At 35.8% G+C, this 121788-nt stretch overlaps 1 protein-coding gene and 1 long non-coding RNA gene across 2 annotated transcripts; both read left to right on the forward strand.

Annotated features, from left to right (window-relative positions):
* Window positions 1-18995: 18995 nt before the first annotated feature.
* Window positions 18996-30358, forward strand: LOC144366587 (uncharacterized). The gene is made up of 4 exons (XR_013425654.1): window positions 18996-19089; window positions 23330-23409; window positions 28293-28383; window positions 30270-30358. It is a non-coding gene; the product is annotated as an uncharacterized LOC144366587 (long non-coding RNA).
* A 1975-nt stretch (window positions 30359-32333) lies between these two features.
* LOC120885689 (uncharacterized) lies at window positions 32334-80068 on the forward strand. The gene is made up of 18 exons (XM_078022664.1): window positions 32334-32403; window positions 36977-37070; window positions 39865-39893; window positions 39993-40056; window positions 42493-42572; window positions 53354-53444; window positions 53668-53724; window positions 56982-57010; window positions 57099-57174; window positions 59504-59574; window positions 63899-63992; window positions 65838-65917; window positions 70261-70351; window positions 73936-73964; window positions 74051-74132; window positions 76338-76518; window positions 77365-77479; window positions 79652-80068. The coding sequence occupies exons 2-18, from the start codon at window positions 37001-37003 to the stop codon at window positions 80066-80068; spliced, it is 1656 nt and encodes a 551-aa protein (XP_077878790.1). The 5' UTR covers window positions 32334-32403; window positions 36977-37000.
* The last annotated feature ends 41720 nt before the right edge of the window (window positions 80069-121788 follow it).

The following is a 121788-nucleotide window of genomic DNA, read 5'->3' on the forward strand; positions in this document are numbered from 1 at the left end:
AAGCGCCAGGATAAATATTGCTATACTTCTGAGCATAATTCTTAGGTAGTGGGGATAACTAAAAGACCAAAATTTAGAAATCATTTTCTCAGATAAATTTTCTACATTGGTATAGATAGGAAGGAGTTGGAATGACCCATGCAAACAATGCATAGTGGAAAGAATCAAGTCTCCCACACCAGAAGTTTGTGTTTGTCTGTTTGTTTTTTTGTTTGTTGTTTTGCTTGAATCAGCTAGAAGGAAGGGGAAATGTGGGAGAAAATAAAGAAGTTAGCAAGGGTATTTTGGAGGGGAAAATGAGAGAAGGCAATTCAGCATTTTTCAGTGTGCCTGCCTTCAAACCAAAAGTGAGATGATACCTGGTCCACAGATGATTGAAACAAGTAGGGACTGGAAAAATGAGGGCAACCCTCCTGCACACCTACCAGGCACCACCATGTGTGTGACATCCATAAGAGTGATTTAGATCAGTGACCTAGTGTTTCTGAAGCTGTTTTTTTTTTAAAGATAGTTACTTATTATTAATATGGTTATAGTGTTATATGATGATGATGATGATGACACGGATTATGATTTTAATTTTTATATGATATTGGTGCTTTGGAATGAAACCATGTCCCTGGTGCTGCAAGAATAAACTCCATTCCTGTGCTTAATTCTGATCTCTAGATGCCTCATTTTCTGCTCTTCAGAACTTTCAGAAAATATGTGATCTCATGTCTGGGTGTTTTATGTCACACTCATGTTTTTCAACAGAATTCTTTAAGAAATTTATTCCACCTATACTAAGACATTTTCTAACATGTTCATATAAAAGACTTTGAAACACAATACTTCAGTCCTATCGGTCAATTCTGCTTCCTTTCAGATCCCAGTTTTCTGTGGATGCTATATCTAAATTCTTTATGGTTTCTCACATTTTTTTCAGATGCAGGACATGTATCTTTGGTTAAGGGTGAAAAAGTCAACATTCTATTGCCCCAAACAAAGAAAGCAGGATTAGAAGATGTGCCAGGGTCCCAGACGGGTATGTAAAACACACACATATATGTATTACCTGTTATTCTAAATGCATATATCTAGTCAAATTAATTCAGAAAAAGAAAAAAACAGTTTGAGGAGAAATAAAGTGTACATTTCCGCAGATCTTGGATGAAAACTTTTTAATAATAAGACAAATGAGGTACAGGATACTCAGTTATTATAAAATGGATTAAAGAATTCATAGGTCACTTGACATGTGTACTGCCATCTGACTACTTCAGTTTTGACATTGAAGTTCTCAGGTTTCTCTTTTGCTTCTCTAAATACAGATGACTGTGGTCCCAGATTGTGCATCTTCACATTTGTATACGTAATTTGCCTAGATATTTATGATGATGCCAAAGGTGTTCTTATTATTTGAAACTTAACTACAAGTTTTAATTACTAAAGATATTTTCTCCATGTTGATTTGCTACATTTCAGTCTTGTCATTGTACTCAACAAAATCCACAAACACAAAACCCCCAAGCGAATGTAGCCTGTATCAATGCAAACAAAAATTATTATCACTCAGACTGAGCTCTCTACTTATTTCAAAGAGTCATGAATGTGTTTTTCTTAATATTCAGGTTTTATGGATTATATATTTCACTTGCTTTTCAGGCTCTGAGGATATACATGCTTCCTACAAGGTAATTCATCTTCTATGTTTATGTGATATTATTAAAGAGTATGCTGAATGTACTGTAAAATACTTACATAATATCTTCTCTGCATGCACATCAAGCCGACCACCAAAAGCAAAGATACAGCTCCCCAAAAACCGAAAAGGAAGAATAGAGCAAAAACTCTGGAATCCGGTAACTGTTTCAGTACAGCTTCTATAAACCCGCCTATGTTTAAACCTTGGAAATGATAGCAATCTTCTCACTCCTGATATATCCATTTTCTGCCATGTGTTGGGAGGATTTGCCCCATGGGGTCTGTGTTGCTGCTGCATCCACATTTCAAAATATTTCTGTAAATGTCTGAGGAAATGATGTTTTAAAATAACCTCTATCATAGGCGTCTACAATTAAACTTCATGACACCTGTTAGTTGGGTTGTGGGCCTCATTTTTCTTCCCACCCAAATTTTAAAAATAGGTCTGGGGAGAAGGATTGAAGTGCAGAATCCTGATATCCTGAGGAATTCTAGTTTTTTGGAAGCCGAGATATCAAGGCCAGTCTGTGAAATACAGGAAAATCTCATTTATAAGGCAATGTGCACACTACTGTGACATCTAGTGTATCAACCAAATGCATCAAACTTGAGTGATGTTTTATAGACAACATCATTTCATGACTTTGACTTTGACAACTCTTGTGGGAAGTTTGAGGCAAGAAATAATAAGATGTATGATCATATGTACTTTAGTTCATCCCTTGTTTCTAAAGTGAACATTTGCTGGTGAACACTCTTTCCTGAAATTTTATCTCAGAGTAGTCAATCCATAAATCCTTCCACATCCCAATGGAGTGTTTGCTCATTATTCTTTGTCTTTGACTTGTTGTTTGTTTGTTACCTGTGTATGCTAAAAACAGAACCCAGATCCTTTTGGAGACAAGCCTTCCATTCAGGCCTGCATCAACCTCATAGTGCAATTTGCATTCTCATTATTCATCTCCAGTCATGAACATGCCCCTCAAGTTCACATGCCCACAGAATTGAGATGGTTCCAGAAATATATGTGCCCATGACATAGATGACATTCTTTGGTATATGTATGTCCAAGCACCTTAATATTTCCAGGCATCTTTCACAATGCAAGTCTTCCTCAATCTATCTTTAGCCCGTTTTTTAGTGACATGAACTTCTGGCAGTTTTCACCAATCTCTGTATTATCAGACACATGGCATCCCCCTTAACCCTTGTCTCTATGTCATGCTATATAGCCTTCCACTTTTACACCATTCTCTGCCTCTGGCCGATGGCCTCACTCCTCAAGTCTCCATTCATCCCTACCTCTAGAAAAGACACCATCCACGCCATGTGTTATTGCCTCAGACACTTACCTGACACTTTATTATGGGTGTTCAAACCAATTTGTTGTAAAAGTAGTCCCTGAAGTCCAGGACCTTGAGAATTAGACAGAGAAGGAATAATTTACAGGTCAAGTGGTTGTTACCCAGTACAATAAGGGTCATGTTTTGAGGTAGCTAACACCAGAGAAGCAAAACCAGTTGATTTCAGGCACCAAGACCCGAATCTTTTCAAAAACAGAGGACCCTAACAGAAGAAATGAAGGCAAAGGGAATGAAAGGAATATGTGGTTTACTGTCAAAGATATCACAGTGATCATATACACACATATATTTTTGTTGACACCAATGTTACACGCAGTGGTTCATTAAAAATTATTATTAGGAAAAAACATAGGAGACAGTGTGAAGTTTTCTTTTTTCCATTGTAATCTCAACATTGTTTTTCTACAAAATATCATTTTTCCTCGAATGGTTGAATCTTTGAGATATGCATTGAACAAAGTGACCTCCATTGTCTCTGAAGTATTGGATTAGTAAAACTACTCCCCAAATCACTCAATATGCCCTGGGGGAAGAAGGACTCCTCTGTAATAAAAAGCTTAGTGGGAGGCTGAGACAGGCTGATGTCAGGTTTCCAGTGAGCCAGGGAATATTCAGTCACTCTGTCTCCAAAAAAATTGAAGGCCTCGGATTTGAAGATCGGGCTACAGTTCTTGCCAGGATACACTTGGCTCTGGGTACAACCACCAAGTTCACACAACAATCAAAAAAATTCAAGCAACATGAACATTCACGTAAAATTAAGCTTCACTTGAAAATAAAATTTTAGGATTCTTACAGTTATGTTTTTGTTGGCTAGAAATTCACTCAGTCTAACTCTTTTAAGTAATTTAAGTACATCTGTGCATTCATCCCCAGAGTCACCTGAGAATATGTCAGCATCACCAGAGAAGGAAACGACTGATAGCATGGAAAAGAGCAATCTGCAGGTCTGTAAATGTGTCAATATTAATTCACGTTTTATTTTTCTTTTTTTCTTATGAAGGGAAATTATGCCAAACAAAATGACCTCACACAAGACTTACGTGGAAATCAAACATCATAATTTAATATTTAAGTCTAAAGAATGTAATAGGACATGAAAATAGCTTTAGAAATCAAGGAAGCAGAATCTTAAAAGTAACCTTCATTTCATATCAATAGAGAAAATTTTTTGAATATTGTTTCAGTTTTCTTCTTGGTGACGTCCTCATATCATAAGGAAAAAATTTAATACTCTGAAAGATCAATCAAATTCTGAAAATACTTAACCTGTAATGGCCAGTGAAGACATTTCTGTTAAATGATCATCATTCCCAAAGGCTCAAAATTTTACTTTCCCATTTCCACTAATCCATGCCGGTCTTAAAGATTCCATTCTCCCTTGACTCCACTATGTAAGTTGAGGCAGGAAACGGGCTTAAATGAGAAATCAAAGGGCCTGTTGAAGGAGTCACATCCTTTCAGGATGTATCCATTCTGTTAGCATGCAAACAAAACTTTCTAGTTCATTGACCTTTTAATGCAAGAAATCAACAAAATCACTAAATACGTTCATCCTACCTCTGAAGTGAACATTAGTAAAAAGATCTTGGATGCAGTTATGGGGGACTCACAATATTTGGTGGTATCTTAATTCCCCCACCCCCTTTCTTTTCCCTGTTGTGTTCATTCCTAGGAGGAGATTTTGCAAGCATTTTAGTTCTAAATTTATGCGTGTGTCCTTTCAGTGTGCAAGTTTTTCTTTAGGATGTGTTCGGGTCAGGCCATCAGTCTCAGCGTCAAGTTCCCAAATGAGCATGTTTAATATATTTAGTCACCAGCGTCCCATCAAGGGGAAAGATGAATCTCTGAGAACAATCATAGCTTAAAGCAAAGCATGCAAATCATACAAATAAAATGTATATTTCACATGATTTCCTATAATACTTAGTAATTAATCGAACTTCATAGGAAATAGCAATGGGCACCTTGATTAAAAAAAAAAAAAGACCTCAGTGACAATAAAATCATCATAACAAAATTTAAAAAGAAAAGACAATGAGATTGGTTATAATAACTAGAGACTGAAGAGGAGATGAGGATGAAATTCCATATAAAAGAGAATAGGAAAGAATTTAAAATAAGAATGAAAAGGAATCAGAGAACTAAAACAAAAATGAGTGAAAATATCTTAGAAAATTAACTGTATTACAAAATACATATAAACCGGCAAACCCCTAGAAATATCAGGCCAAACAAATGTAAGGGTCCGGCGGAGCTTCGGAGAAAGAGACCACACAAGAGACTGGCTCCATGCAATTGGCAAAAGGGGATTTATTAATTCAGCATGCTGAGGTTCCAGGCTCACTCAGGAAGATAGAGCAGCCCAGAGCCCAGAGCAGAGGTCAAGCCGAGCTTAAGTACACTTTTTGGAGAGGGCGGGGGGCTTTGCATACATCAGAACAAATCATCATGAGGCAGGGGAAAACTGAACAACAACTCTGAGACAGGATTAGTACATTCATTGGCGGGAACAGTCTGGGCAGGGGTGATTGGTCACTCCTAAGCGGGGTACACATTTAAACTGATTGGTTTTGGGACCTGGATGCTTACGTGCCGAGCTACTTGGAGCCCTTAGCTATTAAACAACCAGGGAACCAGGAGAAATATTTACTGGGCAGTTCAGGTATTGTCCTAACAGCTACAGGGATTACAGGTTCCAGGGGTAGCATTGGAATTTTAACAATACCTGGTCTTTTACTCTTTAGCCCAGGCCTTGCAATTTAGAGACTTTACAGTGCCCAGTCTTTTACACTTTAGCTCAGGCTTTTGCAGCTTAGAATCAGCTTAGAAATTTTACCTTTACACAAAAGGCATAAACAAAACCAAGGAAATCTTCACAAAAACCTGAAAGTAATATAACTGAAATGGAGAAATATCTGTCCGGGATTTCTAATTTTTCAAAAGCTAAGGCTTTGTGTGGTTTGGGGGATGCAAATATTGTGGAAATACATTCTCAGTACTGGATTCTTTACTCAGAGACATGGGTCTATCCAATGTAGAAATTGCCTAATAAACCCTGTGGGCATGGAGGCTGGAGACTAATCTGTAGTGCAGACTCCAATTATGGAATTCTGTACTCAGTGGTCTTGTAGTGCGCATGATTCCAAGTCACTGAGGCTTTTCCTACAACCTCTTGGAGCATGAGAGACATGGCCTGGTTTCAGAATCTGTGGCTTCTTCTGAGAACTCAGTGAAAATACCATTCTCCCTGATCCTGTCCCAGCACTTCTGGAATCTTCTGTCCCTTGAATTCTCAACTAGCAGTTCTTTCTCACTATCATTATTCCCAAAGCACCAGTTTGAAAGAGGCCGTGCCTCTGTGATCCTCTACTCTACAGAACGTCCACAGCAGCAACATACCTCTTCCTGATGAGAGCCTTCAGCACATGCCTGTCACTCACTATCCTGAGCCCATATGAGGAGTAACCCTGTAAAATTCTGGGAGGATACCTGGCTACTGCATCATGGAGGTGTAAGGGATGCAGTGGTTCCTGATGAGACACCACTGAGAGTCCATGTCTTCAGGGCAATATTGTAATTCTTAAGAGGGTGGCTTTAACTTCCTGTGTGATGTTAATGGGGGTAAGTGTTCTAAATTATTCTCAGCAGGGTGGGTTGCCCATGCCTAGTATTCATTTCATGTTTATGGTACTGCAGGCTGCCCTTTGTCTACCAGAGTTACCCTTGGCCCTTGCTGTCAGACTATGATGCCATGACAGTGCCATAAACTACTATTCTTAACATAGACTACAGGGCCATGTTCTAAGTGCCCAGCTCTCTCAGCAACTCTGTGTCTGCTTTATCTCCTACTCTCACCTGATTGTGGTTATGGGTACCTCCAAACCACTGTTTTATGGCAAGTTCAGCCTTTGAATAGCTAAAAAGAAACTGGGTGGTGTTTTTCCTATATCCCAGGAAGAAAGCCTAGGTAAACTAACATGAGTGAAGAGGCTCCTAAACACACGCTCAGATTCTGCCTGGAAGGTTTGGATTTCATCAAATATTCTTTGACATTGCGGGGGAAAAAGAAGTCTCACCTTTGCTGAAATGATTGTATTTGGCCTTAGAATAGTCTACATAAGTTTCCTACATTTTTGCTTTAAAATGTCGTCCTTGTATAATCTTAGGGATTTGGGTGTTACAAGTTTTATATTTTAGAATTTCTTAGGACAGTGTTTTTATATGCTATATGAGGACTCATTTTGACATGATGGTGTATCATGAAAAAATAGTTTGCTCAAATTTATTGTCGTGTTTCTAGGTGTTTTTTATCCATGTTTGTGTTGAGGTGCATCTGGGCTCATTCATATCTTTCTAATGGTGATAGAAACCACTGTAAATATTGGAGTTCCAGTGTCTCATGTGTATACAGAATCATTGCAAATTGGGAATAAGAAGGCGGCTTGGGAATCCTGGGCACATGGTGTTCATGTTCCTAGTCTTCTGCTGACTCTCCATACTACTTTTCAGATGGGAAGTCCTGATTTTCGGCCTCACAGTGTATGGTTGTACATTTTTACCCACATCCTCTCCAGCACTTATTATTTGAAATCTTGATGAATGCCTAACTGGCTGGCATGAGCTGAAATATCAATGGAGTTTTGGATGGTATTTCCCTGAATGCTAGATATATTTTTCATGGATTTATAGTGAACTTGTATTTGTTGTTTTGAGAACTGTCTATCTCTTGCTTTTCTCCATTTCCTAATTGGATGGGTGAGATTCTCCTCAGATCACCAGTCAGAATATTTCTCTCTCATAGCCAGCTAGTTTTCCCTACCCTGGCTTTATCCTATTTCCTCCATGAATGCATTTCCTCTTTGAGTATCTTAACATTTCTTGGTTTCATCTGGTCACAGGCTCTCCATTGTGTCACTCCTGTGTTTTCCCACGGCTTCTCTTTTTTAGCAAGCAGCTATGCACCAGTTCAAATGACTCCCACCTCTGCAAATAGTCAGCTTTTAAGACATGGGAGTCACCTTTATCTTTTGAAATACCTCTGAACTTTCTTCTTCAATGGAAGTGTTGCACATTCTACCCAAGTTGTGTGTGGAACTGTTATGTTCATGTTAAACACAGACATTTTCCTCACTATATTTTACTCTTTTTAAAGTAATAAGTTTTGACTTGGTAAATATTTTGCTGAAATACATTAAATTTTGGAAGTCTCTGGTTAATCAAATGAAGCAAGAACAACAGTTTCCCATTCCTACACAAGGTGACAGAATTGAAACTCTCATCTTACCAAGTATCGTACTTTCGGAATAAAATATTGACCATTCAGGGTATAAAATTTGAATGCTCTAGAACATCAAGGGCCATTCTCAAAAGGCTTTCAAAGAAGAATTCTACAGCATTCTTAGAAATGCTGGAAGTGCAAAGTTGACTGATTAAATGCTGATGCTAGTTTTGGGGGTATATGAATGTCAGTGTGTATATTCTGAGGGAACAGGGTTCCTATGTCCCTCATCCTGGTTTTATCCAATCAGTAGCCAGAATGATATAAGAGCTCACTTAATCTGAGGTGCCTCAGGCAGTGAAACTAATGCATACATTCTTGCTTAAAATGCACTCATCTAATTTTCAATTGGGATGATTTCAAAAATAGACATATATATGGTGATGAGATAAAGGTACTGATGAAATCTTTGTGCGACTCATTATTGGCATTATTTTCTCCAGAGCGTCTGTGAGAAACCTCCAGAGGTTTCTGCTTCTAGTGTATCTGGTGAGTCCGAATCAGGAGCCAAGAACAGAATAAATGGACACAGAGAAGGTAAGAGTCATGAATAATGCAAAATACATTGCGGAGCCTATTGCCTTAATCCATGAGCACTAGTATATTATAATTGTTCAAGGAGAGTATGTATTACCTGATAAGGACGAAGAAATATAATGAGTCATATGGTATTAGGTTTCTGTCACAGGCTACACTGGGGATATTGCTAAAGGATCTGAATTAGGAATTGCATTTTGAGACATGCTTCCATCAAAGTACAGTAGAAATCAGAGAGAAGAAGAGGATATGAACACTGAGACAGGCATTAATTAATTACAGGGTATCAATGAAGAAAGAGGCAACAGCTGTAGTCAGTGGAGTCAAGGACACTCAGGTACATATGAGCAGGGAAAAGAGCAGCTTTTTGATAATCTGGGGAGCATATTTGAGTTGCCAGGTCCAAAACTGAATGAAGTGTAGAGTGAAAATTTTCCAACCTTCTTAACTTAGTCACAGTTGGAATCGAATTGAGCAGTGAAGAAGGAATCCCATATTGCTAGGTTTGTTTATCCATGTATACAATATAATGACACATAAAATCTTGCTAGTCTGTACAAAGAATTTATGGAGCAGAAACACCAATTAGGAGAGTGGAAAGAAATAGGAATGATTACGGATTGGTCGCCAAATTCCCAGATAGCTAAAATTAAATTTGGAAAGATTAGACCTTCTTCGAAACTTCCATTTGAGTGGATCATCTTAGGGAGAATCCCAGGGCTATGTTCAAGTTAAGGTAGAGGTATTGGATGCCAACAGCATTTACACTGGAGCTCTCAAACTGTAGTGTAGTGTATGGTCAGTTGGGGCCAGGAGGTTCTCCCTGTGACTCAGAAGTTCTTTCCTTCTACATTTGCTTTATGTTCTTAGGTGACTCCAGTGATCCTAGTTTGCCAACAGCATTTTTGTAGCCAAGAAAATAATGTTCCTGTGGGACATCAAAGAGCATTCTAGTAGATCCTACACACCAGAATAGAAGATGATCAAGCGCCAGGATAAATATTGCTATACTTCTGAGCATAATTCTTAGGTAGTGGGGATAACTAAAAGACCAAAATTTAGAAATCATTTTCTCAGATAAATTTTCTACATTGGTATAGATAGGAAGGAGTTGGAATGACCCATGCAAACAATGCATAGTGGAAAGAATCAAGTCTCCCACACCAGAAGTTTGTGTTTGTCTGTTTGTTTTTTTGTTTGTTGTTTTGCTTGAATCAGCTAGAAGGAAGGGGAAATGTGGGAGAAAATAAAGAAGTTAGCAAGGGTATTTTGGAGGGGAAAATGAGAGAAGGCAATTCAGCATTTTTCAGTGTGCCTGCCTTCAAACCAAAAGTGAGATGATACCTGGTCCACAGATGATTGAAACAAGTAGGGACTGGAAAAATGAGGGCAACCCTCCTGCACACCTACCAGGCACCACCATGTGTGTGACATCCATAAGAGTGATTTAGATCAGTGACCTAGTGTTTCTGAAGCTGTTTTTTTTTTAAAGATAGTTACTTATTATTAATATGGTTATAGTGTTATATGATGATGATGATGATGACACGGATTATGATTTTAATTTTTATATGATATTGGTGCTTTGGAATGAAACCATGTCCCTGGTGCTGCAAGAATAAACTCCATTCCTGTGCTTAATTCTGATCTCTAGATGCCTCATTTTCTGCTCTTCAGAACTTTCAGAAAATATGTGATCTCATGTCTGGGTGTTTTATGTCACACTCATGTTTTTCAACAGAATTCTTTAAGAAATTTATTCCACCTATACTAAGACATTTTCTAACATGTTCATATAAAAGACTTTGAAACACAATACTTCAGTCCTATCGGTCAATTCTGCTTCCTTTCAGATCCCAGTTTTCTGTGGATGCTATATCTAAATTCTTTATGGTTTCTCACATTTTTTTCAGATGCAGGACATGTATCTTTGGTTAAGGGTGAAAAAGTCAACATTCTATTGCCCCAAACAAAGAAAGCAGGATTAGAAGATGTGCCAGGGTCCCAGACGGGTATGTAAAACACACACATATATGTATTACCTGTTATTCTAAATGCATATATCTAGTCAAATTAATTCAGAAAAAGAAAAAAACAGTTTGAGGAGAAATAAAGTGTACATTTCCGCAGATCTTGGATGAAAACTTTTTAATAATAAGACAAATGAGGTACAGGATACTCAGTTATTATAAAATGGATTAAAGAATTCATAGGTCACTTGACATGTGTACTGCCATCTGACTACTTCAGTTTTGACATTGAAGTTCTCAGGTTTCTCTTTTGCTTCTCTAAATACAGATGACTGTGGTCCCAGATTGTGCATCTTCACATTTGTATACGTAATTTGCCTAGATATTTATGATGATGCCAAAGGTGTTCTTATTATTTGAAACTTAACTACAAGTTTTAATTACTAAAGATATTTTCTCCATGTTGATTTGCTACATTTCAGTCTTGTCATTGTACTCAACAAAATCCACAAACACAAAACCCCCAAGCGAATGTAGCCTGTATCAATGCAAACAAAAATTATTATCACTCAGACTGAGCTCTCTACTTATTTCAAAGAGTCATGAATGTGTTTTTCTTAATATTCAGGTTTTATGGATTATATATTTCACTTGCTTTTCAGGCTCTGAGGATATACATGCTTCCTACAAGGTAATTCATCTTCTATGTTTATGTGATATTATTAAAGAGTATGCTGAATGTACTGTAAAATACTTACATAATATCTTCTCTGCATGCACATCAAGCCGACCACCAAAAGCAAAGATACAGCTCCCCAAAAACCGAAAAGGAAGAATAGAGCAAAAACTCTGGAATCCGGTAACTGTTTCAGTACAGCTTCTATAAACCCGCCTATGTTTAAACCTTGGAAATGATAGCAATCTTCTCACTCCTGATATATCCATTTTCTGCCATGTGTTGGGAGGATTTGCCCCATGGGGTCTGTGTTGCTGCTGCATCCACATTTCAAAATATTTCTGTAAATGTCTGAGGAAATGATGTTTTAAAATAACCTCTATCATAGGCGTCTACAATTAAACTTCATGACACCTGTTAGTTGGGTTGTGGGCCTCATTTTTCTTCCCACCCAAATTTTAAAAATAGGTCTGGGGAGAAGGATTGAAGTGCAGAATCCTGATATCCTGAGGAATTCTAGTTTTTTGGAAGCCGAGATATCAAGGCCAGTCTGTGAAATACAGGAAAATCTCATTTATAAGGCAATGTGCACACTACTGTGACATCTAGTGTATCAACCAAATGCATCAAACTTGAGTGATGTTTTATAGACAACATCATTTCATGACTTTGACTTTGACAACTCTTGTGGGAAGTTTGAGGCAAGAAATAATAAGATGTATGATCATATGTACTTTAGTTCATCCCTTGTTTCTAAAGTGAACATTTGCTGGTGAACACTCTTTCCTGAAATTTTATCTCAGAGTAGTCAATCCATAAATCCTTCCACATCCCAATGGAGTGTTTGCTCATTATTCTTTGTCTTTGACTTGTTGTTTGTTTGTTACCTGTGTATGCTAAAAACAGAACCCAGATCCTTTTGGAGACAAGCCTTCCATTCAGGCCTGCATCAACCTCATAGTGCAATTTGCATTCTCATTATTCATCTCCAGTCATGAACATGCCCCTCAAGTTCACATGCCCACAGAATTGAGATGGTTCCAGAAATATATGTGCCCATGACATAGATGACATTCTTTGGTATATGTATGTCCAAGCACCTTAATATTTCCAGGCATCTTTCACAATGCAAGTCTTCCTCAATCTATCTTTAGCCCGTTTTTTAGTGACATGAACTTCTGGCAGTTTTCACCAATCTCTGTATTATCAGACACATGGCATCCCCCTTAACCCTTGTCTCTATGTCATGCTATATAGCCTTCCACTTTTACACCATTCTCTGCCTCTGGCCGATGGCCTCACTCCTCAAGTCTCCATTCATCCCTACCTCTAGAAAAGACACCATCCACGCCATGTGTTATTGCCTCAGACACTTACCTGACACTTTATTATGGGTGTTCAAACCAATTTGTTGTAAAAGTAGTCCCTGAAGTCCAGGACCTTGAGAATTAGACAGAGAAGGAATAATTTACAGGTCAAGTGGTTGTTACCCAGTACAATAAGGGTCATGTTTTGAGGTAGCTAACACCAGAGAAGCAAAACCAGTTGATTTCAGGCACCAAGACCCGAATCTTTTCAAAAACAGAGGACCCTAACAGAAGAAATGAAGGCAAAGGGAATGAAAGGAATATGTGGTTTACTGTCAAAGATATCACAGTGATCATATACACACATATATTTTTGTTGACACCAATGTTACACGCAGTGGTTCATTAAAAATTATTATTAGGAAAAAACATAGGAGACAGTGTGAAGTTTTCTTTTTTCCATTGTAATCTCAACATTGTTTTTCTACAAAATATCATTTTTCCTCGAATGGTTGAATCTTTGAGATATGCATTGAACAAAGTGACCTCCATTGTCTCTGAAGTATTGGATTAGTAAAACTACTCCCCAAATCACTCAATATGCCCTGGGGGAAGAAGGACTCCTCTGTAATAAAAAGCTTAGTGGGAGGCTGAGACAGGCTGATGTCAGGTTTCCAGTGAGCCAGGGAATATTCAGTCACTCTGTCTCCAAAAAAATTGAAGGCCTCGGATTTGAAGATCGGGCTACAGTTCTTGCCAGGATACACTTGGCTCTGGGTACAACCACCAAGTTCACACAACAATCAAAAAAATTCAAGCAACATGAACATTCACGTAAAATTAAGCTTCACTTGAAAATAAAATTTTAGGATTCTTACAGTTATGTTTTTGTTGGCTAGAAATTCACTCAGTCTAACTCTTTTAAGTAATTTAAGTACATCTGTGCATTCATCCCCAGAGTCACCTGAGAATATGTCAGCATCACCAGAGAAGGAAACGACTGATAGCATGGAAAAGAGCAATCTGCAGGTCTGTAAATGTGTCAATATTAATTCACGTTTTATTTTTCTTTTTTTCTTATGAAGGGAAATTATGCCAAACAAAATGACCTCACACAAGACTTACGTGGAAATCAAACATCATAATTTAATATTTAAGTCTAAAGAATGTAATAGGACATGAAAATAGCTTTAGAAATCAAGGAAGCAGAATCTTAAAAGTAACCTTCATTTCATATCAATAGAGAAAATTTTTTGAATATTGTTTCAGTTTTCTTCTTGGTGACGTCCTCATATCATAAGGAAAAAATTTAATACTCTGAAAGATCAATCAAATTCTGAAAATACCTAACCTGTAATGGCCAGTGAAGACATTTCTGTTAAATGATCATCATTCCCAAAGGCTCAAAATTTTACTTTCCCATTTCCACTAATCCATGCCGGTCTTAAAGATTCCATTCTCCCTTGACTCCACTATGTAAGTTGAGGCAGGAAACGGGCTTAAATGAGAAATCAAAGGGCCTGTTGAAGGAGTCACATCCTTTCAGGATGTATCCATTCTGTTAGCATGCAAACAAAACTTTCTAGTTCATTGACCTTTTAATGCAAGAAATCAACAAAATCACTAAATACGTTCATCCTACCTCTGAAGTGAACATTAGTAAAAAGATCTTGGATGCAGTTATGGGGGACTCACAATATTTGGTGGTATCTTAATTCCCCCACCCCCTTTCTTTTCCCTGTTGTGTTCATTCCTAGGAGGAGATTTTGCAAGCATTTTAGTTCTAAATTTATGCGTGTGTCCTTTCAGTGTGCAAGTTTTTCTTTAGGATGTGTTCGGGTCAGGCCATCAGTCTCAGCGTCAAGTTCCCAAATGAGCATGTTTAATATATTTAGTCACCAGCGTCCCATCAAGGGGAAAGATGAATCTCTGAGAACAATCATAGCTTAAAGCAAAGCATGCAAATCATACAAATAAAATGTATATTTCACATGATTTCCTATAATACTTAGTAATTAATCGAACTTCATAGGAAATAGCAATGGGCACCTTGATTAAAAAAAAAAAAAAGACCTCAGTGACAATAAAATCATCATAACAAAATTTAAAAAGAAAAGACAATGAGATTGGTTATAATAACTAGAGACTGAAGAGGAGATGAGGATGAAATTCCATATAAAAGAGAATAGGAAAGAATTTAAAATAAGAATGAAAAGGAATCAGAGAACTAAAACAAAAATGAGTGAAAATATCTTAGAAAATTAACTGTATTACAAAATACATATAAACCGGCAAACCCCTAGAAATATCAGGCCAAACAAATGTAAGGGTCCGGCGGAGCTTCGGAGAAAGAGACCACACAAGAGACTGGCTCCATGCAATTGGCAAAAGGGGATTTATTAATTCAGCATGCTGAGGTTCCAGGCTCACTCAGGAAGATAGAGCAGCCCAGAGCCCAGAGCAGAGGTCAAGCCGAGCTTAAGTACACTTTTTGGAGAGGGCGGGGGGCTTTGCATACATCAGAACAAATCATCATGAGGCAGGGGAAAACTGAACAACAACTCTGAGACAGGATTAGTACATTCATTGGCGAGAACACTATTGTATTTGTAGTGTGCAGTTTTTTTTATAATGTGTCCTGAGCACAATTTATATCTGAGTACCATGTGTGAAAATTATCATGTTATTCATGCAATTTTCATTCTCTAGAATTTCTGTTAGAGGAGATAATAAACTCCAACAATGATCAGAGCTTAAAGCAAAACTTTTATCAACTGTATATAAAATAGGTATTTCAAATGATCTCTTTTATAGCACAAAATTAATAAAAGGGTAAGGACATAACAATATTTGTCTGGCCACAAAAGATGACTTGTTGATAATACAATTATTAGGACACATTTAAAAAAAAAGAAGAGTGAAAGTGGTGGGACTAAAGATAGGCAGAAGAAGAGATAAAGAGAAAATGCAATAAAATGTTAAAAGAAAGGATTTTAAATGAGAGTAAAAAAGATCTCTCAAATGTGACCAGGGAGGGGGTGAGGGTGGCAGGGTCAGGAAGAGAGAATGGAGTAAAACTGTCATAAAAAAATTATATAGAATGTGAAAAAATTATGGGAAATCTATACAAATAATGGACAAAAATATATCAAGAACAACAATAGCGAAAGCTTAAGACTTCCTAATGTCAAGATAGTAGAAAGAAGATATTTCTGTTTAGGATTTCTAATTTTAGACACACACACATAACTTTGGGAGGTTACTGGGAAACAAATATTATCCAGCTATTTCTTTATTTTGTCTATAGCCCCTAAAGGCCTAACCTGTTATTTTGCATGAATAAGCAGAGGTCCTCCGCTCCTTTGTCCCCACCACACACAGAGAATGCTGAGGGAACTTTGCAATTTGAAGAAAACCCTCACCCTCAGTAGGAGTTCATGTATTCAGACATATGGGTCTATCTAATGTGGGAACTTCCTGACACATACTCTGTTTCATGGAGCCTGAGGACTAGTATGTAATGCAGACCACCTGACGGATTCCTGCAGTCTGTGGTCTAAAGGTGGGCAAGATTCCCTGTCTCTGAGGGGTTTCCTGGCAACCTATTGGAGCATGGCAGTCATGGCATCCTTACAGAACCTGTGATTTCTTTTGGGAACTGAAGGAAAATACCATTGCATCTGACAATGCCCAACACTCCTTGAATATTTTGTCACTTGAATTCTCAAAAAAGCACTTTACCCTCACTAATATTTTTTCTAAACTACCATTTAAAGAGATAGTGCTCTTTAGGCCTCCACACTGCTGCTAATTGTCCAACAGGCATAACACATGAATTCCTGATGAGAGTTTTCAGCACATTTCTATTACTATCCTGAGATCATATGATCAGGGATAACCTTCACCATTTTGTGAAGATAGTTGACTATGCAACTGAGAAGTTTAGACATGCAGTGGTTTAGATCTCTCCCACAGATATACATTGTAGGAACCTTTCTCAATGGTGTTTGATCTCAGGATTTTATTCAATCCCCAGGAAAGTTCTAAAGCTCCAGTGTGGTGGAAATGTGGATAAGGACTCTCAACTGAGTGTCTTAACCTTACCTGGCATGTCTGCTCAAGTTTGTTGTTCTGCAGGAGAGCATTTTTCTGCCAGACATAACTTTGGCACATGATGTCACACAACTTCAAACAATATGTTTCAATGAAAGTGTCATGATCTTTTATTCTTTAGGCAGACCAGAGGAACAAGTTCTAGCTGCCCAAAGCTCTCAGCATATCTATATCTCAGTTTCTCTTTTACATGACCCTAATTCTTGTTATGGGTGCCTCCATAACCACTGTTTTTGCCAGAAGTCCATCCCATAAAATTTAAAATATGAATGTAAATTTTTCGGGTATTCCAAGAAGAAAATATATATATAATGTAGTCAGCAAAAAGAGAATCATATTTTCGTACTCTAACTCTGCCAGGGAGATTTGGCAGTAATTCAAATACAGCTTTATATCTATGCAAAAGTCCAATCTCTCCTTTGCTGAAAAAGTTATATTTGAATTGAGAGGAATCTACATTAGTTTCCTAATTTTGCTCTAAAATATTTTCCTTTATATAATTAAGGAGATTTTTCTGTTACAACTTTATATTTTATATTCTAAAATTTCATATACTATAAAATCACTACACACAGTGATTTCATATACCTTTGGGTATTCATTTTGACATAATGTTGTGTCATGAAGAACTAATTTGCTCAAACTCAGGGCAAGTATCTCCACATGTTTTGTTTCCCATTCTTCTACTGATGGGTATCAGAGTTAGTCCTATAACTTTATAATTTTGACTTGTAGTGCTAAAACATCAAAGTTCATATGTAACATGTGCATACTGATTTCCATACATTGGGATTCAGATCAAGGAGTGAGAAATCTGGGTCATGTGGCAGTCATATTCCTAGTATCCAAAGGAATCTCCAAATGATTTCCAGCATGGAAGTCTTAATTTTAAGTCTGATAGTGTAAGATTGTAGTTTCCTGCCACATCCTGCACTGCACTTATTATTTAACTACTTGATAAATGTCATTCTGACTGGGGAAATCTGAAATGTTAATGCAATTTTGAATGGTATTTCCTTGAGTGCTAGATGTTGACCAAATGTGGTATGTCTGTGGACAATTTGTAGTTCCTGATTTGAGAACTATCTCTTGCTTTTTGTCATTTCCTAATTGGGTGGGTGAGATTCTCTGCTGCTCACCAGAGGTGAGATTCCTCTCTTCTACCCAGTTAGTTTTCCCTGGCACAGCTGCAGCCTATTCCTTCTACAAATAAATTTCATTTTTTAAGAGCCATGATTCTGTGTTTTATCTGTTGACTGGCTCTGGGTCATGGCATTCCAGTGTTTCCCCCACAGACTGTCTTTTTTATTATGCAGCCCTATAACCATTTTCCTGGATCCAATCTTTGAAAATATTCAGAAAGTAAACACAGCATGATACTTTGCTAGTGTCTTAATTTCTCAAATTCCTTTTAGTTATTCTTCAATGAAAAGTGTTGCATACTCTAACCAAATTGAGTGTGCCCATTTGTCTACATAAAGTATAGACACATTTTCATTCTGAATTTCTCTCTTTTTAAAATAAATTTTTGACTATATATATTTTTCTAAATGAGATTCATGTTTTTCAAGCTCTGTGACTCAAACAAGTCCAAGTGTGTTTTATTTCTACACAAAGTAACAGATTTGAAAATCTCTTAACACATCAATTTTAACACTAAAAAATTGCCCTTTATTGTTTTAAATATTGAACCTGTATAATATCAAGTCCATTTCTCAAGAGAGTTTTAAATAAATTTTCTGTTGTGTTTATAGTATTGCTGAGTATGTTTGCTAGTTAAGCACTGATTTAAATTGTTTTAGATATATGCATATCAGTGTTTGTTATCAGGGAACACAGTCTCTCTTAATTCTTCCTGGTTTTACCCCAGCAGAAGCCAGATGAAGAAAGCATCTCAGTTTCATTTGGAATGCATAAGATAGTGTCTCATTTGGAAAGTACTGTTGCACAAAATGTAATGGTCTTATCTCCAATTGCAATGACTTCATATCTATGAACATGGTGGTGTCTAAAGAGTGATGATGAAATCTATATGTAACTCATTATTGCCATTATTTTTAACAGAGTGATTCTGAGCAAGATAATGAGTGTACTTCTTGTCTATTTGGTGCATTCCATTTAACCAGAAAAAAAAGAATAAAAGGATATGTAAAAGGTAAGATACACATAGGATACAAAATATAATAGAGAGACTATTGCCAAAAATATGAGCACTAGCATCAAGTAATTGTTCAAAGAATATGTCTATTAAATAGCTAGCAAGGAAAAAGGAAGATAAAAAGTGGCATCTTATTAGGTCTCATTCACAGGTTAAATTGGGAGTATTCCTAAATGAATACAATTGTGAGTTGCATTTAAGACATGCTTCTATCACAGGTAAATCTAAAATAAGAAAAAAGCAAGAAGAAGATGTAATGAAGACCGAGAAAGACAGTGAGTACATGGAGTCAAAAAGAAAATGAGGAATAAGTTTTACCAAGGAGAGGGCAGGAAATTCAAGCCACATATGAGAAGGGTAAAGAGCAGGGTTTTTAAAATGTGGGAAGAATTTGTGAGTTTCAAATTCCAAAGATGAATGAAGGGGATAGTACATCTTTCTGAACCTTTATTACTTATTCACACTTGGAAATGAATTGAGGAGTAAACACTTGATGCCACAAAGCTAAGTTTATTTACCATAAATGATTAGGCATGTACAAAATTTAGTGACAACATTTTGCTATACCCTAGGACAAAAACACAGGTAAGAAACAGCATATAAAAAAGGTGAAAGAAGTACAAATAGTTGTGGAGCATTCCCGAAACCCACAGGTATCTAAAATTAATGTTGGAAAAAGATTACAGATTCTTCTAAACTTGACTTTGAAGGGATATCCTAAGGTAAAATCCAGAGCTATATTCAAATTAACTTAGAGTAATTGGAAGCTGACATATTTCACACTGGAACTCTGAAAACGTAAGAAATCATCTCTTGGGTATCATGTCCAAAATCTCATTCTGACTGAGCAAGTCTTTCCTTCTCTATGTCCATTACATTCTATAGTGATTCCAAAGATCCTGGTCTCAGGCAGGGAATGCATGTCCTTTTGAGAAATATGCAAGAACAGCTAAGGGTTCCTATAGTTTAGGACACAACCAGATCAATTGCAAGGATAAATATTGAGTTCATTCTATACGTGTCTCTTGAGAATTGAGAGGGACTCAAAAGTCTAAGATGAAGAAATTATATTTCTATGATAAATTTGTTACATTGCCAGGAAAGAAAGTGGCAAAAATCCATTCAAAGAATTTAAAATGGAAAGAAACAAGCCTCCACTCTAGGGTTCTTTTTGAAAAGCTAAAGGGAAGGGATAATGAAGGAGGAATCATGAAATTTAGCTAGGAAATATGAGTAAATGGAGAGAATACTCTTAAGGTCTTTAAAGTTTGTCTCATTTAATATCAATATTTGATGGAGAGATGATTAGAACTAGTGGGGCCTGGAAGAATAAGGGCAACCTAAAGCTGCCAATTTCTCTCCTCCATATGTAGCAGGCCCCACAACATGTGAGGCATCCATATATGTCATTCAGAAGAGCAACATTGAATTTTTGAAGAATTAATTGTTTTAAAGAAAGCTAATATTTTCATTCATACTATTCTTATCATTAATATATTTTGTTTAAGCCATTATTTTATTGGTGCTTTGTTGGGAAACCATGTTGCTTACATGCCAAGAATCCACAGTACTGCTGAGATACCTTCTGAACTCTAGAGGACAAATGTTCTGAACTGGGACTTTTTTGAAAATACTTTAAAAGCCTTGTAGATATGCCACATCAGACTCAAACTGGAACCAGAAATCTTTATGCAGTTTACTCCTCAAAAACCAACATCATTACTTTTATTTACTAATTTCTTCAAAACATAATATTTTATTGATATCTGCAATTTCTGCAAGATTTCAGAACAATTTTTTGATGGACTAATCTGAATCCTTTGTGCTTTATCATATTTCTTTTTTTCATAAATGTTGGATCACTTTCTTCACACAACAGAGGAAAAATAAAATTGGTATTGGTAGAGTCACCTGATACAGAAAAGGAAGATATATCAGTTTCCCACATGGGTATGGATAAACACCCAGATGGTGTTAGCTGACTGTAAACACATACATCAGAAAACCCCCCATGATGAGCAAAAAATTATATCTTCCCCCAGATTTATATCACTACTTTAGACTTGTTAATTATAAGGCAAATAAGGGATGGGAAAAGTACTTATAATAAAATGGATGAATAGATTCTGATAAGATTCACTAAAGATGTGTACTGCCGCATTTTAAAAGCTTTGACATTGAATTTCTCAGGGGTCTTCTTTCCTCCTTTAAATACAGTTCATTCTGCATCTCGACATAATTGTATAATTGATCATTTCAAAAATGATCTTTCCTTTAGAAACTTAACTGCAAATATTACTGAACCTACATTCCTGGTTTTGTTTTAGTACTTTGAATCTTGTGACTTTACTCAATACACATGTAATTCATTTTACTGCTTTTATATAAAATGAATGTGTTATTTATTGGCAAACAGTTTTCCAGAAATTTTGACTGAGTGGTAAATCAAGAATATGCTTGCACATACCAATGAAGTGTTTGCTAATCATTCTATGACATATTTTATTTCTTTATTTTACTAAAAAAGGTCTTTTTGCATGCTAAGCATTTGCTGTCTCACTGAACCTCTCCCACAGACCTCTCTAATTCTCTAGTGGGTTTTCTAAATCCAGGTTTCAGAAAATTGTGCACCAAGCACCTAAATGAGTTTCTTCAACACAGGAAGATATTTTTACAGAAGAAACTACATGTTACATGAAAACAACATTCACAGTTCCTACATTTTATTACACATCTCATTTGAAACCTTGTGTTACAGTCAGGATCTCAAAGCACACTGAGCCACTTTCTTTCTTGTTCATTTAATTAAAATGAGTTCCATAAATCTCACTGAAAATTACATACCCTCTGTATTTTTGGAAAAATTCCATCAAATCAGGCCTGCATCAATTTTCTAGTGCACTGCTGCCTTCTTATTTTTCATCTCCATTCATGCACATGCCACTCATGGTCACATGCTTATCACATTGAGGTTGGTTTTACTATTTATGCATATAGTGCATATATGACATAACACCTCTCTAAAACATGGATTCCCAAGCATCTTAAATTTACTAAGAATCTTTCTTAATACAAATGTTTTCTCACTGTGTATTTTGATCCCTCTCTCTGCCTGTGATGTCCTCTGGCAGTTCTCCTTGCCAATCCCTATAGTCAGTCAGGCATGTTACATTTAAGCCCTGTGTGTATGTACAGTCTCACATACCCTCAGCATTTCCTCCCTCTGGCGGATAACCTCACTTTTTAAGTCTCCATTAACCTCTATCTCTAGAAAAGACATCATCCCTGACCCCTATTTTCTCCTCTAGTTCTTGCTACAAATTCAATTACAGGTGGAAATAAATAAAGATTTTGACAGTAAATGATATAAAAGCAGTCACCTCAAGTCCAGTAACTGATGAACTGGGTAGGAAAATGAATACTTTACAGCTCACATGTTTATTACTCAGTACAACAGTTGTAATCTGTCTGAGGTACTCCCAAGGAAAGAAAACCAGTTTGTCAGGAATAACAGGCATGAATGTTTTGCAAGACAGAGGCAATTTTGATTGAAAAATATATGAGAAGAAATGGAAGCTAAAAAGAAAAATAATATGGAATTCATTCTATTAAGGTGTAAATGCAATCATTTATTTGGAACACAATAAAGTACAATGGATTTTTAAAAGTTAATAATTGAGGAAGAGAGAGAGTAAACAGTGTGATGATTACAGTGTACATAGAAATTTAATATTTTACTGTGAAATTTTCATTCAACTTGAATGGAACAAGTTGTGAGTTATTATGGGCATCATACATGGTGAATACCTAGTGTCTCCCCACGTGGTTTTCTGAGGTATTGGAGCAGTAAAATTACTCTTCAATGATGTCAGTATGCATGGGGTTCAGAGACACACATCCATAATTGCAGGTACTTCAGGGGCTGAGGCAGCCTCTCAGGTTTCCAGCAAACCCAGTAATTGAAAAACACCCTGTCTCCCAGTATAAAGACTTGGGATCTGAAGTTTGCATTATAGTATTTTCCAAGAATACACATGTTTGAGTGTAAAATACATAGGCCCACACACAAACAGCAATAAAAATTTCAAACATGATGTATATTTTTCTAAAGTAAAACTTCAATAAAAATTTAACTGGACAAATAAAATTATATAATTATTAGTACTCTTCCTTTTTATTTGTATAATGTGTCTTTCACATGAATTTTTAAGTAGTTTATCTGTATATTTGTCAGCAGAGTCACATGTGGGCGGATCACCTGATACAGAACAGAAGAGGCTTTATGATATGGATAATACTGCACATCACCAGCAAAAGGTAGGCATATGTGTCAATTTAAATTCCTGGTCATTTCTTTTTCCTGCTTCCAGATGCCAATTGAAATGACCTACTACAATACTCTTTGAAAATCCAAACATAGTAATTAAATATTTAAGTACAGAGAAGTTAACTGGTCATCAATATCAAAATACCTTTAGCAATCAAGGTGGATGCCAGATAAACTTTATGCAAGCAATTGCACTAATATTTTCCAATAAAGTTTGCATTTCTATGTATGTGACAGCCTTAAATGGTGAATGATAAATTGGAGAATATCATACAAGTTGAAACTAGGATCATGCATACATACAATGACTGCTGAACATATTCATGTAAAAATAGCTTCATTCCCAAAGGCTCAGTGTTTAATTTCACATTAGCTGTCACCAATGACAAGGTTAAAGATTTTATTCTCCATGGATTCCTGTGTCTTTACTGAAGAAGATACCAGACTCAAATGAGACACAGAATTGCCTGTTAATGGAAAATGATTTAGGATGGGTACTTTTCTGTTAGTATACATGCAATTTCTATTGATTTTATGTCATTTCCCTTCAAGAAATCAATTCATTTATTTAACATATTTTTTCTTAGTATCTAGTTGTTGTTAGACCTAAGTCATTGGATGCAATTATTGAGAAATCATGAAATTTGAGAGGTGTATTTTTTCCTCTGTTCTCATGTTGTCTGTGTTAGTAGATGGTAGATTTCCATGCATTTGAATGGATTTCTGTTCCATAGTGTCTCCTGGGTACTTGTAGTGTGCAAGTTTCTCTTTGGGATGTTTCCTGGACACGGTTTATAGATGAGGATCACATCTGAAAAATGAGCATGTTTAACATGTTACTTTCACTCACAAGTATCTCTATAATGGGAGAGTATCACAGAGCCACCATCACCTTGCCAGGGTAGTTTCCTGCTCAGAAGGTGTAAGCCACCTGGGAAAAAAGAAAGTCTCAAATAATTAGTAAAGAAATAAGAGCCAGAGCCAGAAATTAAGTTTGAAAAGGAAAGCAGAGCTCCTGAAATGTTCCCCAATCCCAGTAGAAGCTGGAACTGAACAACTAGAAAAAGGATCAAGTTGTTTATTTAAGGGAGAGTAGATCAAAGGCAGAGATAAGTTTTTAGCAGGAGGAATATTGCCTTTTGGTGTGTTAGGGTTCTTGCAGCAATGAAGTTGATTGGCATCTTGACAGGCCACACCCAACTCTGAAAGGCTGTGTAGCTGTGTGGCTCCAGCTGGTCCACCCATCTCCAGTGCAGTGCTGAACCTAACACAGCTTTGTTTGTAAGAAGTCAGTGGCTTCTAAGTCAATTTTCTTCACACCAAGTTCATATTGGCTCCTGTCAGGAGAGAATAAACTCCAATAATGATCACAGCATAAACCAAAATATGTATCCACTGTACATAAAATATATGTTTTAAATGATCTCCAGAACAGCACAAAATGATGAGATGGAGTAGGAAATAACAAGGTTAACCTGCAAAAAAATTATGTCCTGCTTATAATATAATTATTGAAACATATTTCAAAAAAGTAAGTAGAGTGAAAGTGGTGAGAGTAAGCAGAGTCAGAATAGGAGAAGAGGAAAAAATGCAATAAAAATGAGAAATGAAAAGATTTAAAATGAGAATAAAAATTCTCTCTGGCTAACAAAAAAATGAATGAATGGAATAAATCTCTCAAATAAATAGAAAGAGAAAAATAAATAACATGGAAAACTCATAGAAATTATCAAACAAAAATATCAAAAATAATAATAGCAAAAGCTTTGAGACTCCCTAATAATAACACAGTAGAAAAGAAGATATTTCTTTCTGTCCAGGATTTCTAATTTTACTCACACATAACTTTGGGGGTTTCTGGGAAACAAATATTATTCAACACTTTATTTGTTCTAACTCCAAATGTCCTAACCTGTTATTTGCATGAATAAGCTGAGCTTCTCTGCTCCTTTGTCTCCTACCACATACAGAGAATGCTGAGGGAACTTAGCAATTTCAAGGAGAATCTCACCATCATTACTTGTTAATCTACTCAGAAATGTGGGGCTATCTAATGTGTAAACTTCCTGACACACACTCTGGTTCATGGAGCCTAGGAACCAGTATGTAATGCAGACCACCTGATGGATTCCTGTAGTCAATGGTCTAAAGGTGGGCAAGATTCCATGTCTCTGAGGGGTTTCCTGGCAACTTATTGGAACATGGGAGTCATAGCCTTCTTTTGGGAACTGAAGGAACATACCATTGCACCTGACAATTCCCCAGCACTGCTGGATTCTTGTGTCACTTGAATTCTCAAAAAGCAGTCTCCTTCACTATCAGTATTCTAAACCACCTATTTAAAGAGGCAGTGCTCTATGAAACACTATGCAGCTAACTGTCCCACAGACACAACACATGTATTCCTGATGAGAATTTTCAGCTCATTCCTATCACTATCCTGAGAACATATAAGAGGGTGAACCTCCACCATTCTGTGTGGAGAGTTGGCTATACATCTGGGAAGTTCAAACATGCAATGGTTTCAGATCTTGCCCACAGAGTTACTACAATGGAACACTTCTCAAAGATGTCTTCCCTCAGGATTTTATTGTAATTCCCTGGATGGTGTCTACAATATTAGTATGGTGATCATATGGACAAAAACTTGAAGTGCCTCTCAATTGAGTGGCTTGACTATACATGGTGTGTATGCACATGTATGTAGTTTTACAGGAGAGCAATTTTTACCAGGCATAACCTTGGAACTTGCTGTCACAGAAAATCAAACAACATGTTTCAGTGAAAGTTTCAGAAACTTTTAATCTTCAGGCGGACCACAGAACTAAAATGTAGCAGCCCAGAGCTATCAACAGATCTATGTCTCAGTTTCAGTTTATACCACTCTAATACTTGTTTGTTGTGAGTACCTCCATTAACTACTGTCTGTTTCAGAGGACCATCTTATTAAAAAATAGTGATGAAATTTTTTTCTGAAATCTAGGAAAAAAGTATGGATAATGTGCATTAGGTGATGAGGCTCTTGAATATTGCCTAGAATATTTAGCAGTATTTTGAATACTGGTTGATTCACCTTAAAAAATTCAACTCCCTACTTTGCTTAGAATGTTGTATTTGAACTGAGAGAAATCTACATTAGTTTCCTATTTGTACTAAACTATTTTTCTTTATATACTTAAGGAGATTTTGCTGTTGTGCCTTTTGTATATTAGAATATTTTAGGGCGCTGAATTCACATAAAGGATTGGGATTCATTTTGACATAGTAGGGTACCATGAATAAGTATATTACTACTTATTCATTGCTACTTATTCAGTGCTAAGTGTCTTTTTGGTTTTTTTTAATGCATTTTACTGTTGGGGGGTATCAGAGTTAGTTCCAGAACTTTACAATCTTGACTTGCAGTGCTAAAACAGCAACATTCATAAATCACATGTGCATGCTGGTTTTGGTACACTGGGGTTCTGATCGAGGAGTAGAAAAGTTGGGTCAAATGGCAGTCATATTCTTAGAATCCTGAGGAATCTCCAAAATGCTTTCTAGTGTAAATGTGATATATCTGTGAACAATTTGTAATTCATGATTTGAGAACTTCCTATTTTTTGCTTTTTGCCATTGCCTAATTGGGTTTGTGAGACTCCTCAATCCTCTAGAAGGGGAATTCATTGCTTGCACATCACTAGTTTTCCCTGGCACTGTTGCCATCTATTTCTTCTATGAATGCATGTCTTGTTTAAAAAGCCATGATTACTGTGTTGCCCACAGAGGTACTACAATGGAACACTTCTCAAAGGTGTTTGCCTTCAGGATTTTATTGTAATTTCTAGGATGGTGTCTACAATATCAGTGTAGTGATAATATGGACAAGAACTTGAAATGCCTGTCAGCTGAGTGACGTGACCCTACATGGTGTGTAGGCACATGTATGTTCATCTGGTCACTGATTCCTGTTGAGGGTCCCTAGCATTTCCACACAGGCTGTCCTATTCGTTATGCAAATTCATCAGTTTTTCTGATTCCAAACTTTGAAAGTAGTCAGTTAAGAAACTCAGTGTGATGCTGTTCTACTGCCTTACGATTTTGAAATTCCTATTAGTTTCTTTTTTGATGAAAAGTATTGCATACTCTAACCAAATTGAGTGTGCTTCTTTGTTCACATAAAATGTGCACTATACTTTATACACAACCAGAGATATGAAAAATTGTGTTCTTTATGTGTAATATGAATTGTAATCATTCTGTGATATGTAACAAAATAGAATACAAAATAGACACATTCTCTTATTGATGCTCTCTTCTTTTAAAATGAAATTTTGACTATCTAAACATTTTGCTTAATGAGGCAAATATTTGGAAGTCTCTGGAGACTCAACTGAAACAAGTCCAAGAGTATTTTCTTCCTACTGGAGGTGACCCATTGGAAGGGTCTTATCATAACAAATATCATATAAATGAATAAAACAATTGGCCCTTCATTGTTAGAAATAGTGAATCTGTTAAACATGAAATCTAATTCACAAAAGCATTTTAAATAAATTTTCTACTCTATTTTTAGATTTGAGTAAGAATGCAGAGCTTACTAATTAAGCACTGATGTTAGTTGTTTGGGATATATGCATATCAGTGAGTTTGTTGTAAGAGAACACATTTCCTCTTTCATTCTTCCTGATGTTCCCCATCAGTAGCCAGATGAAGAGAGGAGCTCAGCTTCATTAGGGAAGCATGTGAAAATGTGTCTCATATGGAAATATTGTTGCAGAAAATGTAATGGTGTAATCTGCAATTGCAATGTCTTCCTACTATAAATATAATGATGGTCAGAGAGGGATGCAGAAAGCTATATGAAACTTATTATTGTCATTATTTTCACCAGAGTGATTCTGAGAAACATCGAGAGGTGTGTGCTGCTTGTGTATCCAGTAAATTTGAACCAAGCACAAAGACAATAAATGGACATGGACAAGGTAAGAACCATATAGAATACAAAATACATTGGAAAGGGCATGGCCAAAAAATATGAGCACTGGCATACAGTACTTATTCAAGGAATATGTCTATTAAAATAAATAGTAGGGTTAAATAAACATAAGAAATGGTGTATTTCATTGCTTTTCAGCCACAGGTTGAATTGAATGTATTGCTAAAGGAATTGCATTGTGAGTTGCATTTGATACATGCTTCTCTCACAGGTAAATCTGAAATAAGGAAAACCACAGAAGAAGGGGGAGTGAAGACTGAGAAAGGCAGTAAGCACACATAGTAAAAACAATAGAAAGAATAAATGGTAGTCAGGAGAGGGTAGGAAATTTCAACAACACTTGAAAAGGGAAAAGAACAGGGTTTTCAAAATGTGGGAAGAATTTGTATGTTGCCATTCCCAAAGTTGAGTGAAGGGGAAAGTAAAACTTCCCCACCCTTTTTGACTTATTCACAGTTGGAAATAAATTGAGGAGTGAAGACCTGTTGCCACAAAGCTAAGTTCAGTTACCCCAAATGATTTAATGACATACAATATGTTAATACAGCCTTGGGCAAAATGATAGTGCAGAAACACCAAATGTAAAAGTAGAAAGAAGTATGAATGGTAAGTAAGCATGACCAAAATCCACAGATATCTAAAGTTAATCTAAAATTAGTAATGAAAAATGATCAATGAAGGTATTATACATCCTTATGAATTTTAACTTGTGGGGACATTTTAGGGAGGAATTCACAGATACATTGAAATTAACTTAGACAAATTTGAAGATGACAAATTTCACACTGGAACTCTGCAACTATGAGGAATCATCCTTTGGGCACCATCTTCAAACTCTTGCCTCTACTTGTCCATTAGAATCTAAGGTGATTCCAATGATTCTAGTGTATAGACAACATGATTTGCATCTGTGCATTGTGTCTCCTTTTGGGAAATATGCAAGAACTGCTATTGATTCCTACAGTTTGAGGACACAACCAGATCAAGTGCAATCATAAATCTTGCTTTCATTCTGAGCATGTCTCTTGAGATGTGCAAAGGACATAGGACTAATATGAAGAAATGATATTTCTAAGATAAATCTGTTACTTTGGCAGGCAACAAATAGTGGCAAAGATCCATATAAAGGGTGTAAAATGGAAAAAGAGAAGCTCCCACTTTATGGATATTTTTGGAAAAACTACAGGGAAGGGAAAGTGAGGGAGGAAATAGCATTTAGGTAGAAAATGCAAGTAAATGGAGACAATTCTAGTCAGATCCCTTCAGTTTGTCGGTTTTCAAGTCAGTATCTGGTTCTAAGATGATAAGAACCAGTAGCAGCTGGAAGAATCAGGGTAATGTACAGCTACCAATTTCTCCCCTTCTTATTTAGTAGGCACCACATTGTGTGAGGTATTCGTATGTGCCATTCAGATTAGCAACATTGCATTTTTGAAGGATTCATTACTTTAAAGAAGTCTAATATTTTCATTTATACATTTCTTATTAACAGCCTTAATATGTTGCTTTCATCATTCTTTTACTGATTTTTGTGAGAAACCATGTCACTGGACATGCCAGGAATTCACCATATTACTGAGATAAATTCTGAGCTCTAGAAAGCAGATAGATTTTGGGATGATCTGAGACTTGTGTGCAATTCCTTAAAAAGCTGTCTATATATGCCACACCAGACTCAAATTTTAACCAGAAACTTTTATTCAGTTTATTCCTCAAACACTAACACTATTACTCTTAGTGTATTTACCAATTTCTTTAAAACACAATGGTTCATTGGTATCTGATAACTCTTCAAGTTTTCAGAAAAATTTTTCTTTGGGATGGCCTTGTCTGAAACCTTTGTGCCTTATCATACATCTTTTTTTCCCATAGATGTCATATCACTTCCTTCATACAAGAGAGAAAATATAAAACTGATGGTGGTTAAACGAGTGGATAAAGGAAAAGGTGACACACCAATTTTCTACATGGGTATGAACAAACATTGAGATGGTGTTAGCTGATGCTCTCAGCACCTATATCTGAGCTAATTAGCTCAGAAAACTCTCCATGATGAGCAAACAATTATATTTTCCCTGGGAATTTCATAACAATTTTGGAATTATTAATTATAAGGCAAATAAAAATTAAGAAACGTAATAAAATGTATTAAATGATTCTGATAAGATTCACTAAAGATTTGTACTGCCACATTTTGACATTGAATTTCTCAGGCTTCTTCTTTCCTCCTCTGACTACAGTTCATTCTGCATCTTGACACTGGTATATATACCTATGTCTTTCTATAATTGGTCATTCCAAAAATGATTTTTCCTTTAGAAACTCAACTATGTAAATATTACTGAACCCATATTCCTGATTTTGTTCTAGTACTTTGAGTTTTGTGGCTTTACTCAACACACATATTTAATTCATTTTGCTGCTTTTATTGACCCTTCTTTGCACATAGATGTCCATTTGTTGGAGTACAGTTTTCCAGAAATTTTGACTGAGTTGTAAATCAAATATATACTTGCATATACCAAAGAAACATTTGCTCATATTGCTTTGACATAGTTTGTTTGTTCCTATTCTTCTCAATGCTGGGCACTGAACAGAATCCTTTTACATGCTAAGCAGTGATCTCCCACTGAACCTCTCCCACAGACCTCTCTCATTTTCTGGTGTGTTTCATATATCCAAGATTCAGAAAATTGCTCACCTTCTTCCTAAAGGAATTTCCTGAACATAGGAAGATATTACCATAAGAAAAACTACTTGGTAAAGAAAAGCAACATTCACATTAGCTGTAGTTTACTGCACTTCTTATTTCTTTACTGCACAGTCTCTATCTTGTTCCCTCTATCTGCCTCTACTGTCCTCTTGCTCTTCTCTCACCAATCCCTAAATCATCAAAAAATATGTTCCTATTTAAATCCTGTCTCTATGTACAGCCTTTCAGCTCTGAGTATTTCTAGCCTCTGGTGGGTAATCTCACTTCTGAAGTCTCCACTATCTCCATCTCTAAAATATAAATCATCACTAGCACCTGTTTTCTAAGGCTCTTATCACAAACTCAACTGTGGTGGAAATTAATACAAATGTTGACTGCAACATAATATAAAAGTAGTCCACTCAAGTCCAGGAATTGAGGAAGTAGACAGAAAAATGAATACTTTACATGTCACATGTTTATTACCCAGTTTGGAAGCTATAAAATGTCTGCTGTAGCCCCAGCAAAAGAAAAAAGACTTTACATTAGGAATAACATAGATGCTTCACAAGACAGACTGATTCCTAATAGTAAAAAAGAAAAGAAACAAAACAAATTTTTAAAAACTATGAAATTTGTTGATAAAGATGTAAGTGTGATCACTTTTGGAAGATATCACAAATGATGTACAATGGACATTTTTAAGTATAATATGTAAAATAAGAGATAGTAAAAATTCTGATGCCTCCTATTTCCATAGAAATATAAATTTTTCTCTGTGAAATTCACTTTCACCTAAAGTAGATCAAGCTGTGAGTTATTTTAGCATTGTACATAGTGACACAGGGTATCACCCCTAATTGATGTCAATATGTACTGGCTTCAGAGGGACATGTCCATAATTGCAGGTACTTAAAAGGCTGAGGACAGATCCCTGTCAGGTTTCAAGCCAACTTTGGTATTTACAGATGCCCTGTCTCCAAATATTAATCAGGGAATTTGGTATAAACACAATAGTTCTTGCCAAGGACATACATGTCCCTGGATAAAATACCTAGGCCTACATGCAAACAAAATAAAAATTTCAAACATGAGATATATTCACCTAAAATTAAGCTTGATTGAAATTATACTTGAGGAAAGTAAAATGATAGGATCATTACTACTGTTCCTTTTTACTTGGATTAATTGCCATTCACATTATTTTTAAAGTAGTTTAATACATTTGTGCATTTTTCAGCAGAGTCCCATTTGGGAAAGTCATCACACAGAGAGCAAAGGGGACTTAAATGTGCTGGGCACAGCAAAAAACAGGTATGTACATGTGTCAAATTCCAAATTACTTCTATTTTTCTCATTTTCAGTAGATCAATTAGGCCAAGTGAATTGAACTCATAGAACACTCTTTGGGGATCCAAACATCACAATTTAATATTTAAGTGTAAAGATGTTAACAGATCATTAATATAAAAATAGCTTTAGAAATCAAGGTGATTACAGGTAAGCTTTATGTTAGCATTGTTCCTATATTTTTGAAGAATGTTGGTGTTTGCCTCTGGGTGCCATCCATAAGTGGAGAGTGATAACTTGGAGACTTAGAAATAACCAGTTGAAACTAGAAACATGCTAAAGGCAATGACTCACTGAATCCATTCATGGAAAAAACAGCTTCATTCCCAAAGACTTAACATTTAATTTCACATTCCCTGTCATCTGGGCCAAGGTTTGCAAGTGTCTCCATTGAGGAAGGGAACAGGCTCCAATAAGAAACAAAACTCTCTCCTTATGGAATGAGAACACCTCAGGATGGGTATTTTTCTGCTAATGTACAAACAATACCTGTTTCCTATCCATTGTCTGCAAGAAATCAATAAAATTATGAAAATGTTTACTTTACCTCTTTATGTGAGGTTAGACCAAAGATTTTGGATGCTATTTTTGGGAAATTATGAAATTCTGAAGGGTTGTTTGCCTCCTGTTCTCATATGATCTGTGTTACTATGTAAAGGACTTACATGCATTTGCATGGGTTTTCATCCACTATTACACGTGGGTCCTTGTAGTGTTCAAGATTCTCTTTGGGATGTGTCCTGAGCAGGGCTTATATCTGAGTATCAGTTTCTAAAACCAGAATTTTCCACGTGCCAGTTTCACTCACAGGTATTTCTGTGAGAGTAGACAATAAACTCCCAACAATGATCACAGTTTATTGAAAAACACTTACACCTGTAAATAAAATGTATTTTTAAAATCATCTCTAGAAAACCACAAAAACAAGAGATAAAGCAGGAAATAACAATATTTGCCTGGCAAATAAAAAGAGGCCTTGGTTATAATTTTTAGGTCTTCTGTTAAAAATGAAGGAAAGTTAAAGAAGTGAGTATAACAGAGACCAAAGTCCTGGAGATGAGGGGGAAATGAACTAAAGTTGAAAAGAAAAATTTTAAATGAGAACTAAATTGGCCACTTCATAGTGAATGCACAGCCCCCTGAAACACACACACACACACACACACACACACACACACACACACACACACACAGACACACACACAGAGTAATGGAATGAAATTTTAAGAAAAAAAAAAGATTGAAGGTGAAAAACAAAATAATGCAAAAACTCTATACCAATAGCAGACAAAAACATATCAAGAACAACAACAGCAAAAGCTTCAGATTTCCCTTATACTAACATTATAGAAGATAGTTTGTCCAGGATTTCTAATTTTAGAAACCTATTTTAGGAGGTTTCTGGGAAACAAAAATAATCCAGCTCTTTATTTGCTCTAGCCCTAAAAGGCCTAACCTGCTATTGGCATGAATAAGCTGAGCTCATAGGCTCGTTGGTTCCCCCACCCCACCCAGAGAAATGAGGGAACTCTACAATTTGAAGAAAATCCTCACCCTTAGTACTTGTTCATATACACAGGGCTGTGGGCCCATCTAACATGGAAACTGACAAACACTCTGGCCCTTGAACCCTGGGAACTACTGAGTAATGCAGACTCCAAGAATTGGCTCCTATAGTTAGTGATGTAGAGGTGGGCAAGAGTCCATATCTCTAAGGGGTTTTCTTACAACCTATTGGAGCAGAGCAGGCATGATCTGCTTGCAGAATCTGTGATTTCTTCTGGGAACTGAAGGCAAACACTATTATACCTTATAATGCCCCAGCACTGCTAGATTCTTCTGTCACTTGAATTTTCAAAAAGCACTTCTCCTTCACTGTCATTATTCTAAACAACCATTTCAAGAGATAGTGTTCTGTGGACCTCTACTCAAAATAACTATCCAACAGGCACAACACATGTATTCCTGATGAGAGTTTCCATCCCATTCTAATTATCACTATCCTGACACCATTTGATCAGGGTAAACTTCCACCATTCTGTAAGGAGAGTTGATTCTGTGTTTTGAAGTTGCAAGACCTGCAGTGGTTTCTGATCCAGCACATAGAGTTACTACAATGGGACTCTTCTCCAAGGTGTGTGCCCTGAGGATTTTATTGTAATCCCCAGGAGACGTTCTATAAGCACCAGTGTGTTGGAAATATAAACAAATCTCCAAATGCCTCTCAGCTGAGATTGTTTACCATCCCTGGTATGGCTGCTGATTTGTGCTTTTAGAATGCAGCCTGCTTAGAGCTTCAAACAACACATTTCAATGAAAGTACCATGACTTTTTAATCTTTGTCAGACCATAGGTCCAAGCTGCAGCTACCCAGAGCTCTCAGCAGATCTGGTCTCAGATTATTTTTAAAACCCATATTAATTCTTCTTTTGGGTGCCTCCTAACTATTGTTTTGTGCCATGGTTTCATCTGATAGAAGTTGAAATAGGAACATATGTTTTTTCAGTTATCCCAGGAAAAAAGCCTCTGTGAGGTAATCAGAGTGAAAAAGATCCTGCACTTATAGTCTAATTCTGCCTAGGATTTTGGGCAGTATTTTTAACTTTGTTTGAAAACCATGCAAAAATCCAAGTCTCTCCTTTGCTGAAAATGTTGTATTTGAGTTGAAAGGAATCTATATTAGCTTCCTATTATCTCTCTAAAATAATTTTTATACAATTAAGAAGATCTTGGTGCTATAACTTTTACATGTTTGAAAGATTTAAGGCAGTATTTTAATACACAATATGAGGAATCATTTTGCCATAATGGTTTATCAAGAATAACCAAATTGCTAAAAATCAGTGCTGAAGAGGCTGGGGTTATGGCTCAGCGGTAGAGCACTCACCACACATGTGAAAGGCACTGGGTTCAATCCTCAGCACCACATAAAAATAAATAAAAGCTATTATGTACAACTACAAAAATAAATATTAAAACATCAGTGCTGAATATTCCATGTGTTTTCTTTAATTCATTCTTTGTTGGTGGTTATCAATTAGTTCTATAACTCTATAAATGTGACTTGCAGTGCTAAAATTCAAGTTCATATATCATGTGTGTATTCGATTCATACACTGGCATTAATTGGAAGGAGTTGGAAAGCTGGATCATATTCCTAGAATCTAAACGAATCTTCATAATGCTTTCCAGTGTAAAGGTCTTAATTTTCAGTCTGGCAGTCTAGGATTGGACTTTCCTGCCACATCCCAAACTGCACTTATTATTTGAATACTTGAAAAATGTAATTCTGACTGGGGGCATCTGAAATGCCAATGCAGTTTTGAATGGTATTTCCTTGAATTCTAGTGGGCATTTTGTAATTCCTGATTTAAGAACTGTGTATCTCTTGCTTTTTTTCCATTTTTTAATTGGGATAGTGACATACTCCTCTGCCTTCGAGAGGAGAGATTCACTACTTGTGCTCTGCTACTTTTTCCTGGAAATGCTGCAGTGTATTTCTTCAATGAATGCATTTCTTTTTTTAAAAGCCATGGATTCTGTATTTCATCTCATCACTGGTTCTCTGTCGTGGCTTTCCAGCATTTCCACAGAGCCTGACTTATTCATTATGCAGCCATGCACCAGTTTTTCTGGCTCCATCCACCAGTTCTTCTGGCTCAAATCTCTGAAAATACTCGGTCATTAAATAGTGCCTTCCTTCTATGGAATTCCAAGACTTTCTTCAATGAAGATGTTTGCATACTCTACCCAAATGCAGTGTTTTCCTTTGTCCACATTAATTGTAGACACATTTTTGTTCCAAATTTCTCTTCCTTGAAAATGAAATTTTCATGAAGTAAATACTTTACTGACACATATTAATTTTTGGAAGATTCTATGACTCAAATTAAACAATTCCAAGCATATTTTCTTCCTACTTGATGTGACACATTTGTAAGTTTCTTTCACATCAAATGTCATATTTTGACATTCAGTATTTAACCCTCCCAGGCTGCAGTTGTGGCTTAGTGATAAGAGTGTTTGCCTTGCATGTGTGAAACCCAGAATTTGATTAAGCATCACATAAAAATAAATCAATCAAATAAATGAATCATGTCCAACCACAAGAAAATTTTTTTAAAAAATTAAATTTAACCCTCCTATGTCTAAAATTTCAAATCTATATAACATCAAGTTCCAGCCTCAAAAGAGTTTTGATTATTTTCTACTGTGTTCTTAGTTTTGTTGGGGGAATGCACACATTGCTAGTTAAGCACTGATGTGAGATGCTTTGAATATATGTGTATCAGTGACTATTGTCAGAGAACACATTTCCTCTTTCATTTTTCCTGATTTTATCCCATGGGTAGCTAGATGGAGAGAAGAGCTCAGCTTCATTTGGGCTACATAAGATCATGACTCATAAGGAAATATAGTTTCACTAAATGTAATGGTCTAATCTCCAATTCAAAGACTGCACAATTGTAAATATGGGGATGTGCAAAGAGTGATGATAATATCTATATGTAACTCATTTTTTCATTATTGTTACCAGAATGATTCTGAGCAACATCAGGAGATGTGTGCTGCTTCTGAATCTGTTGAGATCTATGCAAGCACAAAAGAGAGAATAAGTAAACTTGGAAAAGGTAAGAACCACATAGAATACTAAATACATTGGAAAGAATATGTCCAAGAAATATGAGCACTGGTATATACTAATTATGCAAGACATGTGCATATTAAATAAGTAGTAAAGTTTAAGAAAAAATTGTAAGAAGTGGAGTCTCTCAGTAGGTTTCAGCCACAGGTTAAATTGGATGTATAGATAAAGGTACTGAACTGTGAGTTGCATTTGAGACATGCTTTTATCACAGGTAAATTTAAATAAGGAAAAGGCCTAAAAAAAGAGGGAATGAAGACTGATGAAGGTAGTGAGTACACATTGTCAAAAAGAATAAAAGTAAAAAAGAACCAGTGGTACTCAGGAGAGGGTAGGAAATCCCAACAATATGTGAGAAGAGAAAAGAATAGGGTTTTCAAAATATGGGAAGAATTTGGGTGTTTCCAGTTCCAAAGTTGAATGATGGAGAGGATTTAACTTTTCCACCCTTCCTGACTTACTCACAGTTGGGAATGAATTGAGCACTGAAGACCTGTTCCCACAGAGCTAAGTTCACTTTTCTTAAATGATTAGGCAGGTGTACAATTTAATGACATGCAACATGTTGCTACTCACTAGGGCAAAATTTTAGGGCAGAAACAGCAAATCATTTAGTTGAAAGGATTTGGAATTATTACTGGGCATTTTCCAAATCCACAGGTATCTAAAATTAACTTTGGAAAGCTTAAAGATTCTTCTAAACTTTATTTTGAGGGAAGAATCCACAGCTACATTCAAATTAACCTAGAGGAATTAAAAGCTGACAAATTTCACACGGACACTCTGCAACTTTTAGGAAACATCTCTTAGTGACCATGTTCAAAAACTTGTTCTGACTCAGTATGTTGTAGCTTCTATATGTTCATTATAGTCTAAGGTGATTCAAATGATCCTGATCTGTAGAAAAAATGATTTGGAACTGTGCATTGGATATCCTTTGGGGAACTATGCAAGAAACACTATCAGTTCTTACATTTAAAGACACAACCAGATCAAGTGCAAGCACAAATCTTGCTTTTCATTTGGAGCATGTATGTTGATATGTGGGAGGGACCCAAAGACTAAGGTGAAGAGAAGATATTTCTTAGATAAATCTGTCACATTGACAGGCTGCAAGGTGTGGCAAAGAGCCACACATAAAATGTAAAATGTAAGGAGACAAGCTCCCACTTCCGTGGGTTCCTTTGGGAAAGCTAAAGGGTTGGGAATGTGAGGAAGATAACATAGCATTTAGCAAGGAAATATGAGGAGCAGGAGAGAATTCTCGTCAGTTTGTCTGTTTCAACTCAAAATCCCAAGCAGTCATGATAGGAATCAGTTACAACTGGAAGAATCTGAGTAACCTGCAGCTACCCATTTCCCCCTCCATCTACATCCAGAGGCATCACAGTGTGTGAGGCATCCATATGTCTCATTCAGATGAGCTGTGTTGTATTTTTGAAGCATTCATTTCTTTAAAGAATGCTAATATTTCCATATTTACTATTCTCATTATCATCCTTAATATTGTTGATTTTATTATTTTATTGGTGCTTTGTGAGAAACCATGTCCCTGGACATTCCAGGAATGCACCATATGGCTGAGATAAATTCTGAACGCTAGAAAGCAAATGTTGTGATCATCTGGAACTTGCATGCAATTACTTAAAAAGCTGTCAAGATAAACCACATGAAACTCATTTTACAACCAGAAAACTTTTATGAAGTTTTCTCCTCCAACACCAATACAATACTCTTCTTGTATCAACAAATTTCTTTGAAACACACTAGTCTATTGATATCTGATAATTCTGAAAACTTTCAGAACACTTTCCTTTTTGGAAAAGTGACTAGTATTGCCTAGTCCAAACACTTTAGCTTTACTGCATATTTTTTTTTCAATGGATGAGGAATCACTGTCTTCCCAGGATAGGGCAAAAAGAAAGTAATTATTGATTAAACAAGGGATTCTGGGAAAAGAAGGTACACCAGTTTTTCACATAAGTGAGCAAGATGTGTATTACCTTTTATTCTAAACACACATATCTGGGCTAATTAGCTCAGAAAACTCACTCTGATGTGCACATAAGTATACCTTCTCCTGAAAACTCATTGAAACATTGGATTTGTTAATTATGAGGCAAATGAGGGACAGGAAGTATGCTTACAATAAAATGGATAAAATGATTCTGATAGGGTTCACTCAAGATATGTGCTGCCATATTTTAAACTCAGTTTCCTTATTACACTTCTCAGGGTCCTTTTTTCCTCTTCTGAAAACAGATTACTGTGCTCTTCAACATTCTGCATCTCTAGCATTCTATTAAAGACCATTGCAAAAGTGATTTTACCACTGGAAACTTAACTGCAAGTTTTCTGAAACCTATATTCCTGATTCTGATTTAGTACATTTGAGTCTTCTGTCATTGCTCAATATAAAGCCCCCAAATGAAAGAGGATTCCTAAAACTAAAGTAGTCTTCACCAATGCTAACTACCAGGACTAGGGTCCATATTCATTTAGTGTGTAATGAGGGTAGTTTTGTTATATTCAGATTTTTGGAAAGTAATTAATTTTAATTAGGTATATATATGACAGCAGAATGCATTTTGATGCATTCTACACAATTGCAGCACAACTTCACATTTCTATGGTTGTACATAGTGTAGTGTCATCATATATATACAGTACCTATGGTAATAATGTCCATCTATTCCACCATCTTTCCTGCCTCCACATACCCTCCCCCCTCCTCTTTGCACATTCAGATTTATTTGAGCATCATCTCAATCTCTTTTCAGTTTGTCGGGATTTATATGATTCCTGGAAGGTAAAATTCATCTTCTATGTTTATTTTACATTATTAAGTGCGTGCTGGATGGGATCAAATCTAAAATGTATATTATATCTTTTCTCCAAAAACATCAAGCCTATGAACAAAATCGAAGAAAAAAGGGTAAAATTGACGATGCAAACATGGAACTTCAATATAGGTAACTTTTGTGGTACAACTTTTCTAGAAAGCATATAATAAAACTTTTAAAAGGATAACAAACTATTCACACTATATATATACACTCCACAATGGTTGTGATTATTGCCACAACATGTGGATGTTGATGCTTGATCCATTTTTCAAAATATTTTTGTAAATTCATGAGGAAAATGTATTAAAAAGTGCTTATATCATACTTATCTCTAAAATTATATTTCCCAAACTGCAGTCATTACAGTGGTTAGTTGAAATATGAGGCTGATTTTCTTTCTTCCCTAAATTTAAAAGGAGATTAAAGGGGAAGAGCTAGAACTGAGATGCCTGAGAGAATGAAGATATGGCTTATGCTTGAATCTAGGAGGTCAGTTTCAGCCTGTGACATAGGAGAAACCCATTGAAAAGAGAATGTCAACTCTACTGTGACAACTTGTGTATGGACTAATTCCAAGACCTTTTACTTTGTTTCATGCTTTACTTTTGTTTGTGCCCTTCACCATTAATGTGATCAGTCTATAACAAGAAAGGATGCAATGTATAATCATATGTAACTTTACTCCTTTCCTATAAAATGAATCTATTATTACTGGAGAAACTTCTTTTCAGGAATTTGGACTAAATGATCTAAATCAAAAATAAACTTACACATAGCAATAAGAGATTTCTCATATTCCTATGACATGGTTTGTTTATGTTTTTCTCAATGCTTGGCATTGAAATGGATTATTTTGCATGCTGGGCAGTTGATCTCCCATTGATCCTCTCCCACAGACTTTTTTGATAGTCCTGTGGGTTTTGTAAATCCAATTTCAGAACATTTCACACCAAGCTTCTAAATGAGTTCTCTCAACAGAGGAAGATTTTGCTTCAGGAGAAACTACTTGCTAAATGAAAGCAACATTCACAGTTCCTGTACTGTATTAAGCATCTCATTTGTAAATGTGAATAACAGAATCTCAAATTACTCAGAACCACCTTCTGTCTTTGTTCATTTAGTTAAAATTGATTCTATACATCTCACTGAAATTTTTCTACTCTCTATATTTTGAGAAAAATGGCATCCAATCAGGATGCATCAATTTTCTAGTGCACTGTTGCCTTCTCATTATTCATCTCCATTTCATGCACATGCCACTCAAGGGCACCTGCATATTGCATTGAAGTTGGTTCTGCTATTTATGCATATACTGCATATATGACCGTCGGCCCACTTTAACACAAGGATGTCCAAGCATCTTAACTTCTCCAGGAATCTTTCATAATACAAATTTTGTCTCACTGTGTATTTGATCCCTCTCTCTGCCTGCAATATCCTCTGGCCATTCTCCTTGCCAATCCCTATATAGTCAGACAAGCATGTCCCATTTAAACCCTGTGTCTATGTATAGCCTTCCATTCTTTCAGCATTTCCTCTGTCTAGTGGATATCCTCACTTTGAAGTCTTCTTTCATCTTTATCTCTAGAAAAATCTTTACCCCTGGTCCCTAGTTTTACCTCTAGCTCTTATCACAAATTCAACTATAGGTAAAAATAAATAAACCTGTTGACAGTAACATGATATAAAAACAGTTCCCTCAAGTTCAGTAACTGATGAACTGGCTAGGAAACTGAATACTTTACAGCTCATGTGTTTATTACCCCATACCAAAGTTGTAATATGTCTAAAGTAGTCCCAAGGAAAAGCAAAAACAGTTTATGTCAGGAATAAGAGGTTATAATCATGGACGTTTTGCATGACAGAGGCAATTTTAATAGAAAAAATATGAAAAGAAAGGGAAATTAAAAAGAAAAACAATATGGAATTCATTTTATTAAGGTGTAAATGTGATCATTTATCTGGGACAAAATTAAGTACAAAGGATTTTTAAATTTCAATAATTGAGCAAAGAGTAAACAGTGTGATGATTTTGGTTTACATGGAAATTTAATTTTTTTTCTATAAAATTTTTATTCAAGTTGAATGGATCAAGTTGTGAGTTATTATAGGCATCATACATGGTGAACACCTAGTGTCTCCCCCAGTGGTTTTCTGAGGTATTGGACCAGTAAAATTACTCTTCAATGATGTCAGTATAAATGGGGTTCAGAGGCACACATCCATAATTGCAGGTATTTGAGAGGCTGAGGCAGGCCCCTGCAGGGTTTCCAGTAAACTTTGGACTTTACAGACACTCTGTCTCCCAATATAAAAACTTGGGATCTGAAGTCAGCATTATAGTATTTGCCAAGCTTACACATGTTTTGGGGTAAAATACACAGGCCCACACATCAGCAATAAAAATTTCACATACGAAATACATTCTCCTAAAGTAAAACTTCAATAAAAATATAACTGGGAAAATAAAATTATAAGATTATTCATACTCTTCCTTTTTATTTGGATAATTTGTCTTTCACATGAATTTTTTAAGAAGTTTATCTGTAAATTTGTCAACAGAGCCACATTTGGATAGATCATCCAAGGCACAACAGAAGAGTTTTCATGATATTGATGATACTGCACATCGCCAGCAAAAGGTAGGCACATGTGTCAATTTAAATTCCTGGTCATTTCTTTTCTTTCTTTTTTTTCTTTTTTTGCTTCCAGACATTAAACTAGGCCAATTGAGATAACCTACTACAATACTCTTTGGGAATCCAAACATAGTAATTAAATATTTAAGTACAGAGAAGTTAACTGGTCAGCTACAACTAAAAAAAAATTAAAGAAATCAATGCAACTATTAATTATATTTACTTTATCTATTTAGTTGTGGTTAGACCTAATACTTTGGATGCAACTTTAGGGAAATCATGAAATTTTGAAGGTCTTTTCCTCTGTTCTCCTGTTGTATGTGTTAGTAGGTGGTTCATTTCCATGTACTTGAAAGGATTTCTATTCCATAGACTCATGTGGGTACTTGTAGTGTGCAAGTTTCTCTTTGGGATGTTTCCTGGGCAGTATTTACATCTGAGTATCAGAGCTGAAAATGAGCATATTTTATAGGCTACTTTCACAAGTATCACTGTAAGGGGAGAGTATTATCATCCTACTCATAAGATGTAAGTCATCTGAGAAAAAGAAGGTCTGAAATAACTAGTAAAGAAATAAGAGCCAGAGCTAGAAATTAAGTTTGAAAGGTGAAGCAGAGCTCTTAAATGGATCCCCAATTTCAGTGGAACTGCAGCTGAGCAACTAGAATTCTTCATTTAAGGGAGATTTTATCAAAGGCAGGGATAAGTTTTCAGAAAGAGGAAAAGTGTGTGTGTGTGTGTGTGTGTGTGTGTGTGTGTGTGTGTGTGTGTACTAGGGATTGAACACTTAGGGCCACAAGACCACTAAGCCACATCCCCCCACCCTATTTTGTATTTGATTTAGAGACAGAGTCTGAGTTGCTTAGCACCTTACTCTTTGCTGAGACTGGCTTTGCATTCATAATCCTCCTGCTCAGCCTTCTGTGTCACTGGAATTACAGGCATACACCACCACACCTGGAAACAGGAGGAATGTTATTTTTTGGTGTGGTAGTTGTCTTGCAGCAAAGAGGTTGATTAGCATATTGGCCACACCCAACTCTGGCTGTGTGGCTGTGTAGCCTCACCTGGTCAACCCATCTCCAGTGCAGTGCTGAACCTGATGGAACTGTGTAAGAAGTCACAGGTTGGGGCCAGTCTCTCAAACCAGCAAGATTGCTGATGGAAATTCCAAGATACCAGACTTTTCCTACCCAATGGATTTTATGTCTATTTGATTCTCATAAAGTGCATGGCTGGTTCCTGTCAGGAGAGAGTAAACTCCAACAACCATTACAGCATAAAGAAAAATATGTATTCACTGTACATAAAATCCATGTTTTAAATTATCTCTAGAACAGCAATAAATGAAGAAATGGAGTAGGAAATAACAAGGTTGACCTCCAAAAACACCTGCCTTGGTTAAGATACAATTATTGGAATATATATTTAATAGGAAGTAGAGTGAAAGTGGTGGGACTAAAGAGAGACAGAATAGGAGAAGAGGAGAAAGGGCAATAAAAATTAGAAATGAAAGGATTTAAAGTGAGAATAAAATTTGTCTCTGGGTACCAACCCCCCCCAAATAGAATGAAACTCTCATTAAAAAAAAAGAGAGAAAAATGAAATAACATGGAAAACAAATACAAATAGCAGGCCAAAAAATAATGAACAATAACAGCAAGAGTTTGAGACTCCCTAATGTTAACACAGTAGAAAAAAAGATATTTCTTTCCAGGATTTCTAAATCTAGCCACACATAACTTTGGGGGTTTCTGGGAATCAAATATTATCCAACACTATCTTTATTTGCTCTAGCTGCAAAAGGCCTAACCTGATATTTGCATGAATAAGCTGAGTCCCTCTGCTTCTTTGTCTCCCACCACACTCAGAGAATACTGAGGAAATTTAGCAATTTCAAGAAAACCCTCATCCTCAGTACTTGTTTATGACTCAGACAAGTGGGTCTATCTAATTTGGGAACTTCCTGACAAACACTCTGGTTCATGGAGCCTAGGGACTAGTATGTAATGCAGACCACCTGATTGATTCCTGTAGCCAATGGTCTAGAGATGAGCAAGATTCCATGTCTCTGAGTAGTTTCCTGGCAACCTATTGAAGCATGGCAGTCATAGTCTGCTTGCAGAATCTTTTGGAAACTGAAGGAAAATATCATTGCACCTAACAATGACCCAGCACTGCTGGATTCTTCTGTCACTTAAATTCTCAAAACACACTCTCCTTCATTATCATTATTCTAAATACTTATTTAAAGATGCAGTGCTAGAGTGAGCCTGCATAAAGACTAGGGGGGAACTAGAGGCACCTGACCTGCAATCCCCCCTCCCCATCTGCAGCCAAAACGAAACCTGTCTAGCTAGCGCTGGGGGAGGGGCAAGCAGGAAAAATCAAAAGGACAGGGTGCCTGGGATCCCAATTGCCAACTGTGGGACCCCGGAGACCCAGGCCGACTGAATCGCGGGGCCTGCCCTGCGGCTACAGAAGGCGTGGGAGGGAGTATCAGAGTGAGCCTGCATAAAGGAAGGAAGAGGTACAGTTCTATCACCCACAACGGAAACAAAACAATAGAGTTCCAGGGTTCCCAATAGTCACCCTCCACACTCAACAAACGGCAGGCCCAGAGTACAGTTTGAACTGCTGAGAACCATCACTCAGGGGAAATCTGGTCCAGCAGGAGAAACCAAGACTAGCAGGAGAAACCAGGAGGCTAGAGGCAAGGCCCTCGAGACTGGGCAGCTGGAAACCGCAGGCCTGCCGGCGACAGTTCACCCACTGCCCGCATAGCTGGGCGGTAGGAGAATACCGGCCCGCAGGCGACCGATCACCCGACCAGCGGCCTGACCGCCTGCCTGCCGAGACTGGGAGCTGAAACCAAACAGAGACAGTCCAGTCACACCCCCTCATCAGAACACCCCGGCAAGGAACTGGGGCCGGTCATAGCAAAGTAGTGTCGTCACTGGAGCTCGGACGTCGGTTCTTTCTTCACAGCAAAATCCACGTTAGCAGGCATAGTTTAAAAACACAAAGGAGAGACATCAGAGAAATACGGAACCAAAACAAGTCTATAGAAGAGAGCAGAAACACGACAATCAAATATAGCTGGAAAGCAAAGGGGACAACATGAGAAAACAAGGGAAAAAAGGAGTATAAACAATGCAAGACAACTTAATTCTACAAGAGGACATAGAAACATCAGAAGCAGGGATAGGGAAAGAACTCAAGGCATACCTAACTCAAATGGAAAGGAATATTAGAGAAGACATGAGACAGCAAGTCCAAGCAATAAAAATATATTTTGAAAATGAATTAAACAAACAAATTCAAATGGCAAAGAACGAGCTCTACCAGGAGATAGAGATCTATAAAAAGAATCAAACAATAATCCTAGAATTGCAGGAAACTATAAACCAAATGAAAAACTCAAACGAGAATATTACAAATAGACTTGATCAAGTAGAAGTCAGAATATCAGATAATGAAGACAAGGTTTATCAACTTGAAAAGAGTATAGTCAACACAGAAAAGATGCTTAAATCCCATGAGCAATCTATTCAAGAGATATGGGATGTCATTAAAAAACCAAATTTGAGAGTCATCGGGATAGAAGAAGGCACAGAGATTCAAACAAAAGAAATGGACAGCATATTAAATGAAATAATTGTGGAAAACTTCCCAGAGATGAAAGATGGAATGGATTGCCAAATCCTGGAAGCCTACAGGACCCCAAACATTCAAAACTATAATAGACCAACTCCAAGACACATAATTATGAAGATAGCCAACATACAGGACAAGGAGAGAATATTAAAAGCTATGAGAGAAAAGAGGCAGATTACATTCAGGGGTAAACCAATTAGGTTAACAACTGATTTCTAGCACAGACTTTGAAAGCGAGAAGATCCTGGAACAATGTATTTCAAATGCTGAAAAATAATGGATTTCAACCAAGAATACTGTATCCAGCAAAATTGAGCTTCAGATTTGACAACGAAATTAAAATATTTCACGATAAACAAAAGCTAAAAGAATTTGCAGCAAAAAAAAAAAAAAAAACCAGCACTGCAAAGCATTCTGAGCAATATACTACAAGAAGAGGAATTGAAAAATAGTGCCCAAAACTAACAACAAGAGGTATCTCAGTAAAGGAGGAGGAAAATAACCAAAAAGTAAAACTAGCCAAACTAAAATAAATAAATAAAAAAGCATGACTGGAAGTACAAATCATATCTCAATTGTAACCTTAAATGTTAATGGCCTAAACTCACCAATCAAGAGACATAGGCTAGTAACCTGGATCAAAAAAACAAATCCAACAATATGCTGCCTTCAGGAGACTCATATGATAGGAAAATACATACACAGGCTGAAGGTAAAAGGTTGGGAAAAATCATACCACTCACATGGCCCTCGGAAGCAAGCAGGAGTGGCCATACTCATATCAAATAAAATCAACTTCAAACCTAAGTTAATTAAGAAGGATAAAAGAAGGACACTATATACTGTTAAAAGGGACCATCCACCAACAAGACATAACAATTATCAACTTGTATGCACCAAACAATGGAGCTGTAACTTACATAAAACAAATGCTCCTCAAGTTCAAAAGTCAAATAGACCATAACACAATGATTATGGGTGACTTCAACACACCGCTCTCGCCATTAGACAGATCCTCTAGACAAAAACTGAATAAAGAAACTATGGAACTCAACAGCACAATCAATAACCTAGACCTAACCGATATATATAGAATATACCAACCATCATCAAGTGGATACACGTTCTTCTCAGCAGCACATGGATCCTACTCAAAGATAGACCATATATTATGCCATAAGGCAACTCTTAGTAAATATAAAGGTGTGGAGATAATACCATGCACCATATCTGACCATAATGGAAGGAAATTGGAAATCAATGATAAAAAAAGGAAGGAAAAATCCTACACCACATGGAAAATGAACAATATGTTATTGAGTAATCAATGGGTTACAGAAGACATAAAGGAAGAGATAAAAAAATTCTTAGAGTCAAATGATAATACAGACACAACATATCAGAATCTATGGGACACAATGAAAGCAGTTTTAAGAGGGAAATTCATTTCCTGGAGTTCTTTCATCAAAAAAAGAAAAAACCAACAAATAAATGAACTCACACTACACCTCAAAAACCTAGAAAAGGAAGAACAAAACAACAGCAAATGTAGTAGAAGACAAGAAATAATTAAAATTAGAGCAGAAATAAACAAAATTGAAACAAAAAAAACCATTGAAAAATTGATAAAACTAAAAGTTGGTTCTTTGAAAAAATAAATAAGATAGACAAGCCCTTAGCTATGCTAACAAAAAGAAGAAGAGAGAGAACTCAAATTACTAATATACGGGATGAAAAAGGCAATATCACAATAGACACTACAGAAATACAGAAGATAATTAGAAAGTATTTTGAAACCCTATATTCTAATAAAATAGAAGATAGTGAAGATATTGATAAATTTCTTAAGGCATATGATTTACCCAGATTGAGACAGGAAGACACACACAATTTAAACAGACCAATAATAAAGGAAGAAATAGAAGAAGCCATCAAAAGACTACCAACCAAGAAAAGCCCTGGACCGGATGGGTATACAGCAGAGTTCTACAAAACCTTCAAAGAAGAATTAATACCAATACTTTTTAAGCTATTTCAAGAAATAGAAAAAGAAGGAGCTCTTCCAAATTCATTCTATGAGGCCAACATCACTCTGATCCCAAAACCAGACAAAGACACTTCAAAGAAAGAAAACTACAGACCAATATCTCTAATGAACTTGGATGCAAAAATTCTCAATAAAATTCTGGCGAATCGAATACAAAAACATATCAGAAAACTTGTGCACCATGATCAAGTAGGATTCATCCCTGGGATGCAAGGCTGGTTCAATATACAGAAATCAATAAATGCTATTCACCACATCAATAGGCTTAAAGACAAGAACCATATGATCATCTCTATAGATGCAGAAAAAGGATTTGACAAAATACAGCATCCCTTTATGTTCAAAACACTAGAAAAACTAGGGATAACAGGAACTTACCTCAACATTGTAAAAGCTATATATGCTAAACCTCAGGCTAGCATCATCATAAACGGAGAAAAACTGAAGGCATTTCCTCTAAAATCTGGAACAAGACAGGGATGTCCTCTATCACCACTTCTATTCAATTTAGTTCTCGAAGTACTAGCCAGAGCAATTAGACAGACAAAAGAAATTAAAGGCATAAAAATAGGAAAAGAAGAAATTAAATTATCGCTATTTGCGGATGACATGATAATATACTTAACAGACCCAAAAGGATCTACAAAGAAGCTGCTAGAGTTAATAAATGAATTCAGCAAAGTGGCAGGATATAAATTCAACACGCACAAATCAAAGGCATTCCTGTATATCAGCAACAAAACCTCTGAAATGGAAATAAGGAAAACCACTCCATTCACAATATCCTCAAAGAAAATAAGATACTTGGGAATCAACCTAACAAAAGAGGTGAAAGATTTATACAATGAAAACTACAAAACCCTAAAGAGAGAGATAGAAGAAGATCTCAGAAGATGGAAAAATGTACCCTGTTCATGGATAGGCAGAACTAACATCATCAAAATGGCGATATTACCCAAAGTTCTCTACAGGTTTAATGCGATGCCAATCAGAATCCCAAAGGCATTTCTTGTAGAAATAGATAAAGCAATCATGAAATTCATATGGAAAAACAAAAGACCCAGAATAGCAAAAGCAATTCTAAGCAGGAAGTGTGAATCTGGAGGTATAGCGATACCAGAGCTCAAACTGTACTACAAAGCAATAGTAACAAAAACAGCATGGTACTGGTACCAAAACAGGCAGGTGGACCAATGGTACAGAATAGAGGACACAGAGACTAATCCACAAAGTTACAACTATCTTATATTTGATAAAGGGGCTAAAAACATGCAATGGAGGAAGGATAGCATCTTCAACAAATGGTGCTGGGAAAATTGGAAATCCATATGCAACAAAATGAAATTGAATCCCTTTCTCTCGCCAGCCACAAAAGTTAACTCAAAATGGATCAAGGAGCTAGATATAAAAACAGAGACACTGCGTCTGATAGAAGGAAAAGTTGGCTACGATCTACATATTGTGGGGTCGGGCTCCGAATTCCTTAATAGAACGCCCGTAGCCCAAGAGTTAATAACAAGAATAAACAAATGGGACCTACTTAAACTAAAAAGTTTTTTCTCAGCAAGAGAAACAGTAAAAGAGGTATATAGAGAGCCTACATCCTGGGAACAAATTTTTACCCCTCACACCTCAGATAGAGCCCTAATATCCAGAATGTACAAAGAACTCAAAAAATCAAACAATAAGATAACAAATAATCCAATCAACAAATGGGCCAAGGACCTGAACAGACACTTATCAGAGGAGGACATACAATCAATCCACAAGCACATGAGAAAATGCTCACCATCTCTAGCAATCAGAGAAATGCAAATCAAAACCACCCTAAGATACCATTTCACTCCAGTAAGATTGGCAGCCATTATGAAGTCAAACAACAATAAATGTTGGTGAGGATGTGGGGAAAAGGGCACACTTGTACACTGCTGGTGGGACTGCAAAATGGTGAGGCCAATTTGGAAAGCAGTATGGAGATTCCTGGGAAAGCTAGGAATGGATCCACCATTTGACCCAGCTATTGCCCTTCTTGGACTATTCCCTGAGGACCTTAAAAGAGCGCACTATACGGATACCACCACATCAATGATTATAGCAGCACAATTCACAATAGCTAGACTGTGAAACCAACCTAGATGCCCTTCAATAGATGAGTGGATAAAAAAATTGTGGCAGCTATACACAATGGAGTATTATGCAGCACTAAGAAATGACAAAATCATAGAATTTGCAGGGAAATGGATGGCATTAGAGCAGATTATGCTAAGTGAAGCTAGCCAAGCCCTAAAAAACAAATGTCAAATGTCTTCTTTGATATAAAGAGAGCCACTAAGAATAGAACAGGAAGGAAGAGCATGAGGAAAAGACTAACAGTAAACTAAGATGAATGGGGGGAGAGAAAGGGAGAGAGAAGGGAAAACATATGGAAATGGTAGGAGACCTTCAGTGATACACAAAATTATAATAGGTTATGAGGGGCAAGGGGGAGGGGGAAAAAGGGGGAGAGAATTGAACAACAGCAGAGGAGGTAGAGAGGGAAGATGGGAGGGGAGGGGAGGGGGGATAGTAGGGGATAGGAAAGGTAGCAGAATACAACAGTCACTAATATGCCATTATGTAAAAATGTAAGTATGTAACAGAAGTGAGTCTGCATTATGTATTTGGGGAGTTCAAAACCCAATTGAGTCAAATGTATGAAAGATGATATATCATGAGCTCTGTTATGTTTTGAACAATCAATAAAAAAAATGGAAAAAAAAATAAAGATGCAGTGCTCTGTGGACTTCTACTCAAGTAACTGTCCAACAAGCATTACACGTGTATTGCTGATGAGAATTTTCAGCTCATTCCTGACTATCACTATCCTGAAAACATATGATGAGGGTGAACCTCCACCATTCTGGGTGGAGAGTTGGCTATGAATCTGGGAAGTTCAAGACAAGCAGTGGTTTCTGATCTCACCCACATAATTACTACAAAGGGACCCATGTCAAAGTTGTCTGCTCTCAGGATTTTATTGTAATACCCAGAAGGGTGTCTACAAGTATCAGCATGGTGATGACATAGACAAGAACTTGAAATGCCTCTCAAGCCATCTGAGTGGCTTGACCCTATCTGCTCATGTGTGTCTGCACATGTGTGTTGTTCTGTAGGAGGACAATTTTTCTACCAGAAATAACCTTGGCACTTGCTTTCACAAAGCTTCAAACAACATCGTTCAATGAAAGTGCCAAGAACTCTTCATCCTTAGGCAGACCACAGGACCAAAGTCTAGCTTCCCAGAGCCATCAGATCAGTCTCAGTTCTCTTTTACACCTACCTTAATACTTGTGTGGGTGCCTCAATAACCACAGTTTATGAAAGAGTTCCATCTTATAAAAGTTAAAATAAGAATGAAGGTTTTTTTCTGAAATCTTGCAGTGCCATTCTGCCTACGCAATTTGGCAGTATTTTGAATTCTGGTAGATATCTCTGAGAAAATTCAACTACCTTGTTTGCTGAAAATGTGGCATTTTAATTGAGAGGATTATACATTAGTTTCCTATTTTTCACTAAAGTATTTTCCTTTGTATAATTAAGGAGATTTGCTGTTGCAACTTTTATGTTAGAACATTTAGGGCACTGAATTCATATAAAATATTGGGATTTATAAATAACTAATCTGCTCAAAATCAGTGACAAGTATCTTTTTTATATACATTTTCCCCTTGATGGATATTAGAGTTAGTTCTGTAACTTTATAATTGTGATAACAGTGCTAAAACATTGACATTAAAAAGTTACATGTACATGCTGGTTTTGGTACATTGGCGTTCAAATCAAGGAGTGGAAAAACTGGGTCATATGACAATTATATTCCTAGAATCCGGAGGATTCTACATATTGCTTTTTAGTGTGGAAATCTTAATATTTTCTCCCACTCCCCACACTTCACTTATTATTTGAGAACTTGATAAATGTCATTCTGACTGGGGACATCTGAAATGTCAATGCTGTTTTTAATGTTATTTCCTTGGGTGCTAGTGATGATGACTAATGTTCATAAGGCTGTGGACAAGTTGTAGTTCCTGATTTGAAATATGTCTGTCTCTTGCTTTTTGCCATTTTTTAATTGGATTGGTGAGATTCTTTTCTGACCCCTTAGAGGGGAGATTTGTTGCTTGCCCTCTGCTAGTTTCACTGGCACAGCTGCAGTATTTCTTCTAGGAATGCATATTTTGTTTTAAAAGCCATGATTTCTGTGTTTCATGTGGTCACTAGTTCTCTGTTGTGGCTTTCCAGTTTTTCCACATAGCCTGACTTATGCATTATGCAGCCACACAACAGTTTCTCTGGGTCCAAACTCTGAAAGTAGTTAGTCAGAAAACACAGCATGATGCTGTGCTACTGTCTTACTTCCTTGAAATTCCTTTTAGCTCTTTTTGCAATAAAAAGTGTTCATTCTCTAAACAAATAGAGTGTGCTCATTGGTGTGCATAAAATACAGACACATCTTTGTACTGAATCACTGTTCTTTTAAAATGAAATTTTGACTATGTGAATATTTTGCTCAATGATATGCATATTTGTAAGGCTCTGGGGACTCAAATGAAACAAGTGTAAGAATATTTTCTTCCTATTAGAGATGACCCATTTGAAAGTCTCTTATCAAGTATCATATGTAAGCAAACAAAAAATTTGACCTTTCATTGTTCAAAATGTTGTATCTCTATAACATCAAATCTAATTTAAAAAAAACATTTTAAACAAGTTTTCTACTCTTTATTTTGTGGGAGAATGCTCAGTTTACTAATTAAGCACTGATGTTAGTTGTTTTGGATATATGCATATCAGTGAGTTTGTTGTAAGGGAACAAATTTCCTCTTTCTTTCTTCCTGATTTTCCCCATCAGTAGCCAGATAAAGAGCAGAGTCAGTTTCACCTGGACTGCATGTGAAATTGTGTCTCGTGGAAATATCATTGCAGAAAATGTAATGGTCTAATCTGCAATTGCAATGACTTCATAACTATAAATAGAATGATGTTCAATGAGAGGAGCAGAAATCTATATAAAACTTATTATTGTCATTATTTTTACCAGAGTGATTCTGAGCAAATTCGAGAGGAGTGTGCTGCTGGTATATCCAGTAAGTTCGATCCAAGCACAAAGACAATAAATGGACATGTCCAAGGTAAGAAACATAGGATACAAACTGTACTGGAAAGAGAATGGCCCAAAAATATGAGCACTGGTGTACAGTACTTGTTCAAGAAATGTGCCTATTAAATAACTAGTAGGGACAAACAAATGTAAGAACTGGTGTATCTCATTGGATTTCAGCCACAGGTTGAATTGAGTGTATTTGCTAAAGGAATTGTATTGTGAGTTGCATTTGACACATGCTTCTCTCACAGGTAAATTTGAAATAAGGAAAAAGACCGAAGAAGAGGGAATGAAGACTGACAAAGGCAGTGAGTACATACATTCAAAAACAAATAGAAAAGAATCAGTGGTGGTCAGGAGAGGGTGGGAAATTCCACCTTCAGATGAGAAGGGAACAGAAGAGGGTTTTCTAAAATAACCTAATCAATAAATGGGCCAAGGACCTAAACAGACACATCTCAGAAGAGGATATAAAATTAATCAACAAATATATCTCTAGCAATTAGAGAAATGCAAATCAAAACTACTCTTGAGATTTAATCTCACTCCTGTCAGAATGGCAGCTATTATAAAGACAAACAACAATAGTGTTGACAATGATGTTGGGGATAAAGGTACACTCATATATTACTGGTGGGACTGCAAATTGGTACAGCCAATATGGAAATCAGTATATAAAATCCATGGAAAATTGGGAATAGAACTACCATTTGACCTGCTATCCCTCTCCTTGGTCAATAGACGAACACTTAAAAACAGCATACTACTGGGATACAGCCACATCAATGTTTATAGCAGCACAATTCACAATAGCTTAACTGTAGAACCAACCTAGATGACCTTCAGTAGGTGATTGGAAAAAATGTGTCATAAATACACAATGGAATATTACTCAGCAATAAAAGAGAATAAAATCATGGCATTTGCAGTTAAATGGATGGTGTTGGAGAAAACAATGCTAAGTGAAGTTAGCCAATCCCAAATAAACAAATGCTGAATGTTTTCTCTAATGTAAGGAGGCTGATTCATACTGGGGTAGGGAGGGGTAGCCTGAGAGGAATAGAAGAACTACTGATAGGCAGAGGGGTGGGAGGAGAAGGGAAGGGGCAGGGTGTTAGAAATGATGGTGGAATGTGGTGAACATCATTATATCCAAAGTACATGTATTAAGACATGAATTGGTGTGAATATACTTTGTACACAAACATAGATATGAAAAATTGTGCTCTATATGTGTAATATGAATTGTGATGCATTCCACTGCCATTTAATAAAATCATTAAAAACAGAAAAAACAAAATTCCATGGAAATAAAAAAGAGGGAATATATTATATTAACTCATTAAACTATATTTCTGTTCAAAAAAAAGGAAAAGGATTTTCAAATATGGAAAACATTTGTGTGTTTCCAGTTTAAAAGTTGAATGAAAGAGAGAATAAAACTTTCCCACCCTTCCTCACTTATACACAATTAGGAATAAATTGAGGAATGAAGACCTGTTTCCACAGAGCTAAGTTCAGTTACCCTAAATGATTAGGCATGTATATAATTTAATGACTTGAAACTTGTTGCTATGCCCTAAGGAAAATTATAGGGCAGAAAAAGCAAATGTAAAAGTAGAAGGAAATATGAGTGGTAATTGAGCATTTCCCAAAATCACAGGTATCTGAAATTAACAGTGGAGAGATTACAGATCTTTCCAAACTTTACTTTGATGGAACATTTAGGGAGGAATCCAGAGCTACATTCAAATTGCCATAGAGGAATAGAAGCAGACAAATTTCACACTGGAACTGTGGAATTTTAAGGAATCATCCCTTGAAGATCATGTTCAAACTCTTGTTCTGATTCAGCAGGTCTTTGCCTCTACATGTCCATTGCATTCTAAGGTGACTCCATTGATCCTAGTCATAGACAACATGATTTGGAGCTGTGCATTGGATATCCTTTGAGGAAATATACAAGAACCACAGCTGGTTCCTATACTTCAAGACACAACCAGGTTAAGTGCAAGCATCAATCTCACTTTCATTCTGAACATGTCTCTTGAGATGTGGGAAGAACACAAAGGACTAAGATGAAGAAATGATATTTCTAAGATAACACAGTTATCTGTTGGCAGGCAACAAGAGTGGCAAAGATCCATATGAAAGATGGAAATGGAAAAAAAAAGACAAGCTCCCACTTTTATGAGTTTCTTTGGAAAAGTTGAAGGGAAGAGAAAGTGAGGGAGAAAACATGCAATTTAGAAGAAAAAATGAGTAAATAGAATTCTAGTCAGCTCTCTTAGCTTTCCTTTCTTCAAGTTGAAGTCTGGTGCAGAGATTATAAGAACCAGTGGCAACTGGCAAAATTAGGATACCCTACAGCCACCCATTTTCTGCCTCTATATCCAGGAGGCATCACAGTGCTTAAGGCATCCATTTGTGTCCTTCAGATGAGGATCGTTGCATTTTTGAAGCATTCATTGCTATAAAGAAGCTCATAATTCCAATCATACTATTCCTATTATCATCCTTAATGTATCTATTACATTATTTTATTTGAATTTTGTGAGAAACCAAGTTTCTGGACATTCCAGGAGTACATCATATTATTGAGATAAATTCTAAAGTCTAGAAAGCAAATGTTGTGATCATCTGGGACTTTTGTGCAATTACTTCAAAATCTGTCTATATAAGTCTCACCAGACTCATTTTTTTTAACCGGAAAACTTTATGAAGTTTGCTCCTCAAACACCAACATTGTTACTGTATTTACCAACTTTTTTGAAACATATTAGATTATTGGTATGTGATAATTCTGCAAGAATTCAGAACAATTTTCCTTTTGGATTGCCTTGACTGAACTCTTTATGCTCTACCATAGATTTATTGCATAGACATGAGACCACTATCTTTGCAAAAGAGTGCCAAAAGAAAGTTGGTATTGGTTAAACCAGAGTTTCTGGGAAAAGAATATAACACCAGTTTTTTACATGAATATGAGCAAAGACCCTTAACTGTGACTCTAAACACATGTGTCAGAGCTAACTGACTCAGAGAACACTCTATGATGAGCAAACAAGCGTACCCTCCCCTGAAATCTTATCACAACTTTGGGAATATTAATTATAAGGCAAATGAGGTACAGGAATCATACTTATAATAAAATGGGTTAAATAATTCTGATAGAATTCACTCAAGATATTTGCTGCCACATTTTTAATTCTGCTTCGATATTGAACTTCTCAGGGTTGATCTTTCCTCCTCTGAAAACATCACTGTGCTCTCCAGCATTCTGCATCTTGACATCAGTATATATGCCAATGTGTTTCTATTAATGGTCATTGCAATAATGACTTTACTGTTGGAAAACTCAACTGATAATTTTCCTAATCCTATATTCCTGATGCTGATTTCTCACTCAACATGAAGTCCCCAAATGAAAGGAGATACATAAAGCTAAAATAGTCTTCACCAATGCTAACTAGCAGAACTAGGGTCCCATATCATTCAGTAGAACCACGATTGTAATTTTGTCATATTCAGGTTTTGCTGAGCATACATCTCAATCTCTTTTCAGGACGTCAGGATTCATGTGCTTCCTTCAAGGTAATTCATCTTCTGTTTATTTTAAAGAATTAAGTGCATGCTAGATAGGATGAAATGTAAAATGTTTATATAATATCTTCTCTCCAAGAACATCAAGCCTTTGAAAAAGGATTCACTTCGTCAAAGACCAAAATTGAAGATAGTAACATGCAAAGTCAAAACAGGTAACTTTTGTGGTACAACCTCTCTGGAAAACATATATAGAAACTTTGAAATAATAGCGACTCTTCACACCTCATGTGTGTTATTTTCCCACAGTGTGTAGGAAGGATTTGCAACAATATGTGGATGTTGATGCTTACATCTGTTTTCAAAATATTTCTATAAAATCATGAGAAAATTATACTTAAAATACCTTATAATAGATGTCTCTAAAATTATGTTTCCCACATTAGATTCATTACAGAAGTTAGTTGGATTATGAGGCTGATTTTCTTTCACCCTAATTTTAAAAAGAGCTTATGTGGGTGCACTGCTACAGTTGAGAAACCTAGGAGAATGAGAATATTGTATGGGATTGAACCCAGGAGGGCAAGAACAGTTTGTGAAACAGAAAAAACTCATCTACAAATAATGTCAACTCTATTATGACTCCTTGTATATGATCTTATTCTATTGTACCTGTGATTTGTTTTATGGTTCTTTCCATACACCAATGATGTGGTCAGTCGGTAGCAAGAAATGATACAATGTATGACCATATGTAATTTATTTTACTCCTTTCTTGTAAAATGAATCCATTATTGGCTAGAGAGCATTATTTTCATCTCCCACTGAAGCTCTTCCACAGACAACTCTGATTCTCTGATGGGACGCATACTTATAATAAAATGGATAAAATAATTGCATTTTCAAAGTTCAGAGAATTACCCACCCTCTTCTTAAAGTAGTTTCCTCAACATAGGAAGATAGTGCCATGAAGAAACTACATGATAAAGAAAAGCAACATTCACAGTAGCTGCATTTACTACACATGTTATTTGAATCCTTGAGTTATAGTCAGGAGCAGAACCACACATTCCTATTGCCCAGCTTCTTTCTTTGTTCCTTGTAATTAGTTTTCATTCTACACAGTTCACTGAAATTGTTCTATCCTCTGCATTTCCAGAAACATTCCCTCCATTCGTGCTGGCATCAACTTCCTGGTGCACTGTGGCCTTCTCATTATGTATATCCATTCGTGCATGTTAACCTGCTATAGCACTGAGGGTGGTCCTGTTATTTATGCATATACTGCACATATGATTATCAGCCTTCTTTAGATCATGGATATCCAAGCACCTTAACTTTCCTAGAAATCTTTCATAATCCAAAATTTTCCTCACTGTGTATATTGATCCCTCTCTCTGCCTGCAATATCTCTGATTCCTCTTACCAATCATTTTATCTCCATAAATCATGTTCCCTTTAAAGCCCTGTTTCTCAATGTACAGCCTTTCATGCTTGAAATTTCCACCCTCTGGCACATAACCTCACTTTTTAAGTCTCCGCTCATCTCCATCTCTAGAAAAAAAAATCATCCTCTATACTTGTTTTCTCCTCAAGATCTTACCACAAACACAGTTGTGGGTGGAATAAACAAAAAAAAACTGTTAACTACAACTTGATGTAAAAGTAGTCCCCTCAAGTCCAAAAACTGATAGACTAGACAGGAAAAACAAGACTCTACAGGTCATATGTTTATTACACATTTCAGAAATAAAGTAGCCCCATTGGGGGGGGGACAGTTTATGTCATGAACAACAGGCATAATCATGGATATTTCTCAAGTCAGAGTGATTCCTAATGGAAAGAATGAACAGTAGCAACAACAACAACAAAATAGAAAGTAAATTTAAAAACAACATGGAATTTGTTGATCAATGTGTAAATGTAATCAGTTTGGGGGGACATGACAAATGATGAACAATGAATTTTTTTCTATGATATATGAAAGAAGAGACAGTAAAAACTCTGATGCCTCCTGTTTCCATAGAAATATAAATCTTTCTCTGTGAAATTCACTTTAACCTAAAATAGATAAATCTGAAAATTATTTTAGCATTTGTATATGGTGACACCCCAATTGTAGGTATTCTGATGCATTGATCACTAAAATTACTACTAATTGATGTCAATATTTACTGGCTTCAGAGGGACACATGTGTAATTGCAGGTACTTGAAAGGCTGAGGATAAATCCCTGTCAGGTTTCAAGCCAACTTTAGTATTTATAGACGTCCTGTCTCTAAATATTAAGACAGGGAATTTGATATGAACACCATAGTTCTGCCAAAGACATACATGTCCCTGGATAAAAATACCCAGGCCCATATGCAAACAGCAATAAACATTCCAAAAATAAGATATATTCACCTTAAATTTAGCTTGATTGAAATGGTACTTGAGGAAAGTAAAATTACAGGATTATTACTACTGTTCATTTTTACTTGGATTAATTGACATTCACATTATTTTTTAAGTAGTTTAAGTAAATCTGTACATTTGTCAACAGAGTCCCATATGGGCAAGTCTTCACACGAAGAGCAACAGAGTCTTGAAGACACTGAGTACCACCAGCTACAGGTATGCACATGTCAAATTCCCAATTACTTTTATTTTCCTTCTTTATAGAAAGTCAATTAGGCCAAGTGAATTGAACTCATAGAACATTCTTTGGGAATTCAAACATCACAATTTAATATTTAAGTATAAATATGTTAAGACATGAAATGTTATATTAATTAACATATAATAATAAAAATTAGCTTTAGTGATCAATGTGGGTTACACATATGCTTTATGTTATCATTGTGCCTATATTTTTGAAGAATGTTTGTGTTTTCATCTGTGTGACATCCTTAAGTGGAGAGCAATATGTCAGAGACTTAGAAATAAGCAGTTGAAATCATGAACATACATAAATGCAATGACCACTGAACCCATTCATTTAAAAACAACTTCATTCCCAAGGGTTCAACATTTAATTTCACATTACCTGTCATCTGAAAAAAGATGTCATTCTCCATGGATTTCAGCATATCCATGGAGGGAGGGAACAGGCTCAAATCAGGCACAAAATTTCAGGTTGTATCGAAACACTTCAAGATGGGTACTTTTCTGCTAATGTACAAAAAATATATATTTCCTATCCATTGTCTGTAAGAAACCAATAAAATTATAAAACATATTTACCTTACCTCTTTATGTGAGGTTAGACTAAAGATTTTGGATATCATTTTTGGGAAATTATGAAATTTTGAATGTCTAAATTATGAAATTTAGATCTCATATGATCTAACATAGATCATATAAGAATATGCCTCCTGATCTCATATGATCTGTGTTAGTATGTAAAGGATTTGCATGCATTTGCATGGGTTCTCTTCCACTATTACACAAGGATCCTTGTAGTGTGTAGATTTGTCTTTGGTTGTGTCCTGGGTATGGTTTATATCTGAGTATCAGGAGTGAAAACCACCATGTTGCACATGCCTGTTTTACTCACCAGTATTTCTCTGAGGTCACAGAATGAAGTACACAAATAATCACAGTTTATAGCAAAACACTTATCACCTGTAATAGAAAGTAACACTACAAAATGAAGAGATGAAATAGGAAATATTAATGTTTACCTGGAAAATCAAAAGAGGCCTTGGTTTTAATATAATTATTAGGCCTTGTTTTAAAATAGAAGGAAAGAGGCGGGAGTAAAGAAGGCCAAAGAGGAGATGAGGGGTAATGAACTCAAATTAGAAAGAAAAAATTTAAAATGAGAGGTAAACTGGTCACTTCATAGTGAACACACAACCTCCCCCCCCCACACACACAGAGTAATGCAATGAAATTCTCAACAACAAAAAAAATAAGATTGATGGTGAAAAATGAAATAATGTGAAAACCCCATTTCAATAACAGACAAAAACACATCAAGAACACCAATATAAAAAAGCTTGAGATTTCCCTTATACTAATGTTAGGAGATATTTCTGTGCAGGACTTCTAATTTTAGAAACCTTCTTTATTTTTTTGCTCTAGCTGCAAATGTCCTAACCTGCTATTGCCATGAATAAGCTGAGCTCAGATGCTCGATGGCCCCCACCTCACCCAGAGAAATGAGAGAACTTCACAATTTGGAGAAAATCCTCAGCCTTAGTACTTGTTCATGTATACAGGGATGTGGGCCCATCTAACATGGATACTTACTGACAAACACACTAGTGAGCAATTCAGACTCTAAAGATGGACTCCTATAATCAGTGATGTAGAGGTAGGCAAGAGTCCATATCTCTGAGGGGTTTTCTTACAAGCTATTGGAGCACAGCAGTCATGACCTGCTTGGAGAATCTGCAATTTCTTCTGGGAACTGTAGGAAAATGCATTGTACCTGCCAATGCCCAGCACTGCTAGATTCTTCTGTCACTTGAATTCTCAAAAAGCACTCTCCTTTAGTGTCATTATTCTAAACAACTATTTCAAGAGGCAGTGTTCTGTGAACCTCTACTCAAATAACTGTCCAGCAGGCAAAACACATGTATTTATGATGAGAGTTTCCATCCCATTCCTGATTTTCACTATCCTGACATCATTGGATCAGGGTAAACTTCCACCATTCTGTAAGGAGTGTTGACTATGCATTCAGGAGTTGTAATACCTGCAGTGGTTTCTGATCCAGCAAACAGAGTTACTACACAATGAAACTCTTCTCCAAGGTGTTTACCCTGAGAATTTGATTGTAATCACCAGAAGGGTGTCTACAAACACCAGTGTGTTGGAAAAGCCAACGAATTTCTAAATGCCTCTCAGCTGAGTTTGTTTACCATCCCTGGTGTGGATCATCATGTGTGTTTTCTGCATGCATCCAGTTTCCTACCAGCCATTGCCCTGGCACTTGCTACCAGAGACCTTCAAACAACATATTTCAATGAAAGTACCATGACTTTTTAATCTTTGGTAGACCACGGGTCCAACCTCAAGCTACCGAAGGCTCTCAGCGGATCTGGTCTTGAATTCTGGTCTCAGATTAGAACCCATTTTAATTCTTCCTTTGGGTGCCTCCCAACCATTGTTTTGTACATGGTTTGATCTGATTTTAGAAGTTGAAATAGGAATGTATGTTGTTTCCATTATCCCAGGAAAAAGGCCTCTGTGAGGTAACCAGAGATAAAAGGATCTTGCACTCACAGTCTAACTCTGTCCAGGATTTTGTGCAGTATCTTGAAATTTTCTTGATATCCACGCAAAAATCCAATTCTCTCCTCTGCTGAAAATGTCATATTTGTGTTGAGAAGAATCTCTATTAGTTTCTTATTTTCTCTCTAAAATAATTTTTACACAATTAAGAAGATTTTGCTGCTCTTTTATATGTTTGAAAGACATTTAAGGCAGTATTTTAATACATTATGTGTGAAATCATTTTGCCATAATGGTTTATCAAGAATAACTAATTTGCTGAAAATCAGTGCTGAATATTCTTTTGTTGATGGGTATCAGTTAGTTCCATAATTCTATAAATGTGACTTATAGTGTAAAATATTGAGGTTCATATATCACATGTGCATTCTGACTCATACATTGGGGTAAATTGGAAGGAGTGAGAAAGATGAATCATATTCCTAGAATCTAAAGGAATCTCCATAATGCTTTCCAGTGTGGAGGTCTTAAATTTTCAGTCTGGCAGTCTAGGATTGAACTTTCCTGCCACATCCTGAACTGCACTTATTATTTGAATACTTTAAAAATGTCATTCTGACTGGGGGCATCTGAAATGCCAATGCAGTTTTGAATGGTATTTCCTTGAATTCTAGTGGGCATTTTGTAATTCCTGATTTAAGAACTATGTATCTCTTGCTTTTTCCCATTTTTTACTTGTGTTAATGAGATTCTCCTCAGTCTTCGAGAGGAGAGATTCATTACTTGCACTCTGCTACTTTTTCCTGACAATGCTGCAGTCTATTCCTTCAATGAATGCATTTTTTTAAAAGCCATGGATTCTGTGTTTCATCTGGTTACTGATTCTTGTCATGGCTTTCCAGCATTTCCACACAGCCTGACTTATTCATTATGCAGCCATACACCAGTTTTTCTGACTCCAATCTCTGAAAATAGTCATTAAATAGTGCCTTCCTTCCATGGAATTCCAAGACTTTGTTCAATGAAGATGTTTGCATACTCTACCCAAATGCAGTGTTTTCCTTTGTACACATTAATTGTGGACATATTTTTGTTCTAAATTTCTCTTCCTTGAAACTCAAATTTTGATGAAGTAAATACTTTCCTGAAATATATTAATTTTTAGAAGATTCTGGTGAATCAAATTAAACAATTCCAAGAGTATTTTATTCCTACTTGATGTGACACATTTGAAATCTCCATCACATCAAATATCATATTTAACATTAAATATTTAATTAACCCTCCCAGGCTGTAGTTGTGGCTCAGTGATGAGTGTTTGCCTCACATGTGTGAAACCTGGGTTTGATTCAGCATCACATAAAAATAAATCAAATAAATGAATCATGCCCAACCACAAGCAAAAATAATAATTTAAAAAAATTTAACCCTCCTATGTTTAAAATGTCAAATCTGTATAACATCAAAAGAGTTTTGTTGGGGAATACACACATTGCTAGTTAAGCACTGATGTGAGATGCTTTGAATATATGTGTATCAGTGCTTGTTGTCAAGCATTTCCTCTTTCCTTTTTTCCTGGTTTTGCCCCATGGGAAGCTAGATGAAGAGAAGAGCTCACCTTCATCTGGGCTGCATAAGATCGAGTCTTATAAGGAAATATTATTCCACTAAATGTAATAATCTAATCTCCAATTCCAAAGACAGCACAATTGGAAATATGGCGATGTGCAAAGAGTGATGATAATATCTATATGTAACTCATTTTTGTCATTACCAGAGTGATTCTGAGCAACTTCAGGAGATGTGTGCTGCTTCTGAATCTGTTGAGATCAATGCAAGCACACAAAAGGGAATAAGTGAACTTGGAAAAGGTAAGAACCACATAGAAGACTAAATACATTGGAAAGAATATGTCCAAGAAATATGAGCACTGGTATATACTAATTGTGCAAGACATGTGCATATTAAATAAGTAGTAAAGTTTAAGAAAAAAAATGTAAGAAGTGGAGTCTCTCAGTAGGTTTCAGCCACAGGTTAAATTGGATGTATAGATAAAGGTACTGAACTGTGAGTTGCAGTTGAGACATGCTTTTATCACAGGTAAATTTAAATAAGTAAAAGGCCTAAAAAAGAGGGAATGAAGACTGGTGAAGGTAGTGAGTACACATTGTCAAAAAGAATAAAAGTAAAAAAGAACCAGTGGTACTCAGGAGAGGGTAGGAAATCCCAACAACATGTAAAAAGGAAAAAGAACAGGGTTTTTAAAGTGTGAGAAGAATTTGTGAGTTTCCAGTTCCAAAGTTGAATGATGGAGAGGGTACAAATTTTCCATCCTTCCTGACTTACTCACAGGTGGGAATGAATTGAGCGATGAAGACCTGCTCCCACAGAGCTAAGTTCACTTACCCTAAATGATTAGGCAGGTGTACAATTTAATGACATGCAACATGTTGCTACTCACTAGGGCGAAATTTTAGGGTAGAAACAGCAAATGCTATAGTTGAAAGGACTAGGAATTATTATTGAGCACTTTCCAAATCCACAGATATCTAAAATTAACTTTGGAAAGCTTAAAGATTCTTCTAAACTTTATTTTGAGGGAAGAATCCAGAGCTTCATTCAAATTAACCTAGAGGAATTAGAAGCTGACAAATTTCACACTGACACTCTGCAATTGTTAGGAATCATCTTTTGGTGACCATGTTCAAAATCTTGTTCTGACTCAGCAGATCATAGCTTCTATATGTTTATTATAGTCTAAGGTGATTCAAATGATCCTGATCTGTAGAAAAAATGATTTGGAGCTATGCATTGGATATCCTTTGGGGAACTATGCAAGAAACACTATCAGTTCCTACATTTAAAGACACAACCAGATCAAGTGCAAGCACAAATCTTGCTTTTCATTCGGAGCATGTCTCTTGAGATATGGGAGAGACCCAAAGACTAAGGTGAAGAGAAGATATTTCTAAGATAAATCTGTCACATTGACAGGCTGCAAGGTGTGGCAAAGAGCCACACATAAAATGCAAAATGTAAGGAGACAAGCTCCCACTTCTGTGGGTTCCTTTGGAAAAGCTAAAGGGTTGGGAATGTGAGGAAGATAACATAGAATTTAGGAAGGAAATATGAGGAACATGACAATTAAGCAAAGTGTAAACAGTGTGATGCCTTTTGTTTACATGGAAATTTAATTTTTTTTTCCTGTAAAACTTTATTCAAGTTGAATGGATCAAGTTGTGAGTTATTATAGGCATTGCACATGGTGAATACCTATTGTCTCCCTAAGTGGTTTTCTGAGGTATTGGACCAGAAAAATTATGCTTCAATAATGTCAGTATGCATGGGGTTCAGAGGCATACATCCATAATTGCAGGTACTTCTGAGGCTGAGGCAAACCCCTGCAGGGTTTCCAGCAAACCATGGACTTTACAGACACCCTCTCTCCCAATATAAAGACTTGGAATCTGAGCATTATAAATACAAGCATTATAGTATTTGCCAAGGATACATGTTTTGGGTTAAAATACATAAGCCCACACACAAGCAGCAATAAAAATTTCACATATGACATATATTCTCCTATAATAGAACTTCACTTAAAAATATAACTGGGAAAATAAAATTACATAATTATTAGTACTCTTCCTTTTTATTTGTATAATGTGTCTTTCACATGAATTTTTTAAGTAGTTTATCTGTATATTTGTCAGCAGAGTCACATGTGAGCGGATCATCTGACACAGAACAGAAGAGGCTTCATGATATGGATAATACTGCACATCACCAGCAAAAGGTAGGCATATGTGTCAATTTAAATTCCTTGTCAGTTCTTTTTCCTGCTTCCAGATGACAATTGAAATTACCTACTACAATACTCTTTGAAAATCCAAACATAGTAATTAAATATTTAAGTACAGAGAGGTTAACTGGTCATCAATATCAAAATGCCTTTAGCAGTCAAGGTGGATGCCAGATAAACTTTATGCAAGCAATTGCACTAATATTTTCCAATAAAGTTTGCATTTTCATGTATGTGACAGCCTTAAACGGTGAATGATAAATTGGAGAATATCATATCAGTTGAAACTAGGAACATGCATAAATGCAATGACCGCTGAACACATTCATGTAAAAATAGCTTCATTCCCAAAGGCTCAGTGTTTAATTTCACATTAGCTGTCACCCATGACAATGTTAAAGAGTTTCCTGCTCAGAAGGTGTAAGCCACCTGGGAAAAAAGAAAGTCTCAAATAATTAGTAAAGAAATAAGAGCCAGAGCCAGAAATTAAGTTTGAAAAGGAAAGCAGAGCTCCTGAAATGTTCCCCAATCCCAGTAGAAGCTGGAACTGAACAACTAGAAAAAGGATCAAGTTGTTTAGATAAGGGAGAGTAGATCAAAGGCATAGATAAGTTTTTAGCAGGAGGAATATTGCTTTTTGTGGTGTGTTAGGGTTCTTGCAGCAATGAAGTTGATTGGCATTTTGACAGGCCATATCCAACTCTGAAAGGCTGTGTAGCTGTGTGGCTTCAGCTGGTCCACCCATCTCCAGTGCAGTGCTGAACCTAACACAGCTTTGTTTGTAAGAAGTCAGTGGCTTCTAAGTCAATTTTCTTCACACCAAGTTCATATTGGCTCCTGTCAGGAGAGAATAAACTCCAATAATGATCACAGCATAAACCAAAATATGTATCCACTGTACATAAAATATATATGTTTTAAATGATTTCTAGAACATCACAAAATGAAAAGATAGAGTAGGAAATAACAAGTTTTACCTGCAAAAAATTATGTCCTGGTTATAATATAATTATTGGAACATATTTCAAAAAAGTAAGTAGAGTGAAAGTGGTGAGAGTAAGCAGAGTCAAAATAGGAGAAGAGGCAAATGTAATAAAAATGAGAAATGAAAAGATTTAAAATGAGAATAAAAGTTGTCTCTGGATAACAACAAAAAATGAAAGAATGGAATAAAACTCTCATAAATAAATAGAGAAAAATGAAATAATGTAGAGCACCCATACAAATATAAGACAAATATATCATGAATAATAACAGCAAAAGCTTGAGATTTCCTAATGTTAACAGAGTAGAAAAGAATATATTTCTGTCCAGGATTTCTAATTTTACTCACACATAACTTTGGGGGTTTTTGGGAAACAAATATTATTCAACACTTTATTTGTTCTAGCTCCAAAAGTCCTAACCAGTTATTTGCATGAATAAGCTGAGCTCCTCTGCTCCTTTGGCCCCACCACACTCAAAGAATGCTGAGAGAACTTAGCAATTTCAAGGAGAATATCACCATCATTACTTGTTAATGTACTCAGACATGTGGGGCTATCTAATGTGAAGACTTCCTGACACACACTCTGGTTCATGGAGCCTAGGGACTAGTATGTAATTCATACCACCTGATGGATTCCTGTAGTCAATGGTCTAAAGGTGGGCAAGATTCCATGTCTCCGAGCAGTTTCCTGGCAACTTATTGGAGCATGGCAGTCATAGCCTGCTTGCAGAATCTTTTGGGAACTGAAGGAACATACCATTGCACCTGACAATGCCCCAGCACTGCTGCATTCTTGTGTCACTTGAATTTTCAAAAAACAGTCTCCTTCACTATCATTATTCTAAACCACCTGTTTAAAGAGGCAGTACTCTATGGAACTCTACTCAACTAACTTTCCCACAGACACAACACATGTATTCCTGATGAGAATTTTCAGCCCATTCCTAACTATCACTATCCTGAGAATATATGAAGAGGGTGAACTTCCACCATTCTGTGTGGAGAGTTGGCTATGCATCTGGGAAGTTCAAACATGCAGTGGTTTCATATTTTTCCCACAGTTTACTACAATGGAACACTTCTCAAAGGTTTCTGCCCTCAAGATTTTATTGTAATTCCCTGGATGGTGTCTAAAAGTATCAGTGTGGTGATAATGTGGACAAGAACTTGAAGTGCCTCTCAACTGAGTGGCTTGACCCTACATGATGTGTAGGCACATATATGTTGTTTTAAAGGAGAGCAATTTTTTTACTAGACATAACCTTGGCACTTGCTGTCACAGAATGTCAAACAACATGTTTCAGTGAAAGTGCCAGGAGTTTTAATCTTTAGGTGGACCACAGAAACAAAATGTAGCTGCCCAGAGCTATCAACAGATCTATGTCTCAGTTTCATTTTTATACCACCCTAATACATGCTGTGGGTGCCTCCATGACAGAGGTCCACCTTATAAAAGTTAAAATAGAAAGGAATTTTTTTTCTAAAATCTGGGGGAAAAGTATGGTAATGTACATGGGATGAAGAGGCTCTTGGCACTTGCAATCCCATTCTGCCTAGAAGATTTGACAATATTTCAAATACTGGTTGATACACCTCAAAAAAATTCAACTCCCTCCTTTGCTGAAAATGTTGTATTTGAACTGAGAGGAATCTATATTATTTTTCTATTTTTTCCTAAAATATTTTCCTTTATATACTTAAGGAGATCTTGCTGTTGCACCTTTTGTAGATTAGAATATTTTAGGGCACTGAATTCATATAAAGGATGGTATTGATTTTGACATAGTGGGGTACAATGAATAAGTATATTGCTAAGAATCAGTGCCAAGTGTCTTTTTGTGTTTTTAATACATTTTAATGTGAATGGGTATCAGATTTAGTTCCATAACTTTATAATCATGACTAAAACAACAGTGCTAAAACAGCAACATTCATAAATCACATGTGCATGCTGGTTTTGGTACACTGGGGTTCTGATCAAGGAGTGGAAAAGTTGGGTCATATGGCAGTCATATTCCTAGAATCCTGAGGAATCTCCATAATTTTCTGTCTGACAGTGTAGGATTGGACTTTGCTGCCACATCCTGCACTGAACATATTTTTTGACTACTTGATAAATGTCATTCTGACTGGGAACATCTGAAATATCAATTCATATATGAATGGTATTTCTTTGAATTCTAGTGATGTTAACCAAATGTGGTACATCTATGAGCAATTTGTAATTCCTGATTTGAGAACTGCCTATTTCTTGCTTTTTGCCATTGCCTAATTGGGTTAGTGAGATTCTCCTCAGCCCTCCAAAGGGGAAATTCATTGCTTGCACATCACTAGTTTTCCGTGGCATTGTTCCATCTACTTCTTCTATGAATGTACATCTTGTTTTAAAATCTATGATTTCTGTGTTTCATCTGATCACTGATTCCTATTAAGGGTCCCCAGTATTTCCACACAGGCTATCTTATTCGTTCTGCAGATCCATGGATTTTTCTGGCTGCAACCTGTGAAAGTAGTCAGTCAAGAAACACAGCATGATGCTGTGCTAATGTCTTACTTTTTTGAAATTCCTTTTAGTTCCTTCTTCAGTGAAAAGTGTTGCATACTCTAACCAAATTGAGTGTGCTTGTTTGTTCACATAAAATATAGACTATACTTTGTATACAACCAGAGATATGAAAAAGTGTGCTCTTTATGTGTAATATAAATTATAATCATTCTTCTGTCATATATAACAAATTAGAATATAAAATATAGACACATTCTCTTACTGACACTCTCTTTTTTTAATGAAATTTTGACTATGTAAATATTTTGCTCAATGAAGTGAATATTTGGAAGTCTCTGGAGACTCAAATGAAACAAGTTCAAGAATATTTTATTCCTACTGGAGGTGGCCCATTGGATAGTCTCTTATCATAACAAGTATTATATAAATAAATAAAACAATTGGCACTTCATTGTTAGAAATGTTGAATCTGTATAACATGAAATCTAATTCACAAAAGCATTTTAAATAAATTTTCTACTCTGTTTTTAGATTTGAGTGAGAATGCAGAGCTTACTAATTAAGCACTGATGTTAGTTGTTTGGGATATATGCATATCAGTGAGTTTGGTGTAAGAGAATACATTTCCTCTTTCATTCTTCCTGATGTTCCCCATCAGTAGCCAGATGAAGAGAGGAGCTATCAGGACAGCATGTGAAATCATGTCTCAGATGGAAATATCATTGCAGAAAATGTAATGGTCTAATCTGAAATTGCAATGTCTTCCTAACTATAAATATAATGATGAACAGAAAGGGATGCAGAAAACTACATGAAACTTATTATTGTCATTATTTTTACCAGAGTGATTCTGGGAAACATCGAGAGGTGTGTGCTGCTTTTGTATCCAGTAAATTTGAACCAAGCACAAAGGCAATAAATGCACATGGACAAGGTAAGAACCACATAGAATGTAAAATACATTGGAAAGATCAAAGCCAAAATATATGACCACTGGTATGTAGTACTTGTTTAAAGAATGTGCCCATTAAATAACTAGTAGGGGTAAACAAAGATAAGAAGTGGCATATTTTGTAAGTTTAGCCACAGATTGAATTGGATGTATTGCTAAAGGAATTGCATTGTGAGTTGCATTTGACACATGCGTCTGTCACAGGTAAATCTGAAATAAGGCAAAGGATAGAAGAAGGGAAAGTGAAGGCTGAGAAAGGCAGTGAGTACACATAGTACACACAGAAAAGAATCAGTGATAGTCAGGAAAGGGTGGAAAATTCCAAAAGAAAGAAAAATGCAGAATGGAAGCATGGAAAATAAAAACAGGTAAGTCTTATTGTATAACTTCTCTAGAAAGCATATAGTGAAACATATTAGAAAGGATAGCAAGCTATTCATACATGATATATATAGTTTTTCCACGATGTGTCAGGAGGATTTGCCACAACATTGGATGTTGATGCTTGCACCCATGTTTCAAAATATTTCTGTAAATTCATGAGGAAAATATATTAAAAGAGTTTATATCATATATGTCTCTAAAATTATGTGTCCCACATTGGAGTCATTACAGTGGTTGGTTGGAATATGAGGCTGATTTTCTATCCCTCCTAAATTGAAAAAGAGCTTAAAGGGGCAGGGCTAGAACCGAGAAGCCTGAGAGAATGAAAATATGGTTTTTGCTTGAACCCAGGAGATCAGTGCCAATCTGTGACACAGGAGAAACTCATTGACAAGAGAAATACTATGACACCACGCTTATGGACTAATTCCAAGAACTGGTGTTTTGTTTTATGGTATATTTTTGTTTGTTCCCTTCACCACTGATGTGGTCAGTTTATAGCATGAAAGCATGCAATGTATGATCATTTGTAATTTATTTTACTCCTTTCCTGTAAAATGAATCCATTATTGCTGGAGAACCTTCTTTCTAGAAATTTTGACTAAAAGTTGTAAATCAAAATTGTACTTCCACATACCAAAGTAGCACTTGCTCATATTTCTATGGCATGGTTTGTTTGTTTATGTTATTCTCAGTGGGCACTAATGAGATCCTTTTGCATGCTAAGCATTTGATCTCCCACTGATCCTTTCCCACAGACCTCTCTGTTTCTCTGGTGTGTTTTGTGTATCCAAGCCTCAGAAAAATACCCATATTCTTCTTAAAGAATTTTCATCAACATAGGAAGATAGTGCCATGAAGAAACTACATGATAAAGGAAAGCAACATTCACAGTAGCTGCACTTACTACACATGTTATTTGAATCCTTGAGTTATAGTCAGGAGCAGAATCACACATTCCTGTGGCCCAGCTTCTTTCTTTGTTTCTGCAATTAGTCTTCATTCTACACAGTTCACTGAAATTGTTCTATCCTCTGTATTTCCAGAAACATTCCCTCCATTCACACTGGCATCAACTTCCAGTGCACTGTGGCCTTCTCATTATGTATCTCCATCATGTACAGGTCCTTTATTGTTAAACTGCTATAGCATTGAGGATGGTCCTGTTATTTATGCATATACTGCACATATGACTATCAGCCCTCTTTAGATCATGGATGTCCAAGCACCTTAACTTTCCTAGAAATCTTTCATGATACAAATTTTTCCTCACTGTGTGTATTGATCCCTCTCTCTGCCTGCAATGTCCTCTGATTCTTCTCTTACAAATCACTATATCATCATAAAAATATGTTCTATATATTTTATTCATTCATTCATTCATTCATGTTCTCTTTTAAACCCTGTTTCTCTATGCACAACATTTCATGCTCAGCATTTCTAGCCTCTGGCACATAACCTCACTTTTGAAGTCTCCATTATTTCCATCTCTAGAAAGTAAATCATCACTGGCATCTGTTTTCTCCTCAAGGTCTTACTACAAACTCAATTGTGGGTGGAATAAACAAAGCTGTTGATTACAATGTGATGCAAAAGTGTCCTCTTTAAGTCCAGGAACTGATGGAGTAGACAGAAAAAGGAATAATTTATAAGTCACATGCTTGTTACCTAGTTTGGAAGCTATAAAATATATGAGGTAGTCCCAGTGAAAGAAAAAACAGTTTATGTCATAAATATCAGGCATAATTATGGAAATTTCTCAAGACAATATGATGGAATAATACATGGAAAGTAAATAAGAATGGAAATAATCAAGTCTCTGGCTCTAGAGGTTTCTTGGTTAAAGCTAAATGGGAGACAATATTAGAGAGAAACCAAAGAATTACCTAGGTAATTTTGGATAAAAAAATGAGAATACTGGTATAATGCAATTCATCGCTTTTCAGTGTATCAACCTCAAATTAAACTTCTCTTCTCCACCCCTACCAGCTTCCATGATGTATGTGACATCCATTTGAGTCATTCATATGAGAACTTTAGCATTGCTGAAACATTGTTTGTTTTCAAGACAGCTATTTACTTAAATATTATTATTATTATCATTATGTTTACCAAAAATGGTAAACATAAAATAACATAAAATAAAAATATTTTATTGATGATTTGGAATAAAACTTGAGCATGCCATTAATTCACTTTATTACTGAGCAAATTGATCATTGATAGATACCTAATTTTTTGATCAGCCAACCCCTTTTTTTAAACAATTTGATAATCTGACAAGATATACCACATCAGATTCATTTTTTAACTCATAGTTTTCATGAAGTTTATTCCTTAACTAGCAGAACTGTTCATCTTAGTTATATTCCAATGACTAAAATACAAAGGTTTATTAGTGTCTGATAATTCCGGCAGTTTTCGGATTTCTTTTTCTTTGGATTGCCATATCTCAGTTCTTTGTGCCTTGTCCTACATTTTTTCTTTGTGGGGCATGTATCTTTGTGCAAGAATGGAAAAAGAAAAATGACATTGGTTAAATAAGAGGCTACAGGGGAAAAAAATCACTAGTGCTCCACATGGGTATGAAAAACAAGGACATGTGTATTAGCTGCTCTTCTAAAAGCATATGTCTGAACTAATTATTTCAGAAAACTCTCTGAGGTGAAATTAAGTAAACCTTCTCCTAGAATCCCATCACAAATTTGGGCTTACTAAATTGTAGGGCAAATAAAGAGAGGTTCTGTACTTGGGAAAAAAAGTGTTAAATAATTCGGATCAGTTTCCTGGAAGATATATGTAGCTGTGTTTTTCCTTCAGCTTTCATGTTGAACTTTTCAGATCCTTCTATTTTCCTCTGAATACAGATCACTGTGCTCACCAGAATTCTGCATCTTTTCACTGGTACATATATCCTTTGATTATGTATTTATGGTCATGGCAAATGTGACCTCAAAATTGGAACATTAATTACAAAAGCTATATTTCCAATTTTGATCTAGCACATTTTAGACATGTGGCTGTATTCAAAAAAAGTCCCAAACAAGCAGACACACCAAAGTTAAAATCATGTTTATGATATATAACCACTGGGACTCGGGTTCATATTCATTGTGTAAGATTATGAGAGTAGTTCTCTTTATATTTGGGGTTTTTGAGAATATATTTTCTTTCCTTTTCAGTATCTCAGAACTCACATGCTCCTGGCAAGGTAATTGATCTTCTATGATTATTTCATTGTATTAACTGGGTACTGGATTAAATACACACTATTTATATGATATCTTTGTCTCTAAGCAAATGAAGCCTTCCATCATAATCAAAGATTCTCTTCTATATAAGTCAAAACAGAAGCAAAAAAGAAGGACACTGAAATCAGGTAAATTTTGCAGTACAATTTTTCTGTAAAGTTACCTGGAAACCATTGAAATGCTGGCAGTTTCCCTGTTTCTTTTTTTTTCTAAATTTAATGAGAGGATTTATCCTCGAAAATATCAATCTCAATATTGGTATTCATGTTTTCTTAAATAATATGTTCCTGAATATGAAAAAGAGTTTTTAAATTTGAACTGTTTCTCAAATTTTACTATGTCTCAAGTTCCCTAAGTAATCCCTTAAACATTTATGGATTCTCAAAGGTAAATTATCAGAATGTAATCTTTTTAAAAATAATATAGTTTTAAAATTCTTATGGCAGAGATAGGCAGTGGGGCAAAACTATATTCCCATCTTCCTAAAAGATTGAGGCACAAATTTACTTGAGCCAGGAGGGTAGGGTTTAGTTTGGGAAATATAAGAGAGACATCTTTTAAAATAATTTATTATTTTATTTCCAGTGCATGATCCAAACTATTGAGTAATTGCAATAAACATATGTTGTACTTTAGGTAACAGTTTTTTTTTTGTTGTTATTGTTGTTTTCTTTTCTTTTCCATGGAGGGAATAATTGAAATGAGGCCTTTTAATATGCTGAGCAGTTGCTCTACAATTGAGACTGGCTGCCAGCCTTCTCTTTAAAGTTGATGATCCTGTAAAATCTTTTTATTTGAATAGTTCAGAGAAAAAACACAAGTTCATTTAATTGAAATAGGAAGATGTTAATTTTTTTTAAAAAAATCACATGATAAATACAAGCAACTTAAAGAGTTCAGGTGCTTAATTTTACATCTTCTTTGACACCTTTTGTTTTTGTTTTGGACAGAGTCTCATTTCACAGAGACTCGGAATTTTTCTTTTACTTATTAAATTTAATAACACATTATTCTTTACTGAGTTAGTGAAAATATTGTATCCCAAATGCTCAGAAACATTCCCTTAGTTCAGGCCTGTGTCATCTTTATTTTGCACTGATGCCTTCTAACTATTGTTCTCCATTCACATCATCTTCACATGCCCACATTCTGGGTAATCTACTTCCACTGCAAATATGACATGAATCATTCTTTAGAACAAGAATATCAAAATATTTTACATTTACATATAAATCTTTCATAATATGATTTTTGCCTAATTATCTTTATCTCTTTCCTCCCTCTACGCTTTCCTCAGGTATTACTCTTCATGGATCCCTACATATTTAGACAAATACAGATCCAATGTAATAGTCATCTTCCTCAGTTGCTACTGCTTATCAAGCTCTTATCCTTTCCCTTAAGCTGGCTGATAATATCAGTTTTATATCCCAGCTCAGGCATTATTGCTAGACATTATCTCTGATACCATTTATCTACATTAGCACTTACCAGAAACTCAAAAATAATTAATGAGTCAAATAAATAGACACTATTTTCACAGAGATAACTGAAAAGATTATCTCTTCTTCACAAGCAAAATGGACTGTCAACTAAATAAACAATTTACTGTTTAAGTTAAAAGGATATAGTGGAAAAATTGATAAAGTACTAATGTTGGCTTGAGTAAAGAAACAATTTTATTACAATAACTAGAGTCCAAATCAACTGGGAGTGCATGAAGCACACTGTGTCTTTAGAGTAGCAAATAATATTGTCACAATTTCAGATAAAGCTTTTCAGATAAGTAACAGGGTGGTCACAGATAAAAGTGTAAAAATTATCACTCACTTTGGAGGCCATTAATGATGAACAGGAGTTGCATAAAATTTATTTTTATGAGGTAAAAAATAGTGAATAATGTGAATTTATGATTTTTATCTATTTTAAAATTTTGTTTCTAAGAATTGGTACATTTATACTGAGTAGGTGGATTTGTGGATGAATCTTTGAGATATTTATTTGCGTTCAACCTGGTGACATTCACTTTCTCCACAAAGAAATATTTGTCAAGCAAAAGATTCTGTTTGGATAATCAGAAATACTTCCTAAAGAAGACAAGATTTATTGGGCACAGTGAAGCACATCCATTAGACTTTAAGCTAAACAACAAAAGAGGTTTTATCCCATAGAACATGGTACACACGTTTTAGGTACTCTACATTTGTATAGTGTATGAATACTGCATGTGGAAATATAGAGTCATTCACTTATGAAAATTACTCACATATTATTTCTATTTTGCTTTCTTCCTGATACAAATTCTGTTATCCAATTAAAACATTTGAATACAGGTTCTTCACATCACATAATAAAACATAAAAAAAGTTACTGCTCACAGTGTTTACTACAAAAAAAAGCAAAACTGGAAAATGACCTGTATAAACTTGAAAAGAGATATACTGAAGAAAAAAGGGTAACATTGGAGCTTAAAAAGGAAAATGTAGCATTGAAACACGAAGTTCAACATTTGAGGTATGATATGCTAGTTTCTTAGGTCCCTGTTAAGTTACTGAAGTTGGCATTAATCTTCAGATACTCCTGCCCTAGTTACTGAGATTAAAGGCATGTACCACCATACCTGAAGAGGAATCTATTTATATAACAAATAGAAATTTTGGTGGTTTTGTATCTATATTTTTGCCTTTTGGAGTACAATCAATGTTTCAAGGAATGAAATTTAGAAAACCAGTTTTCTCTATTGTTTAATTTACTCTGAATACATTTTCAATGTAGAATTATTTGATTAGAGGTACTTTTTAAAAAGATGTTTGATAGATTTCTAAATTCCTCTCAAGAAAGTTTACTTTATTTACAATTCACCCAAAGATAATAAAATGGGCATTTTTCACTGTCCAGAAATATTTTAAAACATTTTTAGTTTTTCTTCTGCTATATAGGATCAAACCCAGGGGTTAGTTCAACTAAGTAGATATGTTAGTACTGAGCTAGACCCTCAGCTACAGTTTTAATATTAACATTCATTTAAAAATGAAATGAAAAGGAATTACTGATTATTTTATTCAAATTAACTCTGGTTTATAAGTAAAACTTCTTCTTATTTCTTTGTTGAAAAGACCCATACTCTTAATTATTGGATTAAATATTAGGTTCAGTCTTGTTCCAAAGGGGATTTTGAGTTGTTTACAAAATACATAATGATTAACAAGGTAAGTGCTACCATAAGAGCAACATAAAGGGTAGAATAAAGTTATTTTTTCTCAGGAAAATTCAGTTTTAAGATAAATATATTTTACTGAATATGTGTCTTAAAAAGGAAGAGAATACAAGAAATGATTCTCTGTTTCTTGAACCAAATAGGGACCAGATAAATGAAATAAAAAATGAAGATAATAAAGAAATTAAAAAGAAACCTGAAACATCTGTCAGAAAATTTGATATAGAATTAAATATTACAGCAGATGAATTTAATCAGGTAAATGAGCTTTCAGTACATTTTTAAATTTTTTATTTTATTTCAGCAAACTTATGTATACTATCCCTTTAACATACTATATGCAGCCATGTTTCACTTCATGAAGGGTATATGATCTGAGAAGTATGCTGTTTGGCAATTGTACCAACATACAATCATCATAAGTGTGTACTTGCACAAACTTCAGACATCTACCACAATACCAGAATACATAATCTTCTAGGATCTCCTTTGTACATGCAGTGTATATTCTCACAAAGCATTGGTATGTGGAGTGTGACACTATTATTTTGGTTTAAAACAAAATTTTATTTCACCCTAAAATTAATTGATGACATTTGTTGCAAGATTAATTATTGCAAATCTTGGCATCTAGTAGATGCTCCATATTTGTTTCCTGAGTGAAAGAGTTGAGTTTAATCACTGATATGATTATCAATTTTACTGCAGATGTGCCTTAAAAAAGGAGGGGCTTTGGCTATAGCTTAGTGTCAGAGAGCTTGCCTATCATGTGTGAGGCACTGGGTTCGATCCTCAGCACTACAAAAAAATAAACAGAAAAAATAAAGGCATTATTTCCATCTACAACTACAAAAAAAATAAAGTATTTTTTTTAAAAATAGGAAAATAGAAGAAATGATTCTCTGTTTTTTGAACAAAATAAGGACAAATTAAAAGAAAAAGTAAATGAAGATAATAAAAAGATTTTTAAAATGTTAAGGTATAGAATAAATAGATTTGAAAATAGTTAAAAGATTTTGTTTAAAAAAATTTCACAATTGCATTTATCCTGTATTTAGTAAATATCTTTACTCTTTGAGGATTTTTTCTGTCATTTATGCAGTTTAAATTTGAGTAATTCATGTGTAATAAAGATTTATGTGCTTTAATAATCTACTTCTTTTGAATGGTTATTTAATTTGAAGATACTACTATTAATTAAGCTTTTAGACTTTCTACTCCCTACTGAGATAAGACTAAAACCTACTGAAAGGTCTCTAGGTCTCAACAGAACAAAATGACACCTATAGGTAACTTTCTTGAGAACAGTTTGCCTGAATTTACAAGATGGGATTCCAGCAAAACATTTTGCAAACAAAAACTGATAAATAGGGCCAAAACTGAAATCAATTGTTTTCTTCTGTTGTTTTCAAGTGTGTGTGTGTGTGTGTGTGTGTGTGTGTGTGTGTGTGTGACTAGTAACTGTATCCATCATGAAAAACATAAATGTATAACCATAAGGTGCATATTAGGGAGTGAGGATGTTGGCATTTTTGTCCCACTGGATTAAGTAATGTTATTATTCAATTCCATTTGTCTGCAGCACTCCAGTGGTGGTTTTCACAGTGTCCTGTTTCAGAGAAAAGGCTTTTAATATTTTTCACAGGATTTGATGATTTTTCTAGGATCTCAAAACCCTTGATTTCTAACAATATATCTTCTGGTTTGGGGAAATGATTTTTCTCCCTTGGTGTGTTAATGTGAAGATGTGCTTTTTACTATACCACTTTTAAGTAAGAAGGAAAAATGTGGCTAGCAGAGATCCTGGTTTTTGGATATCATTTCCCCACTTTTGACAAGAGAAATACTTTGCCTCAAGTAATCCCCTATTTTATATAGAACACTTTGGTAAATAATGATATACCATGATATGTACGCAGTAATAACTTACTGGTATTTGTTCCTAAAAAATTGGGTCAGTTTATTTTCTCTATTTCACACTTATTATGTTTCAAACTTCACTAAGAAGAAACAAATAATACTGAGCAGCAACTTAGAAATTGTTTTTGCCATTAGTATCTTGCAACACAAGCCTTCTCTGATGTTTATACATGCACAGGACAGAATGGTGGATGAGCACTAGAAGCAGAGGTGGAAGGCTTGGATAAAATCTCACAACTTGGGGCTGGGGTTGTGGCTCAGAAATAGAGTGCTCACCTAGCACTGGTGAGGCCCTAGGTTTGCTCCTCAGCATCACTTAAGTAAACAAATAGATAGATAAAAATATTTTAAAAATCTCACTACTTGCCTATATTTTTGGCCCCACCCTGCTTTCCAGAATTGTGTTTATTGATAAACATACATATGCTAAGTGCTGACCCTAGTTCTATCATTTATTAATGTGTGCAATTCTCATATCATAACTGGTATCCTGATCTTCCTTCCAAACAGGTTTCACAGTTGGAAATGACAACCAGTGACCTAGAAAATGAGATTGGCCAGAAAAGAGATACTCTCAGAGTAAGGACTTTGGTTTCAGAACAAGAAAAAAGACATACATATAAAAATGAACAAAGGGAAATAGAAGAACACATCAGAAATCAGGAATCTATTAGACAGAGGAGAATATATAGACTCCAAAGTGAAATTACACAGCTTCAACAGGAATTTCATGACATTAAAATCAAATTTGAAAATCAAATTGAAACATCAAATCATAAACAAAACCAACAGTTTGACATTATAAGACAATTGCAAGCTGAGAATGAAAGATACCGTCTCTTTCTGGAGAGCAGAAATATGAGGTTAATCCATGAAAATAGTCTTTTACAAAAAGACAGCAGTATGGAAAGAGAAAGCAGGAAATGAAGGTAAGTATCAAGCAAGTAAACTATTTGAATTATCTTTGAAGGAGCACTCAAAGTGATATTTGTGTATGGCTAAATGAATGTAAAAATTCAAATATTATAAACACATTTTCTGTCTCAACACAGAAACATAACTGATTTCCAGCAAATACAACTTAGACCTCATTGAAGTGATAAGTCTTCCAATTTCCCTGATCTGATTGTTATACAGTGTGTGCCCATTTTGAAATAACACTCTACCTCATAAATGTGTAAAGTTATAAGCCAATAAAACACAGAAGACTTAGAGTTACATAGAACTCGTTTTAAAATTTAAGAAAAAAAATATTGAAAACCTTGGACCTAATAGATACTTCATTTTGAGTAAAGAATTGTAAAGTTTTAAGAGGTTGAATTACAGATTTTTAGTAGCTATATATGCTGACATTCATAATATATTCTCAATAATGTTGAAACAATATCTATATTTGTTGCTGATAATTGAACCCCCAAAGCTTTGCACATGATAATCACATGATCTACCACTGGAATACACACTATCCCCATGTCTTCCTGTTGCCAAACTTTAAGACCATGAGGAAATAGATAAATGGAAATGCTTATACCTAATTGCAATTAACATTTCATTACAGATTTTCCAGCCAAACTGAAATGCAGATGCTGTATTTCATGATATATTTCTTTCACTAAATGTTATATATTTCTAGTTGGTAGATTTAATTGTATTCATGTCAAATTGATTTAAATCAAAAAATAGCTGACTGGAATTCATTTATCTTCATGACCTCTCAACTATTTAAAAGCATCTACTTTTCATGATCATAAATTGAGACAAATGTGATAAATTGCAGCAAAACCATGGTTGATTAAATGTGTAATTTATTGATTACGTTCATGATATCTTGCTCAGACTATTCTTCAAAACTTAATTGCTATCATGAAAAGGATATAGACTCATCCAGTACAAAGATAGTTATACTCATCTATGATTTATTAATTTGAAACTGAATCTCCATTTCTAGACTATGAGGATGGCCAGATTCAGGTACAGCAGGGAAAGTATGAGGACAAATGAGATTTTTTTTAAAAAAAAAATGCATGTCATTTAGGAAAAAATTGAAATACTAAATAATTGTCTTGTGCAATCCTCAAAGAATCAAAAAGAGCCTACAGAAGGGTAATATAATACTAACAGACTCCTGATGGAGAAACAGCAGAGCCAAATGGCATATGGTCCTCTGTGAACAAGTTCTGTCCCATTGCACTCTTGTATTACAAATAATTGGTTACCTCACAAAAGTTTTATTCAAAGAGAAAATGTAGTGAATCCTACCAAAACTGAGTAGCTTCATGTCAAAGCATTGAGAACTAAATGCTGAGATTAGTTACATTATATTTCTCTTTTGGGTTTCAGATTTGATTTCTGGTAGTCTTGTTCTGGCTTTGGTGAACTATGAGTTGTTAAGTTATAAATGTTAAGTAAAGGTCATGTTAACCTATATTAAAAAAAACAAAAATATCTTACATTTTTTAAAAGAAATCACTGGAGGTCTCATTTTCAATAGACAGTTACTTCTTAACTGTATTCTTAACTGTATTTAACTGAACTTATAATTTGAGCTTTCCTTAAATTAATTTTTAAAATAAATATCACTGTCCAGAATTGAAAAGAGATATTGAAGTGATTGATATAGCTTCTGTGTGATTTTAGTTTGTCTGTGCTTTTAACACTTTCATTTATCCAGCACCACACCTAAGGTTTCCACTCAGTCAAAAGTGTATGATTGATACTCAAAAATTTCACCAATATGGATGTTTATAATGTAAAGGAATATTAAATAATTTTATAAATTAAATAAGCTTGTAACACTAAAATTATTTGATTTCTGCTTTTGCTAAATTTTTTTGACAGTTCTTTAATAAAAATATATCCTTAGTTGTTTTTACTTACATAATCTTTATCATAATTCTTGTAAAATATGTTTATTACTATTATAATATATTTAAACTAGTTGAATTAAGCATGTATTCAAATTTGTAAAACAAGGAGCCCATAGTTTCATACAGAACTGTCACTGTGAATGAGTATTAGGGCTTCAGATTTTCCATCCCTCTTTATGAATACAATAATCATGTACTAAGGTACTATGGCAAGCACTGGGATGACAAGATGAAGATGATAAAGGCCATTCCTCAACAATCATATACTGGTAATTTTCATACAGATTAATGGGCAGTATAGCAGTGCTATAGTAAGACCATTTTTATTTATCTAAGAATTTTGATGACTGGAAGGCAGTCTAAGGTGGCAGTGATATCAAGAGTCTTTGAAAAGCAACCATTATAAAACAGAATCAGTTATAATCTTTCTATCATCTTATTTACATTGAGCATTGATCCCATCTTCCTGGAGTTATAACAGGAACCTTGCAGTCCCACCATGTGATTTCCTAATATTTTTGCAAGATTTAAATATTATTCAAAAAATGATGAGCTCTATTTAAGAATTAATAAGGAAAACAATGTTCAACTATGTTGGACACATTTTAAGATATTTCTATAATGTTTGACCATTTTTTATTAGGGGGGACTCTTACAGCAGTGAGATATCTGTTAGAAAATCATATAAATAAAAGATAGCATCTTGTTTTCATTATGTGTCATTGTTGTTAAAATATCAATTTCATCGCACCTTTTCATAGCTTCAATGGTATTTTGATGATCTTAACTCCTATGTTAAAAAGAGGCCTCACTTTTTATTTGGATTTGAGTTTTAAAAAAAATTATAGGAATCAAAAAGGGCCTAGAGGAGGGTAATACTAGCAGACTCCTGATAAAGAAACAGCACATCTAAGTTATATAAAACACCATTGCAGTAGAATACTTGAAAAGGGAACATTGAATACATAAATTAAAGGTCAAAGGTAGGTGTTATGTATTTTTTAACTGTTTCTTAGATTATATGCATACTTTTCTGGAGAAATTAAGAGAAATAGGCCTGAATTGCTTCAAAGTCATAAAATTGGATGACTGTGTACAAAAAGAAAGTTAAATATTTTTGTAATTTATTAAGCACAATGCAAATACAAGATATTCTCATTAGTTCTTACCAGAAAAATCATGTAATTGTTTTATAAGACAATCATGAATGAGTGTGTAAATGCAGATACAATGCAAAGGAAGATTTTGGGGGGATCAACTATTTTTTGTAGAGAAAGTTATGTTTGTTATTTACTTCCTTATAGGCTAGTTTATTTGAAATTCAATCTAGTAGTCTGTAGATTTCCCTGTGGAGGATTAATTTTTCAAATCATGCTAACCTTAATGAGAGACTTTACAAAGCACTCCTCTATCAAGATACAGGCACCCCTCCTTAATCACTGCAAAATGCCTCCAAAGGTGAAGGCAGGAGAGAAAAATGGAACTAGGAGGAAGAGAGATCAAATTATTTTATGTGCATCTTTTAATAGTTCATAATTAATACCACTTCTGTGTATAGTTAAATGACAGTAAGAATTTTAAAATACTTTCACTTAACAAAGAAGGATGGCCTCTCAGTGTCACCAGTTGCTGTGTGTGCAGAGGACCAACCTAGCTCTCAATAAACGCCTCTTTGCTGCTTACATAGATTTTAAAAAAAGGAGAAGAAGAAAGATAAGACTAGAAATCTATCAAAAGAATTTATCTTTACATGTAAAAAAATGTAAAGTCATTAAACATCACATCATTATTATCACAAAATAGTACTTATTATGTTCATTAATCTACTTTAGACCCTGTTTGTAGAATTAGCAAGATAATTGCTTTTATACAAAAAAAAAATAACCGCACAAACAAAAAAAACCTAGATGGCCACACTTAACAAATAGCTGGAAGTATTTCTACATTTTTTAAATCAAGTACATAAACTATTGAACTACATGTTTCAAAAATGTTGGTCCTACCTTATGAGTAAAAATCAATTAAAATGAAAGAGCTATATATTGTTTCCAAATCTGAGAAATGAACAAATCAAAGATCTTAGGTTTGAAACTGCCTCTTTTTATACTTTTGCCCTACTTTGAAACTGTCAGCCTATACACTGAAAGTATTCTTGAAAAAAGAAAGGCATCACTCATTTTCTGAGGTTTATGGCAGTTAGCCCAGACTCATCTAGCAACACTTAGTCAAGTATTTAAAACACCCTGCTCATGACTTTGTCATTGGTTTACCTGTTGCTCTCAAGAAAAGTTTGAAATTTCTTAACAAGAAGTGAAAATACCCAAACCAAAGTGTTTCTTGTCAAGTTGTTCAACCTTATCTCTTCCCACTCACACTACTGTCAATTTGCTCTAGCTTCTAGTCACACAGGACCACTTACAATTCCACAGATTTTTTTCCTCATATCTCCTTGTCTCTATGCATCCCTTCCCTCTCTGTCATACTTTCCCTGTATCCTTCAGGTGTCAACTCATGTAGCATCTTCATGGAAAGACTTCCAACACTGCCACAAAGTTGGAACAGAAATCCCTTCTCTGTGTTCAGTAGTACCTTGTTCTATACGTGTCATAGTGCCCATTAATCTGTATGGAAATTATGATTGTTGAGGAGTGGCCTTTATCATCTCAATCTTGTCATCCCAGTGCTTGCCATAGTACCTTAGTACATGATTGTTATATTCATGAAGAGGGATGGAAAATCTGAAACCCTGATACTCATTCACAGTGACAATTCTATACAAAACTAGGGGCAAACTGTTTCATAGTAACTTTGTATTGTGGTTGTACACTTGTAAAAAAAAATTTCATTTTATGAACAATGAAAATTTTTTAACTTTTTGTTTACTGATTGATGTTTATGAAACCTTTGAGGTAAAAAAAATATAATCCTTTTTCTCTCCATTTGCTACAGAATTTGAATCTAGACTAATTGGAGTTTCTTCCATAAGATTTACTAAAAAGCCAAGACAAGATCTATTTGTGGAAGCATCACAAGGATTCCAAAGAGATTTTTAAAGAAAAATAGATATGAAAGATAGTATTGCATATTTCAGACTATCGACATAATATTTTAAAAACTTTATTGAAGAAAATATGTTTGTATTATTCTTGTGTAAAATTCTCAAAACATGAGACTACTTCTTTGCATCTATAACAAAATTTGAAGTGCAAGTGCATAACAGTTTTTATTGATTTTTATGTATCCAAACTATGTAAATTGTTGCATTTAAACATTACCCAAAGTGGTCAGTACTACTACCTTGGTGGAACTAAACATCATATGTTTTAATGTATCACAATTATAGTGCCATCAAACTTATATTCCTTACAAACAAGAAAAAAACATATTTTTAAATTTTATGATTTTAGTATAAAGCACTAACTTATAATTCTTTCATGATGAGAAATACATTTGCTTAAGATATTTTGCCTTTTTTCTTTGTTTATTCTTTCTTGAAAAAATAATAGTCTAGCTACAACTTCTAGCATAAAGTACATTTTTCCCACGGAATAATTTTAGAGTAAATGGCTGTCATATGCCATTATTCATGACTTCTTTAATGTTACCTAAAAGTCAGAACATGCTGCATAACTTCAATGCAACCTTCATAATGAAAGAGCCAATACTAATACATTCTATCAAATGCCTTCTACAACTGAAATCTATTTTTTTTCATGTTTTGCAACCTGCCTCACATTGTCATTTATGACAAAATAATTCCATTCAGATCCATGAAATGAACTTAATATTGTATTTTGTAGACACCTTTAGATTCAAACATTCCTTAATCTTTCCTTGACTTTCATGGCCTTGAATCTTTTCAAGAATAATGTTTGTAGAATGTGCCTAAGATGGATTTTTCTTTATGATTGAGACAAGGTTACATATTTTTGGCAAGAGTATCACAAAAGTGATTCTGTGATTTTTCTCTTTAAATCCCAAGATGAAGACCTATATTTTAATTTCTCCATCATTGCTGATAATAGCATTATCTACTAAAGGTCTTATCTGCTACATATATCTTTTGTTATGTTATATTTTCCCTTTAATTATTTAGTGTTCTGTGAGGAAGTACTTGGAGACTATATAAATATTATTCATCCAACTTTCAATTTATTCATTTACTTGTACCTATACAGATCCATGGTTTATTTAATTGAGTATACTGTTGTTTGTTAATGTTATTATAAAAATATTTCTTTCAGAAATATTGTGTTTTGACAATTTTAGATTAATAAAAGTTTAATATATTGAAGTACAGAAAAATGTTAACCCAAATGTTAACATTTTATCAACTTTGATAAAATGTTTCTCTTCTCTTTCTCTTCTTTATCTTCTCTCTTACTCTTCTTTATCTCTTTTCTTTCTCTGTTTCTAGTAAATATAATTATAAGTATATAACAAAGTTTCTTTTTTCTGAACCATTTGTAAGTTTCAGGCATGTTGTTTTTCATTGCTGAATATTTGTATTCCTAAAAGCAAGAAGTTATCTTACAGTGTAAAGACCAAAATTTTTAAAATGGTTTATTATAAATATCTAATCTACAAATATGATTCAGAATTTGCCAATTATTTCAGCAATGTTATTTATAACCAAAATAAAATTCAGTCTTGGAAAATTTCAGAATCCGTTATTGGTCCTGTTTCTTTCACCTCCTTTAATCTGGGATATTTCTTTAGTCTTTCTGGGCTCTTCATGGCACATATGTTTTTGAATGGTGTACTTCAGTACCTCTGTAGATTTTCCTTAGTTTAGAATCACATGATATTTCCTCATGAGTGGAATCAGATTATGCCATTAGAGAAGGAATATCATGCATGCAATGCTGTGTTCTTTCAATGCAGCATGTTCTAGAGGCACTTGCGGACATATCCAAGAACTGTGAACAGCCTCTACAAATATTTGACATCCAATAGGATGAATAAATATTATACATACATGAATATGGTCTTGAATGTATGTGTTGTAAATTAAGGATTCTTATTTTTTCACATTTTGAAATGTGTAGGGCTACCCAAATAAAGCAGAATACCAAAACTGAAAGAGTCTGAGAAGTTCCCTGTCTGTAGATTAGAGTTCACACCTGAAAAGAAGTCCAAGTGCCTTGGAAAAAAGTCATTCATATCTTTTGACATAAAATTTTATGAAAAATAAGTTTTAAAGGTACTTTTCCCCCTCTAGTTTAAGCTTACCATGAATAACATTTTTGTTCCAAAAAATTCTGCGTTCTAATTTTCAAAATGTTATCATAGTCTAACATCATAGGTCTCAATCATTTCTGAAGATGTTTCTGCTTTCTTCCATTTAAAAGTATTTTCTTCATTAAGTTTCTGAACTTTCCTATTGCATTTGCTGGAGTGGGGATTGAAGAAATTACCTCTTTTTTTTTTTTTTTGGCCAGTAATGGGATTCAGTGAGGCACACTTCTTAAAACCCAGAAGGACTCTAGGGCCAAAAAGTGCTGGATATTTGAAATATGTTCTGTTGCAGATCAGTGAAATTGGCCTTTGTAGACTTTCCTCTCAGGCTGATGGCAAGAAGAAATTCACTGGCCACACATCATTTAAAATTTCCCAGGGCTGGGGTTGGAGATCACTGTTAGAGTGCTTGCCTAGCATGCGTGAAGCACTGTGTTTAATTCTTAGCACCATATAAAAATAAATAAAGGTAAAATAGTTCCCTTATTCCTTTTAGTTTATTTAAACTTTTCATATATATATAAATTAGTTTGAAATGGTAAGAACTTAGGCTACCCATTAATTGCTGTACTGTAGATATGATGTGTATTTAAAATTATGCAAGGATGATTAAACCAAAGCATGAGGGAGTCTTGGCTAACCCTGAAGTTAGCTAACCATGAACTTGCTTCTTAGTTCTTAAAAGCAGCAAAAGGACATAAGGAACACAGGATATCCTCTAGAGTCTCCTTTCCAATTTGTCATTTGGCAGAATGATATGTGAAAAACAGGTTGCTCCTACTAAGCTCTTCTTTGCTTTTTAGTTTTTATTTTGAATTCTTAATGGACTTGGTCATACTTAGGCAGGAGAACATGACTGTCAGCCAAATATTCTTCTCTAGTAGAGATTTATTATAAACAGTATAAATGCAACTTGGTTTCAGAATTTTCTTTTCTCCCAAAGGAAAACAAAATCTCCATTTTATTAACTTGGTTAAGTTTATGAGAGGAGAAAGTGCATAGACAGAAAAAGAGGAGAAGATAAAAAAGAGTTATGACATCCCATAGCCTTGCCCATCAGTGACTTCATTTCAGTAAACACCATGGTGTTACCCAAAGCTCAGACTTTATTCCTGATGACAATTCATATCAAAGGACAAGTATTCTGGAGAAAAGTGGGGGAGGTGTATTGCTTTGCTAGCAAAGTAGAATCACAGGACTATTATCCCAGGATGTAATTCTGTCAAATTGTACAGAAGACTTTTAAAGAGGTGGTTTACTCTAAGATATCATCTCACTCCAGTCAGAATGGTAGCTATTATGAAAAATATTTTTTAAAAAGTGTTGGCGAGGATGTGGGGGAAAAGATACACTCATACATTGCGGATGGAATTGCAAATTGGTGCAGCCAATATGGAAAGCAGTTTGGAGGTTCCTTGGAAATCTGGGAATACAAACACCATTTGACCCAGCTATCCCTCTCCTCAGTTGTTACCCAAAAGACCTCACATTACAAGGACACAGCCACATCAATGTTTACAGCAGCACAATTCACATTAGTTAAACTGTGGAGCCAACCCAGATGCCCTTCAGTGGATGAATGGATAAAAAAATGTGGCATATATACACAGTGGAATTTTACTCAGCAATAAAAGAGAATAAAATCATAGCATTTGCAGGTAAATGGCTGGCAGTTGGAGAAAATAATGCTAAGTGAAGTTAGCCAAAACCAAATAAAAATATTTTATCTGATATAAGGAGGCTGACTCATAATGGGGTAAGGAGGGGGAACATGAGACAAATAGATGAATTCTAGATAGGGAAGAGGGAAGGGAGAGTAAAGGAGGAGCAGGGGATTAGCAAGGATGGTGGAATGTGATGGACATCATTATCCAAAGTACATGTATGAAGATAAGAATTCGGTATCAACCTACTTTATAATACAGAGATATGAAAAATTGTGGTATATATGTGGAATAAGAATTGTAATGCAAAAAAACAAGTACATGTATAAAGACATGAATTGGATAAACATACTTTAAACAAAGATATGTAAAATTGTGCTCTATATGTGTAATAATAATTGTAATACATTCTGCTGTTGTGTATTTTAAAAAAATAAAATTAATTTAAAAAATAAAGAGGTGGTTTAAAGGCTACATTCCAGCTGTGCCTTTTGAGTGGTCATAATTCACTTGTAGACTTGAGAAGATAGCTGTTTCTTAGATCTTCTAGAACCACCCCTGTAGTCTGAATTATTTCATTCCTGTGGTGTGTGTTCACACACCTAATTTGGCCTAAGGTAGGAAGAAAGGTAATATTACTTCTCCCAAGTTTAGGAAGCAAGAGAAAAAGAAAGAGGAAAAAAGTTGAACCCAGGAAAGTTGAAGTTTATGGATGTTGACTTTGCTCCATATGCTCTTCCATTTTACTCTCTGGCTTCTTGTTTCTGCCTCACCATTATTAATCATTTGACTTCAGATCTGACCAAATCATTTTTGCCCTCTAGTGGTGAAATGATGCACTAACATAGTAGAAATGTGTTAAGCTCATTGAGGTTCATGTTCAGAACTTGGGAGAAACATTTTCTTCATAGGATAATGTTGTGACCTGTGCCCACATAGTTATGTAAAATGTCTCAGCACAGTATACTGTTGAAGAAGCAGAAAGTATCCCATTCTGGGTGGCATCATTCAGCAGATTCACATAGAGGCAGGAGAATCTTTTTAGGAAATATTTTTTTCTGTGCTCATATTGAAGTTTCAAAGCAGAAGTAGCTACCCTTAGCTTTTACAATTTTTTTCCCTTAGCACAAGTGTGCATGGTAGCACTACTTATAACAGTCATAATCTGGAAATAAGTTAGCTGTCCATCAACAGTAAAATGGATAAAGACCTTGTGATATATTCAGATACACTATAGCACTGAAAAGAATTTATAGCTACATTTGACAAGGAAATGAAACCAGACTAAAAGAATACAGACAGTATGACTCCATTCATAAAAGCTGCCAAGTCATAAAAATAAATCTATCAACTGATGTCAGAATAGTTGTTACTTCAGGATGAAGGAGATACTAATTAGAATGGAACATGAGGGAAGGTACTTTGGTAATGATCACCTTTACTTGATGCAAGTGATAATTTTATAAATTTAACTCAAACTATGTACTGATTATTTTTGCTCAATTATGCTTTATTGGTCAATACATGAGAAAATTCATAAGAAGAAATAAATGGGTAGAAACATAATGTGACCTCATAAATCTATAAATTAAAACCAACAAGAGAGCATAAGAGAAACCATAAATCATTTTAGCTGGAACTGGCCATAATTTATGGGACTACCTGAGTTTTGGTAGCAGCTGACGCATGGCACAATGGGTGTGCTGAAAAGAAGGCTGAGCTGACTCATGGGATCCTGAATTCCAATCACTCTGTACTAATGATGAACCATATATTTTTGGATTAAACATGTAGCTCTCAGGTTTTAGGCATTTAGAATAAACACCCTTGCTGAGAGCCATTAGCCAAGTAGGTATGACAATTTCCTTTCCAGCATACCCCATGTTGCTTAGAGGAAGGACTCGTGGAAATGGACTTGCCTTGGACATTTGCAGTGACATTGCATGTATGCTTGAGTAAGGTGACCTTGCTCAAGGACCAGGGTGGATCCTGGTTTAGGGTGGATCAGGTTTTAGGGAGTATCCCACTCCTTGGGTTTAGGGCGGTTCCAGGTTTAAGGTGTACCCAGCTGGGAATAGGGCATATCCTGCTGATTAGAGCCTGGTGGAGTACGTGGATTTTGCCCAGAACGTGAATTTTCCCCAGAACGTGTTTGTAGAGGGCCGGTGTGAGTTCGGGAATAAAGAATTGCTGTTTGAATCTACAAAGCTGTGAGTGGCTCGTGATTTTGTGCCCAGCCAGACTGCGGCATTTGGTGGCCTGTATGTGGAACATCTGAAACTTGGAGGTAAGTGAAATTGCTCGCTCCTGCGGGAAGGCAAGAGAATGGGTGACCATTTCAAAAAACAATGTATTTTTGTTTTGATTTATTTTGTTTTTGTTTCAAGCTGCCTATCCCTAGAAATTTCTCAGGCAAACTGGAAAAAATGGTTGGCTCAAGGTTTGAAGTTTGTCAGTCCTGAGGAAGAGAAAATTGATACAATGATTTTTTATTTTGTTTTTGTTTCATTCAGTTTTGGTTTTGTTTTGTGTTATCTTATTGGGTTGTGTTATCTTTATAGTAGATTAGAAATTAGTAAAAAACAAACTGAAAAGGTGTTAAGTAAATTGTTAGAGGTTCATACCATGGAGAAAGACATTTTAGATCAAGCAAAGGAGAAGGTCTCTCGAGCTAGTCAGACAGAGGAAGAAAATTTAAAGGAAAAGGGGTTGTTAGGAAAAAGGCCACAACAGGAGGTTGTTACTAACTCCGTTTTATCACCAGAGGGCGTAATTCAACCAACAGCCCCACCGATGGAAACAGCTGAGTGGCCCTCAAACCCCGTAGTTGATAAATGGAATCCTGAGACAGGACCTCAAAGATTAGCATGCCCTGTACTTGAACAGGTAGGAGGGCAGCAAATTCACTGTGCTTTAGATTTTAAAACAGTGAAGAAGTTAAAGGAGGCTGTAACAACCTATGGTCCCCAAGCTCCCTTCATGGTAAGCATGGTCGAGTCCATTACTAACTTGGACATGACGCCAGCAGATTGGGCTAGATGTGTAAATCTGTGCTAAATGGAGGACAATATTTGTTATGGAAGGTTGCCAATGAGGAATTTTGCACGGAGACAGCTAGGCAAAATGCAGCAGCCAGTTACCCTCAAAGAAATCTAGATATGTTGTTAAGAAAAGGACCTTATGAGGGTCAACGGCAACAAATTGAATATGATCTTGCTATATATGCACAAATTGCTGCAGATGCAGTTAGGGCATGGAAGACTTTACAAGGACATGGAGATTTACAAGGTCAGCTATCTAAGGTAATACAGAGAGCTAATGAACCTTATGCTGACTTTGTAGATAGGCTTATTCAAACAGCTGCCAGAATTTTGGGGGATACAGATCAAGCAATGCCATTAATAAAACAACTGGCTTATGACCAAGCAAATCGTTGCTGCAGAGAGGTTATTAGACCATGGAGACATGAAGATTTAAACACATATATTAAATTATGTAGAGACATTAATGAACAAGGGCAAGTCTTGGCAGCTGCAGTACAACAGGCTTTAGATGCCAGGCCAAAAACATGCTATAATTGTGAACAAACAGGACATTTTAAAAGGAGTTGCCCCATAGGAGGAGGGTTTAACAAAACTAGATATCAAAGGAATAGAATACTGGGTATTTGCCCACGATGCCATAGAGGGAGACATTGGGCTAATGAATGCCATTCTCAAACCACCATAGAGGGTACTCCCTTATCAAAAAAAGGACAAGAACCAGGTATTTACCCATGATATCATGGAGAAAGGCATCAGGCTCCATTGCCAAAAAACGGACTGGGGGGCCCAATGCTCCGAGGCCCACAACCACAAATATACGGGACAGTGGAGGAACCTAGCAACATCATCAGGGTAGTGCCCAGGACACATTGTCCATTAAATCCCTCATCAGACAAACCCAAGGGAACACAGGGTTGGACATCTGCACCTCTGTCAGAGCAGTACTAACTCCAGAGATGGGAGTTCAAATCATTCCCACAGGAATAAAAGGACCTCTTCCCCAAGGAACAGTAGGCTTATTATTGGGACATAGTTCATCTACACTAAAAGGACTTATGATAAGTCCTGGGGTAATTGATCCCGATTATGTAGGTGAAATAAAAATTATAGCTAGTTCTCCAAGAGGTATATCAGTAATTTCACCTGGAGCTAGAATAGCACAGTTGTTAATAATACCCAGCCTACATAATAAATTTTCTAGTCATAGTGTAGAAAGAGGTTCCAGGGGATTAGGCTCCACAGGTGTAGATTGGGATATGCTGTCTTTAAATTTAGATTCTCGCCCAATGCTAAAACTAAATATTCAAGGACATGAGTTTAATTGGCTACTGGACACAGGTGCTGACCTTAGCATCATATCTCGTCAAGAATGACCAAAACATTGGCCATTACAACAAGCCACTCAAACGCTTTGAGGCCTAGGAGTGGCGACTAATCCCCATAGAAGTGCAATGATATTAGATTGGAAGGATCCTGAAGGATGTGAAGGAACTATACAGCCATATGTATTGGATCATCTTCCTGTAAATTTATGGGGACGAGATGTCCTAGATCAATTAGGTTTGACGTTAACAAATAACATCAATCCTAATGTGCCCACTACTAGGGCTAGACAAGGTTTTAGGAAAGAAAAAATATTAGGAGAACAAGAACAAGGTATAGCAGCACCAATACAAATAGATCAAGGAACAGAAAGACATGAGTTGGATTTTCAGAAAGGGCCACTGAGACAATAATAATTACTTGGAAATCAGAAAGACCAGTGTGGGTTCCTCAGTGGCCCCTGACTAAAGAAAAGATACAAGTAGCCCATGATCTTGTCAAACAACAATTAGTGGAAGGACATATACAACCTTCCGTATCTCCCCATAATACTCCCATTTTTGTCATCAAAAAGAAATTTGATAAATGGAGATTATTGCAAGATTTAAGAGCCATTAATAATGAGATGGTTATTATGGGACCTGCTCAATCAGGGATTCCTCAATTGTCTGCTTTGCCAAAAACCTGGCATGTTTTAGCTATATATATTAAAGATTGTTTTTTTTTTTCGATTCCAATTCATCCCAAGGATAGTGCACATTTTGCGTTTACTATCCCTGCATTAAATCATGAAGGTCCTGATCAGAGATTTGAATGGAAAGTACTCCCTCAAGGGATGGCTAACAGTCCAACTATGTGTCAAATCTATGTTAACAAAGCAATCCAGCCACTTAGAAATCAAAATCCTGAACTACAAATATTTCACTATATGGATGATGTATTATTAGCAAATAAAGATGAAAACATATTGCTGGAATGTTATGCCACACTTACAAACTTATTAAAAAATTATAATCTAGAGATAGGAATAGATAATGTACAATTAAATTTTCCAATTAATTATTTAGGAGTTCTATTATCCTCAACCATGGTCCATCCATCAAAAATTCAAATACGAGTAGATCAACTCAAATCACTTAACGACTTTCAAAAGTTATTGGGAGACATAAATTGTATAAGGCCTTATCTAGGCATACCAACAGGAGAGTTGGGACCTTTATTTGATATCCTGAAAGGTCCATCAGATCCAAATTCACCCCACATGTTAAATCCTAAAGCTAGAAAGGCATTAAAAATTATTGAAACATATATGGAAAATATGCATTTGGATAGAATTGATATAAGTTTGCCTTTATTATTTATTGTACTACCAACAAAAAATATTCCTACAGGAGTATTTTGGCAAGAAGGTCCATTGTTGTGGATACATTTATCTTATTTTCCTAACACTATTCTTACTAGGTATCCTGAGGCTGTAGGACAATTAATATTCAAAGGAATAAGAGCAGCAAAGGGAGTGTTTGGAATTTCTCCCAATAAAATTATTACTCCATATACTATGGATCAAATTGATGAGTTAGCTAATGAGTTAAATACTTGGGAAATAATCATGTGTAAATCTAATGTTTCATTTGATAATCATTTACCATCTAATCCTTTGTTGTCTTTTTGGTCTAAGCATCCTGAAGATTTTCCTAAAAACAAGATGATTTGACTCAAATCCATAACAGCTGATATCCAGAGCTCCAGCTTGGCTATTCTTAAATCTGCAGCAGTGATTAACCAGGATGCTTTTTTCAATATCTATTTTTATTGCATTTTTTCCCACATCATAAAGCTCTATTTTATTTTTGAGCTCATACAAACCTAGTTTAATGTTTTTCTGATCAGTTTTATTTTTTGACTGTGGAGTTTTTAAACATTGCAATGGATATTTCACCTAGGTAAAGCTACAAGGCCTTTACTATTGTCTTATGTGTTGTACATTTGTGTGCACATTTGTGTTGTATGTGTATATGTGCATATGTCCATATTTCATATATGAGGAGCGCTCATGAAAAAATGGATCCAAATTATTATTTTTTTTCACGTGATTTAAATGGTTTAATTTAAATTAGGTAAACAGCTGTTAAGGGTTGTTTTTAAAGGTGGTTAACAGATCTGTTTGTTTACTTTCACCTTTCCTTTTCATTATATTTATTAATTCTGTTCAGGATAATGTCTCTTTAGCATCATTGCCAGAATTTCCATCTTCATCCGAGTGCCGGTAAAGACTAAGATAAAATCAAACTACAGCTTCTATGATAGCTGTCACAGTAAACTGTATAAACTGATGCATCGATGAATATAACTCAACTGCTCAATCAAGGACTCGATTTACTTTGGGAGGAAATGGACATATTGATAAAGTCGTCCGCTTTGAACTGCTTGCAGAACTTGCCTGGACTATATATCAGTTGAATGCATTGTGAACTATCGTTTGGTGCAATGATTTGTGGTAGTGCTGGCATATCTTTGCTGATGGTGTCACCAGTGATGCAATTTTTCCAAAGGAGCCATCAACTAGCTTGGTGTCATGGCATTTCTGTATCCTCCTCCCTTCTGCTAGTGATGGTCTAAAATTTGGGGGCCAACAGAGGTGAGGCAAAGAACCTCACCCCCCCACTGGTACCAAGGCTAAATTTGGGGGCCAACAGAGGTGAGGCAAGAACCTCACCCCCCCACTGGTGCATAGGTGTACCCACAAGTATGGCTGTATGCTGGACCAGTAGTCAGTGACGGGTATGATCCAATTGCAGTGGTATCAACCTAAGACAGGAGGCTGACGCCTAGAGGTCAGTTTTTCCCATGATGGGTAAGAACCATATGTTGAATTGGACAACCTACCAGGCACGGTCCTTAAGCCACATTGCTTGTTGTTTAATTAATCAGAAGGAGGGAGATGCTGAGAGCCATTAGCCAAGTAGGTATGACAATTTTCTTGCTAGCGTACCCTATGTTGCTTAGAGGAAGGACTCGTGGAAATGGACTTGCCTTGGACATTTGCAGTGATATTGCATGTATGCTTGAGTAAGGTGACCTTGCTCAAGGACCAGGGTGGATCCGGGTTTAGGGCGGATCAGGTTTTAGGGAGTATCTCGCTCCTTGGGTTTAGGGCGGTTCCAAGTTTAAGGTGTACCCTGCCAGGAATAGGGTGTATCCTGCTGATTAGAGCCTAGTGGAGTACGTGGATTTTGCCCAGAACATGAATTTTCCCCAGAACGTGTTTGTAGAGGGCTGGTGTGAGTTCAGGAATAAAGAATTGCTGTTTGAATCTACAAAGCTGTGAGTGGCTCGTAATTTTGTGCCCAGCCAGACTGCGGCACACCCTCAACAATAAAATGTGAAATTCTGGTAACATTATTTTTAATTTTTCTCAGCCCTAAAATTTTCTGAAGCTCCAACACCAATTGTGTGTTAGACATCCAATTATTTTAATTCCAAATATTCCTCAAGAGTTGATGGTGAATAAAAAGAACTAATAGAGTAAATCTAAAACAATTATTACTCTGACAATAATACAATTACCACAAAACAGGAGCATTTTGAGAATGAAAGGTGTTTCTAAAACAAACAAACATAAGAAAGTCTTTATATATTAAGACTAACCAATTGTTTGTCTTATTTTGGTGGACCTAAATTATAGTTATTTACAAAAAAACAAATTTTTAAATATTTTTATGCATTAATTCAATGAAAAACAATTTTTATATAGCTTATCTTTATTTCCAAAATAACATAAAGTATTTATTCTTGGTCCATACAAAATAACTTTAATCATGTTTTAAAAATCATATTCTTTTGTAGCACTGTGCCACTAATATTTTTCAAAAGAATATATTTCTTATTGCAGCATGGCATATTATTTTTATTTTACATGAGATTGTGTTCAGTATTATATCCTAGGATTAAAACAATTGACTCTTTTAATAGAAGCATTTTTTACTTTATTTTTTAACTTTTTTATGTGGTGTTGAGGATCAAACCCAGTGCCTCACATATGCTACATAAGCACTCTATCACTGAGCCACAACCCCAGCAATAACTGATTTTTTTTAACATCTGACTCTTTTTTTCTGCAAGTACTACACACACACAGTTTGTTTATTCAGTCACTTACAGAAAAGCATCATATTTTCTCTCACGTTTTGGCAATTACAATTAAATGGAGGTATTGTTAATACTGAAAAATATCAGGATTTTATAAATGTCTAGTTTATAAAAAGTTTCAGCAAACACAAACCAAGAGAATGAGCATACTGTACACTAAACATATAAACAAAGTAACCACAATTAATATATAACAATTAGAATATATTTTTATTTTTATTAGAGCCTTCTAGCTATACATATTTGTTGGGTTCATTGCAACAAACTCATGCATAAATGGAATTTGATTTCAGTTTATGTTTCACCTCTTTTCCCTCCTACCTTCCCTCTCTTCCCCATTCTCCTTCCTCTACTCCACTAGACTTCCTATCACTCACCTATTCATATTTCACTGGTCCTTTTTGCATTAATATAAAATTCCCCGTGGTATATTTAGGTAATACATGACATAATTTTCTTAAAATCATTTTTCATTGCCTCTGCTTACTCATCCTCTCATTCTATAGATCTCCTTCTACATTACTAATCTTTGCATTATCTTTATATTATTATATCATTCCTGCCATTTTTTCTTTATTTTCTTATAGCTTCTGCATATGAAAGAAAACATCTGACCTTTATGATTCTGAGTTTGGCTTACTTCACTTAGCATAATATTCTCCATTTCCACAAATTTACCAGCAAATGCCATAATTTCTTTCTATGTTGTGGCTGAGAAGAACTCTATCTATCCATCTATCTATCGATCTATCTAATCTATCAAATATATCTAATCTATCTATCTCTCTAATATATCTACCTATATCTATATCTATTATCTCTATCTATCTATATCTATATGCATATATGTCTATATTAACCCATTTATCTATTTACAGGCACCTGGTTAATTCCATAGTTTATTATTTTGAATTTTGCTGCTATAAACACTGAAATACCTCTATCATTATTAGTATGCCAATTTAAGATCATTTGGAAAAATACTGAGGAATAGAGTAGCTGGGTCATTTGGTAGTTCCATCCTTAGTTTTTCTGAAGAATTTCCTTCCTGCTCTTCAGATTGTTTGTACTAGTATGCAGTCTTACCCCCCCCCCAAAAAAAAAATGTACAAGTGTACCTTTTTCCCAAACCTCACCATCATTTGTTAATATATGTATTCAATATCCTCCTGACTGGAGTGAGAAGAATTCTTAATGTAGTTTTTACTTGCATTTCCCTGTCTTCAAAAGATATTAAACCTTTTTTCATATATTTTTGTTCAATTAAGTTTCTTCTTTTGACAAGTTTCTGTTTAGTTCTTTTGCTCATTTATTGATTGATTATTTGTTGTTATCCAATGAAGAGTTTTTTTTTTTCATTCTGTTGACTCACTTCTCATTTTTAATTATTTCCTTTGTTGTGAAGAAGCTTTATGATTTACTGATAGCCCAGTTATTGATTCCTGATTTTATTTCTTGCACTTTGGGCATTTTTTTAAAGAAAGTTAGTCCAGGCACCTGCTTGAGTTTTTTTAAAATTATTGTTCAAAACATTACAAAGCACTTGACATATCATATTTCATTAATTTGATTCAAGTGGGTTATTAACTCCCATTTTTACATATACATATTGCAGAATCACATTGGTTATTCATCCATGTTTATACATACTGCCATACTAGTGGTCGGTTGTATTCTGCTGCCTTTCCTATCCCCTACTTCCCCCCCTTCCCTCCCCTCCCTTCTTCTCTCTCTACCCCATCTACTGTAATTCATTTCTCTTTCTTGTTTTTCCCCCTTTCCCCTCACATCCTCTTATATGTAATTTTGTATACCAATGTAGATCTCCTTCCATTACCATGCAATTCCCCTTCTCTCTCCCATTCCCTCTCACCTTTTGTCCCTGTTAATGGCAATCTTCTTCTCATGTTCTTCCTCCCTGCTCTCTTTTGAGTTGCTCTCCTTATATCAAAGAAGACATTCGGCATTTGTTTTTAAGGGATTGGCTAGCTTCACTTAGCATAATGTGCTCTAATGCCATCCATTTCCCTGCAAATGCCATGATTTTGTTATTTTTTAGTGCTGAGTAATATTCCATTGTGTACAAATGCCACATTTTTTTAATTCATTCATCTATTGAAGGGCATATAGGCTTTGTTTTCCACAGTCTGGCTATTATTAATCATGATGCTATGAACATTGATGTAGCTGTATCTCTATAGTACGCTCTTTTTAGGTCTATTGGGAATAGTCCGAGAAGGTGAATAGCTGGGTTGAATGGTGGTTCTATTCCCAGTTTTCCAAGAAATCTAAATACTGCTTTCTACATTGGTTGCACCAATTTGCAGTCCCACTAGCAATGTATAAGTGTACCCTTTTCCCCACATCCTCACCAGCACTTGTTATTGTTTGACTTCATAATGGCTGTCATTCTTACTTGAGTGAGATAGTATCTTAGAGTGGTTTTAATTTGCATTTTGCTTACTGCTAGAGATGGTGAGAATTTTTTTATGTATTTGTTGATTAATTGTATATTCTTCTCTGAGAAGTGTCCATTCAGATCCTTGCCCATTTGTTGATTGGGTTATTTGTTTTCTTATTGTTTAATTTATTGAGTTCTTTGTATACTTTGGATATTAGGGCTCTATCTGAAGTGTGAGGAGTAAAAATTTGTTCCCGGGATGTAGACTCCCTATTTACCTCCCTTATGGTTTCTCTTGCTGAGAAAAAAACTTTTTAGTTTGAGTATGTCCCATTTGTTGATTCTTGATTTTAACTCTTGTGCTATAGATGTCCTATTAAGGAATTTGGAGCCCGACCCCACGAGATGTAGATTAGAGCCAACTTTTTCTTCTATCTGACACAGTTTCTGGTTTGATCCCTAGCTCCTTGATCCATTTTGAGTTAACTTTTGTGCATGGCGAGAGAAAGGGATTTAGTTTCATTTTGTTGCATATGAATTTCCGGTTTTCCCAGCACCATTTGTTAAAGATGCTATCCTTTCTCCATTTCATGCTTTTTGCACCTTTGTCAAATATAAGGTAGTTGTAATTTTGTGGATTGGTCTCTGTGTCCTCTATTCTGTACCATTGGTCCACCCGCCTGTTTTGGTACAGTACCATGCTGTTTTTGTTACTATTGCTCTGTAGTATAGTTTGAAGTCTGGAATCCCTATACCGCCTGTTTCACTCTTCCTGCTTAGAATTGTTTTTGCTATTCTGAGTCTTTTATTTTTTCAGATGAATTTCATGATTGCTTTATCTATTTCTATAAGAAATGCTGTTGGAATTTTGATAGGCATTACATTAAACCTATAGAGTACATTTTGTAATATTGCCATTTTGATGATGTTAGTTCTGCCTATCCATGAACAGGGTATATTTTTCCATCCTCTAAGATCTTCTCTTATTTCTCTCTTTAGGGTTCTGTAGTTTTCATTGTATAAATCTTTCACCTCTTTTGTTAGGTTGATTCCCAAGTATTTTTTTTTTTTGAGGATATTGTGAATGGGGTGGTTATCTTCATTTCCATTTCAGAAGATTTGTCACTGATATTCAGGAATGCCTTTGATTTTTGCATGTTGATTTTATATCCTGCCACTTTGCTGAAATTCATTTACTAGCTCTAGAAGTTTCTTTGTAGACCCTTTTGGGTCTTATGGGTATAGAATCATGTCATCAACAAATAGTGCCAATTTAAGCTCCTCTTTTCCTATCTTTATGCGTTTAATTTCTTTTGTCTAATTGCTCTGGCCAGTGTTTTGAGAAATATGTTGAATAGAAGTGGTGAGAGAGGGCATCCCTGTCTTGTTCCAGAATTTAGAGGGAATTTCTTCAATTGCTCTCCATTTGGAATGATGCTAGCCTGAGGCTTAGCATAGATAGCTTTTACAATATTGAGGTAAGTTCCTGTTATCTCTAGTTTTTCTAGTGTTTTGAACATAAAAGGGATGCTGTACTTTGTCGAATGCTTTTTTTGCATCTATAGAGATGATCATGTGGTTCTTATGGTTAAGTCTATTGATGTGGTGAATAACATTTACTGATTTCTATAGATTGAACCTGGCTTGCATCCCTGGGATGAATCCTACTTGATCATGGTGCACAATTTCTTTGATATGCTTTTGTATTTGATTCGCCAGGATTTTATTGAGGATTTTTGCATCTAAGTTCATCAGAGATATAGGTCTGTAGTTTTCTTTCATTGAAGTGTCTTGTCTGGTTTCGGGATCAGCATGATATTGGCCTCATAGAATGAATTTTGAAGAGCTACTTATTTTTCTATTTCTTGACATAACTTGAAAAGTATTGGTATTAATTCTTATTTGAAGGTTTTGTAAAACTCTACTGTATATCCATCCAGTGCAGGGCTTTTCTTGGTTGGTAGTCTTTTGATGGCTTCTTCTATTTCCTCCTTTGTTATTGGTCTGTTTAAATTGTGTGTATCTTCCTGACTCAATCTGGGCAAATCATATGACTTAAGAAATTTATCGATATCTTTGCTATCTTCTATTTTATTGGAATATAGGGTTTCAAAATAATTTCTAATTATCTTCTGTATTTCTGTAGTGTCCATTGTGATATTGCCTTTTTCATCCCATGTTAGTAATTTGAGCTGTCTCTCTTCTTCTCTTCATTAGCATGGCTAAGGATCTGTCGATCTTATTTATTTTTTCAAAGAACCAACTTTTAGTTTCATCAATTTTTTCAATGTTTTTTTTTGTTTCAATTTCGTTGATTTCCACTCTTATTTTAATTATTTCTTGCCTTCTACTACATTTGCTGTTGTTTTGCTCTTCCTTTTCTGGGGTTTTGAGATGAAGTGTGAGTTTATATATTTGTTGGTTTTTTCTTTTTTTGAGGAATGAACTCCAGGAAAATGAATTTCCCCTCTTAAAACTGCTTTCATTGTGTCCCATAGACTCCGATATGTTGTGTCTGTATTTTCATTTATCTCCAAGAATTTTTTAGTTTTTCACAGACACAACATTTTTGTTTGTATGTGGTGCTGAAGATTGAACCCGGGCCGCACGCATGCCAGGCGAGCGTGCTACCGCTTGAGCCATAGCCCCAGCTCATCCAAGAATTTTTTGATTTTCTCCTTTATGTCTTCTGTAACCCATTGATCATTCAGTAACATATCATTAATTTTCCAGGTGATGCAGGATTTTTTCTTCCTTATTTTATCATTGATTTCCAGTTTCATTCCATTATGATCAAATAAGATGTGTGGTATTATCTCCACACCTTTATATTTACTAAGAGTTGCCATATGGCATAATATATGGTCTATCTTTGAGAAGGATCCATGTGCTGCTGAGAAGAACGTGTATCCACTTGATGATGGTTGATTTGTTCTATATATGTCGGTTAAGTCTAGGTTATTGATTGTGTTATTGAGTTCTATAGTTTCTTTATTAAGCTTTTGTCTGGAGGATCTGTCCAATGGAGAGAGTGGTGTGTTGAAATCACCCATAATTATTGTGTTGTGGTCTATTTGACTCTTGAACTTGAGGAGAGTTTGTTTTATGAATGTTGCAGAACCATTGTTTGGTGCATACATATTGATAATTGTTATGTCTTGTTGGTGGATGGTTCCTTTTAACAATATATAGTGTCCTTCTTTATCCCTTTTGATTAACTTAGGTTTGAAGTTGATTTTATTCAATATAAGTATGGCCACTCTTGCTTGCTTCCGAGGATCATGTGAGTGGTATGATTTTTCCCAACCTTTCACCTTTAGCCTGTGTATGTCTTTTCCTATCATATGAGTCTCCTGAAGGTAGCATATTGTTGGATTTGTTTTTTTAATCCAGGTTACTAGCCTGTCTCTTGATTGGTGAATTTAAGCCATTAACATTCAAGGTTACTATTGATATATGGTTTGTACTTCCGTCATGCTTGTTTATTTATTTATTTTAATATGGCTAGTTTTTCCTTTTTGGTTATTTTTTTCCTTCCCTTTACTGAGTTTCCTCCCACTGTTAGTTTTGGGTGCTGTTTTTCAACTCCTCTTCTTGTAGTGTTTTGCTCAAAATGCTTTGCAGTGCTGGTTTTCTGCCTGCGAATTCTTTTAACCTTTGTTTATCGTGAAATATTTTAATTTCATTGTCAAATCTGAAGCTGTATACAGTATTCTTGGTTGGAATCCATTATTTTTTAGCGATTGAAACACATTGTTCCAGGATCTTCTCGCTTTCAACGTCTGTGATGAAAAATTAGCCATTAACCTAATTAGTTTACCCCTGAATATAATCTGCCTCCTTTCTCTCGTAGCTTTTAATATTCTCTCCTTGTTCTGTATGTTGGATATCTTCATAATTATGTGTCTTGGAGTGGGTCTATTATGGTTTTGAATGTTTGGGGTCCTGTAGGCTTCCAGGATTTGGCAATCCATTCCATCTGTCATATCTGGGAAGTTTTATAGGATTATTTCATTCAATAGATTTTTCATTCCTTTGGTTTGAACCTCTATGCCTTCTTTTATCCCAATGACTCTCAAGTTTGGTTTTTTTTATGACATCCCATATCTCTTGGATAGTTTGCTCGTGAATTTTAAGCATCCTTTCTATGTTGACTATATTCTTTTCAAGTTGATAAACTTTGTCTTCATTATCTGATGGTCTGGCTTCTACTTGATCTAATCTATTGGTAATATTCTTGTTTGAGTTTTTAATTTGGTTTATGGTTTTCTGCATTTCTAGGATTACTGTTTGATTTTTTTAAAATCTCTATCTCCTGGTAGAGTTGTTTTTTGCTTCTTGAATCTGCTTATGTAATTCATTTTCAAAGTATTCTTTCATTGTTTGGACTTGCTGTCTAATGTCTTCCCTAAGATTCCGTTCCATCTGAGTTATGTATGCCTTGAGTTTTTTCTCTGTCCATTTTTCTGGTGCCTCTAGATTCTCCTGTGTATTAAAGTTGTCCTGCATTGTTTCTAATCCTTTTTTCCCTTGTTTTTCCATAGCTCAAGTTACTTTCCAACTCTGTTTGACTGCTGTGTTTCTTTTTTCTCCTTTAAATTTGTTTTGGTTTTTATAGTTCCACTATCTCTCCTTTGTGTTAGGAGACAATGTTTAGAGATGTTGGATTTAATTGTGATTTAAGGTAAATTCATTAGTTTCATTAAAGGCCTTCAGAATTTATTGGCATATAGAGAATTGAGGTTTGGACTTAGAATTTTATGTTAAGGTCGGGCAATTTGATGGTATGGAGGTTAGTATATGTTAGCTTCTTTGGAGGGGTTGCTCAAATGCAGGCGGATATTAACAAGAGAATAGACAGCAGTACTTGGGGTAGTTAAGGGCTTAGGTGGACTATAGACCTATTCATAGTATTCATCTTTTGCATTTAGTAAGTTATATGTAATCTGGGTGTTCATGTTTAAGAGGAAAGATGGGGAAAAGGTAAGGACTTGAACCAAGAAAGAGAGAGGGAGAGAAGAAAAAAAGAGAAAAGAATATAAAAGAAAAGAAATGATAAAAATAATAAAATGCACTAAAATAAAAATTACAATTGAAATAAAAATTACAATTGAAAAAATAATTAAAAATTAAAAATTAAAAAATTAAAGAATTTAAAAAATGAGAAAAAAAAATATAAGGGCACTGTTAGGCTTCTATTTTCTTTGCTTCCAGTAGGTGGTGCTGTGCCTTCCAGGCCAAGATTTTGCCCACTGTCTGTAGGATACAGTCCATGTGAGGCCGCTCTCTCCTCCCCGCCAGTATCTCTCAAAAATCTGTTAGCTCAGGTTTATTCCTGGCCTCTAGTCCCCTGGCTTCTCCTGCTAGCCAGGCCTTCCCCAGTTGATGCCTCTCGGCAATTCAAACTATACCCTGGGCCTGCAGTTTGCTGGGTTTGGAGTGTGGCTATTGGGACCCGGCACCTTATTGTGTTGATTCCTTCCTCTTGCCACTCCCCCAGAGCTGGCAAGACAGGTTTTGTTTTTGCCACTGATGGGAGGGGGAGTTGGAGGTCAGATTCCTTTACCTTTCCCCATGTCTCTATTCCTGCTCACTCTGATAATTCCTCCCCCGGAAAGCCAGGGAGAGATTTTATGTGAATTCCCCGCTGTATGGGAGATGGGCTGAATCACACACACCTGTTCTATTGCTGTGATCTGTCAGAATCTGGCGATGGTGACATCTGCTCTCCAAGATGGTGGCCGCTGGCTTCCATGGTGGACTGTCCGGTTTGGGGGACACAACTGGACCGCTTCCTTCCCCGTCTCAAACCCTGAACTCAGCCCGAAGCTCAGTGAGGGCACAGCCGGCAGGACTCCACAGAATCCGCAGCACTGTTTCTCTCTGTGTTGCTGGCCGCTTCTCGGTGCCCCGCCTTCTCTCACCAATATATTTTTGAATGACAAATGGATAACAAAAGAAAACAGGGAATAAAACCATTCTTAAAAACAAAATAGTGATACAAAATTTTACATCTCTGGAATATAATAAGTGCAATGAGGAAAATTTATAGCATCAAGCTCAAATATTAAAAAAATAGAAATATGCCAAATATATAACTTCGCATTACAACTCAAGACCATAGAAAAAGAACAAACCTACAGTAAAATCAATAAAAGACAATAAATAATTAAAATCAGAGCTCAAACCAATGAAATTGAGACTAAAAAACAATATAAAAGATAAATTGAACAGTTTGTTCCTTGTAAAGAAACACAATGTTGATTAACGCCTTAGCCAATCTAACCAAAATAAAGAGAAGACTAAAATTAACATAAAAAGGAACTATTACTGTAGACACTACTGAAGTCCATGGTTCCTAAGAAACTATAAAATTGTTACTCTAATAAGCTAGAGGAGCTGGATGATACTGACAAATTTCTAGAGATATATGACCTACATAAATTGAACCATTAGAATATAGGAAATATACACAGATTAACATCCAATAATAAAAGTGAAGCACCTATTAAAAGCCTTGCAACAAAAAAATTCCAAGCCTAGATAGATTCTCAGCTGAGTTCTACCAGATCTTTTTTAAAAAACTAATTCCAATTCTCTTCAAATTATTCCATGAAATAGAAAAGGAAGGATTACTACCAAATTTATTCTGTAAAGCTAAAACCACCCTAATACCAAAACCAGAAAAAGATACATCAAGAGAAGAAAACTTCAGATAAATTTCCTTGATGAACATATATGCAAAATTTCTTAATAAAATATTGGCAAACTGCATGAGAACACATATAAAAAGAAAGTACATCATAATCAAAATAGAAGAAAGATCAGTGTACTAAATGGATGTGAGAGAGAAGAGTTGGAATAGTGACAATTTTCAAAGTTATATGAAAGTATAAATTTGCATTATGTATTATGTTTCCCTGTATGACACCCTCTCTATTAGTATATACTATTAGTATATTGCTGTATATAATCAGCAATAATACTTCTTAAATATTTAGGTTTTTGCTCACTTAGCATGGAGACTGCAACATAACAAACATTAAAATGTGTCTTTGAAATTGACCACAATCAAATAACTTGTGTAAAGAAAAGCACAATATCTGGATGCAGGGTGAAGATGATAGGCCTGGTTTCCAGCCCACAGTAAAGGTGATATAAACTTGAGGAGAGTAAAGTAGAACTCAAAATGAGAAGCAAAACTATTATACCCTTACCACCTCTGTTGTCAGCAGTTGCTTTTACTGTCATTTGTACAGTAGTTTTATTTCTTTTACAAGTAATATTCTGCACCTTTGCACACCATCTGTGGGCAAGTAGCTGAGATCAGAAAATTGAGAACCATACTTCAGTACCTGGCTTTCAGGATTGAGCTAGATGCAAACATCTATGATAGCTTGAAAACTTAAAATAGAAGAGAAAGGGAGATAGGGGAAAGTGAGGTTTTTATTTTGCAATTTTAAATAAGGTCAATGAGTTTCTGAAGGTGGTCTTGCCTCAATTTCCCTTTTTTGAAATTTCTGATTACTATTACTATAATTTAATCCTCTGAAAATATCTTAGATAAAACTTCAAAAAAGATTTTTTACTTAATTAACCTGATTTAGATATTGTTGTTTGTTAGCCAATGTAAATTAACTGATATAAAATAGTTTTCATGGGGCTGGGGATGTGGCTCAAGCGGTAGCGTGCTCGCCTGCTATGCGTGTGACCCGGGTTCGATCCTCAGCACCACATACCAACAAAGATGTTGTGTCCGCCGAGAACTAAAAAAATAAATAATAAAAATTCTCTCTCTCTCTCTCCTCTCTCACTCTCTTTTTTTAAAAAAAATAATTTTCATATGATAATTGCTTCCATATTAATAAACCGAGATAGTAAATTACAGAAAATAGTAGCATATTATTATCATGAGGCTTTATGCTAAAACAGAAAGAATTAGACATAAATTCAGTGATATAGTGAGTTCTTGATTGATTAGAGAGATAAATTGAGAATATATGCAGGTAAAAACAAAATGTTCAGACTTACATTCATCAACCTTGTGGCTTAAATCCCTCACTGTCATTGACCACCTTTGTATTTCTGAGTTGGCTGCCTTGTCTTGAAAAAGGAGAGTATAACAATTAAGATGATAGTATTTGTGAGGATAAGCATACACAGAAAAAGTCTTGAAAGAGTTCACAGTATAAATGATTTCTCAGTATATGTATTTATGTTTTTAACTTTGAAAATGTATTATGTTTGATGTTCTGTATGGCACTTATGACAAATTTTATTTCCTTATAAGTTAGATAATTTATTTGAGATTTCAAAAACACTACTTTTATAGAAAGAAGAGACAAATATTTGGAAGAAAACAATTCCTAGAACTTCTATGTAGCCTTTATAGGTTTTCCTAATATATTTGTATTCATATATATAATATATACATCCTGTATAACAACAAAAAGAGGTAAAATTTAATTAAATTATGGCTCATATGATCAGATGTCAAAATGCATGGTAATCTGATTCTCTTGTTCTGTGTGTGCATTGGGGCAGAATATCAAATTGGAACAATGTGGCACATAAAAGCTGTTCACCACATAACAGCCAGGAAGTAGAGAGGAATAGAAGTCAGGGACAAGATATAATCAAAGTCCATTCCTGCAACGACCTGCTTCCTCCAGCTATGCCCTACCTAGGCAGCCTCTTCAAAATGTTGAATGTATGTTCTACTCATCTCTTTCCCTCCCAAGGGAGCAGCCTCCAGTTGGGTGTCTTTTTTGGTTTTAGTTTATTTTTTGTTTTTATTTTTCTTTTTCCCAGTTGTTCTGAGCTGTGCTGGCCTGACAGGAGGTCTATTGCTGGTGAAATGCAATGGTTTTTCTTACTTGTTTCCATGTGGCTGTTCTTGGTTCTGTGCTTCCTTGCAGCACTGTAACTTCTTGTTTCTAGAGTCTCGTAAAAGCTTTGAACCCTAGATTGTCAAATGGGTGTCTCTCTGAGGGACATAACAAGGTCTGTGGCTTCCTGTGTTAATAGGAGCAAATGTGACTCCATTTTGTTTTATGACTTCATCCTGTAAAACAACCATGCCAAGTAGAAGAGTCATGACTGAGGCAAGATGTCCTTTTCCTTTTGCTATAGAAACCTTTAAGAACAGGGAACTACCTAATGGGGTATTGTTTCTGTAACTAGGGTAACGGGGCTATGTTTCTGTAATTGGGATGACTGGGCTAACTGTGATTGGTTAGGCTTCCCTCTGCTTGGCTGCACTGTCTCGCTTCTGTAACCTGGTTTGCTTGCATTTTCTAGATCCCCGAACATCCCTTTTGCAGTTTTCAGGCTTATTAGGAGCGCCCTTGCAATTATTTGGGGTTGATCAGGGGAACAGCTTTATGTTCTGGTCAGTCACCAGTGTGCTTCAATAAAGGCTTGATTCTATTAAACATGAGTGGTCTGGAAGTCAGTTTATGAAACCCTGGGATGAAGCTTTAACTATGACACCATGTTGCTCATAAAATGTCTTTTTCTCCCCTCTGGTTGCAATTAATGTTTTGTCTTTGTATGGTTGTCACTAGTTTGACTATCTTTTCCTAAGTGTGGATTTGTTGGTATTTTTCTTGCTCAGTTTTCTCTGGGATTCTTGGATCTGGTGTGTAATTTTGGACATGTCTCAGTCACCACTTCTTCAACTATTTCCTCTGCTCCTTTCTTTTCTTTCATCATTCCAATTATACATCTTGCATAGTTGATATTGTCTCGAAGCTCTTAGATGCTTTGTCCTAGATATTTTTCCTGCTTTTTGTGTTTAAGTTATTTCTGCTTTTCTGTCTTCAAATTCACTGTTTTGTCTCCTCAGCTCTGTCAAAGCCATTGATGAGCCCATGTAAACTATTCTTTTTTATTGCTATTATATATAACATGTTATATATTACACATGTTACATAATATATAATGATATTTTGTTGCTCTGGTGTTTTTTTTAAGTTTCTAGAATGGTCCCCAGTGACCTACTTCCTCCAATTAGGTCTCTACTGCCCAGTAGTCCATTTAGCTATCAATGGATTAATCCACCAAATGGGTTAGAGCCCTCATGATCCAATTATTGTCTAAAACTCCCAGCTCTGAACTTTGTGGTATTGAGAACCATGCTTTCAACACATGAGTCTCTGAGGGGACATTTTAGACCCAAATCTTAACAAGCTTCCCATCTTCTAGGTCTTGCTCTTAAGATTTATTAAGTTGTTGGGCTGGAGATGTGGCTCAAGGGGCAGCATTCTCACCTGGCATGTGCAGGGTTCTGGGTTCAATCCTCAGCACCACATAAAAATAAAATAAAAAGATGTGGTGTCCACCAAAAATAAATATTAAAAAAATTCTCTCTCTCTCTCTCTCTCTCTCTCTCTCTCTCTCTCTCTCTCTCTCTCTTGCGTGCACATTCTCTCTCTTAAAAAAAAGATTTATTAAGTTGGACTGGATCATTTCTCACTTCTGAAGGAAGACCCTCTGTGCACTTATCAGTGCTCCATGTATCATGTCAATTTCTAGTCTAGATGATGGGCACAGTCATCATTCCTCGCCCTCTATCCATGCCAGACAGCTATTCTCTTCCTTGGGTCTTTCCTGAGCTTAAGGCTGAATCTCCAAATGCATGTATAAACTGAATAAATGCTTGAGTGGGATTTCTTCAGATCTCTTGAGCTTTCTAAATAGATCTCTCTTCTCACCTACCTTCTACTATAAACCTCAAAATTCTTGGTATCCCTCCCTGGTACCTCAGCTCTATCTTCTCCAGTCATAGGGTCCACAGGGCTCCCATTCCCTGAGTCAGAGGCTGGAAACTCTTCAAAGTCATCAAGCTGAGATAGATATAGGATTTGCCTCATTTGTTTTTCTTTTCTTTGGGACCCTTGTCCGTCAGTGCTGATATCCATCATATCCAGTGTCCTGAAGCCATCACTTCAGGATAAATTCACTTTCATTTATACTATTCTAACCAGAAGAGACATCCAGAGTATTCATTTGATTTGGAAGGTGCTGCGATTGAACCCAGAGCCTTGTACATGCTAAGCATGAAAGATTGTTGACTTTTCTTTTCTTTCTTTCTTTTTTTTTTTATCCAGAGAAAGAACTCAGGAGCACTCTGAGCCACATCCCCAGCCCTATTTTGTATATTATTTAGAGACAGAGTCTCACTAATTTGCTTAGCACCTCACATTTACTAAGGATAGCTTTGAACTCGTGACCCTCCTACCTCAGCCTCCTCAGCTGCTGGGATTATAGGTGTGTGCCACCTCGCTCCACCCTGACAGATCATTGATTTTTGACAACGACTTCCAGGCTGAGATAAAGAAAGGTTTTGCAACAAATGGTCCTGGATCACTGGATTTTCACATGGAGGAAAAAACTCTACCTCATATCATACAGAAACATTACCTCAAAACAGATCACAGACCTAAGATAAAAGGCAAAGCTACAAAGCTTCGGGGAGGTGGGCAGAAATTTAAAAATCTTCACAATTTTGATGAACAAAAATATTTCCTATGTAGGACACATGACACATAAGCACTAATTATAAAAGTAAAAATTGTGCTGATTTGAAGTTCTTCAAAATTAAATTATTTTTTTCATCAGATCTCATTAAAGGCTGGGTCTCTTCCCAGCACTTTTTTGGGGCCCAGCGGGGCACAGTGATGGGTGACAGGGTCCATAGTGCAAGGATGGGGACCATGCCAAGGAGGCCCTTGCCCTGGTCTGCCCCTGGCAGGTTGAAATGCAACGGGCTTAATATCCAGAGTATACAAAGAACTCAAAAAATTAAACAATAAGAAAACAAATAACCCAATCAACAAATGGGCCAAAGACCTGAACAGACACTTCTCAGAGGAGGACATACAATCAATCAACAAGTACATGAAAAAATACTCACCATCTCTAGCAGTCAGAGAAATGCAAAACAAAACCACCCTAAAATACCATCTCACTCCAGTAAGATTGGCAGCCATTATGAAGTCAAACAACAACAAGTGCTGGTGAGGATGTGGGGAAAAGGGTACTCTTGTACATTGCTGGTGGGACTGCCAATTGGTGCGGCCAATATGGAAAGCAGTATGGAGATTGCTGGGAAAGCTGGGAATGGAACCACCATTTGACCCAGCTATTGCCCTTCTCGGACTATACCCTGAAGACCTTAAAAGAGCATACTACAGGGATACTGCCACTTTGATGTTCATAGCAGCACAATTCACAATAGCTAGACTGTGGAACCAACCCCAATGCCCCTCAATAGATGAATGGATAAAAAATGTGGCATTTGTACACAATGGAGTATTATGTAGCACTAAAAAATGACAAAATCATGGAATTTGCAGGGAAATGGATGGCATTAGAGCAGATTATGCTAAGTGAAGCTAGCCAATCCCTAAAAAACAAATGCCAAATGTCTTCTTTGATATAATGAGAGCAACCAAGAACAGAGCAGGGAGGAAGAGCAGGAGGAAAAGATTAACATTAAATAGAGTCATGAGGTGGGAGGGAAAGGGAGAGAAAAAGGGAAATTGCATGAAAATGGAAGGAGACCCTCATTGTTATACAAAATTACATATAAGAGTTTGTGAGGGGAATGGGAAAAAATAAGGAGAGAAATGAATTACAGTAGATGGGGTAGAGAGTGAAGATGGGAGGGGAGGGGAGGGGGATAGTAGAGGATAGGAAAGGTAGCAGAATACAACAGTTACTATTATGACATTATGTAAAAATGTGGATTGTAACGATGTGATTCTGCAATCTTTGCAATGTTTTGAATAATCAATAAAAAAATTTTTAAAAAAAATTTTAAAAAAAGAAAAAAAAATGAAACAGGCTACAGCAGCCAGAGCTACCTGAGGGACAGAGGCTGGGGTTCTACTGGGCCTACAGCATTTTCCGCCTTGTCACAAAGGGGTTCTACCATAGGCTGTGTCTTGTATGCTCAGATGGGAGTGGCTTAGGTTAAGAACTGTGGACAAGAGGGAGGAGCCTAGTGTAATATCATTGATGGTGTTTGACCCAGAATTGTGGATAAAGAAGGCTATGTGACCTTGGAGGATGCATATGTGTACTTCTCCTGGGAGGAGTGGGAACTTCTTGCAGAGGTGCAGAGATTCCTGAATCGTAATGTAATGCTAGAGAACTTTGCACTGATGACCATGCTTGGTTGTTGGTATAATGCAGATAATGAGGAGACATTTTTTGCATGAGATCTCCTGAGTCAGGTGTCTTCATCCAGAAAGCCCACCCATGTGAAATGTGTGGCCTAAGATATTGCACCTAGCTGAACACTAGGTATCATGCCCTGTGGAGAAACTTCACACATGTGGGCAACCTAGGAGAGAAATCTATTAAGAGCAAAATTTTGCCAGCAATAGAAGCCACATGTAGAGAGAATCTTTTCAGAGGGGATGATGTAGGGACCTCATTTGTGAAGAGCTGTACAGTCCACACATCCAGGACACTCTTTTCATTCAGGGAAGAAGGGATTAACTTGCCAGACAGCTTTGGCCTCTTCCAGCACCAGGCCATTGAACCCATACAAAAGGCCTGAAGTCTCTCCCATGAAGCTCCAGCATCAGGAAACACCAAGGAGACCATGCTGGACAGATGGTTCTCAAGTGGGGAGACTTGTGAAAAGCTTCCTGAACACCTTCACTTTTTTTGACAGTTAACTCATACTGAGGTGAGACCCTTGAGGTGCCTACCAGGTGCATATGTGTTCAAGGAAAAGTCAACTCTTTTTAATCACAGAAAAATTCACAGTGGAGAAACATCTCATGGGTAAGGAGTGTGGAAAAGCCTTTGTTCACTTGTCCCACCTAAAAACACACCATAAATTTCACAATGAAAAACAACATTATATTTGCAGAATTCATAGGAAGTCCTTAGTCTTGTTTAGCCCCAGAGAGTTCACACCAGAGAAATTATAAATTAGTGAATGTAGGAAATTCTTTAGTCAAAGTTCCCATCTTACTGAACACTGGAGAATTCATACTGAGACAAGGCCTTATGAATGCATGAAATGTGGGAAATTTTTTAGCTATAAATCCAGCCTCATTAAATAGCAGAGAGTCCAAAGAAGCAAGGTCTTATGTAGGCAGAAAATATGAAAAATCCTTCAGTTTCAAGGATACAGTTGTGAAGAATCAGAAAATCTACACCAGTGAAAGGCCTTATAAGTGTGAAGAATTTGGGAAATTCTTTAGACAAAGCTCCAAACTCATTGTACACCAGAGTTCACACTAGAGAAAGGCCTTAGGTCTGCAGTGAATGTGGGAGAGTCTATAGCAGAAGCTCCCATCTTGTGTGGCACCGGGAAAGTTCACACTGGGGAAAGGCCTTAGTGCGACAGTTTTGGTGACCTTTAGCTGCATCTCTTAAATATGTTCAGCAGCAAAAAAAAAAAAAAAAAAAAAAAAAAAAAAAAAAAAAAAAATCACACTAGAGAATGGTCTTATGAATTCAGAAAATTTTCTGTTTCCTTTTTCAATTAATATTATTCATGTCAGATAAAAGCTCCATTAAGTACCCTTTGTGAGGGAACGATCAGGCTGCACGTGAATCTTGTCTACCTTACATCCACTCTGGGAAGACTTACAATAAGCACACATACGTTTGATGTTTTCCTGAAGTGGACTGGAGTTTCTAACCTGTTCATAACTCCAGAGTTAACTGCACTGCCAGTGCCTGTGGCAGAAGCCATCTTACTGCTAGCAGGTCTGGATGTCAATCATACAATTCAGCTCCAGGAAGACTCTGCTTGCTCTCCAATTCCCTACAGCAAATCATGAGAGTTCTGGACCATTGAGGGTCCTCATTTTTCTCCTCACATTAGGATTTGAGCCAGAATCTGCTGAAGATTTTGAGACAAGTTATCCCTTCATCAACAATGTTGGCTGTGAACATGGTAGCCAGGACTTATTTTTCCTACTGTCAAGTCACCCAATGTTGCAACTATCTGTACCATTCTGCTGTTTTATTCAGTGATAAAGGCACTTTATGTCATTCTTTACGCTTTGCTCTGTTTATCTGTTTATTTTATGGAATGAACTGAGGAAAAAAAATGTTTCTACCAATTTAAAGGGAGGAACACCTTTTGTTTGTTTTTTTTTTATTTGTTTTATACCAGAGATTGAACCCAGGGGCACTCAATCACTGAGCCACATTCACAAACTTTTTATTCTTTATTTTGAGACAGGGTCTTGCTAAGTTACCTTGGGCCTCACAAGCCACTGGGATTACAGGTAAGCACCACCACACCTGGCAGGAATAACTTTTGTGGGTACAACTTTTATTTGCCGCAGAGGGGACGACAGAATGCAGTGAACTGTCCTTAATCTAGCTTAGTTAATGTACCTGTTGCCATAGGCCTGCTAGGAGAGACCAAAGAGTTTTATGTGCCTAATTCTTTGCCCTGAATGCAAGAATTTCTTGTGGTCCCAGTGTTCATTCTGAGGAAGGCATAATTGGTATGAAAATTTCCCATGTTTTTAGAAGTAACATGAGTCAGTTCCCCTGAATATCACATTCCCCAGCACTGTTGAGGGAATACCATCTCCTGGACCATACAGGAGCCAGTATTTTAGATCCAGGATCCCAGAAGCAAAGAGAAAGGCCTATATATGGAAAGGCAGGTATCATAATTGGTACAGAAACACTGAAATATTGGAGCAGAGTAACTGGCAAATGAAATGAAATTTGTACTTTCTAACTGGTTATACAAATGCCCGTGTGATCATGGCTGGGTGGAATGAGGATGTATGAAAATTCTCAGAGTCTTTAGATATTTATATTTCCTGTGGCCACAGTTACCATCAGAGTAAATAAAGGTTTGTGGCTTTCTGGTGAAGGCATTCCTACACCCACTGTCTGACAGGGTCACAGCATGGAGGATGCTGTGGCAGGGCCGTACCATGTGGAAACCGGAACCATTAGGAATGTTAAGTGTTTTGTTTATGATACTCATGATATGGATAACAGGACCTACGGCAATCAATAATAAAAGTATGTATTGCCTGAGATTGCAGGAAAATTCCCAAAATGAGACTAAAGATACAATGGAGACATCCATGTGGTGTGTTTCAATATCTCTCAGATACAAACAATGGTGTTATTCCTCAAGCCTGAACAACAAGAAATATTTATCCCATAGTTAACAATTGACACTAGCCCCTCCCCAACCTCATCCTAAAGCCACAACCTGTACAACAGCCTAGCTACAGAAAAACAATTGCTGTGCCAACAGTACAAGGACCACTGTATGTAGCTTATGGTATCCCCCTTGAGGACAAGAGGCTAATAAAAAGACATACCCCCAACTAATAGACCCTCCTTTGCCTTACACGGAAACTTATGATGAGAATGGAAAACACATAGTTAATATAAATGATAAATGGGTTGAGGTGTAAAGCCTGCCCTTTAGTTAAAGATTACAAAGACAAGAATTGGTGTGCTTTGACCAAGGATCAAGGTAGTTCTTTAGAAAACAATTGAATAGGTCATAAAAAGGAAATTACTTTGGAAATTAAAATAGAATAATGTAAAATTAACATAGGTATATTTTAGAGTCACTTCAGAGTAGTAGGCTTTTAAATAATAGACTTTCACTACTTTTCCTGTTTTACTGGGATTTTAGTTTAGAAGTAAGAAAGCATACCAATAATCATAAGTATGTTTTAAAGTTGAAGGTTAATGAAATAATTATAGGTATGCTTTAAAATTAGAAGTGAATAATAGGTCAGTAGTCATGTAGTCTAGTTGTGTCGCCTAGTACCTAGTAATTGGGGTGAAAATCATTGACTAAGGTTACAGAAAAATATGTTGAACAATGTACTCAATATCTTAGGTAATCAATATATGTCAGAAAAGATTGTAACTCTTGAAAATTATGTAAATCAAAAAATTTTCAGACTTTGAAGCTGTCCATTAACTACCTGAAAAAAACACCTGTTAAAAAAAGGTTATAAAAATACATTCCCCCAACCAATAGACCCTCCTTTGCCTTACATAGAAACTATGGTGAGAATGGAAAACTTTGGGCACACTTTTTATTTGCCTCAGAGGGGACCCTGAGGCAAATAAAGGTTCTTCCAGGGGCAGCAGAGATTTCTTCTGGAGGCTGCTGTAACTTACAACCTGTCATCCCGACTCTTCTTCTTTCACCATCGCCACTCCTTCTTCAGGAACCCCTGGACCCTCACTCCCCCTGCGGGGAAGGACCTTGGCAGATTTCTGCACCCACTACCAAGCTATGGACTCTATGGTCATCGCAGCACAGATGAAGCCCACAGAATTAACAGAAGGACAGGTTTCTCTGCTCTTATTAGCACTCTTACTGACTGAAATGAGTACCAACATTGTTCTCTGGTTTTTGCTGACATTGAAGCATATATTACTCTCCTAAACTGAGAAATGGGTATGGGACAGCCAAAATAATTGGCAGATCTAATTTCCATAAAGAATGGTTGTTGGGGGGTCTGGAGTTGTGGCTCAGTAGTAGAGTGCTCGCCTAGCATGCATGAGGCACTGGGTTCGATCCTCAGCATCACATAAAAGTAAAATAAAGATACTGTGTCCACCTAAAACTAAGAAAAAATAAATATTTTTTTAAAAAGAAGAATGGTTGATAGGGATTTTTATGAGAAAACACATTGTTGTTTATGGCTTTATTGAGGTATGATTAACATGCAATCCACTGCACATATGTAAAATATAAAATGTATGTTGTTAAAGCATGCACATATAGCTGTGAAACAATTATAATCAAGTTACTGAATGCATCCAACACAACAAAAGCATTCTTTTTGTCTATAATCCTACCGGTCCTTTCTAACTCTTCTACATGCACAAACCACAGCAAGCATTTTGTAAGATTCCATAAATAAAACCCTGACATTTATTTTTTTAAAAATGTATATTTTTATAACTTTATTTTATTCATTTATTTATTATGTGGTTCTCAGGCTCAAACCCATTGCCTCACCCAAGGTAGTCAAGCACTCTACCACTACACTCCCGACTTCCTGGTGTGTAATTTTTTGAGAGTGAGGCTTTGGCTTTTTTTTTTAACTAACTGTAGCTCTGAAGGCTAATCCATCTCATTTGTTGCATATGTCAATAGTTTTTTTATATTGCTGAGTAGTATTGCATTATAGACCACATATTCAAAATCCATTCTGTTGTTAAAGGATGTTTGAGTTGTTTCCAATTAGTGGCTATTATAAATAAAGTTACCAAGTAGATTTGTGTTCAAGTTATGAAATAATAATACTGGGGCTGGGGCTCAGTGGTAGAGCACTTGCCTAGCATGTGTGAGGCCCTGGTTTCGATCCTCAGCACTACAAATAAATAAATTAATTAAATAAAGGTCCTCTGACAACTAAAAAAGTTTTTTTAAAGAAATAATAATACTCCATTTTATGGATGTGCCACAGTTTATTTAGCCATTCAAGATTTGGCAATTATGAATAAATCTGCTACAAAGATTTGTGAGAGAAAAAAAGATATCATTAAGAAATGAAAAGGCAAGAAACAGACCAGGAGTGCATGACATTGTATGTATAAGTGTGTGAGGGGAGATCTTACTTAGCCTTCAATTACTGTGACAAAATACCTGAGAAAATCAACCTATAAGGAAAGATTTGTTTTGGCTCACAGTTTCAGAGGTTTCAGTCCATGGTTGGTTCCACTATTGGTTTTGGGCTTGTGATTAGGCAAAAATCATAGCAGGGAGCATGTAGTGGAACTAAACTGCTCACCTCCTAATATCCAGGAAGCAAAGAGAAAGAAAGAAGAAGAGATTGGCTTCACAGTGTCTGCTTCAAGGGCAAGACACCAATGACCTAACTTCTTCCCACTAACCCTAAGTGTTCCACTACTTCCCAATAGTGCTAACAGTCTGAGGACTAAATCTTCAGCACATGGGCCTTTGGGATATTTCAGATCCAAGCCATACACCTGAAAAAGGATTTTTAAATAACTCATAAATATAATTTTTAATAAGCAACTCAATAAAAATGGGCAGAAAAATGTGATGGAAGGGTATATTGGCTCTAGGGAGAGAACTCTTTGGGCATATTTGATTATTGTTTCCTCCCCCATAGCTTTTCCCTGACAAATTTCTTTCCTGAGCATCATAGGTAAGAAGCACCCTAACATGCCTATTCAAGTCATCTGCATTAGCAATTAATAAGCATTGTTAATGAACGTGTTTTGTTGTTATACATGACTAGGGTACTAATTCACCCCAAGCAAGTGGGCTCCTTGTGAACTGAATCCTAGAATTTGACCAATGATCTGTGCTGCCATCTAGAAAAAAAACACTGGTGTTGCAGATTAAGAGAAAGAACCATAACTATTCTTTTATGACAGGTCAGGCTTTGAGATTTGGAAAAGTCCTAACTTTACTAATGGATCAATGTGGAGTATAATAAAAGAGAGAGATATTAAGGAAAATTTTAATTTTTTCTGTAAGGAGGAATTTTAATTAATTGAGACAGCTCCCTCTAATAATAATAATAATAATGGGGACTAGGAAAATAGGTCAGTGGTAAAGTATGTGTTCAGCATGGTCAGAGCCCTAGTTTTAACCCAAAATGCATAAAGAAAGGGAAAAATGGAGAAAGGGTGAAAGGGAGAAAGGAAAGAAGAGAGGAAGGAAGGAAAAAAGAAAGGAAGAAAGGAAGGAAGAAAGAAAAAATAAATAAATAAATAAAGAAATAAAGAAAGAACGAAAGAAAGAAGGAAACAACACAAAAAATTAACCTTAATTTAAACAGGACTTTGGATGATATTGACATGTCAATGTAGGTTATTCATTTGTAATAAATGCATCCCTCTGATGCAGGATATTAATTGGGGAGGGTATGTATGCATGTTGGGGGTGGGTACAGGTGGATCTGGGGACTGTCTCTAATTCCTGTTCAATTTTACTCTGGACTTAAAACTTCTCTAAGAAATAAAATGCAGGTGTTATTTTTTTTTATTTAAATGTGATCAAAACTGACTTAGGACAGAAGGCAAAATATCCAAGTTTAAATATGATAAATTTGAAATGCCCAAAAGAGAACTTGCTAAAAATCTAATTTTAAACATGCTAAGTTTTAGAAGCCTAAAAGAGATACTTGTAAAAATATGAAGAGGTACTATACTCTGGTTTTATATGTTATTTCTGTCAATTAACACTATAGTATTAAAACTGTGATACTGTATTTAATAGAAAATTGCCTATAAGATATTATGGATACTATAAAAGTATTATTTTTAACTTATTAATTATAAACACGAGTCTTCCTGTGTTACCTGAGCTGACCTTGAACTTCTAGGCTCAAGGGATTCCTCCTGCTTCTGCCTTCCAAGCAGCTGGGACTACATGTGTGCACAACTAACTGTGCCTGTCTCTTATGAATTATTTAGACTGAAAAAAATTACCTAATTTTTTTTTGGTACCAGAGATTGAAACCATGAGTGCTTAACCACTGACCCACATCCCCAGCCCTTTTTAAAATATTCTATTTAGAGACAGGGTCTCTCTGAGTTACTCAGGCCTTGCTAAGTTTCTGAGGCTGGCTTTGAACTCACTATCGTTTTTGCCTCAGCATCCCAAAACACTGGGATTACTGGAATGTGCCAGCACACTGGGAAATTACCTAATTCTTAAAGGAATAAATGGAAGGATTAATAGCTCATTTTACAACACAAATCCTAAGTACAGGATAAATTTTCTTCTTTTCTATATTAAAAAATTTATTAATATGTTATTTTGTACTATAATTTTTTAAGATGTTGCCATTGGTGAACCTGGTAAAGTATACAGAAAATTTCTCTGATTATTTCTTACTACTGCATGTGCATCAACAATTATTTCCAAATAAAAGTTTAAGAAATAAGTTAATCAATGATCAAGGGAGTGGATAATAATGAGTTAACAAAATCCTTTCTTCTTCTTTGTAAAAGAATTTGATCTTGGATTAGTTTACTAGTTCCATTCCCATGGTAACCTACCAAGAAGAAAATTTCTTTATGGTTCTGATTGTCTTGGTAACTTGCTAAAAATGATTCACCAGCTGCATTACATTGTTTATGATAAAAATTACTCCTGGTTGGTAAATTGTACCTGGACTGGTGAGTGCCAGGCAAGGACACTAGAAATTGAACCACTGTATTCTTAGCCCATGTTAAGAGACATTGGATGTGGTTGGGGCTTAGGGCTTCAAAGTCAGTGTGAATCTTTCTTCCTTGCATCTGAGCTGTCACCTGAAACATCAGAGAAAACAGCTGCTGGAAGAGTTGTGTGCACTTCTTAAAAAAACTACTGTCATTGAAAGGCAATGTCTAATACAGATTAGCTGACACCCTTTACTCCTTATATGTATTTTTAAAATGAGTAACACAATATAATGGTGTGACATCAGGCGGGATGATGGCTGTTGGACCAGAAGATATTTCTGAATGCTTGGTCAGGAGGAGCATGGCCCAAAACTCATATCTATTTGATCTTAGATTTAAGGTCCAAACTCTCATCTAAGCTTTCTTTCTTTTAAAATGCCTAGGTATGTTTGTTAACTGTCTTATTCTGTTTCCTCTTGCTATGATAAAATACCCATGGAGCAAAGCCTTTATCAGGTCCAGGGAACTTACAAAGCAGGTTTCCTGTGAAGAGTTCTAATTTGTGTGTTTAGAGCAAAAAAAGACACAAGTTCTACAGAATCATATTTCTGGAAGAGAGGTGGTCAGCATATCTGGCCAGTCCATGTTGGGTACCAGAGTTTGAATGTGGTTTGTCCTCCTGTGGTTTATGTGCTAGAGTTTAGTCAACAGTGGTGGTGTTGATTTGATGAAATCTCTAAGAATTTGGGTCTAGTGTGAGATAATTATGTCATTGGAGGTGCTGCTTTCAGAAGCAATTAATGCTCTTGAGGAGTGAGTTTATTCTCCCAAGAGT

The sequence above is a fragment of the Ictidomys tridecemlineatus genome, chromosome 1 (genome assembly GCF_052094955.1).
Source record: "Ictidomys tridecemlineatus isolate mIctTri1 chromosome 1, mIctTri1.hap1, whole genome shotgun sequence".
NCBI classification, from domain to species: Eukaryota; Metazoa; Chordata; class Mammalia; order Rodentia; family Sciuridae; genus Ictidomys; species Ictidomys tridecemlineatus.

Excerpts from the sequence above, each read along its gene's own strand:
- LOC120885689 (XM_078022664.1), top strand. The coding sequence starts at position 37,001 with ATGTGTGCTGCTTCTGAATCTGTTGAGATCTATGCAAGCACAAAAGAG. Across the intron at positions 59,575-63,898 it reads CTGAGTACCACCAGCTACAG|AGTGATTCTGAGCAACTTCA; the intron begins GTATGCACATGT and ends TGTCATTACCAG. Across the intron at positions 65,918-70,260 it reads CTGCACATCACCAGCAAAAG|AGTGATTCTGGGAAACATCG; the intron begins GTAGGCATATGT and ends TATTTTTACCAG.